We start from the raw sequence: 144,179 nt of genomic DNA on the forward strand, positions 1-144,179 counted from the left end.
AAAACACAAAACAAACCGACATCGCTTAAAGGTCAAAAGTACGCAATATTTAATAGTCAAACGTTACGAAAAAGACGTCATATGAAAAGAAAAAACATTTCAGTGCGCACGAATGGACACAATAACTACTAAAGGACGTTGACATTAAATAACGCCAGATGGCGCTGCAAATACGTCATTCCTCGTGCACCCACTGTCTGTTTTGTATTTTTACCTTTTTTAGTTACTGTAACATTTAATACTTTATTCGTAACATTTGATTATTATTGCGTACTTTTGTCCTTAATTCAACTTTGTATTTTTGACCGAATGGCCGCCCATATACATGTGTGTCATATCAGAATATGTGTTCCATATCGGTGTACATTATGAGTGTATATGTAGAGTGTTGCAATAAGGTTAGTTCTTGTCCCTTCTCGCTTATCTTTATCCTACAAAGAAACAGATTGCGATACATAATAAGTTCATCAGTGATACATAAAATTGGATTTCACACCAACTGTCGAAAAATTACCTACTGCATCATACTGGATGAACGTTGAAACCTAAATCCATTGGATGGTGATTAAACGTGTTGTGATATCGGACCTGTCGGATATCGGATAACTACAGCCTGTAGATAATTAAGTTTGGACCAGGCAATACAGTGACTGATATTGCGAACAATGTTACATGCCATCGGAATACGACGTAACGCTTTCAACCAAGTCTGACCACCTGTTCAATAATAGTATGTACCAATTGACAAATGCCAATTTTTACTTAGTAATTCTGGCCTCATGGTCCATGTACCAGGCCTGACTTACGAAATAAACGTGATTGATTGACAGTGAAGCAACATCACTTGAAGAATATAACATTTTAAATACATTTCGGGCCCTTCGATGCATGTACCATTTTGCGAAGATAATAATTGATATTTATCCCTGGTCAGATTGACATAATAGTGTGTTTTGATAAACTGTTTGCGGGCAACAGCAAACATGAAGGAAGTGATAATCATCTTCCATGTGCTGCAAATTTCAGCTGCAAATGAGTGCATCAATATCCACAGAGGAGCTAGAGCAACATTGCTGAATTTTCCGTTTGAGTGACTAGCAACGAAATTTCAATATCATACGGACAAAACAATTCTGTCTGTAAGATGTAATACATATTTTTCAGGTTCAAGAATTGTTTTATAACAAGAGTAAGTATTTAAATACGTAGAGTGGAGAGTGTGTTGGGTTTAATGCCTCTTTTCACAGTATTCCAGTTATATCAAGGCATGCCAGCGTAACGTACGAGGATCCCCTGAAGTGATACATGTCACAGATGTTTACCACCTTTATGAAACTCACGAACACGGGTATGGTGCTAACAAACCAATAAACATAATCGGAGATATCATAGGACTCTGGCGAACCCAGGAGACGCAACTCTGAAATAGAGCTAGTAACTTTATTTTGCTAAGTCTGGAACTGTATATAATAACAACATTATACAAATTGGTGAATAAAACCTTCTAATCCAAGCATATGAACCCAATATTCTACTTTTGGAAACCACTTTCATCAAATACTTTAAGCATTTCATAACAAGCACGCGGATATCGCGTACGGTCCATAGATAGCATTCTACACCAATACTTGATACAATGTGTGAACTATTTAAAACACAAATATTGCCTTCCAAACTCTCCAAGCACAGTCGTAATTGAAACCGTTAAACATATAAACTTCCCTATGCTCGAACCCAAACATTTCGCCGCCATACAATGTAAATGGGAGCTGTCTTAGTTTCAGATTGTTACAACAGTGTTGAATGGTTATGAATGATACCTTCTATGTGGAGAATACACAGGAAAAGCTGCCTTCTTGCTTGTAGAGATAATGCCTCGCACGTATTCGACCTAATTAATCGAGAAAAAGCCAATTCATCAATATTATAAAATGTTACAGTTTGCATTTGCAAACATGTATTATACCACTTCCCCTTTCTTAACACAATAGATAGACATTTTATTGGGTATTTAAGGCCAGAGAATAAATGTTTCAACAATATGGCTTGTTCTTATGAATATTGTTTAACTCCGGAATATACTTTTCTCTAATATATTATACTTATCTCATACCAATAAAACACGAAATTCATCCTTCAAATTGTGTACTGACACTCTGAATTTACATAAAGCCCTAACAAGCGATTCATCATCTAACATATTTGTATACTTCTCTGGTTCTATAGCGGATTGATATCATAATGGCTGAGGAAACGTGAAGAAGATACACTATCATGCCAGTCCTGTAACCTTTGTTTAAAAGAGCATAAGGACACATTTGTATCCCCTGCATCTTGGTAAATCCACACGAAGGAATAACAAATGAAATTAATAAATATCTGACATTTGACACCCAATTCGTTTTGCTATTGTCACCAACAGCTTTCAGAAATTTATAACGTTGGTAAGAATATCGTTGCGATCCCATCCTCAGTAATTTTAACCAATATTTTTTTTAATTCGAAGTTGACTTAATATATGAATGTGATGGCGTCTGGTTTCACCAGACATAGCTTCATTGGAAGCATATTTTCCAACCATTAAGAAGCGTTTAAGATAGGAAGAATTACTGTTTCAATAGCGTCATAAAACTTTGCGCCCTATATTTCTGCTCCGTATAAACAAGAGTGGCACAATTTTGCCGTCAAATATAACACATGCTGTGGAAAAGGATGCATGCATATTTTGCTTGAAAAAGTTATAGATAGATATGATTGCTTTTGATGCTTGCGATGCTAATTGTTTGTACACAACTGACCATGATAGTTCAGATGATAGCATCAAGCCTAAATATTTATAATATAAGTACCACATTTTAAGGTGATGTTACTATATATCCACTTTTCATTTTTGGCAATGATACTTCCATTCCTAAAAACAAGTACACTTGTTTTTGACAAAATTAACTTCCAATCCCCATCTGTTGCAAACAGAATGACTGTAATACATTCAGTTGTTTCTGTAGGCCATAAAAACGGGATGAAAATTTTATAACAGCATCAATAAATAGAAATAACATTAAATCTCTAATATTTAGTGTGACAAACACACCATGATGACATTCACTAATATTTCTGTGACGAGCTCGTTAATGAAACAAAAAAACAACAACTGGACTTAATATACATCCTTGGAGTACACCATTAGATGATAAGAAGCACTGACAAGCCTTCACCGACGAAGATATATTTTCCAGAACTAGAAACAATTTCCCGTGACATCCTTTGGTAAGAAATAAATATGACATTTTTTCTCTAACTACATAATCGAAAACGTCTTTGAGAGCAATTTAGAAGTTGGAGTAATAAGTAAGAATAAGCTATATCGATGAACAACTTCTTAATTACTTCAAAAATATTATTAAACAAAACTTCTAAATACGGTACTATGCACAAAGCATTTTTGTTTTAATTCAGACTCATCAACACCTGGCCATTTGTAATGATCAATTACGTCTATGCCAATTTCAGCAGATTTATCATACAAAGGGAATTTCTCCATAAATAAACAGAAGTGAACACCAATGGCACATGTATTTAAAACCAGTACTGTTTCGTTAAACACTACAACATACAAAATTATGAAGTAAGTGCGTGTGAGTAAGGAGGTATAAGGAGATGCCATAGTATGGGGTAGCATCGCGCATCATGTTGACCAGCGACGCATTCCATTTAGGAATTCCTCTCAATATCTATCACAACATTTCTGGAATTACTTTTCAGGCATTTAAATATGACACCTTGATTGAAAAGCTTAGTTGTCATCAAACTGTGTCTGTCAATGAACTATGAATAAAATGTCCATACTCTAAAGTACCAAATCAATTACGTGTAGATGCCATAAGCTGGAACTGATGGTATAAATGAAATGAAAGGTGGAATTCACGATTGGAATATCGAACTCATTCCTCTTGTCATTCAACTTGGTACAGAGGTTGCCATTGTTTTAAATTTCTATCCACAGATGCAGATAGCACGCTGGATATGGTTTCTCATTTCAGTTTCTGCTCAGGCCCGTATGGCATGGTATCCAAATTGCGTACATCAATGCTTACGATGTCGACAACGGGATTGTCTGGTCCAGGCTCGATTATTTACAGACCGCTGTCAAATAGCTGAACAATTGCTGAGTGCGGCGTTAAACAACAACCAAACACACATACCCCGCAGTCTGCCAGTAACGCTATGAGTAATGCTGAAATAGCACATAACTGACGTTAAGATGACCCTGTTTCCAGTAAAATACTTTTCCAGCAACCTCTTCAATTGTAAGGTGCCATCTTAATGACGTTTTAATGAACAAAGTACCCTTGAACAAATGACGAAAAGCACTGTTTGAAATTGTACCCTGACGATATGGTTGATTTATGAAGAACGTGAGGTTTCACTTAAGCATGCTTTAGTTAATAATACGCTGCATATACAGAGTATCTACTTCCTCAAATGTATGTAAGTCAATTTCAGCTGAAATCATATGGCACATACAATAAATATCAGTATATGAAAAAGCAGCAATGGCCCTTATTCATTTGTGAATATAATCATTATTCCGTGTTTGAAATACTTGTATGAAACAATATCATGATCAACTCGGTAAAACCAATTATCATAAAACATGCACAGTAATCAAACCCAGTCGCTGTGTGATAAATAATCAGAATATTGTTTGGGAAACATGGGCCCGTTTTTTAATTGCGGTAACGGAAGAGCTTACTCGGGATACCGGAGACAAGCTCGTCCTGGCCTCCCCTGTGCAATAAGCAAGCAATGCCCATCACCAGCTTGTGAGTGATTTAGCTGACAAGCAGACAGCTAGCTACCTATCCCCTTGATGTGAGTGTGCGAGGGCCATCATCATCGATACCCCTTACCACCCCGGGCCAAGCCCAAAAAAACAACCGGTGTCCGGCGAGGGACTTACATCGACAGGTTACTGCTTGTACACCCACCTCAGTGATATTGAACTCCAATAAGTCAAATAGAACTGCAGGGGAATCATATCAGCAAGTCACTGCTTGTACACCCACCTCAGCGATATTGAACTCCAATAAGTCAAACAGAACTGTGAGGGAATTACTGCGACAGGTCACTCCTTGTTCACCCACCTCAGAGATATTGAACTCAAATAAGTCAAATAGAACTGCAGGGGAATCATATCAGCAAGTCACTGCTTGTACACCCACCTCAGCGATATTGAACTCCAATAAGTCAAACAGAACTGTGAGGGAATCACATCGACAGGTCACTGCTTGTACACCCACCTCAGTGATATTGAACTCCAATAAGACAAATAGAACTGTGAGGGAATTACTGCGACAGGTCACTCCTTGTTCACCCACCTCAGAGATATTGAACTCCAATAAGTCAAATAGAACTGCAGGGGAATAATATCAGCAAGTCACTGCTTGTACACCCACCTCAGCGATATTGATCTCCAATAAGTCAAACAGAACTGTGAGGGAATCACATCGACAGGTCACTGCTTGTACACCAACTGCGCGGGAATCACAGTGACACGTTCCCACTGAATGTTACCTGCCAACCACGCAATTGCCCCGAAGATAGCGCTGCATGCTTTATCACTCGAGTATCAATTACATTGAATGAAATTTCGAAACACAATACTTAACAGTTGTTAAAGGCAAGAAGACACCAGTAATAGTTGACATATTTAGTAAGGGAGTGGGAGTGGGATATATGTAGCTGCCGAAACAATGCAGAGACTGATGCCTGCTGATGGTCACGTAACCCTAAAATCAGACATACCAGATTAGCTTCCCTTTGACCAAGATGAGATATCTTATTGTATTTGTTATTGCGCTAACTTTCAATATTTTTACATTCGTGAATTTATGGTTGAATTAGGTTAATTCCATATTTTACCTTGTGTCAGACGAACAACTTTTGAATGGCTGTGCACAGTTGCGACCCTTGGGCAAGTCAGGAACCAATGGTCGTTGGTTCAAATCCCTGCTCGCCCTTATTATGTTTCTAGGTTTGTCAGCACCAGACCCGTGCTCGTGGGTTTCACCAAAGACCTGCATAAATTCGGGCTTTCCTCCCACACCGTGATATAACTTGAATACTGTTCAAAGCGGCGTCGAGCCAAACTCACTCATTCACAATGTAGCTGAAGGCCGCTATTTAGGGCTATAAAGTGATATTGGATTATCCTGTTTGACATACATGAACCGAATTTCGTCATGGCCTAACCTCACGTAGCAGTCAGACATATATATGTCTGGCCTTGTTAAATAGCTTCCAGTTTCGGAAAACACATGCTTATTTTTTAGATGTTAAAACAAAAAGGTCTAACGGTTCAAGTTGCCTATGTTGAGAAAGTTATTATTATTACCCATTTGGATCATGTGCCTACAGGTTTCAGAAAACACATTCTTACTGCATTAGAATTTGAAACCAGAGGGTCCCATGATCCTAGCCCTAAAGTTATAAATACTTTTGGTTTGTATCATGTCACTTCCCAAGGTTGTTGCTCTTTTTGTAACAAAGGTATAAGTATATCCGGTTGTAGTATTTCTGGGTTAAGAAAACGCAATATTTCTGTATTAAACAGTTACTGAAGTTCCCGTTCCCGGAGAAATAAGCGAAGCTTTCAGACAAGCATATCTGATTTTGTATCTGAAAAGCGTAAATAATCATATGATGTCCTAAGAACTACGGTTTCAAAGATTCCGTCTCGCCTGCTGCACTCTCTGAATAGTCGTGTCAGAGATTTTGCACTCGTCAAGCGTTTGTTGCAGTCTGCGCCTGGCATTAACAGTAACTGTTTACTTCACGTGAACACATGAAAATAGGTATCGCAACACCCATATAGTTTTACCCTCATTTGCACTTTAATATTGAAACATTTATGATCTCTGTTTGAAAGATAATTTTGAGCTTTTACTAGCTTTTACTAGCAAGAACAAAATGATGCAGACGCTGTAGCAGCTGAATGATCGGACCATAAGAAAATGTCAACGGGACCTGAACAACATCTGTTACGATGACGTCAGAAGATCAAAATGGAGTAGGGGGTCAAACAACAAAGTCACAAAGTCAATAACGGGTATGACCACCCTGTGCGTGAATCACAGCAGTGCATCGGCGACGCACGGAGTCCACCAAATGGGCATGGAAGGCCTGGGGAATGGCCTGCCATATCCTCCTCAAAACCTGTGCCAAGTCACGGACGTTATCTGGAGGATGTGGAAGACGACGCAGACGGCGCTCCATTTCATTCCACACATGCTCTATTGGGGAGAGATCTGGAGAATTTGCAGACCATGGCAGTAACATGACATTATTATGGTGAAGGAAATCCATTGCGACCCTAGCCGTGTGAGGACGAGCGTTATCCTGTTGAAATATCAATCCCGGGCCATGACGTTGCAGGAAAGGAATGACCACAGGCCTCAGAATCTGATCTCTGTAGCCAACACCGGTGAGATTGCCCTGAACAACCACCAAAGGCGTTCGGTGCCGTGCTGTTATCCCACCCCAAATCATCACAGAGCCACCTCAAAAAACAATTCCTCTCTACAATACAGTTGCGTGCATAACGTTCTCCCAAACGCCGGTAGACACGTTGGCGCCCGTCACTGTGGGAAATGTTGAACCTCGATTCATGTTTAAAGACAACATTTCTCCACCATATTCGAGGTTGGCGAACATGATTTCGACACCATCTTAGACGGTTGACGCGATGACGGTGTGTCAGGATGGGACGTATGGCAGGGCGTCGTGGTCGAATCCCGTACTGACGTAAACAATTCCTGACAGTGTTGGGATGGATACGGCGCAGTCCAGGAATTGTCTGGGACGTCGTTACTGCCGTTTGGAACCTGTGTCGGAGATGTGTAAGTCGAATCCATCTGTCCTGTCTTGGCGTCATTACTCGGGGACGTCCTGAACGTGGGTGGTCGGCAACGTCATTTGTGTTCTGATAACGCCTTACCAATACCGATATCGTGTTACGATGGCACCTGTTGTTGCCTCATTCCCGCTCGGATCATTCCAATGGCTTCATGACGCTGTACAGCTGTCAATCTTGGCATGATTTGCTTGTTATATGCTTGTGTCTGCGCCTGAGAAGTTTTGAATTTTTGAATGACCACAGATCATGCTTTCCAAAGTCACAGCGAATTTTGAGTTGCACATGCTGTGTACAGCTGCACAGGATGCACGTGCAGTAACACATTGCACGTCCATAGACCCCCATCAGTGACGTCATATCGCATCGCACGTGCATGAGCGTTTGAATGTCAATAATTGCTGTGTTCAAACCTATATTTCATATATGGACGATGTGCCCTTATATCTATATTTTCTCCGTGCACAGTTTCTTTATGTGGCTAGTATATTATGCTCAGGCCTACACGTGCGAGGATTATAGGGCTGCAACATGTGGAATACGTGTTTCCCTCATGTAGTAAAAATCAAGTTTGAAAATACCATCATTACAGTTGACAAACTAAAAAAGCAATTTATTACTGTGATGATAATTTACGATTGGGACTCCTCAACTGACACTTGTTGAAAGATGGCAAATTGTTGGAATGTGGAATGCAGGTATGTCTCTGCAAGCAATTAGAAGAGATGTCGATCAGCATCCTCCACCATAAGCGGATTGGTCAGGAAGCACCAACAAACGAATGGCGTCAACGACCGTCAGCGTTCAGGGTCACAGGGGAAGATGCACCTCTTCTGAGGCTAACCCAACTTCATCTGGTCAAGCGACGGGTTAGAGCGACGGTGGTTACCGATTCTTAACAGTGGCAAATGTAGGAGCATGGCATCATGTCCGCTTGGATGGCTGTTGAAGCCCTATCACTTAAATAATATTTGATGTCAGTGGGAAAGCATCATTGTGTCTATTTTCATCAACAGCGAAATTCTGGTCACTTCAATGCCTGCAGAAACATGCTGCCCGGCTTTGTATTTGGTTCAAATGCATCCCATAAGCATGGGCATTATTGTACTTATTATGTGCACACTGGTGAGAATAAACCATACATCCTTCACAGTTAGGGTCATCACTATTCAGCGACACCTCCTAACTTCTTCAGTTTGTCATTTCCATTTCATTAAGAGTCCTTTCTCTTTAATATTGTGCCGTCACGTTGAGTTATTGGACATAACTTGTTTCTTGTGGTCTAATCTAAACTCTTATTTGTACCCGGACTTCAACAGCCGGAGTGCAAGCAAATAAAATAAACACGTCGACAGCAGTGATAAGCATATGACATCCACAGCATACATGGAGTTGCTTGTAAAAACATATACAATGTATATAAATTATAACATACAGTTACCCTTCATGCCACACATACATTACCAACACTATACGGAGGTACAAGACTAATGAGCAGTAATGGGTTGGCTGGGTTAAACAGTAAAACCAACGACCTGTTCTGACAATTACAACAGTTCATATAAGGCATGACCTGGTGAGAAATCTTGACTTCTTCTGCAGAAATCCACATCCAGTGATATCTGAGATAAATAGGATAAGGTATGGTACAAACAAGTCCTCCTTCCAGATTTTCTAGCAGACTTGTCAGAGCTGAAAGGGCTTAAGTAAGAACTGAGTTAATTTATGGAAATACAAATATTGATAATCTTGTTGCGGGAGGAACAGATGGGACTACATTAAAACCAGATCTTAGTTCTCGCTACCGCTAAACAATGATCTGAGGACAGCCTGAACAACCTCTCATCGGACCAATCAGAGCGTCGCTTCCCAGATCAGGAACGTGACAATCGGAAACACAAGAAAGCTACTTTCTGATTTGCTAATGTCGACTTCTTCTTAATCATTTCATTGGTCGGTCAAAGGTCGTTCTGACGGGACCCGTAATGGGATGTCCTCAGATCTCGTTGTTTAGCGGAAGCGAGCACTAAGATCTGATTTTAATGAGATTGGGGAATGCTGAATCCGACATTTTGAAATATGTATACTTTGTTTGTCAGATTCCCAGGCCTTAGGTTGGAAACTACGGAGAAAACGTGAAAAGTTTCTATTGGTTTGGGAGATAGGTGTTGGCTGTTCACAGACAGCAGGTTACTTGACCTAGAAGTATTTAAATCTGAAGTTCTTGGCACTTGACCACAAGATAGACCAATCGCCACAAGATAGCTTAAGTTGCCCACCACACAATTAACAGTGTGTGTGTGTGTGTGTTTGTGTGTTTGTGTTTGTGTGTGTGTGTGTGTGTGTGTGTGTGTGTGTGTGTGTGTGTGTGTGTGTGTGTGTGTGTGTGTGTGTGTGTGTGTGTGTGTGCTTATGTTAGTCAGGACTAATGCCGATTTTATAGTGCTAGCCGACTGAGATACCTTGACGCAGTTTATCATGAATACCCTACACAGTATACGACCTTGTTTTAGCCCCTTAAAGCGAGCAACAGGCAGGGTGACATCAAATACCATGTTTTAACATCTTTTGGTGTGACGCGGCCGAAGATCGAACCCCCGTCCTTCCGCTCTCCGGGCAGACGAGATACCACTAGACCACGGAAGCGGTCCTGAAAAATGACTTTCTCGTTGACAGTTGTAGACTGTGTTGTAAAATGAAAACGAAAAGCACATTTATGAACACGTACAAACCAAATGCTGACGGATACAAAAGTCATCATATAAGGGTGCACAGTTCACTGGACAGATGTACATGAAGTTGGTGAGTAGGGTTTTAACAGAAGCAATATCACGGAAGGGACACTATGATGACTCCAATCATGAACCCATGGGGTATCAAATCCATAGCCTGGGCATGAACCACAATTTTAAATCTGTGGTACGCCATACCAGTGACGATGTTTAGGGTACGTTGTGTGGGTAGGGTATGGCCTTTTAACGAATTAATCCAAATAATTTAATGTGAGAAAACTCCAAAACAAATTATGCGCATAAAGGCAAACAATCGGGAGCTGATGACTTGGTAAACGCGTATTAATTATTTCTGATAGCGCCCGTGGTCCCGTGGTCAGTTGTTGGCTCATTAGAGTCCTTGATTTAACATACAGACAAATATTATCATCACCTATATGAGAAAATACAAACGTTTTGGCTCGTCTGGAATTGTGCCGTCATTGTATAGATCACAGAGCTGAGGATTTTCATTGAATCTTTCATTAGTACAAATATTTGACTTTCGATACTTCACCACAGAACTGCACTGCCTCTAGCTTTCAGAGGGCATTGTATCTTTCTCAAGAAGCAAAAACAATCACAATGATGCGGGTTGACCAAAAAGCTACGAGGAATGAATCTGTCATGCCCGTATGACTGCGCATCTGCCATAGTACATCTAGCATTATGGAAAGTTTATTTGTGTTTAACCTTCAAATCTCATTTCATCCTTGTGCAGGGCTTTCCGATCCCATGTAGCTTGAAGCGAAGCAGACAGATGGTATTCATGTCCTGGTATACTATATGCTGAAAGGGATCTCTCCGAGTTATAAATGGTCTGAAAAGCTTGTCGTTACATGCGGAATCGGGTGGTCTGGACCACTCCCATGTTTTTACAAACTGCCGTCATAACGTCATGAAGTGTGGTGTGTAACAAATAAACAAACAAAATGAAAAGGATCTTCTTCGAAATACCCTGTATAGTTGTATTGTAGCGCGGTCAGCTGAAACTGGTGTCATACTAGATATAATATAGGTATGCGTTTCACATTGAGGTATGTATATGCACAGTAGAAACTGCAGCAGATCGCTTAACATATATCGCCACTATTGAGCCACTTGCCCTGTAACCAGGAGAAAGTTAAGTTTGCTCAGAGAGTCTGTTGCAAAGTTATCTTTACCTGGTATATATCTGGCTGATCGTTTTAAGTTAAAAAGACAGCAGAAAACCAGCACTCATCTGATGGTTATTCGGTCACAACTAGGGCTAGAATATGCTGTAACACCCTCAATACATGCATCCATTGAGAATTTTGCTGTACGCACAGTTTCATTTTCAATAAAGTTTACAGTACTGATGAAACATTCACAAGGCTCATGCCACCACTTGATATCAGCTTAACAGCTTCGTGCATCTATTAAGCCTGGTATGATGATTCGGTTTTCCGAGGCTATTCGTCAAGTCAAACATTCACAAACGTGCGGTTTCCGAGAACTACCCATGCGCCAATGTAATGTTCCTACAATTTCCTGAAGTTTGCCCTGTTTTGCTTTCTTCTCCATCACTCACTTCAGATTGCAGGAAGTACTTCTATATCAGCTTCTGAGTAGGTTCAACAGTCTTGCTATAATTTATAGTGAAACCACGGTTTGTTTCTCATTGTCTCTGATTTTGTCTTTGTGTTGCACAGAAAACCATCAAGGCATTCAACTAAAACAAATCCTCTACACTTAAATATTCAGCAGATAGATGACAGCAAACACTGGAAGATCTCGGGACTCGTAGATGCTCCAAAAGGATCTCAAGTATCATATAGACTGGGAGTGTTGAGTGTTTGAACGGACACAGCAGCCAGTATCTTCATTGTTGTCGGTGTGTAATGCTACTACATAATAGTCATGTTTGATATCAAACTTAATCATGCATTCCCGTTCCTGGTAATGTTTAACTGGCTTGTGGATTCTCTGATATTTAAAAAACGTTTGTAGGTGGGGTACATGTCTGCAGTACCTGTGCCGACTCCAATCGCGTTACTACACTACTGCATGAGGTCGAACTGACCCGGCTTTTCACTTTCCTTACTATAATATTACCGACTTTCTTGAATTGGCAAAATCATTAAGTAAAAGAAAACAATGAAATCTTTCTGAACGCCTGCAGGTCGGAATTTCATGTTTGGTCTCTATGGCATATAAAAAACGAAAATGTGATTTTTGAAAATCTGAAACGACTTCGATCAGATTGAAAAAGAATATTTATTACAAATCGAGTCCGTTTGTTTTGACAACAGCGTGAATGCTCATAGGTTGTGATATTAGAATAACGTTTGCGTGATATCCTTTCAAAGTCAAAGACCTGCGTCACTTCGGAATCTCCTCTTACATCAAGCTGACACGGTGTGATATAACTGAAATACCCTAATAGCTGCGTGGGAACTATTAAAAATGCCGATGTGACGTGTATGCATGACAAAACCAAAGAACTGACGCGAGCCTGCAGTTCGATTGTTCGCGCCTCTGACGACTGCGCCACCCTTATACACCGATTCTTTCATTAACATGTTTCCATATGCCCACAACACCGTGACATTCCGGGGTAGAATAGGTGTTCAGCAACCCATGCTTGCCGTAAAAGGCGACTATGCTTGTCGTAGGAGGCGACTAACGGGATCGGGTGGTAAGGCTCGTTGACTTGGTTCATGTATGTCATCGTATCCCAATTGCGTGGATCGATGCTCATGATGTCAATAACTTGATTGTCTGGTCCAAACTCGATTATCTACAGATCGGCGTCATATAGCTGTAATATTGCTGAGTGCGGCGTTAAACGAAAAACAAACAAACAAACAAAAAACAGCACCGTGTTGATCTTACAAGATGATTTATATAAACTTATACAGTATCTCATGGTCATATTTCGTTTCTTATTACGAGTGATGAGAAGTTTAGTCATTCGAATAACTCTTACAATGGTTCATGACGAGGATTACGAAATTAGTGTGACATAAGGGAGAGTATGACAGTTGTGATAACAATTGTATTTGTTAACAAACAGCATATTATTTGGCTTCGCGAACAGTACCGTTTATTTCAGCGGAACAATCAACAAGTATTACATCAACACGTCATTATGGCACGGAACACGTGGGTTGATTCATGTGAGTATCCTACAGATTATCATGATTGGAACAACAGCATACAAGCTGCATAATTTGTCAAAATCGGAACCAAAGATGCACATTTAGGCATATCACAGGATTTGTATGACCCTATATTGTTCGTCAGTGGTAACATGAATTATGTGTAGCCCACATCATACATAGCAGTCAAACAAATATTTCTTTTTTGGTCAGAAATCCTCAAGACATCTCCATTCTGATACTCAAATCAGTCACTTCGATTTTCTTTGACAACTGAACATATTTAGAAAGCACGTCATTATAAAGATGATAGAAAATGGAAAACACACTATCACTAACAGCAATTTAGAACAAACAGGAGTTTCAAAGAGCCATCACAGATGGCCGCCACAGGAACATGTTTACAAGAACTGAGACGACCAATGACGTTATCGATCGCAAAGGTCACGTGATCCGCGGCACCTGTAGAGATGAAAATGAATGGGCCATGTCTTAAATGTAACACGGGATACAGTGCAGGTAACAGCCCATGCCAAGCAATATCATATGGAAATGATTAACGAGGACTCGGGTAGAAATTGACCGTGAGGCTATAATCTATATAGAGTGATCAGGTCATTAAGTGTCATATTTCGACAAAACTAACATTAGTGATGTTGGTGGATTAACTCATGAAATACCCTGTGGCTGAACACTGATATAACTCCGGTATAATGTTCGGTTTCAATGGTGATGCACACATTCCCTGGAAATGCATGGGACGTGGAACAGCAATACTTACACGTGGCTAACTTGGTGTTCGTGTCAGTCAGAAGGGTTGCTTGAGTGCCAGTGATACATCCGGGATCTGTTGTAGTGGTGATGGCTGAAAGGCAGGTCTTCAGAGCAATCAGTAAACTGTAAGAAAAGAAAACACGAAAACGACCATTCTTCTTCCCTCATGGCAGAAACGCTTCAAACATAAAAGTATGTAAATGTGAGAGCGAGTGAGTTAGACGGCATTAGCAATATCCAAGCATTATGGTGACGAAAACAAGATACACATCAACAAACATGTTCAGTAAAATAGCAACAGGCCACAGTCCTTGACATGTTAACGGAATAGGTACATCTACTCGATATTTTATAGAGTGCCCATTTCGTAAAATCAGATTTTTACTTTTCTACTTTAATGTATAGAATGAGGTTAAAAATTTAAGCAGTTTTCAAATGTTCTTCATTACATTTGATAATCATGACGCTGAACTACGTGTGAAGTTTCTGTAGCGATTGCAATGATGATCTTTATGGAATTTACGCCTCAGCATGCAGAAACGTATGTAGAAACGTTGACTTTTATATCCTCGAGAGTAAACACACTGACAAACATTTAATTCTAAGATGTTTTAGATGAACAGCTGATGTCTTTCTGCATCAAGGGTGTATTAGTAGCCTGTTTACTAAACCTGTCGATCCATGTGTCTCAACCCTATTTATATAATCTATACAAAAAAGTTAGTAGTTGTAAGTACGATCTGTATTTTCATCACAAATTATGCATTATATGAGAGTCAACCTGCATCCTGAAGCGAAAACATCGAACTTTCAGACATCAGTTGGTATTCCGAACATCTACTCTACACCAATCAATAAGTAAATTTTACAAAAATGCAACTCATGCAAAATGTTCTTTGCGATGTACAATGTTTTGTTGATTTCAAATAGTCCTCGGTTTTTCTCTATGGTTGTGTGTATTCGTGACGTGGTATCCAAGGTTAACATGCCAAATTAATGTTGTAGCCATTATATGTGCATATGTGTCCCAGATAACATAATGACACAGGCTAGGGTGTGAGGTCTGATTATTTATTCTGTCGTGATAAACCGACACCCTGGAACAATGAATACAATAATAAACATACGATTATATCTAGTACATCAAAACCCAAGCAGATTAATTAATAATCTACTACACTTATAAGCTATACATGATATATCATTTATAACATTTCACAATTATAAGCTTAGATATGTAAGTTAAATGGATTTACACATTTAATATAAATATGGTACAATAAATATAATATTATGTTACAATGCAAGCAATATATAAGTATATATATATATACCCGGTGAATCCCACTGGGGTGTATTTGGGAGGTCACAATCCCTTGTAAATATATCAAATCCCTCGTGAAAACCTGTTCATGATATAAAATACATCATGAAGGTATTTTTATCTACACACATGAACATTACATGTAAACTATTATCAAATTATTAATACACAATACAAGTTACTAAATACACAAATGTCCTAGATTAACACAGACACACATATAGTAAAATGAAATATATCTAGTATACATACACTCACCATGCACACACTAATACTAGTAAATGTGACATGTTTAAATATAATTAAGGATCTATATAGACATTTATTAAACTTAAGTGATTTGCATAATTATACTGGCATAAAATACAATTATAACTTTTAACTACTAACCTTTATATAAGTATATCCTTTCTTCCAGTCCAGTGAACAGTGAAGTAGAAATGCCAAGTGCAGGGTGAAAACAAAGGGGTTTGAAAGTGGGACACAGAGATTTAAAACTAGCCAATCCAGAGGACGCCTGGGCTTACACTCTGATTGACCACCAAGCAGTTGACTGACCCACTAAGTAAAACATGACATTGGAATAGGGCTTTAATGATAATACTTGACTAACAACTACTTAAGTATGCAGCCTGAAATGAGAAATACAATAAATAATTCTTGATTACTGCAATATCTGAAATATACAAAATACCATTATTGACAACATACATAGTTAATTAAAAGCTAATTAATAAAACATGATTGATATATACAGAACTACTATCTACCACATTAACATTTCGTTAATGATAATCACAACATCAGAACTGATTGATGCCATGTTCTGTCAGATATCTCCCTGTTGTCATTACACTCCAGACATAAAACAAAGGGCAAAAGAAGTATTCAATTTGGTATTCTGAAGAACCAGGTAGAACTCACTACACGTTTCACCTTACTTTAAATGGCATAAAGTAACTTCTAAAAAAACAGGTGCGTAGGTTGACACATATAGTGTCTAAAATGACATCCATGCACATAGGAATTGTAAACACTGCCGCAAAACAGGATTGATTTGTTTTGACAATGACTCAAGTTTAGCTTAACTTACGTGCACTTCTTTGTATCAGTGGAAATGTCTGATTCAGCATTATGAATCTCACACTGGCAGGTGGTGGTGACAGCTGAAATAGATATCAAGATGGTATTGAACATGTTAATAACCTGTCATCAAGTGGAACCATCACAGGCCTTGTTTGTCTTCCCCTTCAAGCACGCAATGTAAGCCGTGTTGGCGCTATGGATACAATGTCAACATGACAACCACTGTTCTTGGTGGAAAAAATACTGTTATGTTACCTCTTTTACTACTAGATATATCTTATCAAGGGTATTTAATTATATAAGTTACGAGAAATACCTTTTAACAAGCATCTTACATCACAGCTATGTGTATGCAGAACTTTCCGTTTGGTTTGTTTGACATATCAGTGTGTATGTATTACCCGCAAACAGTTGCACCATCGCTTTTTTGGTCGGTCTTCCAGAAGTCTTTCTGATATATGCAGGTATCCCTAAATGCTGCCTCTATAAAACACACACCAAAAAAACACTCAGACTACATAAACTCTTCAAAAGAGAAACGCACAAATAGTATTTAGTTCATTGAACCTGACTACACAAAAAATCCGGTATATAAATTGGATACATGTTATTTGAAAATGTTGGTGGCCTGATATTCGACAAACGCTGCGTCAAAACGCAGCCATTGTCGATTTGCAATGTCTTAAACGGCATTGTTTTCACACTTGTTAAAAAATGTCATGGAGGATAACAGTAAAACAGAATGCACGTGTAAGTTATGGTATTCGTAACTCGTGGTAGTAGCTATAAAAAGGCAAGCATAAGCCAATACTTTAATGGACCCGTGTACGAAATACGCTGCAGTCGGAAAGCGCACGTAAAATCTCCAACATAAGTAAGTAAGTAAGCAATACCCTATCATTCAATTTCAACAGTTTTTAAGTTCGAAAATACCGAGACTCAGCGCTGCCCATCGGAACATCGCCATAGGACGTATCCAAAGAGGGGAATCGCAGTCTTCTGTTGCACGCCACTTCAACGCCACTTCCCTGTTTTGCAACAGATCCATCGACAGCCTTGGAATTTGAGAAACTGGAGACGAGTGTGGTTTAGAGATGAATCACGATTTCTTCTTCACCTGCAAGATGGAAGACAACGTGTTTATCGTCGTCGAAATGAGCGTTTTGCCCCACATTGTGTACGTGAATTCGACAATTTCGGTGGCGGTAGTGCCATGGTGTGGGGGGTCATATCCTACACCAGGAGATCTGACTTGGTTGTGGTTCAGGAAAATTTGACAGCAAATCGCTACATGAATCAAATTCTTCAACCTCACCTTCTTCCAATCAATGACCGCAAGAGGGAGCTGTTTCAACAAGACAAGGCTCCACCGCACACAGCTCGTTTCACGGTAGACTACCTACATGTTGCCAACATCAACGACTTGCCCTGGACGTCGAGATCTCCAGATCCCAACCAAGTCGAACACCTCTGGGATGAACTCGATGTGCGTCAACGTCAGAACACGCTGCAGACACTCTCAAGCAGAATGGAGCAGAATTCCGCAGGACCGAATTCGTACACTTATCAAGTCATTGCCAAGGAGATGCTGATCCGTGATTGCTGCCCGGGGCAGTCACGCGAGATACTGAGTTCAGAGCACAACATGTGACTATTGAAATCCAAAATTTCTTATTTGTATCTATGATATTAAATTAAATATATCGCCTTTATTAGGTACAATTAATTGAATAAAACTCTACCTGTGCGTTTCTGTTTTTGAAGAGTGTAGCTAATCATTATCTGGCACCTTCAACTCCGAACCACATCCTCCCTTCTTCGTCCACAGCTCATGATTATATTGAATGTGTATACTATACATATCATGTCAACACATGTAGGTAATAAAACCAAATATTTAGGTTTATCATTTTTGTGCATTTTCACAAGTCGCATCAGCAGTTGCCAGCGGACACCCGGCGTCATTCTTCTCAGACCCCTCCAGACAGGTCAAATATTTCGCGAGTGCACTGTGAGAGAAATATTATATTGACATTTGAACACAAAATCATTCCAACGAAGCTTTTTAAATTATTCTTTTTACTTGACATAATTTTTTTTCATTCTTCATATACGTCAGCATCATTTTGGAACTCTCCAAATTGTTTTAAATGTAAAAATGTGATAAGTTACAAGCTATTTTACTGTACTTCTTTGACAGCCTTTTAATCTATGGAACAATAAGACGTACTTTTCACAATTTGGTTGAAATAATGTCTGCACAGCTATACTACAATATCACAGCAGGATAACATGACAAGACAATACCCGGATACAAGGCAATACAATACGATATTGTGATATCACACGACTATCGGGATCGGGTGGTCAGGCTCGCTGACTTGGTTGATGCATTTCATCGTATCCCAATTACGTGGATAGATGCACATGATGTCAATCACTAGATTGTCTGGTCCAGACTCGATTATTTACAGACCGCCGTCATATAGCTGAAAAATTGCTGAGTGCGGCGTTAAACAACTAACAAACAAACAAAACTTTGAGGAATTCACAACAATCACTATGACGAGGTATGCATATCTTGCAATCAACCTGAATCCAGTTACTGGAATGTCAAACCCGGGCTTGGTTAATTGCAGTTAGATCCGCTATATGTTGTAGATCTCCTGTAGTCAAGAGATGCAATAGCGAGGCAGAACTATGTCAATTTATGAGGGACAGACAACTACTCGAACACATATAAACAGAGTAGCCAAAGATAAAAATGAAATCATATCATGTACGAAAACAGAAATAATATCAACACAAAAAGAGAAAGTGTATGTGTACTAAAACTTGCAATAGATATGTGTACCCTACGCACACACATGAGTCCCATTCGACAGTCAACAACACACGAATAAGTGTAAAAACAAGTTTGGGTACCCCTTGTGTTCAGGCAAGTTATTTAGTTCAATAATTTTTAATTAAAATCCTTTTCGATTTGCTTTCACCATTTTCCCTATTCCATGCATGTTTATGTTGCTACATCTTATTGCTCATGTTCCCAAGTATTATAAAACACTTTAATGTTTCTCCTTCTTAATCTAACGTTATAACATTTCAGGTCATTACCATCATCTAATACACAAGAGATGATACCAAGACATATTGTATTCGGTTTTATGGTCTATGCGGTCTTACACTTGATTTTTTTTAGTCTTTTAATCTTATGTCTAGTACATATTTTCACAAACATGGCTGTTAGCTGATATAAGGAATGTAACATCCAGTTGAGGGCTGAATACGACGTACGTTAGTCTCTTAACGACGTTTCTACTATAAATATTTTGAATAAGCCGTTAATACGCCAGTTGTGACAGGGATGATGGTATGGTAGCTGTAGCAGACAGATTGACTAGGTTATTAGGTTATTCACTAGGTTATCAGTAAGGCATTGGCCTTGTTGATTGTTACTATACTTTGAGGATTGCTGTGGCCAGTGGCGGACGTAATTCAAACTCCTTCCTCAATGACATCGCATCAAATATATTTGGTGGGGTGGGGTGGTAGTTCACGCGAAACGGACGACACTGTGTAAATCTGGCCGCTCCTTCGATATCGCCTCACAACATACTTTTATTGAATGACCTATTAAACGATGATACACATCAGGATCGCGGAGAAAGTACAAGATTCGTTGAATATACAAAGGCACCAATACATTTTTCATCAACTGCCTGTGTCTTGGTGCTTAATATATCCACATGTCAACGAAAATATGTAATACATGTAATCACAAATAATATACATATACAGGCTAGGTATTTGCCCACAGCAACACCTGCATAACTGTTTATTCACGCGTGGTGTGGCAGATTGTAACTGAACGAGAGAATGTATTGTAGAATCACCTGTTAATAAGCCCGACCATGTAATTAGATACAACGTACTAATGAGAATATGAGAATTATCATAGGAAGGCTGTTGCGTTTTTCTTAACTGTTACCATTTTCATACCAAAAGTGACAATGCATTTAAAAGTTGCTTTAGTGTCACAATAATCACTCAAGTTTTCCTCAATCGCATTGAAACATAATTCCCACTGGTCAGTTCGACACCGCATGTAATTAAATTAATATTTCGAGATTTCGTTAGAATGTGAGATATTCAGCCAGACGTTATGCAATGAAAGACGAATAGTTTTTTTCCATTAAAATACGCGCACGCGTTCCTGTATATTGCATACTTAGTGTCACGTAATTGCCCAGTGTGATGTATCAACGAGACATAAAATGGGAAATGAAAAAGAAACTAACTAAACTTTAATGTTGTGGAGAATAACTCCAATGAATTGGAGTACACGCGCATGAATTCGTATGATAAACTGTCAAAACGTTTTGAGAGGTAAGGCCGGGTTCATTAAAGATCGTTGCAATATGTAAAACAGGTGAAATTTGTAAAACTTCTATAAAGGAAACATCCAACCAAAGGCCTTTTTAAATAGTAATGTAATGATAGTATATAAAGTATATTTCACATGATACAATATACTTTGCATACAGTTAGTTGATGCTTTAAAGGGAATGACAAAAACATGGGCGAAATATATTAATAACGCCGTAAAATATTTGAATTAAGATAAAATGAGTTGAATCATGTGTCATGCTTATAGACACACCTTTATGTATTTGCGAAACTAAAACTGTTGAGCAAAGGGAAATATTCTCGCCCATGGGCCAAACCTTTTTCTCGCCCATGGGTGAAATATTTCAATATCACTATAAAATAGTTGAATTAATTAAAATTGAGTTTCATTATGTGCCATGAAAATTGTAACAACACCTGCGTGTATTTGTGAAACAAAAACATGAGTTTTGAGCAAATGAAAATATTCTCGCCCATGGGCAAAACCTTTTTCTCGCCCATGGGCGAAATATTTCAATGACGCTAAAATCGTTGAATTAAGTTAAAATGAGTTAAATTTTGTGTCATGATAATTGAAAGAAATACATTTATGTATTTGCGAAACAAAAACATGAGTTTTGAGCAAAGGAAAATATTCTTGCCCATGGGCGAAATATTTCAACAACGCTATAAAATCGTTGAATTAAGTTAACATGAGTTACATTTTGTGTCATGATACTTGACATGAGTTTTAAGTAAAGGAACATATTCTCGCCCATGGGGCCTGCCCATGGGCGATATAGTATTAATATTGAGTTTTTGAACATTTTTTTTTTCATTTTTTCTTCCCTTTGGGTTTCCAGAATTAATATGGGACGTGTTATTTAATTCTTGTTCAACATGGCTCGGGGCGAAAAGTGTCACAGAAATAGACAAGACTGCCCTACAAAGTTGTTGGTCGTTAGGTTACCGAAATTCAGATATAAGCTGCGAAAATCGTGATCTACTCTGCTTTGTCAGGCGACAACCCTTAGACACCAGCACCTTTCGGAAGGAGAACTGGATGACCCACTGAACAATTGTGATCACAGATCTTAACCCGCTGGACCACGACTGGTACATCCTTGACAACACGATACGTAAGTGGGACACATGCAGGAGTTGCACCGACCATGCAACAACAGTTTAAAAAACGTGCCTTACGCCGCACTTACCCACAATCAAGTCTGGACCAAACAAACAAGTGATTGATAATATACACAATGATCCAGATTGTTGGGATTTAACGCCACTTAATCAACCAAAGTCACCGAGATTGACCATGTGGTTCTTTAAAGTAACTTCCAGTATGTAAGATGTGAAAACGCCATGTAAGTTCATAGTACAGAATAGCTTCGCGTGACAAGCAACGTGCTATATTTTGAAGATTGCTGCCTCTGAATGTCTGCCAAAAAATATCTGGAAAGACTTAACCAGTACTTTGATGGTGGCATCTTGAAATCTTGAATAGCTTGGTTGTGAGCAAAATATCTTCCCATGAAATTTGAACGCAATTTGCATGCTCTAAAGAATCTAGTAAGGAACTAGAAGATTGCTCGACACGAAGGGTGAACTTCACGATTGTAAAATCGAAATCACCCCCCTTGATATGGAGCTTGGCGCCTGGGTTGGAATCTCGAATTCACCCTGGTGGCCCAGTCGTCTAAGGCGCCGAAATTGGCCGTGCAAAGTTGCGTCCCTTGGACACGCCAGAAACCTATGATTGTGGGTTCGAATCTAGGTTTGCCAGCACCATAACCGTGCTCGTGGGTTTCACCGAAGTGGTAAACGTCTAAGACCTGCATCACTTCGGGCTTTCCTCACACATTAAGCTGATATGCCGTGATATAACTAGAATAGTGTTAAAAGCGGCGTTATACCCAACTCACTCACTAACAAAAATGGTAAACGTCTGGGTCCTGCATTCGGGCTTCCGTTCATGTGAAACTGACACGGCATCTAGTAACTGAAAAACTTAGTGAAACCCAAGAGTTTAAGCGAGCCTACACGTTGAATGTTGGCGTTTCGGAGACCCACTAAGGCTATATTCAACTTAGCAAAACGTGTATACTTTGTACTTCTACCGGAATGCTGATTACAATATCTATTCTTTCAGAACCACATAAGACCCGTGAACATCCTAAGTAGAATAGGTCTTCAGCAACCCAGGCTTGCCGTAGGAGGCGACTATGCTTGTCGTAAGAGACGGCTAAAGGGATCGGGTGGTTAGGCCATATAACCATATAAAATCGTATCACTTTGAATTCTTGAATAAGGAAATGTGACTTCAATGACAAGAAACAGGAACATTGTATGTAGACATTATTACCCGATGCTATTTCTGACAACGTGTTGATCTCACAAGATAATATATTTAACCTTTTAATCCTTACACTGGCTGATCACATGATCATATTTCGCTTCAACTCATCATACTTCGTTCCCCGTCATGGTCGATGTGAAGTTTTGTCATTATTTAAAGAAAAAGCGACGAAGATTACGAAATAAATATGGCGTAAAGGAAAGTATGGCATTGTGATAACAATTGTAGGTCTTGAAAAACAAAGATACAAGTAGATTTCGTGAACAGTACCGTTTATTTCAGCAGAACAATCAACAATGATTAACTCAACACGTCATAAGGGTGCGGGACACGTGGGTTGAGTCATGTGAGTATCCAACATAATTTTACGATCGGAACAGCAGCAGAGCTGTAGACTTTATCAAAGCCGGAACCAAAGATGCCCTTTCAGATATAAAACAGGATTAGTATGACCACATATTGTTCTTCAGTGGTTACATGAATTATGTATGGCCTACGTCATACATTGCGGTCATACAAGAATTTCTTATTTTTTTCGGAAAGCCTCATTGAAAATAGCTTCATGTTGATAATCAAATAAGTCAACCCGTTTTCATTGACAATTTAACCTGAATATAGGAAAACTAATGTTGGTAATAAAAATCAAAAGTCGGTGACGACAAATAAAAAATTCAAATAAGACACTCATTGCCGTCATTCCACAAAATGTCACATCTACATGTAGAAGAACTCAGAATAAACAGGAGTTTCAAAGTGCCAGCATTGCGGGCGGTTACAGGAACATGTTTACAAGAACTGAAACGATCAGTGACGTCGTCGCAAAGGTCGCGTGATCAGCAACAGCCCCACCTGCAACGAAAAATACCAAAACGTCATTTCTTGAAAACAAAACATATGCTGAGTGTCAATAATGAAGTATGTAACGAGTACTGTGTACGTTATATGCTTATAGGGGCGGTCGGGTAGCCTAGTGGTTAAAGCGTTCGCTCGTCACGCCGAAGACCCGGGTTCGATTCCCGACATGGGTACAATGTGTGAAGCCCATTTCTGGTTTCCCCCGCCGTGATATTGCTGGAATATTGCTAAAAGCGGCGTAAAACCATACTCACTCACTCACTCACTATATGCTTATAAACTAACTCAAAGGATATAATCTTAAATAGTTTCATATTAAAACAAAAGTGATACTTGTGATTTTGGTATGTATCACAGGAAATATCGCTCGAGCAAGATGGCTGAACCAGGACATAATTCGGGTCTAGTGTAGGGTTACAGAATGTACACATTCCTAGAAATGCAGGGATTTAGGAACAACACTTACACGTGGCGGCGGTTATCTTGGTGTTGGTGTCAGTCAGAATACCTGCCTGGGTTGTGGCAGTACACCCTTCCTCGGTAGTAGTGGTGATAGCAGAGAGGCAGGTTTTCAGTGTAGTCAGGACACTTTAAGACATAAGTGTTGGAAACAATATTATTTCCCTCCATTAAAATAATAACCACTTCAGTCTTTTAGGTATAGAAATGTCAGAGTGAACGAGGAAAACGGAAACGTCGACAGAGTCGTATGGCGGTGGAGAGCGCGTTCAGCAAAGCAGTAAAATGACAATCACGTGCAGGTTGACAGGAATAGGTATATCTTTTCCATATTTACTAAAGAGATCTTTTTGTAAGGTCGCACTCCTTGACAACGATAAGGGATAAATTCCAAAATTAATGCAGTATCACTTGTTCATTGATATGCTATGAGATAACGTTATGTAATTGATGATGATTCACTCACGTGCAATATGTGGCGCTAGTGGCAGCGGCTCCCTTTGCAGCGTTGACCTCACACTGGCACGTGGAAGATAGGGCTGAAAATATATCAACAGTATGTAGATGGTTTATTTACCATTCCAGGTAGTTACTTTGGTGCATATAAACAGGGAAACGAGCTACATATATTATGATTTAGACGGAACAGATACCTTGGTGCATATAAACAGGGAAACGAGCTATATAATATTATGATTTAGACGGAACAGATACCTTGGTGCATATAAACAGAGAAATGAGCTATATATATTATGATGAAGATGACAGATGTTTGCGTTGTCAAATTTTGTTATTAGGATCAACTGTGTTATTTCTTTCGGTTCCTTGGGGTATTCGTACAGTTTGCACATCAGTTTTTTTCGGTTCACACCTAAATGAACCGAAAACAATACACAGCCAAACCTTAAATATTACTATCTTCAGAACAACATGGTTATAACGAACTCCAAGAGACTTTACTTCATCAATACAAAGCAACTACCTGGACAATCGCCTGCTGGCAGTGCTGCTCTTGCTGCTTCAGAAGCCGTTGCAATGGCGCTTTTGGTCCTAGTGCCGTCACAGGCGGTTGATTGGGCAGTTCTCAGGCAGCTCAACTCAGCTTTATAAGCGCTATAATAAGTACGTAGAAAAGATCAGATGAATATCATCCCGGGCCAGTACACAGATATGCATTTAATTGTAGGATTTTCAGACAAAGGACGAGGTGTTCCTTCATCAAGGACAGTAGTAGTATAGATAATGGGGGTTCTGCCGCAACCCCATTGGAGTCAGATTTATATACCTATACCACTACTACAGAGGGAATTGTTTTTGTTGCAAAAACGATGATGCACACAAAAAATCATCATGAGACTAAGCTAAATTGTAATGAAAAGGGCTCTAGCTCACCACTACCGTAACCATTTTCGAATCTTATCAATGCTTTTATGTTATAAATATGATTGTCATGAGTCATATTAAAAGAATCATCAATATTAATTAATAATGAATAAAATTTACTATAGCCCAGGAGGATATTGGAAAGGTATAGGAGCAATACAAAAATTATCCACTGAGGCTAAGGTATCTAAAGATGTGGCAAATATACTTATCAGCACCGCGTTATATCCCGAGGAAGAAGTTTGATATTTTTACAACAAATGAAGTCCATCAAGCTGACCTCTTGTTTCTTCCCCTTGATAAGGTAAGACGCAAAACATATAGATATGCTTTAACCGTAGTGGACATGGCTAGTCGCTACAAGGAGGTTGCACCATCAACCTCAAAAGATTCAACAGAAGTAGCTAATGCACCGAGCCGCATATATAAACGCGGACCACTAAAATGGCCTAAGTTATTTTAAGTAGATCCTGTGATCAGAAACTAAACTGTTAACAAATCTCGATGTTGCAATCAGGCGTGGTGAAAAAGAGGCCCACCGTAGTCAAGCTAACGTTGAAAGATTTAACCGGACAATAGCGGAACGTTTGTTTGGCTATCTGTAATGGATTGAAATGAAATCGGAATGATTAAGATCAACTGAATGGGTGACACGATTATCAGCTGTTGTATGAGCGCTGAATAATGAAGTAACGAGATTAATCGGGAAGAAACCAACTGATGCGATTAAAATGAAATCTGTTACTTCCGAATCTTCAGCACCGAGAAGAGGCAAGGAACAAAAACTTTCGGATAGAGTAAGTGTAAGATATTTATACCAGCCCGGTGAACTCGAAGGAGGCCAACGTCGCACAACCGATCCGATTTGGTCCCTTAAGATACATAACATTAGTCAATTGAGTACGAAAGAAGGAGAGCCTATTCTTTATTATCTTAAAGGTAGACCGGGCAGGGGATTTGTACGAGAAGAGTTGCCCATAGTTCCCAACGATACAGTATTACCACCATAACCATAAGCGTAGGTAGTTACACCATCATTATCAATCCATCTCTTTGTATCTAAGGGGGATAATGATGTCTTGTTCATTCTTAATCCATATATCCTATGATTGACACTTCTTATAGTGTTCGCCTCGTGTTTGAATGTTTTACCATTGAATAATGATTCTTTATACTGTTCTTGTTAAATATGCTTTTTTACTACATACTTCTTAACACCCTTAGCTTTTCTTATCTCCCCATTATCGGACTTCTTTATAGAATACATCTTAGGTCTTAATCCGACATACTCCGCTATAGTGGTCCCAGCACATTCATCCTTCATCTTACCTTTTTATTTACTATGCTGTGCAGTTTATTATCTTTTGGATAATCGCTCGTGTTGTACATATCTATTTTTTCTGACCTATCTTTATACACATCCTCAGTTTGTATTTCCATCAACAAAGAATCTGTGTCAGTATATAACACCTCGCATCTATCGCCGTATTGCTTCTTAAGTTCGTTGTAATAAAAGTCATACCTAAAATGTTTTGACAAGTCAAAAATACTGTATCCTTTATTCGCATTGACCTCATGAATATCATTCACATCAATATCATTCACATTGACCCACTCAAAACCACCCGTGGGTAAAGGTTGACTCATAGCCCATCTGTACAAATTGTTGGCGTCGAGATATAATATATGCATGTTGGGTTTACCATGCCGGATCCATTGGAATAGTACCATGCCGGATCCAAGCCGTATTGAATTAAACATGTCTTTCTAAATATCTCAAATATATCGGGAGTAACAGTACATCGTTTTTTAAGCACAGATCGAGATAATCGCCTAAATTCTCACAATCTAGTTTATCCCACACAGTCAGAGCATGTTCATAATCGGCATCGGTTATTTTAGATTCTGTTAAGTTACTCCAGAATGATTCAAGGGGTGGTAATTTAGTTTCGTCGAATCTAGACCAATCATCCATATACTCATAAGTATATACACCTTTTCTCAGCAACAAATGCCGTTCTGATGATGTGTAATATTGATTTGTTATTGTAAAGTCAACAGGATTGTTCGCATTAGCTAAATTGTCCAGGGAAGATAAGAGAAACTGTACGGAGTCTATGAATCTAAGCCCATTACTTTGCTTTATTCTAGCTTTCCCATCCTTGTCTGTATAATGTATAATTTTAGTCAACGAGAATGATATGTATTTTTCCATATTATTAGGAATGCACGTTAAGCCGCCATCGGCCTTTGAGATAGCTTGCATAATGAGATGAGAATCATATCCCCTAAGGTTATGAAACACAACGGGGAATGTTATTGTTTGAGAATTCAATTTTTGTTTCAGTTGAAATCGTTATGCGCCACTCCCCGATAATTACCCGTGACGTGGCAATGATCTCTTACGGAATCCCCATTCAGGTGTTTATTACAAACATGACAACTCGTTGACTTCTTATAGGCCCTCCAATCATCTCTCGTCATACACATGAGTTTCTTACGCGATAAATTTTCCCTAATTATTCTCTCTTCATTTTGTAGATATTCTAGGAACTTTTCCGCTGCACAAGGACCTCTTTCAATCATGGGCAGGTTTGTGTTCCCATCATATCTTACAACTATATATCCAAACCCACAAGGAATATGTTCTTGAGTTTTGTATGTAAAACTATCTTGATTGCTTCGGTCGGTATTTTCTATAGGTTTGATAAGCGCTTCGAAGTCAGCGTAAATTATGTACGGTACTGGCATTTGATTACAATAATGTTCAAATTTTAGCATATTTTTTCCCTCTTTAGGCATATCAATCCTGATAGTAGTCTGTCCAACACCTCTGCGGTCTTCTTTATGTGCTTCTAATAGATCTTGTCAGCTGTACGCATGCAGGCATCTTTTGCAGAAATATTTCTTTCCCTTATGTTTTGTTTGGTCGTATAATAGTCTACTTAAACTCATTATCTGTGTATAATGATATTTACCATCTTTTTCGATCAGAAATGAATTGATTCTGGGAATATGTTCTGGGGCGGAGCTTATCCTTTGTACAACAAGTCCTTCAGGAGAATGTCCGAAAACATTGATAGCTAAATTATTTTGCTTTTCCACCTTATCAATTTGTGAAATTGGTGTAGGTTCGTCTATTCCATACCAGTTAAGTCCATGGTTTTGGGGCTAACTTGAAGTTCTATTTGCAATTTTAGAATCTACAGGGAACAATGCAGATAATATCACATATATTAAACAGTCATCGCCTTCATTTTTTATATTAAGTATAGCTTTTTTCTTTTATAAATACGGGAGTAAATCTATATAAAATCCACCTTTGAAAGGCATATAATTTTCTATATCTAAATATAAACTATCGATTTTATCCACACCCCAACCCGAACCTCTATTAGTCCAAAGTTCTAAAGTTTCGTGTATCCTCTGAATTGATGTATCTAATGATGCATTTATAGTATCGGATTCGGTTATAACTTCTTGTTTGCTCCGGAAATAAGTTTCAGTATATTCAGTGCTATCGTCTGCGTTACTTTTACTCAATGACATTTTAACTGCTTGCTGATATTTATACTTTTTAAATCAGCTAACTCCTTATTAAATTTGCTCGATATGATGGACTTAACATCAGTAACATCCATGTTGGAATTAATATCCATCTTCCAACCTCTTAGATACTTAAGAATGCCAGCTGTGGGTACAAATTTCAACTCAACTGATTGATTATTTTTATCATTTGGTTGATTTTTATCAACATTCAGTGAAGCTATCAATTCAGCTTTTCTCATTCGAGAATAACCTCTCAGCTCACTTTTTTTTGCTTGAGCTTTGAGTTCTCTAACAGTCTGGGGTTTGTTGTATTCCAAACTGAATAAATCAATCAATTCAGCTTTTCTCATTCGAGAATATCCATGTAGACCACGTTGTTTTGCAAAAGCCTTCAACTCTCTGACAAAAACCATTATGATTTAATGGTATATGCAAAATGAGTCAAATCTCTAAATGGTTGTTTTTCATATATCTAAACACGTATTCTCCCCAACCTATTCCTCTCGTTGATGTAATATCTCTTCCTAGTGTAAATAATTTTGTTCCTGACCCTATCAGCGCTGTGTTTCTTACATAAACGATAACGACCTTTGACCCCTATCCCACATACAGAACAAATGTAGTTTATATTTCCTTGTCTGTTGTAATAAAAATGGACTCCGCAGTATATACCAACACAACATCGGCTGCATTGAATTAGCTTCCCCATGAGCTATCATATCATTTGCCTAGATGCAAATCACATCTCCACGGGTGAGTCATAGCTGTCATCGCTATTTATTGCTGAACAGTCAGGGTTATTAATAGCTGAGTAGTCAGGGTTAATAATAGCTGATAAGACTCAGGCCGACATAGTGTGTTGAAATGCAATAGGTCATGACTTATGCATAATAACATCCCAACATTATAAATACTATCTCTTGGTCTTTCTGAGCCTCTGACGTTGTATGAAACTCACTCATTGTTGGTCTCGGTATTGAGTCAAGTTTCTTTCCATAAACAAGGAAGTATTCATGCATAGCAGATTCAACATCCTTAAACATTTGAATTGAATGCTCCTCTTTACGCAGTTCATTATTAATAAAATGTAATCTGAACATCCTATTTCTGGCCCATTGTGACTGGCCTGTTTCAATGTTCTAATGCTTCATTATGTCGTTTACGCTCCTCTTCAACTTCTTTAGCGTTTGATAATCTCAGAGTAGAAAATAAAAAAATACTCCCTGAAAAAGCTAAAGCATTAACAATAGCTCCACAATTCATCATCGCAGTTGATGCCATATTCAAATGTTCAATAATATAAAATACTCAAATGTTTAATTACTTCATTATGTCTTCTGGGATAAGCCCTTGTTTGATGAGCATATCTTTTGTTGCCATTGCCAATGCTATATCAACCATTAAAATCTACCTTGGGTGGTGTCGCTTTAGTAATCATTTTAGCTATACGGGCATAGCCAATGGCCAAGACACTGACCACCGCTGAATGATACATTTTACTGTCTGTAACTGGAGTAGTCATGCTTTTATAACATTACATGAGGGCTGAACTCTAACTGAACTTGTGATGCAATCGCTTGTTGTGATTGTGCAATCGCTGATGACGTTTTTTCTTCTCCGGTCTTATAAAACAACCATACCAGCGCTATAGCAACAACCCCAAGTGTATAGAGAGCCCAAGTTTTAATCAAGCTATGTTCAATATTTGAATTGTTTATTAGTTTTGCCTTCCTTGCTAGCGCACCCTTCCAACCAGCTGTGACTTTTTGAGGATTCTTAGTCACTCTGGCTTGTTGTGATTGTGCAATCGTTTGTGTTTCCTCGTTCACTTGTGGTGTTTCCACAATCTCCTGTGATGCAATCGGAGTTTCCACAATCGCTTGTGGTGTCACTTGAGTCTCCATTATTAGTAAGTGGGCACTTATGTTTAAATTGACAATACCTAGCCATTTTTAACACAGTGGTCACCGGCGCTAAGAACATTCTGTATATATGATAAAAATCACAGCTTACTGCACTTTTAGCGTGTTCAATGAAAGGGTCTTTCTCGAGAGATTCGCATAAATACATGCGATGTTCTGCCGTGATAGGAAGAAATGTACTAGCTACAACTGTGTATAGTTGAAACATAGTTGAACCTATTGTTTTAGACATGGTAGCTCCCAGTCTGGACTCGTAACGCGCGTACAGTTTGTTAATTTCTTCGTCGGTCATGTTAGCAATTTTTACATTAGTATAATTTCCCCAAAATGTTTGGAACATTTTCCACCGGCTACCAAAGCCATGAGTCTTTCTCTATGTTTATCTAAAGATTTATCTGTAACTACCTCTGCATGTTGATCAAGTTCTTTTAGCATTTGTTCGATAAGTTCGTCGCATTCCATAATGTAATACCTTAGGAGATATTTATGTCTAACGTAATGGAATATGGCATATCCAATACAGCCTGAAATAATAAACTGTTGCAAAAGAATGATTTCAAACTACATTATTACATAATAACCGCTAAAGTTCAATGTATCATATTTTTGCTAAATTTTTGCCATATTTGCTATTTTTGCTATATTTTTGCTATGTTTTTGCTATATTTTTTGCTATTTTTGCTATATTTTTGCTCAGCAGTTGCTATAAGTTTGCTATATTTTTGCTAAGCAATTGTATAAGCAGCTGGTTGATTGGTTTTTAATACGAGTTTACATTGCTTCGTTTCTGCTAACAGTTTTCTGACTTTATCTCGCTCGAGCTTGGTATAAATAATATCATTTTCACGTAGACATTCCTCAAATGAATCTCAGTCTTTGCAATGAAACAGGGCTACCCATTTGGTCTGCTCTCTGAGATCTTTCAGGACAGAGTTGTGTTTTTAAGTTAGTACCCAAACGCTATGCTGAGTATGCCGACTGGAGAATGTTAAATATGAAAGCATATCTTTCTTTTTGGTAAGCTCTTTACTCGCACTGCAGTCGTCTATTATGAAAAGTGTTGATTCTCCTTTGAATTTTTCGGGACATACTTGTAAACACTCTTGTAAACGATCGCCTGGATCAACTTTGTACACCTCCGGATCATTCATTACCCAATCTCTCGATAGGTATGATACGTGTATAGTCGGGCACAGAATAATAATATGGTCGAAAACGTCCCTATATTGACTGGATAATATCTGGAATAAAAGCTGTTTTCCGCAACCCGTTTGCCCACAGATGATAGTGCAGTGCGGTTCTTTAGGTGGAAGATTATTAATAGATTGCTTGCATGAATATTCCATTCTGTATATTAAGTTGTGCATCCATAATCACATACAATTATAAGTTTAATTTACCAGCCGCTTCGTTATCTGTATAGTAATACCCTCACTAGCATTTTCTATTCTCCGCCCACTCACATGTCGAGCCATAGCAGATACTTCGTGGTAAGGAATTCAGCCATTGACACATCCCCGAGAGACAGTTAACTTCTGGGCTTTGTTTTATAGAAGGGAGTTTTTAATCTCATCCTACTGTTGATATGCTCGCATTCCTTGACTATATAGTTGATTAGGCACACCCTCGATAGTCAATTCTACTTTTGTAATCTTGGGGTTGTAGAACTTTTCGGTATCTCTTGCAAATGCTTCAGAAGGGTCCTCGAACAACATTAAAATACCCTTCACCGATCTCGCTGGGACGTTTAGATTGATATTCCACATTGTATCTCTTTTGTTCTTTGTGATCTTTCGGTGTCGAAGCAAGCGATCGTACAAAATGGCTAAACTTCCGTTATACTGGTTACGAATTTGTCTGGCTTATTCAGGATCTGTTATCACATCATACTCCAGTGAGATATTGTCAATAGAATAGCTAGTAGGATCTTCAGTGGCTTTGATTACTCTGCTGTAGTCATTAAAAGTGAGTTATTATATTTATGCCGTATAATATACATTTAATAAGGCTGATGTATACTCTCAAAACATTGAAGCAAGACCAATTTAAGGCTTTTATATGATATACTAATATACATTATGGGTTTATATCCGGCGCTCGATGAAGCATCTGAAAAGTTGATACTGTTGATGGATTTCGATTGTATCAAATAAGTGCAATAAAACATCAAATAGAGAAGGAGAGGGAGTTGAGACTTGGATTGTATAAAAAGTATCGCAGAGGCGTGAATGCTCTCGACGGAGCTGACACCGTGCTTGTAACAGCTGGCATGGGACTCGGTGTAGCCAGTCTTGGTTTACTATCAACTATAATCGCCACGCCTATCGTACTTGGCATGGAAGTAGCCGCCGGAGTCTCAGGACTGGCAGGAATAGCGATAAAATTTATTTCTGGTAAGTTGCAAAAGAAAACATTAAAACATACTCGCCAAAGCAAAGTATCGCAGAGGCGTGAATGCTCTCGACGGAGTTGACACCGTGCTTGTAACAGCTGGCATGGGACTCGGTGTAGCCAGTCTTGGTTTACTATCAACTATAATCGCCACGCCTATCGTACTTGGCATGGAAGTAGCCGCCGGAGTCTCAGGACTGGCAGGAATAGCGATAAAATTTATTTCTGGTAAGTTGCAAAAGAAAACATTAAAACATACTCGCCAAAGCAAAGCATTGAGGATCATATTTCAACAGCACTGGCTGATTGTAAGATATCTGAGGAGGAATTTCGTTTAGTGTTGTCAGAACTAACCAAATACAATGCAATGAAGCAGGAGATTCGATAAAATTCTCGTAAGACCAGTGGTATTAGCAAAGACGAGAAAAAAAAGTTCATAGAACAGGGGGAGACAACAAGCGCGTCAATTATTCCGTGCAAAAACCAAAGTACTGGATGGAGATTAAAAATAGATTCTTTGCTATCGTTGGATCACACCATATAGAAATTAATATAACAGAAGCATTGATAGGGTTCGAAAATGGTTCAGGTGGTGGTGAGCTAGAGCCCTTTTCATTACAATTTAGCTTAATCTCATGACAATTATTTGTGCGCATCATCGTTTTTGCATAAAAATTTCCCTCTGTAGTAGTGGTATAGGTATATAAATCTGACTCCAATGGGGTTGCGGCAGAACCCCCATTATCTATACTACAAGGATGTATTGGATGCGTGTATTACTAAAACTGTTTCAACCCGATTTCGTGAACAATACATGAGTTGTTTTGTGTATTAGTTTGATTGGTATATTCATCATACAGGGACATATATGCGGTGAGAGTTATTTCAATGTTTTAGTTTTTTTATTTGGTTGTTTAACTCCAGAGTCAGCGGCCATTAAATACACGGGCCAAAATAAAACCAGTGGTTGACACTGGGAGGAATGTTCCATAGCGTCTAATAACGTGGTAAACAATTATGGTGAAACACTATACTTGCTGTGCTTTAAATTTGTTTGTGTGTAATAGACGATGTGGCCCCCATGACAGGAATGGGGATTTCCAATCTATTAGCCACAGTTAATCCAGTGCAATTGGCGCAATGTAATCTCCTCTCCGGACTTGTGTTTATTGTGTACAAGGTTCGACATTGTATCTTGGCCAGAACGTATGTAATTGTCCACGCCTGAAGATCCGACTTAGAATTGAACCAACCCATAAGTGTTGTAAGAGGCGACTAACGGGATCTCGTGGTCAGGCTCGCTGACGTGGTTAATGCCTGTCATCGTATTCGAATAGCGTAGACCGATGTCAAACACTCGATTATTTACAGACCGCCGTCGTGTAGCTGGACTATTGTCTGGTGCGGCGTTAAAAACAAACATACAAACAAAACTGGATCATTCATGTGACAACAAACAAAACATACTGTGTCTGAAATTACACTGATGTACCTCGAAGTAAACACTGCTGCAAGAAACGATTGATTTAATAACCTCGTGTTTTGACAATGAAAAAAGTGTAGCCTAGCTCACGTGCACATCGTGGCATCAGAGGAGATGTCTGCTTTAGCGGCGTCAATTTCACACTGGCAGGCGCTGGTGACAGCTGACAATATATAACAAGATGATATTGAAACTATTATTGATGAGTAATCATGAAACACTGTTGTGTGATTCCAATGATGTAACTGTTCGTGGCTATTACTCCGGTAGGCATTCATGTATGTTCACTTTTAATGCCGTTCTATTGGTGTAGTAGGTGATTACATGACTAATGAATCAAACGTGTGGTGAAAGAGTAACATACCACAGGAGCTGCCCAGATTTGTTATCCTGGTCTCTGCGCCAGTAGCCAGAGTTACTACAGTGGTGGAACCATCACAGGCCGCAGCTGTCTTCCCCTTCAAGCACGCTATGTAAGCCGTGATGGCGCTGTGGATATATCAATGTCAACTTGACAACCACTGGAGTTGGCGGGAAAATGGACGTTACAAAAGATAAAGGTGAACTCACTCATTTATGTTACCTCCTTTACCACATATATCTTATCACGGATATTTAAGTATGAAAAGTGACTTTCAACAAGTATCGCTGTATAAGGAGAATGATCCAACAACATGTATAAATTACCTGCAAACAGCTGGAGCACCATAAGTTTCTACGTCGGTCGCCCAGAAGTTTTTTTGACATACGCAGGTATCAGTAAATGCTGCAAATATAGAACACACACTCCTCATGAACAATTCATGATCTGGCACTCTCAAACACTCAATCATCAACCATCTCTTCCCTTCTTCACCCTACTCTGATGGTACCATTTGAAACTTGTACATCACATGTCTGCGTGATGTACGCTGTTTTTAACATATATTATTTTGGTATATTTTCACATATATATCTACTTACTCCCATTACAAGTTGCTGCGGCGTAATCAGCCTCTATGGCATCGGAATCAGCTTTTGGTAGAGGACAACCGGCTTCACCTTTCCAAGACCCCTCCAGACAGTGCAAATATTTCCCTATCTCTCTGTGTAAGACACAGAATATTGACATTTGAACAATCTATTTATTCCAATGAAACAGTATAAACAGAGATGTATTTTTAAATCTAAACATGCAATTGGTGTTTCATTCCTTCATATATGTCGTCTTCTTATAAATGACTTTTAGTTACACGTCAAATACTTAAATGTAAATATGAGATATCGGCTATGGTACTGTCCTTTTTAATAAGAAAAAAGAAAACATATCACATATCCTATTCACAATGTGGTTGAAATATTGCAGATGTGGTGACAGTCCGATTCTGAGCATAATACTATCATATCAAACAGAACACCAAGGCGACACAAAACCGAACACACGACAATACCTTATTATGACATCACTACATCGCGATGAATCACTTGCGTCACATAATGATGGAAACCAGCGAAGATACGAATAATAATTGCCCGCTAGGGAAATACGGCCACACAATCTACATCCCTTCGACATCTTGATATCATCTCGGCAGTGGAGCCAGACACTACGATGAAAAGCCATCTCAATAAAATGAACCGTGCCAGCACCACATCACTACATCACAACACTATTAGGACCACACCAATACATCACAACACTATTTTGACTACACTAATACGTCTTCAGCAACCCATTCTTGCCATAAAAGGCGACTATGCTTGTCGTAATATGCGACTGACGTGATCAGGTTGTCAGGCTCGCTGACGTGGTTGATGCATCATGTCATCGCATCTAAATTACGTGGATCGATGCTCATGATATCAATCACTGGATTGTCTAGTCCAGACTCGATTATTTACAGACCGACGTCATATAGCTGGAATATTGCTGAGTGCGGCGTTAAACAACAAACAAACATCACAACAATATTTGGACCACATCAATACATCACAACAATATTTGGACCACACCAATACATCCCAACAGTATTCGATCTCTCTCTTATTGTAGTGCCAATGATCAGATATCGATACTTAGACAAAAACAGATGTCACTAAGAAGTTAATATGCATTTTGTTGAAGGGGCTACTTTTTTGGTAAATATGATATCTGATATAACTTTGACAGTGACCGTGACAATAGTAAATGAAAACGGAAAATGTATATCGACAGTATATACTATTCTTTATATATGATTTCATTGTTGTACACTGAATTATTTTTTGGTATTATGATGTTGTTTAACCTTGGATGACTTAACATTATAACCCTGATCTCCTCCGAAATAAAACCATTGCAAAACGAAATATTTTAACGTACTTATCGGTTGATGACCTAACTGACGAATACAACTGATCATCTTGTTCTTCTGTGAAATGATTCTCTAAAATATGAGTGCCTCCTATATCACTTATATGACCCCTGTCCCAACAATATGCTGCTTCAATACCACGACTCTACCATCACACTTTACGATCCTACATTCTGATTCGTCCACAAGTGGTATCGAAGTTACATCAGACCATGATCACTCCGCCACAGTGATGTATTGCAGAGATAATAATGGAAAGCGAACGTACAAGAAATAATCGGCAGTGATCACTGAATTCGAAAATTCAACCTCTATTGCAAATACTTGACTCACACGATGCGAAAGAAGTCGCGTTTTTCTCTCACTTTCTCGAGGTAAAATGGAAAGAGATCTACGTTCGAAATCTCACGATGAAAATGTAGCAGATTCATCGCCATAATAAACCAGACGTGATATATGAACATGCAATTTTATGCAGTGGCGCCAGTAACTTAAAGAAGACTTACACGCATTCAACTGTCTTGTCTGAGGCAGCATCAGTCTTGGCTCTACCGTACGCAGTTTTACAAGCGGCACATGTGTCCGCCACAGCTTCGGGGAGGCAAACTGAAAACACCAAAATGCAGTTGAATGCATTTAAGTCATGCCAATGTTATGGTGTGTTTGGTGACATCAATACAAATCCCAGAAGGTTTATATGCTACCACTTATGTATAAGTGTATATTGAAGGATATCTTTATGGACTATGGTTTGTTACGATGAACATTTGTTAATGTTATTCATGCTATTCAATAAGCACTTCTAATTCGATGTATTGATTAAAACACATATTTTTTTAAGCGATCGCATCTATCTGTTAATAAGCATTTATCTAGCAGAAAACAAAAATCTGGGGGATATACAGTGCAGTCATGTAAGGACACTAAACAACAATGTACTAGATAATAGAATGTAATCACTATGTTAAATCTTGGGAACGTATAACGTTGCATTTTGTATGCTTTCAAACTTATTTCGTTATCATAAACAATAAATGTAAACGTGTAAAATCATGTACAAGCATGATCACGGTGAATCACCAGCGAATGTGAATACAAAACTTACTCAGACCTAGACTTATCACAATTAAATGGTAAATAGAGACTATTATCCGAGCATATATCTGCATCGTAATATCATACATTGGGTAAAAAGAATGGTCCCTGCGAGTCTTTGTCTCTTTCCTTTGATAGATTTAGGACTATGTAGATATCTCCTGTATGAATCCTGATAGAAGTGGGTTGATCGTAAAAGGGTTACGGTTCGAACACTTACTTTAAGATCACTATATAATAAATGGCACATTTAACGACGGTGGTCGAGTACACTGTTTATCTCATCTCTTGACGTGAGGGGATTTACGTCGCTCACTGCCAGTGGTATAATAAAATCTGATCCTGTCATAAGAGCTGAAGCAGGGCCTTATTTATAGGCTTGTCCTGTTCTGATAAGCTGCAGGCTTGATGTTCACTTCACACAAGACGTGTGCATATATTCGTTTAATGGTGACATGCAAATACATATGCTACTTTAATAGCTTAGTAATTGAAATAACCAACCTCAGATAAAAGTTTTCACTAATTTTGTAGATGCTAAATTGTTATAATATTTCCATATCTTGAAATCTAGCAAGAGTATAAAGACAGCCAGTGAGTGAGTGAGTTGGGTTTAACGCCGCTTTTAACAGTATTCCAGTTATATCTCGGCGTGTCAGCTTAATGTGGGAGGAAAGCTCGAAGTGATGCAGGTCTAAGACGTTTACCACTTAGGTGAAACCCACGAGCACGGGTATTGTGCTGACAAACCAAGGAACATAATCAGGGTAAACCGGGATTCGAACCCACAATCATAGGTTTCTGGCAAGCCCAAGGGACCAACTCTGCACAGCGAATCGCGGCGCCTTAGACGACTGGGACACCCGTGCCTCCAAAGACAGTTAGAGTCAAATAATATGGTAATGTGGCAGTAAGGGATAAGTTGATGACCAGCTTCAATGACTTCACAGCGAATTGTTTAAAGTTTGTTTGTTTGCTGTTTAACACCGCACTCAGCAATATTCCAGCTATATGACGTCGGTCTGTAAATAATCGAGTCTGGACCAGACAATCCAGTGACTGACATCGTGAGCATCCAACTACGCAATTGGGATCGATGGCATGCATCAACCAAGTCAGCGAGCCTGACCACCCGATCCCGTTATTCGCCTTTAACGACAAGCAATGTCGCCTTTTACGGCAAGCATGGGTTGCTGAAGACCTATTCTACCCCGGAATCTTCACGGGTCACACCTTGGACCTGCTGGTGATAGCTTCTAATAAAAATATAACTGATAACATCTTTTTCATAATGATAAGAGTCTAGTGTGAAATAATAAAGCAACATAACCTGAATTTATGCTGTTGATTTGTTAAGTATAATATCATTGTACAAGGGAACAACATAAGACTGAATCCTGCATGGGAACCGGGCAGATAGCAGAAGTCCCCACGGTCCCCTGTATGGTATCCTTACTGTTGTTGCTGGCAATCTATAGCCCGTTTTTATATTGTGTTGCTGGCTCACTCACTTATCGGACTGAAATACACAAAAACTCTTTGTTATTTTGTCTATATACTCAAATACAGTCGGGTAACCTTTTCCGGTGTGTGTCTGCATCTGCCTTGTGGGTACAGATCGATAACCCACTCAAAACACTGGACTCCACCCATGCCGCTTCACTCAGTTCACCGCGCAAAATTTAACATTTGAAACCTCACGCTGCGCGTTCGGTTTCAAGTGTTAATTTAAGTGCGGTTAAATCTACAGGTAACCTAGCTCTACATATGTTTATCTCCTAAATATACTGAGTGAAGCGGCATGGGTTGAGTCCAGTGTTTTGAGTGGGTTATCGATCTGAATTACGGAATCACCGAACAAAATATGGCGCTGTATATACTCAAGTAGTTTGTTTACACCGTAATACTTCACTCGAACATATGACAGGCATTGAAAGCATATAAATATGCACCACAACTTAGTAAGTTAACATGAGGTGGGCATCCCTAAAGAAAACAAAGCACGCTTTGCAAGGCTTTCGCTCTACATCGCGCGTCACCATTATGACGTCACATCGCTCCTTGTGACGCAAAACAGCTCTCTGTTGTCTCCAAACCGTAAATACATTCCCTTTGTAGATTTATATCGTGTTGTTTTCTGCATGAAATGTATTGCCACACATCGTTTGAATATTGTAGTAACCGCAACTGTGCATTTTGTAACCTGTAATTGTAGATATAATTGTTTAAATATGCCTACCGACAATGACTGAAAATAGTACTATTATATGAATATTAGCTTCCGCGCTGAGGCGGCCGTCAAACCAGCTGTTTCAATCAGAGAGGGTTTATTGTGATTCATGGTAGAAATAATGTTCATCTCTATTTTGCCTTTTACGCCCAGTGGGATGAGTGAGTTAAAATATAATGTTGGATGGGCATTATTTCAGCCACATGGTGAAGAGACCAAGTTGGTATTTTCACAAGTGAGTCATCAGTGGAAAGTTTTATTTAAAAACAATTTCATCAAACGCATTTGGGCACAACAATATCTTTTATACAGTTTTTAAACACGGGCTACGGCCACTAGTAACCAGAGCAGGGCCATCTCGCTGGGAACCATGCATATGGGTACTTACGGTGCCTCTGCTTCCTGCACGATACCCCAGCAGGATTTACGTCATAACTTTGTGGTGCAGGGTCCTGTTCTATAAAGCGATCGACGTGTAACATCAGTCGTAAGTCTATGTTTAATTATGTTAAATATGTTTAAGATACCACAGATACCATAACCTTTCACTCGTTTCAAAACATAGTATTACTCGTTTAGTGTCCTATATAAATTAAACGATAACGTCATTGCATTCTTGCGTGAAACGGTTTCAATGTATGACGTCACGAATTCAATGTCGCTGCACGTTAGCACCTGAAACCACAGGAAGTTATATACACTATATGGATGGGTGGGTAAGCTAGTGAACAAAGCGTTGATTCGTCATGCTGAAGTGATTTGTTATATGAAGCCAGGTTATCACTATTCGAAGCATATCATGCACCCCAAGTAAGTAGCCTATATTTTACATATCATATGCTATATGTAACTTTAGTTGTATTTATCATAATCGGAGTAGATAGGGGACAGTTGGCTCAATGTTTATCTCATCTCGTGACATGACAACACGACTATTTCCAACAGTAGTGTAGGTATTTGACAAGAAAAGACAAATGTTCTATGTATTATAATAATAATGTCTGGAACTTATAGTGCGCTAGCCCCCATACACTCGCTGAATGCTAAAAGCGATAGCATTATTAGCCCTGTCATTGGATAAGTGTACACTCGATTTTCATTTCCATCTCCCTGGGGAATATACAACCCAAGATGCCTTGGTAGGTGCTAGAAGGTTAACATTCACATTTTCATCTTATCCTAGACGGGTATCCATTTTTACTGCTAGGTGACTTGGTCATTTGCCAAAGGAGACACAACATGGGCTACATGTGCTTCTCTGCAGGGCAGGACCGAAACCCAAGAAACTCTCAGAAGTCAGCTGACGAATTCGAAGGCGGTCAGCCATCCAAGGACTCTCCTCGACCGACATGTTTTAACGGTGTCGTGTCGGGTTAGCGAAAATCCAATTTTCTCTAGTATCAGTAAAGCGAAAACACAAGTTGGCGTATTTGTCCTACGAAGGCGAAAATGAGTAATTGCTATAAAAACACCGGATTACCGTAGTTTAGATTAGCGCCCGTGCTGTTACAAACAGGTGAGAGGAGAGGAGAGGAGATTTAATACAGAGTCGTTTTGTAAAAAAAATAATACAGTTGGATGTTTAAACACAGGAGAAGAGATGATCAGTTTCTTAGTTGAACAAACAATTAGTTTCTTAGTTGATATGGGTTATGATACCGATGGGTTTAGAGGAGAGTCGTTTCTTAAGAATATGTTACAGTGCATATATTTCAAAACACTTTTTATATTTTTAACAATTTAAACTTAAACTAGGAAATTCTAAAATTCGAAAGTCGCAAGACCAGTATTTCTCGTTTTTATCGCCACTGGTCGACCATGACGGCTGCTCCTTGGCAAGCTCATTCACGCGAACAGTAAATTACGTAATCATAAATAAAGTCGGCGCGTACGTCCGACCCGGCCCTTGTTCTCTTGATAAATATTTTCTTACCAGCTGGCGCAGGTTTTGACCATCATCTTAAACTGTAATTAAAATAAACTCTTCTTAGGCAACACTGATACCATTCTATTACCACCTGCTTTTGTGTTGTCAACTTTGACAGCCCAGGGCAGATAACAGAGACCGAAATTACAATTTCAAAGTAATTGTTAATGTGATAAGAGTAGAGCTGTGGGGTTATATAACTCCTTGGGTGTTAGTCCTCAGCACACTTGCTTGAATAAACCCTAAGGACCTCACAGCTCTCTTCCCTCTTGTTTCAAGGTAAGAAACATTTAAATATTCCTATTTTATGACTAAACTTCTTATTTCATTGTTATTATTGTCTAGAAAATATTATAGTTAAGTTGAATCAGTACTGCCATATTGTAACTCTCAACCTACTGTGTACAAGTTCTAAATGGCTGTTCATTATATATTATTTACCGTTTAATACTCAGGCACTTTCCAGTGTTGTTTGAAGTGTAATGCGTCGTGGGCTCCTCCAGTTTATGTGTCATTAATATGCGGCACCAATAGTTCTCTCCTATATTTCGACATCCATGATTATTTTCCCCTTCTATGTCTAACATCATCTGTTCAAAAAGCCAGATGCATATACAGTTTGTATTTCCGTGCAGTAGCGTAGCGTACATGTAGCTTAGTCACAAAACGGTTCCTAGAGTTGACACAACTGTTTCAAGCAAGATTTATTCTATACGTAGGTCGGTTATTCCATATTTTCCGACAGTCCACCGATCAAAGGTTATATGTGCAGCTTTACTTTCCATGTGCGCTTACAGAATATGCTATAACAACGCATCCATATTTCTTAGGTTTTATCTTCATCAAGTAAGTATTTGAATATATTGTAAAGAGTCCCGTCCCTCATATAGTTGCATACGCTGCAACACAGCCTTTACCACAATTTCGTTACCGTAGTCATTTAAATACTGTTAAAGTCATCTTTTATACTTCATAATAACGTACATTCAAACACGCACCGTTCAAGTATACAATTACCGTATTCACTCCATCAGCTGTTATCGTCTAGCTCCGTATATATTTAGGAAATGCGTGTAGTCAATAGCAACACAGCCGCCGTGATTCATTACCGTAGTCACCAAAGTAATCACTACTTAAACTAATAATTACTCCTACTAAAACCGAGCTGTATCCTCTACCGCGTACATTCGTATCTTTATTTGGATAGAGTATTTACTTTCCGTATTTGCCGAAATTATTATGTTGTGATAGTTATTACTGAAACTACACATATTAATGTTAACCGTCTTTTCATAAGTAAATGTCATGTTCCGCATCTAAGCAGTTGGCGTAGTCTACCGTACATGCTCTATTAAAATGTTACGACTACTCAATTTAGCTGTTAAGAAATGTTATTTGTCATTACCGTTATCATTCTAGTAAATACTGCATCTGTTGTATAATGTTACCGTACAAACTCCAATATTAAATACTTTGCCTTTATTATTATGCCTTTATTAGATGGACACTGTGTTAGTATATTATTATCATTATTATCATTGTACGTCACTATAATATATTAATTGATGTAACTTGAATGATATGACACACTTGCTTGAATAAACCCTAAGGACCTCACAGCTATCTTCTCTCTTGTTTCAAGGCTAGCTCCCAATAGCTAATTCCCCAAACCGAGGCCTGACAGTTATTGGGATCACCCAACAAGGCTGTCTTAATTGGTGGAGACGTTCGATCCTCGGTGCCTGGAGCTAGCCTTGTGAACTACAAGTAGAGACTGTGACGTTACCAGTACCTGACTCCACGGCTTGACACCACACTATGCCTGCTGACACCATCGTCCCCTACAAAAGCAACAACACATTTAGTCTCATCTTACCTAGAAACAACCCCCAGTAATGGCACAGATACATCTCCCTAAATACACAGGTCAGCAGGATGCTGAAAGTTGGTGGGCAGATTTCTACAATTTCAACTTCCTCCATGGTCACACAGACACCCAATCCTATAGAATTCTGCCCTTCTACCTGGACGGAGCTGCTAAAGTATGGTTCAGGGACCTGCCTGCGCACACACAGCTGGACATCCACTTGCTGAAAGCGGCCTTTCAGCAACGATTTCGAAGTTCATCAGCCTTCAATTTGAGTCTTCTTGATATGACACAGAAAGAGCAGGAGGACGTTGAAGATTTCATCACCAGGGTCCAAGTATCCGCGTTACACTCCTGCTTACCACAATCTGTGATAGTAGCCATTGCAATCAATGGGCTACTCCCACAGATAAAGCAGTGGGTGTATATGAAGGAGCCATTGACCCTGGATGAGGTTCGTCACCATGCCCAACTTGCTGTACAATCGCAGGCCCCAAGTAAGGAAGAGGTCAGCTTGGTCCAACAAGTTGAGCAATTAACGAACTTGGTGACCATGCTGATCACTACAAACAAGGTCTTTGCTGTACAATCAGCAACTCCCTCATCCCAACATCAGCACAACGAGCCCCAGGTCCAGCAACAGCCACCCTCCCCATCACCAAGACACCACCAGCAACCACAACAGGATCTATACCAGTCACCACAGCAGGATCCACACCAGTCACCACAGGAACAATACCAACCACCACAGGAACCATACCAGTCACCACAGGAACCATACCAACCACCACCACTGCAGTACCAACCAGTACAACATCAATACCAGATACTGCAGGAACAACATCAACCACCACAGGAACAATACCAACCATCACCACAGCACTATCAGCCACCACAGAAGGAGTATCCAGTCCCACCACCTCAGCCCCACCACACAGCACAGCAACAACAACAGACGCCATCCTTCTACCCATACAGCTCCAGCAACAGTCAACGTCTGCCAATTCCACAGCACCTTCGAGGCAGATGTCGCGGATGTGGTGAGTTTTTTCGGTTCCCTCATAATTGCCCTCATAGAAATACAGTCTGTAATTATTGCTCACGCATAGGTCACCATGCAAAGGTATGCATGCGTGCAAACTATGCACAATATCGACACCCACAGGGACTCATACCTGATACTCAGCGTTCTGGGGTCAGGCAAGAATCAGCCTTTGTATCACTTGTGGCTCCCTTGACAAAGAACATTGTTCATGTCAAGGTGAAACAAGTGAGAACTACAGCTCTTGTTGACACAGGTGCATCAGTTAGCTGTGTCAGCATGGGCTACTTAAATAAAGTTGGCATCAAACCCTCTCATTTACGCCCATCTCACTTAACTAAAATCATAGGTGTAGGTGGTGAAAAACATTCTGTGCTAGGTTCTGTCTCTCTTGACATTAACATAGGGCATATCTACCTCCCCCAATTCTTTCATGTCTTTCACAACTTACTCACTTTCTCATCTTATGCATTGACTTCCTTGAATTAAACAAAGTCACAATAGACCTGCCCTCAAAATGCCTTCACATACACGAAGGTCTTGTTTCAGTCTCTCTGGCATCAATCAATGGAGGCTACGCAAGACCATGCAAGTCTGTAATTATTCCTCAACACTCTCAAGCTGACATTCCCATTGTCAACAAGGTCAAGTTTTTCTCCTTGAACCAGTTCCGGCATTAAATGACATGCAGCTCCAAGGTGCTAAGTGCCTTATAACCAACAATACAAAATCAGCTTGCATGAGATTGCTTAATGCTAGTGACAGCCATGTCACTTTATATTCAAAAGCAGTGGTTGCTGTAGCCTCATAGATTGACCCCACATCTGTCCTTGACCTTCCTGACACTTCTGGTTCTGATCCTCCTACTTCTACAAGTGCTAACACAACACATTCACAGGACATTGACTTTGATCTTAGTGATGCTGACCTCACACATGAACAACAAACACATTTAAGTGCATTTCTCCAATCACAAAGGTCAGTTTTTGCCTCAGATTGGTCAGAATTAGGACACACCCACTTACATCAACACAGAATAGAAACAGGTGATGCCAGACCGATTAGACTCCCTTTTTACAGGCAAAACGCAGACATAAGAAAAGAATGTTCAAGACAGGTGAAAGAAATGTTAGATGCCAATATCATTCAACCTAGTTCTTCTGAGTGGCACTCACCTGTTGTCATGGTTAAGAAACGTGACAGCTCTTACCGCTTTGCCGTAGATTATAGACGCCTCAATGCAGTTACTAAGCCTATATTTTTTCCTCTGCCACGTTTTGAAGATGTCGTTGATGCTGTAGGTGACAGCCATGCCAAAATCTTTAGTGTCCTTGATTGTGCTAGTGGCTTTTGGCAAATACCACTCCACCCAGATACAAAACACAAGTCCGCCTTCATTACGCATGATGGTGTTTTTGAATGGAATCGCCTTCCTTTTGGCCTCAAAAATGCTCCTATGGCATTTCGGCAAACCACTTCAGAGGCACTAAAAGAGATGAATTGGCGTTACATATTGATATATGTCAATGACATAATAATATTTTCTAAAACCTTTTCTGAACATCTGAATCACCTTAAGGCAGTATTCCAAAAGATCAGAGAAGCAGGCCTCACTCTAAAACCCAGCAAATGTAAATTCGTGACAAAACAAGTTACCTACTTAGGGCATATCTTCAGCCAAGATGGCATCCATGTTTATCCTTCCAAAATAGATTCAGTCACACAGATTCCGCCTCCTAAAAATGTCCATGACGTGCGTCATTTCCTAGGTTTGGCATCATATTATCGGAAATTTGTAGCAAACTTTTCTGGCATTGCCTCCCCTCTTTATAATCTTCTGAAAAAAGATGCATCTTTCGAATGGTCATACAATTGTCAACAGGCATTTGAACAGCTAAAACATGCCCTTACATCTGCTCCTATCCTCGCATACCCTGACCAAAACCAACCCTTCATCCTCACAACTGATGCATCTCAAACTGCAATAGGGTACATCTTAGGCCAACTTGATTCTCAAGGTAGAGAACATGTAATATGTTATGGTGGTCGCTCTCTCCATACTGCTGAAAAGAAATGGGGTATCACACATCTAGAATGCCTGGCCGTCCTAGAAGGTATTAAAAACTTCAGGGTGTACCTTGCAAATGGATCATTTTCTGTTTACACAGACCACAAAGCTCTGACTTGGCTTAAGAAAACCAAACATGACTCTGGTCGCCTTAGTAGATGGTCCCTAATGCTGCAAGAGTATGATTTTGAGATCATACACAGGCTGGGCAAAGCCAACACAAATGCAGAAGCCTTATCTCGCATTCCTCATGCAGAGCAAGTACATCAACCTAACACTGATGATATACCCTCTTCACCCATTTCAACAGAACCCATCTCATCAACCCGTACATATGCACAAGTAGCTGCCACTGCTTCATCTCCACTCTTACCCACTCCAACTTCACATTCGATGTCACCATCAAGCAGCCCCAAAGTGTCATTCCCTCATCACCAAGGCAACATGAGGCCTACTCCCTCGACTGCCACTTCTCACCATTATGCAAATCCCTATACAGGCAACATGAGGTCTACACCCTCGACTGCCACTTCTCGCCATTATGCAAATCCCAATGCAGGCAACATGAGGTCTACACCCTCGACTGCCACTTCTCCCCATTATGCCAATTCCAATACAGGCAACAAGAGGTCTACACCCTCAACTGCTCATTCTTGCCATTACGCCAATCCCAATGCAGGCAACATGAGGCTTACACCCTCGACTGTCCCTTCTCTCCAACATGCTAATTCTCGATCAGCCGACAAGAGGTCTACACCTTCGTCTTCCTCCACTCGCCAATATGCTTATTCAAAAGCAGGCAATATTAGGTCTACACCCTCAACAGCCTTATCTCACAAACCAGCCAGCCGTGCTCATCCAAGTCCCATGCCATCTACTGACAAGAAGACAAATAAGTCGGTCACCACTGCTACAAAATCCTCCAACAACAGTGTCCACACCAAACTACCATTCATGTCTCGTCCCTCCAGCCAACTGAGGTCTTCTTCCTCTTCAACCAAATCATGCTCATCTCCACAAAACAACTTTCCAAATCATATAAACATTGACAATGACACTCTTGACTCACACAGTGTCTCATCAGAAGATATCGGTAGAGATGACATAACATCCTCTATATCTGTAGACTTTGTCTACAAGTCGGGTCCTCCCGATCCTCCTTCAGGCCCTATGGTCTTTGCTATAGGAACTGATCTTGATGATCAAGACTTGGCAGAAAAGCAACGTAAATCCCCTGACCTTCGTCCAGTCATGGACTACATTGAAAAAGGTGAAATTCCTTCCACCTATACAGATGTTCAGGTCAAGGGCCTAACTGGCCTTGCTCAAGAGTATGACATACGTGATGGTATTCTGTACCACTTCTATCATGCAAAGCATCGAGGTCAGAAAAACAATCGCCCTCCTATGGTAACACAGCTAGCTGTCCCTGTCTGCTATCGCAAAGAGCTTCTTTTTGCTTATCATGATTCCAAAGCTGGTGGTTGCCACTTAGGACGAGATGCCACTCGTCAGAAAATACTCACAAAGTATTACTGGCCAGGCTTATACCAGGATATTGAGAATTATGTCAAGTCCTGCCAACGCTCCAAAAAAAGGACAAATGCCAAGCCAGCACCAATGGTGCCCATGCCTATTGAGGAAACATTCTCTCGTCTCCATGTTGATATCCTCGGGCCATTGCCTGAGACTAAGGAAGTTTGTTCTCCTTGCTGTTGATTCCTTCTCACGCTGGACAGAAGGTTTCCCTATGCGCACTCAAGAAGCCTCTGAGGTTGCATCAATCCTTTTCACTGAGGTCTTCTCACGGTTTGGTGCTCCCCGTACACTTCTTACTGATAGAGGTAGGCAGTTCACTTCCAAGCTAGTAAATGCTCTCTGTGAACTCCTCGATATCAAGCACTACTACACTTCGTCCTACCACCCCCAGACTAATGGGATATGTGAAAGGAGGAACAGTGTCATAGAGCAGGCTCTCCGAACATATGCTGACCCTGATCAGACCAATTGGGCCAAACTCATTCCATGTGTTATGATCGCCATGTGCAATGTACCTTGTCAATCTACAGGGTATTCACCACACTACCTTCTGTTTGGAAAGGAAATGAATCTTCCTTTTGACACAACCTTGCTGCCTAAATCTACCCTCGGCAAAGATGCACAGGGTCTTCTTCAAGATCTCTTGAAAAATCTGAATGTTGCAAAATCCCTTGGAAAGGACAACATGTCTGCTGCTCAGGATAAAAGCAAGAATCTTCAGGATATCAGAGCCAAAGAACCTTCATTTGCAGTTGGTGATCAGGTTTTCATGACTGATCCAACTGTCAAAACTGGCCTTTGCCCCAAACTGTCAAAGAAATGGATAGGACCTTACAGAATCATTTGCATCGGTCTAAACCATACATTCAAACTACTGAACACTAACACAAACAAAGAACATAAATCCTTCATTCATGCAGACAGACTTAAAACTTATACACCTCCAACTCCTCGAAGACAACCTGCACAACCAGCTCAGCATCTAGCAACACCCACTCAGTCGACGGCCTCCCAGCCCGACAATCCTCGTAGAGAAGCCTTACAAGCAGCACAGCATCAATCAACTCCAACATCCTCCCTTCCTGACAATCCTACCACAAAACAGCACGTGTCCGCTGAGCATCCCATTATGCTACCTCACTCATCTGATAACTGACAATATTCCACAGAGTCCCACATCATCTGCCCAACCAGATGATCAACTTTATGCTGTAAAACGCATACACAAAGCTAAAAAGAAGTCAGGAGTAACTCATTACCTAATTGAATGGGAAGGTTACCCCCAACGCACCTGGGAACCTGCCTCCAACCTTAGTGTGGAAATGATAAGTGATTACCATACATTTAGATCAGGATCTGGTCACAGACGGAAACGGAAACACAGATATTTTGCAAAATCATAGGTTGTGACCTTCGATGCTATTCCTCATGGCAACAAGTCATCATTTGTCAAGGTAGATGAGCTCTGACCACCCCCTACAGGTAATCAAATTGCCTCGTGTTTTATAAGTGCTACGCAGTGAAATGTTGTGGTCACAACTTTCCTGCAACAATGGTCATCCCGTCTGACTTGTACTTTGGTTTCTTTTTGTCTTTGGTCCATCTTGGGGAGACACTATCCTTGAATTCGGCTGATATTTGTGCCTCCTGTCCTGAGTGAACTTGTTTTGCCTTCAATCCCTAAATATGATACTTACACGTCAACTACCGTTAATCTCTCGATCATCACCACTTTAACGGACTACAATGTCTCCATTCTGTTAGGAATCTTGACTGTTCCTTGGGCAGCATTTCTCATCCTTGTCTCAAAATCTCAACTGTCTTCTCCAAGACTTGAGTGTGCCACAATTCCAATTCTTCCACTCACTCTGTGTCCTTCCTATTGGCATATCCAACTGCCTTCTGGTGCCTCACTTCCCGCACATTCACAAACTCTTTAAGCACCCCTTTGCCACCTATATCCTAATATTTCACCATGGATACTTTTAAATCATAGACCTAGCATGATGTGAAATGTTTAACAGTGTAAGGGCAAATTGTTGGGGAACGCTAAAAACTCCCTCATCACACAACCTTTCCTCCATCCATATTATGTATGTTCATGTTAACCGGGTTCCACTTCACAGAAATGCTTGCCATTTTTCTTGTAGTTTAATATGTAGGTATGTTTCAGAATCTTTGTAATGGAAATCGTGTGCCTTTTTTCAACTTATCCAACTATCTTCATGCACACATTTGTTCATGTCCAACATAATCTATTGTATCATCGTATTCTGATTATCTATGTATATTCGCTTCATTTTAATCCCTTTTTTTGGCTTTTGAGGACAAAAGCTCCACGACGCACAGGGGTATTGTTACAGTGCATATATTTCAATACACTTTTTATATTTTTAACAAATTAAACTTAAACTAGGAAATTCTAAAATTCGAAAGTCGCTAGACCAGTATTTCCCGTTTTTTATCGCCACTGGTCGACCATGACGGCTACTCCTTGGCAAGCTCATTCACGCGAACAGTAAATTACGTAATCATAGATAAAGTTGGCGCGTACGTCCGCCCCGGCCCTTGTTCTCTTGATAAATGTTCTGTTATCAGCTGGCGCAGGTTTTGACCATCATCTCAAACTGTAATTAAAATAAACTCTTCTTAGGCAACACTGATACCATTCTATTACCACCTGCTTTTGTGTCATCTTTGACAGCCCAGGGCAGATAACAGAGACCGAAATTACAACTTCAAAGTAATTGTTAATGTGATAAGAGTAGAGCTGTGGGGGTATATAACTCCTCTTCTACCGCGTACATTCGTATCTTTATTTGGATAAAGTATTTACTTTTCCGTATTTGCCGAAATTATTATGTTGTGATAGTTATTACTGAAACTACACATATTAATGTTTACCGTATTTTCATAAGTAAATGTCATGTTCCTCATCTAAGCAGTTGGCGTAGTCTACCGTACATGCTCCATTACAATGTTACGACTACTCAATTTAGCTGTTAAGAAATGTTATTTGTCATTACCGTTATCATTCTAGTAAATACTGCATCTGTTGTATGTTACCGTACAAACTCCAATATTAAATACTTTGCCTTTATTATTATGCCTTTATTAGATGGACACTGTGTTAGTATATTATTATCATTATTATCATTGTACGTCACTATAATATATTAATTGATGTAACTTGAATGATATGACACACTTGCTTGAATAAACCCTAAGGACCTCACAGCTATCTTCTCTCTTGTTTCAAGGCTAGCTCCCAATAGCTAATTCCCCAAACCGAGGCCTGACAGTTCTTGGGATCACCCAACAAGGCTGTCTTAATTACATACAGTATGTATTTGATGGTATATATAAAGATTGCAACTTATTTATCTATGTCCAAAATGGCTAATGCACAAGTTCGAGTGACCATGGTTGATACCGTGCGAGGTGGTCAGCACTTGTTTTATGAGGGATTCAAGTTTCGTTGTAAGAAAACGGTCCGTGAGAAGACGTATTGGAACTGCGTTGTTGCTGCCTGCAGAGCGTCGGTGATCACTGAAAACGATATTCTTCAAGCGGCTTTGCAGGTAAGAAAATAATGCACATGATAATGATGATAATAATCTTAAAGACATAGACTCAAAAGACTTTGCTTATCAAACTATTCAGTTATTTATTTTACTTATTATTATTACTTATTTTTAGATACCACAGGTATTTGTCACATGTATGTATTTGTTTATAGTTAATATTAGTTAAAATGCAATTATTTAATTGCAGGTGAACCATACCCACCAACCTATCCCATATGAGATGGAAGTGGCATCTTTCAAGTCCAAGCTCATCCACCGTGCTAAGACGGAAACAACACCGATTCCAACCATATACGGAGATGAGAGATACGGACTACAAGAACGATGATGAAGTGCGACGACTGGTGAGAAGAGCTAAGATATAAGTTATTGTTGTTTTTGTAGAAATTCTAATGTACATCTATGAAATATTAAAGTATTAGAGTTATAAAATTTGTTTAATGTGAAGTACTTTTGTGCAACTATACTATACTTAAGCATCATATAAATTACTACTGTAATTACGGTATGCGCATTTCTGTATTTTCTTGTAATTTGAGAGTCCCAGTATAGCAATTTCCCGTGTTTACTGTAGCGTGACCAGTCTTACTGTAGCTTCACGAAAGCGAAGAGATTTTAGAGTTGATTATGGCTAGGTTCGCTCTTCCGGCCCATAACCGTCTTAACTTCACCTGATTTGTGACCTTTGCGCTGTGCACATGACCACGTTCCACCACCGTCATGAATTGATTTTCCTTTCAGTGAGAACTTTTCAGATAGATATAGTACTTCATTACTAAATACGTTAGCGTCTACTAAGCACACATAGTATACCCTCTTCAACTCAAAAGAATACTTCATTAATCACCTATTAAGCAGAACATATATGGAATGTCAAAACAGACATAATACAATGTAGATATGACGAAAACCATTGAGATTTTAGAATGGTTGAAGGTCTGGTTATTATTTCAGTCAATCCGAATAGAGTGAGATCAAATATCATGCTTTAGATAAGTCAATGTCCGTCCGTGCATATACTTCAAAGCCGCGGGTGATTAAATAATACAATACTGTCAATTGTTCACAAATATGTAATATTCAAATTACGAAAATCGGAAAAATCGATTAATATGCCTCTGCCATTGCTAGTAAAGCTTGAATTAGTCCGAATATTGTAATTCATGTTATTCTTAAATCAAAACATTAATTTCAACTGTCTAAAGTAAATGTAATCAATTTAAGCAAATGAAAAACCTACCTAGAAAAAGAACTATCACGCCAAATTTCAACATGACTGAGGATGTTTGCGTGAGCACTGTTTCTGCGTCTGGATGGAGAGACACTGCGACAGAGATTAGCGCGTCCTTCTTATATAACGCCCGTCTTCCACAGCACCGTTATGTTGTGTCACATGACCTCAACACAAAAGTAACATGGGATGGGATTTGACATTACTATATTTATTTATTCCAAAACGAACTGATTGATCATGACGAATGCACCCATCGATCAGATGACGACATATCATATACAACATGGCCAACTAACACTGCAAGCACGAAAACGTCGTTTCTTTCCGTATATGGACATTGGATAGAAATAAAACTCCTCCCTTTTCATGATTAACATTATCAATCGAGCAATAGCATCTGCCGGTATTTCTGTTTCTCAGCTGTCATTGGTCAGGACTCGTGTGTTAGTTTACAGGCCCGAGTTTGACGCGATGGCCAGTGCTCGTTGCTCCTTGAGGAAGTACTGTATTCTATCGTTCTACGCATGCGAATTGTGTAATGCCTTGATCAAATTTGCCTTTCTGTGCATGCCCCATTACGCGGATTGTTTACAGCAGGTACTTGATCTAAACTGGAAACTGTCACACTCATTTCTCATTTAATAACGTAATGGTAACATGTGAATTCTTGTCAAAATCATTCGTAAAGAGCAAGGCCTAGGACTACAGATACATTTTAGTGAATTTCTTTATTTAAGTTACATCATGGCTGTAGGTCAATAGTGGTGGACTAAGCATACAGATGACGGAAGCAACTGTCCACGCCATCAGGGCATGGTGACGCAATCAGAACGTCACTATTCAATCCAGTTTATAAGCTCGGCATTTAGGCCAGTGCACAACAGTCTGCCATTATGTAACAATCCATCCGTTTATAATTACTTGTTTCAAGTTGTTTAATTAAATATGATAAACAGTTATAGAGTTTATGCTTTTATAGATGTAGAGGGTTCGCAAACGACTGATATCGCGAGTAGCGATTCATAAACATATGTTATGATATAGTCGGAATGGCACAATGGACGCCCAGGATGTGTGCGCCTGTCACCTTTGTGGGACTTACAACACTACAACTACCAACACACCTACACTGTGCGGGTGAACATCGACTATGTCGACTACGAAGATATTGTATCTAATAAACATGACCTCTGGCAGCCAGGTATTAAAGCGAGAGACTATAATTCCCAAGAACCGGGTGGGTTCTCATGACGTCGACTCTCATGCTCCCGGGTAATAAGACATTCATGTGATTTATCAAGTTTAGTTGAGACATTATGGGCCAGGTGTGTGCTCGGCTAAAGACGGTATCCTTAAAACCTTTGAATTCTCCACGGTACGAACTACGTTTTTTTTCAGAAATTATCTGAGTCTGTTGATGTAGGGGCTCTAACGGAGCAATGGCTACCGGCAAATACTATATATAACTTAAACACGTTTCGTGACTTGCACTTGGTAACGTATAATGAGGTTTCACCTGAAACATGTTGTTTTCGAGAATCTGATGGATTAGCAATCTTAGTCAATAACAACAGTGAGTGGAAAGCTCACTCTGTCACTGAAAGCATAGTGAGTGAGTGAGTGAGTGAGTGAGTGAGTGAGTATGGTTTTACGCCGCTTTTAGCAATATTCCAGCAATATCACGGCGGGAGACACCAGAAATGGGCTTCACACATTGTACCCATGTCGGGAATCGAACCCGGGTCTTCGGCGTGACGAGCAAACGTTTTAACCACTACGCTACCCGACCGCCCCCTGAAAGCATAGACCATGCAATAGCTGTTAAAACATTACAACATTGGTTTGACCATAGAATTGAAGGACAACCATTTGGAATGCATTCCGACTATTCGTCATCGTTGTCTCTTTGATATCCTCTTCCGTGGCATGTTCACAGGGAATGGTTACACATTTATGAACAACAATCAGTGAAATAATGGTGTCCAAATTTGATACCTGAACATATTGCAGTTTGGAAAATGAGTATCATGCTGCACGTGCACGTGCATGCCTAGGTGAGTTCTGAGGTCACGGTCAAACATGGATGGTCACATCCTTCTTGTCATGATCGTCATTGTTAATACAGTTGAAGTTAATGGTGACATCTCATAATTCATTATCTCAGTAGGCACTAAACACTTTTCCAGTTGTGTAGTATATTCTACTCATAAATGAGAATAAATAGATTGTAAATTAGTGGCTAATCAAGCAATTTTGCGTTTTTATTTACATAAACCAAACAAATAGATCACGCCCAATCACGGCCTATTATTGTTCCATTAAATGTTGATAATAGAATGGACAGGGCTTGTGTTGCATTATTGTGCTGAACGATGTCGCTGCTTTCGTATTGTTGCCACCAGATTTGTGTGTGTTGATGTTGAATTAGCAATCTGTGAAGCATATATCATTGTAGTATTTATTTATAAGAATTCACTATTGTGAAAGAATATGTGTTTTGCGTGTATGGAGTATGAACGTAAACATCAGTGTGCAGACATTACGTACATCTGCAGGAAAAAGTAACTGTGCTTCATAGAAAGTGGTGTAAATGTTATGTTATTGAAATTAACAACTTACATAATATTTAGGCATTCGTCTGATCAATACTTTGTCATAACAAATTCACTGACAAAAGCCATACCTGGTACAGAAGATAGAGTGACACTGCCTAAAAGAGGGATGTGTAACAAGTCAGTTAACACCGTCAATATCGGATGTGCCCACCATTTGCGTTGATGTGATGCTGCCTCAGCGTATCGCTGAACGTCGGGGCCGGATGTTGTGGTCTTCAACCGGTTGCGTACGGTTCTGCCACTTAATGTTCTCAATCCAGGAACTGTCCGAGCTGTTAATGTTCCAGTTTGGATTCCGTACATGAACCAACCGACTATGGTTGCTTTGTTGACGTGACCTCACACGTGGATGTCCGGTCCGTGGCAAGGAAGAGTGTTGACCTGCTGTTGATAACGTATCCAAAGAGACGATATGGTGCTTCAGTGAACATTTAAATGTCTGGCAACTTCGTTTTGCGCGATTCCTGGTTGCCGCAGAACCATGGCACGAAGACTTTGATTTACAGTGAACCGTGACATTGCGTCAACGTTATTTACGGTTAAACAAAAGTGCTTTGTTAAGCACCTGATATCTAAACAATCAGTCTGTCCTGTTCGCCATATTCAACAACAACGTGTGTGAGTATCAAGCTCACAACAAACACGCAAACATTCAAACTGTGCGTTGTGCATGAATAAGCACGTGCAGATTGTGAACCACGACCTTAAAGTCCAGGAGATGTCTTCAAAAATACATGTACATGTATAGACATTTTAATAACAAAAAAATAATAATAACAACAACACAGTGAACTTACATAAACATACTACAACTAACATACATATGTATATTGATATCCTGAGTTCCAACAGATCCGGGAATAGTGAAACCTGCAAAATAATAAATAGAGGATTAACCACTGTGTTCGGTTGTTACCGAAAAATCTACACACGAGTGATTAATCTGTCACGATTAGAACGAGGCTTTGCTTTAATCCTTTTTCTCCCATAACAATATGCCATAAAAAGTCGAGCTCGTAGTTGAAGATTTCCCGTGTTTAGTAACCACTCGGGATTCCCCCCAGCCTCGTTTCCGAATATGCTCAGTAAGACAACTGTAACATAAACAGGTAAAAAGGTTCTAGCGAAGACAACTCACACGAAGTTTCCGTGACGGGCAAGCCACTTGTTAGCATTCGTGTTATGTTTTTTGTTAACTATTAAAAGCTGATGGGGTAACGTTTTGAGAATTAGTAATGTGATTTGATATTTGTTAATGGTTTTGGATTTCTCGGCCCATAACTTCATTTGCATTCGTCTCGCTGTGACTATCATTTTCAATGCGCAACACTAAATAGGCCCACCTTTTTAGTGTATGTAAATACGTTATTCGTTTATTTGTTCGCTAGAAACAAATGTTATAAACCCAATTAAGAGGAAATTAAATATTGTCTTATATATTGTGAACTATTGTTAACGAAAAGTGCCCAAAGGAACTGTCAGAAGGATTGATCAGGCAAGATTTTATAATATTACCAACTCAGGCAACTGATCAGCTGATTACATCTTCTCAAATCCTTCAATGGATTGTAAATTTTTTGGACGAATTTACCTCTTTAAAACTAGTTTTACAGTGAATAATTTAATGTGTAAAATGATGAATATTTCATGTCATCTTTTTTACAATTTTTTTTGTTCCTGAACATTGTGAGCCCATGTGTTTTTATGATATAAAAAAGCCCTTTTCAGTTGACAGTTTTTCTTTTGAACATAATATTTAACATCATGACACCAAATGTTACTAAATGAGTCATCTAATTTCCCCATATTTGTGAATGACAAGAAACAATGTGAATTTGACAAGCACAATAATATTTTGTGTGTGAAACATAAATACATAGGATAGTATGTAAACAATAAATTATCATTTCAGTAGTTCTACAAATATTTGCATTTTAATACCCTTGTAATTTTACATTGTAATTTTACTGCAACAGTTACCTCCAAACTTTATTCTTTTGTTATTTTATCAGATTAGAATTAAGACTTACTGAGAAGGTAGTTTAAAATTAACATGTTCTTAAACATTCTTTTTATCTTCATGAAAACAAGACATAATAATAAATATGTATTTGAGTGACCTGTTCATATGTCATTTTTTTTGGCAAAAAGTATTTAAATTAAAATTAGACATTCCTAATGCATTTCTAAAGAAGTGGGTTTTTTCAGTAATCATGGTAAATAATAAATCTTTGGTTTAAAGAATATACTCTGTATTGTCTGTAAATTCTGAAAATAATTGACTGTGATATTGAGTTTCTACCTAAAACTTATAATAAGAAATTAATTTTGAGATTATTTCATCCTATCTAAAATACACAATATATTTTAAGATGCATAAATGTACATCATTGTTGAAAAAAAAAGAATATTGCTTTTGAAAAAAATACCTAAAAAAGGTTGATTGGTGCCCACCATCTTTATCTTCACCATTTTGTCTGCTCCCTATAATAAATCAAAATAGTTAAGACAAAATATAAATACATATATTACTTTCTGGAGTTTATTTAGATTTAGGTATGACTTAATATATTCAAGTTTTAACGGGGTAATGTTGTTTTTTCATAATGAGTTTCTTAATTGTCCTGAGATAGTATGTTTAAATAATTGTCTTAAAAGTCTTAATGTATAAAAAATACCAAATAATTATAGGCCAAAATACATTAATTATATTGATCTTGGTAAACTCCACCTGTTGAAAGGGGAAACAACTGCTGTGGTTGCAAAACATCTTGGTCGTGAGATGTACGGTCCGTCCAGCAAAGATTGATCGTTTCCTGCATTAAAATTGAGTATTGCTCTAGATCCAAATTATCTGAGTGTTTATTTTCTTAAAATATGAAATTTAAGTCTCGATTAATTTAATAGATCTATGAAATATGTTTTTGATCGATCGGCTCTAGATCAAAACTTTGTTGGAACGTGACATTTCTTATGTGGCTGACAGTTGTTGTTTTTTAAAAATACCAAACAATATGGTTTGTTTCACTATTTCATCGGTATTTTAACATGGATTAATTAACTGTTTCATGAGCTTTGTTATTAGCCTTGAAAACGCCTGGTCCCGTAATATCGATGCGGTATCTCGCTTCGGTTACCGTCTTCTCATTCTGCAACTGAATCTGGTACATTGGGAAGCCGAAATTCTCAGATATATCTCCATATATCATACCCCTTCTTCCCCCACAAACTTTCCTTCGGTCATCAACTTTCGGCAATGGAAACATTGTCACTACGGTAATGTTTTGCCTGCTGGGGATTTCCTGTACTAGACGACCTCGGGCATCCCCGATCCGAAAATAGTGCCGTCAATTATTTTTAGCCAGCCAATCAAAACACGATGACACAACTCTCCACTCTCAGGCAGCCTATCAGATTAGGTGAAAAAAATAAACCACTGCGAATAAACCACTGCTGGCGATTGAAGATCAAGCCCTGTTATGGGAGAATAATAATTATTAATCTCTAGCTCGAAAATTATATTTGTTTTTTACAAATTACTTGATCGTGTCAGGTTTTCAAGGGAATTGTTTACCTTAAAGTAATACGGTAATGACTATATACAAACTTTTGTTATTTCATCCTAAATATTGCATTTTGTGTTTTTGTGTGAGGGACCTCATGCCATTATTTATCACTATTCCAGTAATATCATGTCCTGGTGACATCGAACATAGACATCACACTGTAACCAATAATTGTAATAATAGAACTCAGGCCTTCGACGCGACGAGTCGGTGCTTTACCAAATGGGCTACCCGACCCTACCCATTGTCTTTATAACTGTGCATGTGGTCGTATGTTCATTTCGACGTGCAGGTAAATTGAACTGTTTGTTATGAAATACTACGCAGTGTGTCGTGAATGTAAATCCTGTATTGAGTTGTTTATATGCATATATATTCACACTTGTGTGTCAGCTTTTCCGCCACAAAATGTGTTGAAGAAAAAAATATGTCTCTCTAGATTAGAATTAAATCTGATTTTTAGGCTAGGTATCCCGATAAGAATAGATATAACGGTCAGTAAGCTCTTTGGGTATAGTTTAACGGGTACATACCCACAATTCATATATGTGAAAATACCAGTACAACTGTATAGCCGTGTTAATTGAATTATTGCTAACCAAACTCATCATGTTCCTTAATATTTGTGTAGATTTTGCATGTTTTATCGTTCCTTCATTTTATATGACCCATTAATTAACTTTAAAACGTTATTAATGCACTATCGTGTCACTGGATTTTCTGTTCCATAGATCAGTTGATTGTCTGGTTTGTTTACAGACCGCCGCCCTTGGAAGGAGTACTCCTGTGCTGCGTCAGGCAATAACTACTTACTGTTTATGCACATTGTGTTAGTGGCGGGTGCTGCCGGTAGAGCAGGCCATGCTTACCCTTTTCGCGAACTCCCGATGTCACCACTGCTTTTCAGTGGTCTATTCAACTGTTTCACAGCTTTTTTGCCCATTACGCTAAATGGAATCTGTTCCGGTGGTTATTCTAGACTGGTTTTTCTCCTGCATTGACAATTTATATTCCTAATGGTATAAGTACGCGTATGTCTTCATCAAGAAATATCTAAATGTGTTCTTTTCCATATCGGTACACACGTTTGCATGTATATTTTGGGTGTTTGAATCTGGATGGTTCTGACCACTTCTCACACTTACTTAACCTACGTTATTGCTAATAATAAGTGGACCTCCATCACTTCGTATATATCCTCGTCTTATGGGTTTTCGGAAGCTTAAGAAACATTCGTAGTATTCTCACTGATCATGTGAATAACTAAAAATCTCACTCACTTTTGAAAGACAACTTTTTCTTCAGAACAAGCCATCATCCGAGTATGTGTGACGTCACACACTCTATAATAGGCACGAGTGGCCCAGTCGTCCAAGGCGCCGCGATTCGCTGTGCAGAGTTGCGTACCCTTGGGCATGCCAGAAACCTATAATTTTGGGTTCGAATCCCGGTTCGGCCCGATTATGTTCCTTGGTTTGTCAGCACCATACCCGTGCTCGTGGGTTTCACCGAGGTAGTAAACGTCTGAGACCTGCATCACTTCGGGCCTTCCTCCCACATTAAGCAGACACGCCGCAATATAAAGGTAATACGGTTAAAATCGGCGTTAAACCCAACTCACTCACTCACTCACTGTTAGAGCGACATTAATCGCGATAAACATGGCCGACCTGAACCTATGATGACCTAAAACATAAAATCCGACAATACGTTTTCAAAATAGTCATTTGCCATCTTCTTGCCGAGTACTTTACATTCATGTATGAATAAGACAATCGTGTTACATGGACATCTCGCGATCGACTCTTATACTCGGAAGAAGGAACAGTTCATGATACACATTTGAACGTTGTTCCCATGATGGAATGGACAGTATGGGCAATTATTTCACCTGAGAGGAATAAAATAAGTTTGAGTTCGAAAGACAATTGTTTCATAGAGATGTATGTGGTGAAGGTGTTAATTGAAGAAAACACCTATTAATAAATACAGATCATAAGCATATTTGACACCCTATTGTTAAAGTACCTGATGCAATTCTTTCTTATGACATATATTTGAAATCTGGGGTCGAAACCTTCAAAGAATCGGTCTCTCTATTGCTTCAAATTCTGCACTAATTTCTTTTAATCTGCTGTCTACTGCACCACTTTCTTTGATCTTCAGTATACAATGTAAAATTGTAACTTGACATTCGTCGAATGAAAAATGCACGCATATTGCATAATCTCATTAAACAAGATAACTCGTGAAACGACCATATTAATTATACCCCCTATGCGAGTTGGGGTAAGTTCCTGAAAGTCTGTGCTTTGCGTATTCACCATCTCCCTACACATGCGTACACACACACGATACGAAACATAAATATTGTACACTATGTTGACTGCAGTACTCAGAGATAATTGTTTCTAAATACTAGTACATTAAAACCGCTGTGTTAAATAAACAACCGGGCAAAAGAAACTTATCACCTTGTTCAGTAGCTCCATGAAAAGAAACAAAGACAGCTGTTTACTATATGATGATTATTTTAGTGCAAGGAATAATATTTCGAGGTCCATACAAAATTGCAAAGACATATCAATAGTGCACTGTAGAGGCCGTGACATGGGGTCAAAATAAAAAATAACTCAAAATAACTCAAAAGGTGCTCATAAAGTCACATCATAGGACACGACATGTCCTAAGTAGCGTGTGTGACCACCCCCTGCATCAATGCACGCCAAGATACGTCTCCTCATGGATGTCGTCAGTCGCCAGATAAGGTCAGCAGGAATTCTGCGTCACTCCAATTAAACCTGTACAAGCTGCTGGGGAAGGTACGCGTTGTCTCAGCTGTCGATCAAGATGATCCCAGAGATGCTCTATGGGATTCATGTCTAGAGAACATGCTGGCCAAGGCAATGCGTTGACGTTAACGTTGAACATGTCTGACAGTACGAGGTCGTGCATTATCCTAGTGCTAAAGGGTACCCCTTGGCTGTCTACGTAGGAATGGCATTACACAAGCCATCTCTGTGTCTTTGGCAAGTCAGATTCCCACGGATGATGACAAGCCTTGTTGTCCACCGACCGCAAATACCGCCAAATAGTATGACGCCGCCTCCACCATTACGGTGCACATCTTGGGTGCAGTTAGGTCGCTCTCCCCTACGTCGATAAACACGACCATCATTTCGGAACAAGTTAAAGCGACTTTCATCTGTGAAAAGCACCCTTTCCAAAATCACACCGCTGCGACCGACGTACAGTTCTTGTCCATTGTAATCTGCGTTGACGGTGTAGAGGGGTCAAGGCCATTCCACGGAAGGGGCGGTAAGCTCTGAAACCAGCAATGCGGAGTCGTCGTAAGACTGCTCGTCTGCTGATGGGGTGTCCTAATACCGTCACCGCCAATGACGTCACCGTCACGTATCGGATCCGAAGGCGGATTGTCCGGATGTAGCGGTCAACACATGGCGTTGTGACCCTTGATCTTCCCGATATTGGACAGCCTTGTGCCTGGTCTGCTTGCTGATAACGGCTCAACAAGTTGCTGATACTGGTTCTGCAATGTGCCGTTGAGAGGCCCCCGTATCGGCTATACCAATAGCTCTGTCGCGTTTCTATTGTATGAGTCTCGGCATTTCTCTGCATCCTTGCTCTGCCCTACGCCGGTATTTATGCAACACTTATGCACGAACATTTTATCAGTTCCCAAAAATCCTGTTTTCCCCATTTTTCATGACTGCACGAAATTCACTGAATCTTTTCATGTGTGAACAGGGTGTGTTTTGGTGAATGTTTTCCGATAACATTCCAACTAAACACCGGCTTTAATTCAGATAATTTTAATTTACAAGTGATAAGTTTCTTTTGCCCGGTAATTTATGTATTTACAAAATTGTTACAGATTTAATTGGTATGTTAATTAATGACATAAATCATTGTCTTCGATGAAGTAAATGTAGTTATATTGTTCGTATTTGTAAAACTGATAGAACCAATTCACAGCGAGAAGATATATCTGGTAGCACGATTAAGTACACAACCTAATATTTACCCTGCAATACAGTAATCCTTTGAACATAAAACATGACATTCATTAATACACTCTAATAATAAGGAACTGATTATTCATTGACTCGGGGAGCAAGGGGGTTGATTTTTGTAGATTTTTGTCTCAGGAGGAGCAGTACAATTTAATGTTTGTACAGTACATTTTTGTCAGACATGCATAGCAAACAATCTTTACATTTTTAAACCTAAGGCAAAACATTGTTTTCCAGTATTTTATGGTTCAAACTATGTGTTTCAAAGAATATCTCAGCCCCCAATCCATTCGCCCAAACCCCGAGAATATCACATGGTAATTTACAAGCCGTCAAGTACAAACATGTATACAGTCATGTACGTGAATCATAATACAGTATATTCAAATACTTCAAATAGAAATAGACCGCCTCCGTGGTCTGGTGGTAGAGCGGATGGTTCGGGATTCGATCTAAAAGACGTTGTAAGGTGGTACTCTTTGTTACCCTGCCTGGCACTCGGCATTTAGGGGCGAAAAAAGGACTGGTCGACTCGGAGTCAGTATACTTTCTTTGAGTGGGGTATTCATGTTAAACTGCTACATGGTATCTCAGTGGGCTAGCACTATAAAATCGGCATTAGCCCGGATTAGTACAAGCAAGCACACACACGTCGCAGTATTAATGCAAAATCCTTGGACGCGAAGTTAAACCCCATTAAACCTCACCTCACCTTCATATAGAAATACAAAACATAAACAACATGCATTCCCGTCTCAAACGTTAAAGGGAACAACAAACGTATGCCCGTACATGCTTATGCATCGTTCATCATAAGGGTGATACAACCAATACACACTACAGGAACAGATCAATATATTTAGGAAGACGTTACATGATGAGGCATTTCTTATGACCGACCACATTACCACATTTCAGAAAATGACGAAACGATTTCAAATTGGTTATAATTGATACCACGCCATACTACTTTCGACAGGCATGAATATTTTTAAAATGCTACAGTAGCGACGTGTGCTTCGATAAATATTCAATATGTTTATAAAGTGGCGACTTGATTGTCTTTCCCAAACTCCATTATCAATGGAATATTGCCGCAATCGGCGGTTTACGACAAACATACATATTAACAAAATGCGACAAATGATAGTTTATCAGTGATACAAATATTGGATTTCACACCAACAAGGAAAAATGTACCTACCGTATCATACTGAATTGGCAGTGATATTCATCTTCCATGAGCTGCAAATTAAAAAAAGGGTGCATCAACATCCACAGAGGGGCGATAGCAACATTGCTGAATTTTCAGTTTGTGGGACAAACGTCGAAATTGAAATGTAAAGTTATACAAGTGTAGATGACATAACCTAGAACTGATGATCTGAAATGAAAGGAGAAATTCACGTTAGGAATATCGAAATAATCTCACGTGTCGCACAGATGGCACTGAGGTTGCCATTATTTGGAATGTCTAAACACAGTGAAGATAGGACATTGACTTTGGTTTCTCATTTAACTTGTTGCAGGTGGATAGATGAGGTAAAGGTACTCATTCATCTTGATATTGTTGAAATGAGGTCATCTATATATCTGTAACTGAGGTTGGCCTATTTGCAGCGTGTCCTTTCTACAATTTAACTAAAACAATACAAATTAAAAACTAAGAAAGTTGATTTCTTTGTATCAATATAACTTCTTCTTTTTTTGTCAATATTCGCATCAAGAAAGGAAGTGGACATCCATGCTTCGCTGTCTCTTATTTACCTCACGGGATCGGGTGGCCAGGCTTGCTTGGTGGATGCGTGTCATCGTAACCCAATTGCGTAGATTCATGCTTATGATTGATGCTGGATTGTCGGGACCAAGTTCGAATACTTACAGACCGCCGTCACATAGCTGAAACATTGCTGATAGCGGCAATAAACATCAAACAAGTTTATCCTGCATCTGCCAATAACGCTATGAGTAATGCTGAAAAAGCCCATAACTGACTTAAGAAAACCCTGTTCCCAATGCAACACTGCTCCGGCGTTCTCTTCAATTGTAAGGTGACATCGTCATGCCATTTTAAAGAACAAACTACCCTTGGACAAATAATGAAAAACGCTGTTTGAAATCTCATGTACCCTGACAGAAACGATAAGGTTGACACTAATGAAGAGCGTCACCTATGAATGCATTACCAATTTAGACACTGAATATACGGAGAATAATTTTACACAATTAATGGAAGTCAATTTTCGCCGAAATCCTATTGCATATGAAATAAATATCAGTATGTGAAATAATACCAGTGGTATATTTATTTTGTTATGAATATACCATTGTTCCTAATTTCATTGTTTATTTGAAATACTTGTGTGAAACGATATCATGATCAACTTGGTAAAATCATTTATAATTATACATGTTCAGTAATTAAACCCTAATATTAAGTACTTGTGTGGCCTGGCCTATCCAGTAAACAAACAATGTCCCTCGCCAGCTTGTGAGTGAGTTAGCTGACAAGCAGACCTAGGACCTTGACATGACTGTGCGAGGGCCATCAAAATCGACACCCCTAACCCTCCCGGGCCAAGCCCCAACAACGAGAGAATTACATCGACAAGTCGCTGCTTGTACACCCACCTCAGCGATATTGAACTCCAATAAGTCAGATAGAACTGCGAGGGAATCATATCGACAGGTCACTGCTTGTTCATCCATTCCCGCGAAAACTCCAAAAATCCAAATAGAACACAGAATCACAGTGACATGTTCCCACTGAATGTTACCTACCAACCACGCAATTGCCCCGAAGATACCGGTGCATGCACTTAGCAGCAGCGTGAACATAAATAATCCCACTTAGGCTCTTTCAAAGCCCACTTTGTTTTACCACCTGAGTACCTCCACTTAATGTGCAGTCAAAGTGTCAATCAACAAACAGGTGCACTTATTGCAGTCCACCTCTGTGTCCTCGTTCAATCCTGTGGTAATCAAGAAAAGCACAATTGTTACATTGACGGTGATCGCCAAATTACCATTGCCCTAAAATCAGAAAAGCACAGCAAACATGATCTCGAATAAGATGGCTTTACCTCCTGATTTGTTGTTGTAATTTACATTGAATGGAATTTCGAAAATACTGAACAGTTATTAAAGGGACACCAGGTATAAATGAAATATTAAATAAGTTAGTGGGATAGCTGTCCGGTTCACTATGTAGCTGCCGGAACAATGCAGACTACTATGTGATGGTGGTCACGTAAACTAAAAACGTCAGGCATACCAGGTAAGCTTCCCTTTGACCACAATCACATAAATTATTTTTTTTAAATTCAACATTCGTGAATTTATCAATGAAATTAGGTTTAATTCAGAACGTGGAAATTTCGCCTTGTGTCTTACGAAAAACTTTTCAATGATAATTTCACAATTTCTTTGGTGATTATAACCGTTCAGTGCACAAGTAAGTACGCAGGCAAGGTCGCACACAATTGAACAATTCCTGTTACTTAACTGAGTCGGAATCTTTAATTTGTTTTAAACCTGCGTAAGCGTGAATGTTCATTGATATTATGCATGTCTGACAAGCAGGACCGTTTGTATTCGTAACAGTACTGATTACATTCAAAAAATATTTTAGAATAATTTTTCATATCTATTTCATCGAATAAATATTTACTATTACTTTTATTTGTCGTCGGTTTTTGCTCGTCGAAAATTCATTTCCTTTGATTGCTATCATTCTGTCAAAAATGCACCTGAAAGCAGGTAAAAAGGGAACCAAGTGGTATTTCTAGGCATTGGATCATCCACAGATGGAGGTCCAGTTAGATGGTCTATCATTTGGCCATACAGAAAACAAAGGTACGAACCTAATTTCTTCATGGGCTCAACTCACTGAGCAATCACACATTTATACGTCTGGTTTTATTAAACAACTTCCGGTTTCGGAAAACACAATTACTAATTAGCTACAAAACCAGAAAATCTAACGGTTGAATGTACTTTGTTAAGAAAGTTCTGAATGCTTGGATCCTGTAACTACAGGTTTCTTATAGCATTCAAATTTTAAACAAAAGAGACGCATGGTTCTAGCTCGACTTTTTAGTTGTACCTACCAATTTGCACTTCCCATGGTCTAGCTTTTTTTGTAACAAAGTTATTAGTATATCCAGTTTGGTGCACTTAACTTCTGGTTTCAGAAAACAACAATATTTTTGTTTCATAGGCATTACCTGAAAGTTGACGGATGACATAGTAGAGATTATGTATGGATAACAACTTCTTTATTTACTGTAAAAGGCGACGTTTCGGTACAGATCCTTATGTCGTTGTCAAGCAATATGACGAGTCTTGGCAGCCACAAGAAGTGCAATTTTTAATGACTTACCAAGTCCACGTTCTAAATCATGTTCCTGTAATTGAACAACCTGGACGAAAATTGGTATTCGGATAGGAAAATGAAATTGTTGGCGGTTCCTGAAATTTGAAATATTGTGAGACAGTTACGAACTGTAATGAAAATTCTATGAGAAAAATATGGCTAATATGGTTAGATGTAATGATGAAAATAATTCTTAGAAATTTGGAAGCAAAAAGTCAGTTATTCTTTGGGATTCATGTATATTATCTTGAAGCATACGTTTTATTCTATTCGCCAGAGCTTTTGCAAATATCCTATAAAGAAAGTGGACTTCAGATGACATAAAGATGTTGATGTGTGTAGATTTGTGTTTGAATGTTGATCTTACCTAAAGTGACAGGTGCCACATTGAATGCCACTCATTGCAAATTGGGTTAACTGCGCTAGCGTTACCATCTGGTTCTGATACTGTCTCAGGCGTCGATCATACCTAAAGTCACAACTCATTGCAAATGTATCCAAATACATTTTGGGTGAGATTAAAGCCTACACGATTAAAGGTTATCAGTAAAATGTATCGTCGAACACAAGCAATGATGAGTTCATGTTTATGACTTCATATAATGATAATGGAGGCACATATCCGAGCTTGCTGTTATCATGAATTTTATTTTATATTTTATATGTTATATGCATTGTAAATACATAATGTCGTCAAATAAACTAAAACCTCTCTAGTGTGTCTGGATTAATAACGGTGCATTAATTGTGTAATGATATAAGGCCCATGATATGACAGACATAAAACTACTTATTAACAGGTCGACGCCTATAGTTTCACATTGACAGAAAACATATGATATCAACAGTTTCACGTGGCCTTTTGTATGCCTGTCTGAATGTCCAGATAAAACCCGTATGCATCCATCGTCTGCAATCCGACTTCCCAATGTTTGGAGACTGGATCTGGAAAAGCCGTTTATATACATGTACAAGGTAAGTTTCTCTCTCAAAACGAATTGCATGTTACCTTTGACCTTGATATTTTTCTAATGAACTATTGTGGTCATTCCAATTCATGAGTGTGCAAGGTGGCTGAAACGTTCTGAGCCTAACTATGATGGATTGCGTTGAGGAAGTTGGTTGCTGATAGGTTTTCAGCATAATTCCGACTGAGGTCTACACACGTCTGATACGATGTTGGAGTTCCTGGATCCCACTGGGCGTAGAAGGCTTTCTCCTATTTTCTTAAAAAGTCTTTCAGAGCAGAAATTACCCCATCATTATTTTTTTATAATGCTTGCCATGTAGTTCTTTCCTAGTGTTTAGGAACAGGTGTAAATCTGATGGTGCTAAATCTGTCGAATACGGCGGATGTTCAATGAGTTAAAAGCCAGAGTCATGCATTGCAGCCTTGATATTCTCACGCAGAATAATATTGGCCATTAACGGTCTGATCTTTTGGAAAGTAGTCCACAAGTTGGATTCCATTTAAATCCCAGAAAACCGATGAAATCATCTTGCCAGTTGATTGAACAGAAATATAGGAATTAATTAATACTGAAATATCCCCATTCGCAACTGCTTATTTCGTGATGAATACGTCAAGAAGGGTGTTCCGTTGAAATGTTAGAAAAGTACAACAAAAGCAACTGTGACGTCACATCGCACCACGACATGCACGTGCAGCATGTCATCCATGCATTTCTCAAAATGCAGTATATCTGTACCCTGCAATTTTGGGTATTCAACTGTTTTGCATGGTTGAAACATTACCTGTGATTATGGCACAAAGAGGGTTATTAGAGAAGCAAAGATGGCGTATTGTTGGTATGCACTCCACAGGCCTCACCTACAAATGCATAGGTACCTTTATACCATAATCAGCAGACTGGTACGAAACACAGTCAAACCAATAGACCTCGTATGACATCAATGCCCTTTTTCGGCTTGTACATCATCAACCATTGGCAACAAACCCTGTTCTGAAGCGCCAATGTCACCCGAAACAGTGAAGAATCGGCGGGGATGAAGTCCAGATGGGTAATCAAGCGTCCCTTCTTTGTCTATCATCATCGGGGAATTCGTTTAGCATCGTGTTTGGCCCGGAGCGCTTGGAATACAAAGACTTGGCGAAGAGTCCATTGGTCTCCATGTCACGGATGGCCGATTGATGTTTTGGAGGCATACACATATGGCCTATACACCCAGGAACATATGACCTACGACCCCGTGTGGTGGAGGTTCGGTAATGGTTTGGAGTGACCTGTCACACGATTGTAAACTGGATTTTGTCTCCATCCAAGGCAACCTCATTGGTGATCGTACATTCGTAACGTCCTGCATCCAGGTGTTGCGCCGCATTTCGACAAGAACTCACTCGCCGCCCGACCTGTGTGTATGGATGACAATGCTAGGTCACATCGTTCCCAAGTAGTAACCGCATTTCTCCTGAATGACTTTGTGGCGTATATTTGGGACATATTTGGGCGTGGAGCACAGGCAATGAACCCATTGGTACAGAATCTGGCCCAACTGGAGGCAGCTCTTTATCGAGTATGGCTGCAGTTGCCCTTTCAGCAGATCAGACGATTTACATGTACTGGAGGGGTGAGACGAAGGCTTGAATCTGTCATCCTAGCACGTGGCGGATGCCGTGGATGATGTTCCTACTCTACATTTCCAAACGTTTTGTGGCCGCTGGTTTATGCAAAATACAGTACCTCTGAGTTTTTGTTAGAATCATGACTAAAATCTCAAAACAGGACAAACTTTTTATTATGTTTTCTAAATGTCAGAGGTGTCTTTTTGCAAACCACTTTCGTTTTTCCGAGTTTATGTCATCAGGGATTCAATGACAACGTTCATACGACAGGAAGTTAAGGCAATGATAGGAGAAAGTCATCTTCCCGAGACAAGGGAGTTAACTGACTGTAAAAGTCCAGTTTCCACACTTGCCGAACTAGGCTGGGATGTTGGAGTTATATTTTGGCTGGACTAACGAGTCTATGCATAGCCCAATCAAAATCACGTTACAAAATCGACATCCGGTTCGCAAACAACATGGATTTCAAGGTGCAGATTTCGGTCGACTGGAGGATTTGCAAAGGATATGTACCGTTACTGGGCATCGACAGATATTTTACAAATCTTTTCATGTGTTTAACAAGGTGCTCACGTAATTTGATGTACTTCGCGAGGTAAATGCTGTTTTATTACAAGAATGATCTTGATCATTGATCAGGAGTGGCATAGCAGGGACTTAACTCGTAATTGCCACTGGTGGCGCTACGATCCTGCCAAGAAATTCCAGCCTTGTTCGGCAAGGGTGAAAACTGGACTTTCATAGTCAGATAACACCTTTGCCTCGCCAAGATGGGATAGAGTAGGATGAGGTATGGTTAAAACAACTGCTCCTTTCAGACTTCCACTTAGCATACTAGCAGTCTTGTTAAACCTGGAACACAAGTGATGTCTCAGGACAGTAGGAAAAGGCATGGATGAAAATGACTGGATGTCATGAAAGGAGGATTAAAGTGTTAAGGGCTTAAGTAAGTATTGTCTGACATGGAAATTGATGATCTTGTTTCAGTAGGAACGCATAGGAATGCAATATCAATGAAATGACAATACATTGTTTGTCAGGTTTCAGACTGCCCTAGGTCTGTAACATGAACATGAATGAGTGAGTGAGTTGGGTTAAACATGAACATATCATGGTGACAAGACACCAGGTTACGGCCCATGAAGTGGAAATATCAAACAATAGTTATCATTGTGAATAATTCTAAGAATACCACCTCTATCACATCAGTGCCATAAATTCCTGTTTATGCTGAGAACCACACTATAAATTTTTATAAATTTTCAAAAGACGTCCACTACACTGCCAACATATCCATAGTTGTGAGGGAAACCCTATCCCTTGCCAGAGGCGCCACTGCGCATGCGCAAGGCGGGAATCTAGTCACTTCTTTCAACCCATACTCTCATCAACTAGATGCAGATATTTGGGGAGGTGGGAGGGATTAATTCCTGATGTGATAGAGGTGGTATTCTTAGAATTATTCACAATGATAACTATTGTTTGATAATTCTTGTGAATACCTCACCTCTACCACATCAGTGCCAGTATACACCATAGGGACCGGCGGGTTCTGGTATCTAGCATCCCATAGATATTTGGCTAGTGAAGTGGTAAAACCAAGGATTATATGCCAAAAGGGGTCTTAAACGGATGTGTCTAATAGTCTACTTACAAGACTTAGACGTATAGAATTTTCAAGGCGTCATGTGAAGGGTATATGTATATTCCCTTGTGATACTTAGACATTTTAGTGACGTCACTTCCGGTGATGATCTGTGACGTCACTTCCGGTGTCACTACTCTCCCGTATCACTTATGACGTGGTTTACCGTTATACCCTTTTGGATAGTGATATTTAACGTATCTTAACGTTTCTCTGGTGTGATGACTCCTATGACGTCACCTACGGTGGTAGTACATTGACGTTCCTATCATGTAGATTACAGTATATCACTTAATCCTTCGATCTCTGATTTCAGTGTTGACATTTGCCCTGTTTTACTAACTCAATAGCGCAGTCCAGTAACAAAGTACAACTTACCCTGAGTTCATGAGGTACTTTTGAAATCTTCACACACACACACACACACACACACACACACACACACACCACACACACACCCCACTCATGGGTTCATACGGTGCTTTCATCAATGCTGACAATACTATAGATAGATCCCATTTAGGAAAAGTACGTGGTACTTTTATATCTTCCAGGGCAAAAGACTTCATAAGTCGATTCGGTACTGGATGGGTACCTATAGATAGGTCACCGTGTTGTAATACTGATGACAGGGCTGATTTATATCATTCGATAGTGCCGTGTCGTAATTTCTTGTCATTTCTGAGATGGAGCAAGAAATCGGCTACTATGGGTATCGTTATAGCTAGCCACTCTTCGTGCAGCTGATTTAGAGTAACCGGCTGCTTGCATTTTATGCGAGATAACTTCCAAGCGTGAAGATGGAGGTTGTCGAGGCGGCCGTAAAATATGTCCGTCTTTGGTTGTCTCAATAGGTCGTGACGTACTGGGAGTTTCTGAGGTACTTCTATCAGGAGTTGTAGAAGTCTGGGAAACCAAGCCCTTTTTGGCCAAGTCGGGGCTATGAGGATTATGACACAGTCCGTTTCCTCTATTTTCCTCAGTACTCTGTCTAGGAGCGCCCATGGGGGAAATGCGTAAGCAAACATTCCCTTCCATTCCATGGAGATCGCATCGACTTGGAGTGCTAGTGGGTCTGGTACCGGGCTGACATAGACTGGTAGCTTGTTGTTGAGACATGTGGCGAATAGATCTATGTTTGGAGTATCCCATATCTGGGTTATCCACTTGGAACACCTCGGGATGTAGTGACCATTCTGTGGGTACTATCTTGTTCTTCCGGGATAGGTAATCTGCTAGTATATTTAGCTTGCCCGGAATGTGCCTTACTTCGATCTTGCAACTCACTGAGTCTACCAAGGCATATAAACGTGTAACCTCCTTCAGTAAACGCTGAGATCTTGTGCCTCCTTGGTGCTGTATGTAAGCGACCACGGTAGAGTTGTCTGTAGCGATCTTCACTGACGAGTGGTGTAGACGATCTAGCCAAGCTGTTAATGCTAGATAAATCGCTCTCATTAGGCTGTAGTGAGAACGGATCATCATGTGTTTTGTAAGCAGATTTAATAAATATAGGCCTCAGTTAAGCACTAGGTCCCGCTGAACAATTCAATTGCTTTCAGTTCTCTTGATGACGTCATCCAAATATGACGGAGGAGGAAGCATATGGTATGGTTTGGTCCCCTTAACGGGTCCCTCATAACCTGCACGTTCAATCAAGGGTTTAACGGGTGTACTGTCCTGATCTGGTTTTAAGGTGGGCATTAGTTCATAAAGTTCTGCTATGATGTCTCTAAGGGAGTAATTGTTGATCTATAATCCTCCTCTATAGCAGTGTCCCCATAGCCTGAATACTCCGGTGTAGAACGGCACCCCCTACTCTGGCTGTGCTGGGAGTGGGTCGTATGGCTGAGGGTATCGTAATCCCGGTCGTCTGATTTACGACAAGCTGTGCGGGAATCACGTGATCTATAACTGCATGGTGATGTCATATTTCCCTCGCTTTCTTCGCCCGTATAACAGGACTGTGTGGCAGTATGGGAGGGTGCACGCTTAGGATTACTATCCTGATATGCACGAGCTTTGTCAGTGCGTCTATCATAGTGGCTTGACGGTGACTGGTGCGTATTTCTATGCATACTTCGGTGTGAAGACCGTGATTCACGATGAGCCCTATGGTATGCGTGGTAGGGAGAAGATCTATGAGATTCTCGGTTTCTTAGTATAATTCTCCTACTGTCCTCATAGTCTGATTCAGCATAACCTTGTACATGTCTGCTGTATGAGGGTGTACTGCCATATTCAGCCTTAGATCTCTGTTTACTCTCGTGATCAATCCCTGATTGGCCAAGCCGGTTTTGATTAACTGATTCTTTTAGATCTGAGATTTCTCGAGACATAGATTGCATGCGTGTGTCAATCAAAACAGACATAGAATTTGTTATTCTTTCCGTGAACTCATTTACGTTAAAGGGGGAACGCGGCAGAGGGTGAAAGTCGTTAGTTTCTGGCCAAACTCGACGATCGACCGTACCAGACGTTGCCGGATGCAAGTCAGAGGTACTTTCTGATTGACCGGTAAAATGCATCTGCTCCTCAACATTATAGGGAGAGTGGGATGAGCGACGTGGTCTCTTCTCTCATAAGGTGAGATGGCGCCCTCGCGCGACACTCGCTTGTCACCCACGTGATTAATTTTTGCCGCCTCGGGCTTAATCACTTGTTTTCTTGATGTAGATGCTCTAGTGACCTTTTTATAATCGGGATTTTTTATCCATGCCTTGGGGAGCTCGTCAATTTTTTTTTCAATTATTACAACATTGAGTTGGTTAATTTCTCCGAATCCCTTTAGTTACAACCTGTGAGATACATCTGCTCTTCAACTTTATTGGGAGATCCTTAGGTCTCTTGAATCTCGTGATCGCCCACTGTTGGCCAAGCCTGGGTTTTGCAACAGATTCTTTTAGATATGAGATTTCCTGAGACATTGATTGCATGCGCTTTTATCAATCTGATCGACCCATGAATGGCCAAGCTGGGTTATGGCCAAGCCGGGGTTGTGCGTCTCGAGACATAGATTGCAAATCAAAACAGACATTGAATTTGTTATTTTTAAGTTAAAGTGGGGACGTAGCAGAGGGTGAAAATCGTTAGTTTCTGTCCAAACTCGATGATCGACCGTACCAGACGTTGCCGGATGTAAGTTAGAGGCACTTTCTTTTTGACCGGTAAAATACATCTGCTCCTCAACTTTATTGAGAGAGCGGGATGAGCGACGGGGTCTCTTCTCCTCATAAGGTGAGACGGCGCCCCCGCGCAACACTCGCGCTTTTACGCTTTATACATCATTACAGACATTGAATTCCGAACTCAATTAAGTTAAAAGGGGGAACGCGGCAGAGGGTGAAGATCGTTAGTTTCTGGCCAAACTCGATGATCGACCGTACCAGACGTTGCCGGATGCAAGTCAGAGGTACTTTCTGATTGACCGGTAAAATGCATCTGCTTCTCAACTTTATTGGGAGAGAGGGATGAGCGACGGGTCTCTTCTCATAAGGTGAGACGGCGCCCTCGCGCGACACTCGCTTGTAACCCACGTGATTAATATGGCCACCAAGGGCTGAATCACTTGTTTTTACTTGATGCTCTAGTAATCTTTGTAATCAGGATTGTTTATACGTGCCTTGTAGAGCTTGTCAATTTTCTCCTTTGACAGGAGCTCGCAATAGCTGCACCTTGACCTTTATGTGCAGTTGCTTGCATGACAGACATCTAGGGTGAGGGTCACCAGGTATCTGGTATTGCCCACAGCCTGAACAGACGGGTGCCTGTCCTTGAGATGGAGATCTCATCCCACAAAACGTTTCTAACTAATTACTTACTAGAACTTCCGATCTTCTTATACCCCCGTTCTCTGCTTGTAGAACTGCTCACTGCTAGTAGAAGATCTAATGTGCTTTGTAAGTGTGGAACTCAATCACGTGTACGGATGTGCAACAAAATATTTTCCTTGTTGTCATCTGGACACACAGGAAAGAAGTGACTAGATTCCCGCCTTGCGCATGCGCAGTGGCGCCTCTGGCAAGGGATAGGGTTTCCCTCACAACTATGGATATGTTGGCAGTGTAGTGGACGTCTGTTGAAAATTCATAAAAATTTATAGTGTGGTTCTCAGCATAAACAGGAATTTATGGCACTGATGTGATAGAGGTGAGGTATTCACAAGAATTCTTGGGCACTTGACCACTTAGACTCACATAGCACAGCATCTTCAACCGTGCCAGAATCAAGCACAAAAATATAAACATGACAAAATATAAACAAAAGATTCCCCAAAATTCAACAGTCATCTCTTTAATCGCCATAAGATAGCTTAAGTAGCCCACCAAACAATTCACAGATGAACCAACGGTAATTTGACTTTATCCCATTGTTGTGATGAAAGATAATAACAAAGACAAAAATGACAAAGTCAAACTGTAGTAGACCAATGTTTATTGAAATGAAAACGTATAGCAAATTTATCAACAGGTACAAATCAAATGCTGTTGTATATCAAAATCAACATATGAAGGTACCTTGACTGGATAGATGTACATGAAGTTGGTGAGTAGGATTTTCACAGAAGCAATATCCTGGAGGGGAAACCAAGGCTTCAATCATGTACCAATGGGGTATAAAATCCATACAATACCATACCAATACTTAGCATACTGGACAGTGGCTCTTATCAAAGTCATTGGTTTAACATGACCTTCTACAGACAGATATCACCAACCATCTGAGAACATACAAATGTATCTGTCCCTAGTCAAAACAAACATTTACCAAACTTGTCTGGAACTGTCATGTCAATGCTTAGATAACACAGCTGTCACTATGCTGAGGATTTTTACTGACATTTTCACTAATATTTAACCAGCAGTAATGGTGCAATGTGCAGCATTGCATTTTATAGTTGTAACATGTACCCTCATTCTGGAAACTATGACTTTGCCATGTTGATATCTCATGACAATTGCAAAGAACTTCCACACTTAAGCATTTTGTTGACATTATATCACTGCATCCTGTAAATAACCAACAAAACCAGTGGTTGATAGAAAGGGCAAGCTTACAATCCATCAGGATAAGATCACACACAATGAACCAGGTCAGTCACTGTGACAACCTGATTTAACAGACTCTTACAGCAAGAGAGTTACTGGGGACTATTTTCTGCCCCAGAATGCACATGTGTAGACAAGCATGGAGTACTTGACACCTATTGTGCAACCTGCATGGCACCGTTTATCTAACCAGTTGACATCCTTATTAACATAAGAAAAATATCTTGAACATACCCAATATTTTTTTTAACTATTTACATAATGAAAAGAGATGATGTTGATATTATATGCATCTTATCATTGCTATTATACATTAAAAATAATAAGCAAAATGGATTTATTTTTGTCAGCGCATAGAGAATAAAAATGTTTACTTTCATCAATTCCCCATCTTTACTGACCATGCTGACCATGACATAAAAATAATTTCATTATCATTTCCACATTTCACATAAATTTATAAGGAAATAAACAGTCAGCATGTGATATTTATTGAAAATGTGCATCAAACCGTCATAGCAGTTATATGTGAAGTATATTTTGTTTTAAGTTTATATTTTCACTGATGACCAATATAATCAAAACAGAGAAGCAAACAGAAAATGTATTGAAATGTCCAGTACAAATTGTCTTGTACCTCTGTACAATGTGATTTGTGGTGGAACAAACTGTTTTCCTTCTCAGTTGCTCTCATTGCCACTGCCAGACTTGTTCCCTCGGGACTCATTCCCAGATCCTCCCCCAGACTTGACACTCCCTTCATCACCGCTCCCTCTTCTTGAACCCTTCTCTGATCCTGAGCCAGACCTTGAGCCAGACCTTGACCTTGATCTCGAATGTGACCTTGAGCCTGATCTGGATCTGGATCCAGATCTTGACCTAGATCCTGATTTTGATCGTGAACGTGACCTTGAACCAGATCTTGATCTAGATCTTGACCCAGATCTCGATCTAGATCTCGACCCAGATCGTGACCTAGACCCTGACCTTGACCTAGATCGTGATCTGGATCCAGACCGTGATCTTGACCCAGACCTAGAGCGAGAACGTGACCTTGATCGTGAACCAGAGCCTGACCTGGAACCCGAACGTGACCGTGATCGTGACCTTGATCCAGAACCTGACCTTGACCGAGAGCCAGATCTTGATCTTGACCTGGACCTATCAGATCCAGATCCTGACTTGCGTCCTCCACCACTATCACTGTCAGAAAGAATGCGTCTTCTCTTTCCACCACCACCACCACTGCCACTGCCACTGTCAAAGGGAAAAGAAAATTATCCCAAGATGTTGCAGACAAATTTCATATTTCTCTTACAGAATAGTACACATCATGATGTTTTTTCTTCTTCACAACGACACAATGCAAACATTATCATTCTAGAGGTACAGGTATTTATCTTGCTTGAGTAGATGATTCAGTTGTATGCCCCTTTCAACAGTTTTTCAGTTCTACATTTTTGTGTGAGCTTACTGTATGATGTAGGTCATAAATGTTTATAATGGTTACATGGTCTAGATATTGGTTAGTCTTCACGCTGGTAAAGATGTACATTTTGGTTTATCATATGAAGTCTTATTGTCAGTCAACTCATCAAAAAGTGAGCTTTAGTTTTCAACTGATCTATCAAACTTAGAATATATTCACTCACTATTACACTCAAATTGTGTATTATGACACAACTCATATCTAAACATATATCGCATAGTGACGTTGAAGCATCGTTTCAGCCCTAATATCAAGACAACTAACCTGTCATCAATCTGGAGTTTCTTGCCCCCATCAGAATCAGAGCCTTCACTTGAGGAGATTATGGCCTTTGAGACAATCTTCTTCCTCTGTTTTGCTGTCAACCCATCTTCATCTTCATCCACCCTCTTCTTCTTGTCCTTCCTCTTGGACTCCTTGGGCTCTCTTTGCTTCCTCTTCCTTGGCTTGCGTTCCTTCTTGCCTCCCTCATCACCAGAATCATCAGTGTCTCTGTTGTGTTTGGATCTGAAATTAATGGCATGTTGACATTTAAGATGGCTTTTACGACATGTATCAGCTATACCACTGATCTGGCTCTTACAACAGCAATATCAGTTATGAGATGTCAGCTATAACCATGTGTCTCTTGCAACAAGCATGATGTATAAGATATACCACTATGTCTGGCTCTTACAACAAACATGAGGTATCAGCCATCCCACTTTGTCTGGCTCTTACAACAAGCATGAGATATCAACTGAACTCATGTGGCTCTTGCAACAAGCATGAAGTATTAGATATACCACTATGTCTGGCTCTTACAACATACATGAGGTATCAGCCATACTACTATGTCTGGCTCTTACAACAAGCATGAGATATCAGCTGAAGTCATGTGGCTCTTGCAACAAGCATGATGTATTAGATATACCACTATGTCTGGCTCTTACAACATACATGAGGTATCAGCCATACTACTATGTCTGGCTCTTACAACAAGCATGAGATATCAGCTGAACTCATGTGGCTCTTGCAACAAGCATGATGTATTAGATACCGTATATCGCTGTGTATAAGGCGAGTTTTTCGTACCTAAAATGGGGGGGGCTAAGAAGGGGGGTCGTCTTATACACGGAATCGAAGATCTCACATTTTTTTCCACTGGCGATGTCAACCGGCGTCCGATAGCCAGCCCAGCATTTGACAATAAAACTTCGCATTTCGTCCTAAATAACTGTTCCAATAACTATTTCCATACATAAACATGATTTGTATCTCTTTCCTTGAATAAAGTTTAATAATTTCTGCAAATAAAGTTGAAATGACCCTCTCCTCGATGCAGATTGTCAAGCCAGCTGACACGGTAAAACAATCAACATCCGTAATTCGAGAGCCGGAAGTATCGGTAAGCATTTGCATATTGCACATGTGACCTAACATGTGATAACCGGTGAAGCTGAAATCAATTCCCGCTGTTTTTACAGTTGTATTGACAAGTGTAGGAGACGGTGTGTACAAGTGATTGTGGAATAAACACGCTGAATGTGAAGCAAACATAAGCCTAGTTAGTTACAACATAGTTAATTGGCGATTAAATTACTCACCATTGTCTCTTATATGTTATTACTTCATAAATGAATTTTATTTTACGGGCACCAATTTGGTGTCGTACCGTGTAAACACAAAATGGCAACGTGTGCTGGAGTTACACACGCGACGTATCATTGTAGAAAAAAAACAACGCAAGATAAACATATTTTTATTGCATATATAAGGTTTGTGTGCGCACTTGTGATGTGTGCGAAATACGCACCAGTCGGAAAGCGCACGTTACATCTCCAAAGTAACTAACTAACTTGTGATGTCCGTGTGCGAAATACGCTACAGTCGGCAAGCGCATGTTAAATCTTCTACCGGTATATCAGTCAGACTTGTGACGTGTTTCATTCCAGGTCGCATTATACACGGAGTATAGGATTTTGGGTTGATTTTTAAGGCGTGTACAGGGGGGTCGTCTTATACGTGGGGTCGCCTTATACACAGCGATATACAGTATACCTCTGTGTCTGGCTCTTACAACAAACATGAGGTATCAGCCATACCACTATGTCTGGCTCTTACAACAAGCATGAGATATCAGCTGAAGTCATGTGGCTCTTGCAACAAGCATGAAGTATTAGATATACCTCTGTGTCTGGCTCTTACAACAAACATGAGGTATCAGCCATACCACTATGTCTGGCTCTTACAACAAGCATGAGATATCAGCTGAAGTCATGTGGCTCTTGCAACAAGCATGAAGTAATAGATATATCTCTGTGGCTCACTCTTGCAACAATCATGGGGTGTCAGCTGTACCTCTTTGTTTGGCTCTTACAACAAGCATGAGGTACCAGCTGTGTTGGGCTTTCACCAGAGTAATCCAACTTGGGACGGACTAAGCTGTGTTTAAAATATCAGCATCAATTAATGTCAGTGACATTTGGTGCATTGCCATGCATAATAATAGATTGTATATTTGTTTGTTTGTTGTTTCACGTCGCACTCAGCAGTATTACAGCTATATGATGGCAGTCTGTAAATAATAGAGTCTCAACCAGACAATCCTGTGATTGATGTAATTGGGATACGATGACATGCATGAGCGAGCTAGACCACACGATCTCATTAGTCGCCTCTTACGGCAAGCATGGGTTCATGAAGACCTATTCCACCTCGGATCTTCAAAAGTAGAGCCAATTAAATCACCATTCAAATACCATCCTAAACATGCTGAACATATTGATCCCATTTTGTCCTTTTTCAGCCTAGCACAGGACAGTGATCTGGACAATGAACAAAACGTCTTCCTCACCGTCTCTTGTTCTTCTTCTTCCTCCTATTCTCCTGGTCCTCTTCTCCCTCCGAGCCACTGCTAGCATGTCGCTTCTTCTTCTTCTTTCGGGGCATTTCATCCTCACTTCCATCCGAGATGATGTCTCCATCATAATTCCTCTTTGATTTCTACAGAGCATAGATGAGATTTTATAGCTTGAAAAATTTGAACATTAGCTGGGGATGAGAAAATATGATACAGTTGTAAGACCAATCCTAACGGCTCACCTATCCCCCTATCATAATGACCAGTCCCTAACAAAGACTTAATTAAAGCACTTAGTTACAGCCTGGTAGTATCAATTAAACCTGTCAGGAAGGATTTATCAGGTTTAACATACAGTTTTAGAAATAAAAGCAATTCCTGAGGTCCTTGAGGATTATTGCCATAATACTTAAATTTAGGTACACATTATTTTTTTTATTTTTAACAACAAATGTTAAACAAGATCCTTTGATTGTCATAATTAATTTCGACAACTACTACAACTAATAAGTTATTTACCTCCATACTCTAGCTACCATACTGTATCATGGACGTGGTGAAGACATCAAGAGTTACCTACCCTGCCTCCGCTTTTCTTTGGTTTTTCTTCCATCTCTGGTTCTTTAGCAATCTTCTTTGCCTTCTCCACAAACACAGCTCTCTGTTCAAACAGGCGACGCTCCACCTCCTCACGCATCCGCTGCTTCTCATCCTGGAAACATACCACAAGGCAGTTAAGTCACCATGTAACATTATTAGAGATCTACCAATCAGAAACAATTATCCTAAATTATTTTCTCGAAATATAGTAACAAACTATGTAATGTATATGATGTAGTTTATCTGATTCGTTTCATGTTTTTCGCATTTACAAATTCAGAATACAGAAAACCTTGTTACTCTGGACAACCCCCAGTGAACATATCCAGGTTCACAAACTTCTGGATTAAAAAATTAGGGTACTGAGTAATATGCTCATATTTCTATATCAGTGTTCTTAACTACATCAACAGGGATGGTTCCTCTTATGATGTCTTTCCTAACAGGGTAACATAGTCCCAAAAAGAAGCATAATAATATCTGCATGCTTCATAACCCTACCACAGTGTGGCTGGCCTGAAAGCAGTTGTTGACATACCTCCTCCTGCCTCTGTCGGAGTCTAAGGGCCTCTCGGTCTTCCTCCTGCTTTTTCCTCAAGTCTCTCTCTTCCTCATCAATCTTCCTCGCCCGGGCCACATGGTACTGAGCCTGACTCAGCAGATCAGAGCATTGTCTGGAAGTATCACACACAAACTTTAACCTTTGCAGGATTTTTGATGCCTCCAACTTAATACATTAAGATTGACTGGGGTTCTACTGCAAAGCCACTATTGCCAGTTCTATCTCAGCAATCTGCTAAGAATGAACGAGTTCTTTTTAGCCAGAGTAAACATTATTCCAGCCTAAAAATAAGGCAACCTAAAAATATTTGAATCTAGGACAGGCAAATCATTGGTAGATAGCATGAGCAACAATGTATGTCTTTAGGGTACGATGACACACATCACACATTGTGAACACCAGATTCCCATTTAACGTGGGATGCTTCGGATGTAGTCTGACCTTTATTCCTCTATGGGTCAAATGTTATCAACACATCAGCAGGGTTCATGACACATCTTCCAAAAGATGGTCTTAATGAGCCGGCAATTAGACACAAACATTTCTCTCTTCTTTTTCATCTCAATAGCCTTATCCATCAGCATGTCCATTCATTGCCCAGACTCACCATAATCTAAGAATGTTTCTTTCAGGTAGGGTTGATAAATCTAACAACCAGTTACCTGTCTGACATATATACTGCTCAGGAAAAAGGTATTATCAATGAAAATATTTCTGTCCTGACAAGTAATAAACAGTATGTCTTGCAGAACAACCCCAAAAATTTGAATTGAATGTTAAAGCAGCCATTTTGGCATGTTTGTATTATATTGTTTAAAGCCAAACTCCAATATTCCAGTGATATGACAGCATATTATGTGGACATTTAAACCAGTGATTGATATTAGGAGCAACAATCAACACCGTCAGGGTACGATGACAAAAAAAATCAACCCAGTCAAAGAGCCTTACAACCCATTCCATACTATTCAGGAATACCCATGGGGTCCTTTTAGGCCTGATCACACGTTCTGTCTCAGGTAAACGTGGGTTGCTAGTTCACCAGGGATGTAAGACCCATGTAACCATCTTAACTCACCTGGCCTCAGCAGCAGCCTGGTTCAAATCGAACTTCATCCTGTCTCCGAACTGACCAAGGTAGCTGAAATATCTGCAAGCAAAAGCATTTCATGTGTAAGAGATTGAGTCACTTTGATGTTAAGTACAAAGACACGGCATCAACCAAGTCACCAAGCCTTCCCACCTGTTCTACCCAGTTACCACTGAAAACAAGTACCGTATTCGACATAATAAGTGCCCCGATCTAATAAGCGGCCACAGCGATATTTGCTAATATATTGGCCAGTGAACAATCCCAATTAGCACCCCTTCCGATTAATAATGTACACAAGACTTATTTATTCACGTGTAATACGCACTCGTGCGTTATATACACCCTTAATTATGGCCAATTAAATTCTGGAAAATATATCTGTCGTACATAAACATTAAAGGCTGATAGCATAAACCACGAAATTTATCTTTCAACTCACCTTTTTTTCACCAAAATAATATTCTAATTTTGAGAGCGCCCTGGGCGCTTATTACATCGAATACAGTATACGTTATCAGAAAAAAGGTCCAAATAAAGGTGAATGAGAATTTGTGATACCAATCTATAGCAAGTGGATCCTGGCATAGATAAAGGAGACAACTCCTTATAAAAAATATTGCTGCTAATTTAGTCTGAATCACAACAATTTCTGTATAGAACCAAGGATTTGTTTTTGTTTGGCGGTTGTTAAACACAACGATCAGCAATATTCCAGCTGTATGACCTGGTCAATATTAAGCCAGAAAATAATTTATTCTGGACCAGACAAACCAGTGACTGATGTCAGGAGCAACGTCCCCACATAGTAGGATAACATGCAATCAACCAAGTCTCCTGAGTTTGACCAACTAATCCATTTATACCATAAGTTTGTTTGCTGGGGACCAGGTTCGGAGTCCTACCTGTGAGCCAGCTCCAGGTCACGGACAGCACTAAGTACAGTCTTGAGGTTGCTCTTCTCATCCTTGAGGATCTGTGTTGCTAGCCTCTGTTGCACCAGGGAGATGTTGAACAGTAAGACTGTGTCGTGGGGAGCCACATGGCGAGCCTGAACAAACAAACACAAGGTAGTGTTAATTGCTGTTTAGCAGTGTAACTACAAATAAACATCTAATGCTCAATGTGAAACAAGACATGACATGACCATGGTCCATTATTTCTTCTTCTGCTTTAAAGATCTGAAGATGTGAAGGCAGATACTATGACAAGGCGGTCTCTGTTACAACATCTTACCTTCAAGAGCACCTGTTTACATTCTGCCAGTTTCCCACACTTGAAGTAGGCTCGGGCAAGGTACACCATCACTTCTACATTGTGGTGTTTGAAGAACTTTTTCAGTGCATTCTCGTACTGAAAGAAACAGTTGCACTTCAACACACAAGTATATAACAAGTATTTCATCAGGGATTCATCTTTATCCATTATTTTGAAACATTTGGGATAAACCAAATTATTTCCACTTAATACAAGTTATGGTAAAACTATATGAGCTGAAGCTAACAATGAGGTATGTGGAAGTGAACCAGCCTATCTTTTTAACCATCCATAAATATCATTCAAATTGTGTCCCTTAGTATAGAGAGAGTTCGCATCATCCCTGTAGCCTCCGTCTCACTAGTCCCCTGTTGTTACAAGACATAACTGAGTACCAGTATCCCCCTGTCAGGCTGTGCTGTTCCATAGGATCACCCCCTCTGCTTGTCTGACCCCATCTGTTCTTAATGAACTCTGTGGGATGGAGTTAACAGGGGTGAAGTCACAGTTTGTTTGTTTCTTTCTTTCTTTCTTGCTTAACGCAGCACTTGGGATATGCTGACATATAGAGACACTTGCATCTTTATGCAATTTCATGCTTTATACAATTTCATGCTTTACAGTTTAGTCTGTCCTCACCATCTGCACTGCCGCCACATACTGCTTCTGCTCCACATAGATGTGAGCGATGTTCAGCCACACGTCACAGAAGTCAGCCGTGGCCTCGCGGACCTGAGCGAACACATCCCGAGACTCGTTGATACAGCCCTTGTGTGCCAGCACACAGCCTGAAACACAAACAATATCATAAGCACAATCAAGTTAATTAAAAAAAATGAGTGAATATGGTTTTACGTTGTGCTCAGAAATATTCCAGCCTTGTCATGGGAACCTGTAAACAATCAATCCAGGCCAGTGGTTGGTATTATAATCAATGTGCCTTGCTGTTGGGTTGGTTGGTTTGTTGCCATACACAGCAATATTCCAGCTATATGACGGTGGTCTGTAATTAATCGAGTCTGGACCAGACAATCCAGTGAATAATATCATGATTATCGATCCACGCAATTGGGATTGATGACTTGTAGAAAACAAGTCAGCGAGCCTGACCACCCGATCCTGTTAGTCGCCTTTTACGACAAGCATAGTCGCCTTTAACGGCCAGCATGGGTTGCTGAACCTTGCTGTTGGGATACGATGACACACAATCTAACAGGTCACTGAGACTGACCATTTAGTTGCCTCTGACATGCAAGAGCATGCTGGGGACCTGCTCAAATCTGCCAACAAGACATAAAGATATGGTGTAATGTCCCTGTTCATGAGGCAATCTTATTATTACCAGTCAAGTAAAGCAAAGCTTGATTCATCAAAATCATCAGTTTAATCGACTTGTAGTTGGCTGATTTCTGAGATGTCTAAAATAGCTGATTTGGGGGGATTTCTAAAGATCAAACTTATTTTAATAACACACAATGTAGAGCTCTTCATATAGCCTTGCAAATTTAGTCATTAGGCCGAAGATCAAATCAAGTTAACTTTCCTTTGATCTAGGAAGCCGAGTAAAAGGAGCCAATATGTATGAAGTGTATGTAATGAAAATAATGACAAAACACAAATTGGGACAAGTAGACAAAAACAAAGTAGACTGCACGGTGTACACATAATCATGGAAATATGGTGAAGGTTCTGTAACTGGTTAGGATTTTTTATACTCTCATTCTTGAAGACAAAAATTATTTTTTAATTGATCATCAGCTATTTGCCTCTGAGTACTGATCAATCATGATCAATGTTAATGATTCCCAACACAACTGATTCTTGTCAAAAGAGCATTCAAATATGGTTGGTTTGTTGCTTTACGCCGCACTACGCAATATTCCAGCTATATGACGGCGGTCTGTAAATAATTGAGTCTGGACCAGACAATCAAGTGATTGATATCATGAGCATCGATCTACGCAATTGGGATCAATGCTTCAACCAAGTCAGCAGGCTGACCACCTGATCCCGTTAGTCACCTTTTACAACATGGCTTCCTGGACACACCAAATGTACTATTAACAATGATTTGCCAAGAACTCAGTACTACTCAGCAATTGTAACCAATTGTGGTTCACCCTCTTTGTGTAAAATATCAACTGTGAAAATAAACTTTTTTATTTTATACATCATTTATGTATTATTTGGTAAATAACTTTTAATGTTTAGCCTTAAAACAATAATTTGACTAAAAGCAAAATACTTTCTTCTTATCCCAAATAATACAAGTCAACAGTCATCTTATTTCACAGATACATTTCAATGAACCAATTGCCACAAATCTTAAACAAACTATCCTTGATTAAATTATTCACTCTATCCCTATACACTTAATCCTTTAAACCAACATCTTTCCTGAGAGCCTGATTGTGCAGAAGCCATTCTGACCAGTGTTTTCACAGAGCCCTCTCAATCATCACCAACCTCAGAGCCAAATGATTAATCCTTTACAACAACATCATCTGCACAAGTCAAACAGTACTGGCTTCTGTGGTCATCAGAATAACAATTAACATCAAGCTAATCAAAGAAGGATTAACATTTTCAATGAACACATCACTTATAAGATCAAAGAGTATATATAGAGTAAAGAAAAAACAACAAATCCTGGTAATGGGTATAAAAACCAGCACAAACCAATGTCTCATCAGTTCTTGCAACTACAAGCTCAAGTCAGTTCTCAAGTGTTTCAGTAGTAGCATATTCAGTCAATACAAGATGGCCTTTGTACCAAGTGATGCTGCCCTCTCTGTGTACGATCTCCTGGAGCTTCCCACATTTTCAGAAGGTGAGTCTCAGTCAATGTGTCAGTTAACAGCTAAATGAAGCAACTCAGTCCATTCTCCAACCAGTCCAACCACTTAATTTCAACCAGCTTCATATATAGACATACACCAGTCTTTGAAATTAACGGGCGTCTTTGAGAATTCCAAGCAACTTACAGTTTTAATGGAAAGACCAGTTGATGTCCATGCTCTCTTGAACACTTTACATAAACCAACATACATAGAAAAAACAATAAATAAATGATTCATCATGTTCATCATATATGTTTTTTGTATTGTAGTTCCTATCTTCGGACAGCAATCTCCGCTACCAACCTACCCCAGTCAGGAACTGATGACAGACAACAGAACCAACCAGTCCCTGCTGTTCCTGAATGATCTGGTCTCACCACCTTACCAGCAGCATTACATCCCTGCTGCCCAGATCACTCCGCCATCAGTCACCTCCCCACCTAGTCCAGACCTTCAGGTCCCACCCTGCTTTGCCCAGATGCCCCATCAACCCTTCTTCTCGGACCTCCGTCGGATGATAGCTTCTGAATGCAGTTCTACATCCCTCATCCCCAGCAGCCTCTTCCAGACCATGATACCGAGTTGGCAACAAGATGTGTCATCACGAGAAATGGCCATTCTTGCAAGGTATGTTACATCATTGGCTATTTTTGTAGTGTTCTATTGTCTTCAGTTCTATTTTAGTCAGCTCATTGGATGCTGCCCAAGAAACACCACTGATGTGAATAACCCTTGAATATTCTTGAAAATATGTATCTCACAGTTTCATTATTTGCAGGTTTCGCCGTCTGGAATCAAGTGCTGAACATCAGGTCAAGGAGTTATCCAGTCTGTTCCGTCATCACTCTGCAAGCATCGAGATAGAGCGAGTCCAGATGCTGTCTTCAGGTGCTACTCAAGATTACAGGGACTGGCTCAACAACCAGTTTGACCAACAAAGACACCAGGTATGAAGATTATAAAAAGATATTCCATCCTCTTCCAGCATAGTGAAGCCTATTCCATTCTCTGTACTAAGTCCTAAAATAATTTAGATGACACAAGTGATGCATTTCTAACCTATTCTTCATAATTTGCTTCCAGGTCATGGACAGAGTAGAGAAGAGCCTGCGGCTTCTTGAGGACAAGACTCAGCTGGAGAAGAGAGACCAAGATTTCACATCAGGTGTTCGCCGACGCGCTCCCCTCTCCCGGCGTGCCATCAAACTGATGGAGGCGTGGTACCAATCCCATCAAGATCATCCTTACCCATCTGCAACAGTCACTGAGGCCCTGGCCCGTTCTGGAGATGTCACCACTGAGCAAGTCAGGAAGTGGTTTGCCAACAAGCGTATCCGCAATTGCAACACTCGATCCCTCACTGAGATTGCCAAGAGGAAGCACCAGGCCAAGTTCTCAATCAAGTCCTCAAGTATAGCTTGTTCTCTACAGTATGGACAACTATACAATACATCTGAGACTGCTGAAATCTGATACAAGTGCTATTTAGATGACCACACCAACAGTGCTAAAAGTTGTGAGAACCCACTGACCTTGATGACACTTACTTCTTTCATGACATGTGAGATTGCCCATGGCTGTATTCAACTGTGATACATTTGCAAGTGCTATACAAATAGATTCACCACAGGTGCTATTGGTCGTGAGAATCAACTGGTCATGCTGACAGTTGTATGACATTGATGTATGCTATTGTCAACCTGCAACTGTGTTAAATCAAGTGCTATGTTAAACACACTTTGTGAATGGGATATTTGCTTTGGCCAATCTGTACATGAACCACCATGTTAATGCTGATACAGTTGGCAAAGAAGGACATGAACATTGACACACTTCTTACACAATTAGTGCTATTGTTGAGATGTATGACTCATATGTTATGTTGGCTGAAAATAAACCATTGAACCTTCCAAAATATCTTCTTATCTCTGAGACACACAGCTGTTTCACAACACTGCACTGATGAATTCCAAGCATACATTGCGCCACATCAATTTTGTTGCTAACTTGTCAAAAAAGGTAATAGAAAGAAAAGGTTAATAGTTTTTCCTGAAACATGATAAGATGAGTTAAGCCATGCTCTGAAAATCAAATACCATCGACAATTACTACTTCATGAATAGCCACATTTTTACTGCACATGTGCCAGTGGGTGTAAAGAAGAGACAACAGTATCATTGCTTCTTGTAGCACAATATATGTTATGTTTCAACAAATTCTGTTTGACTTCTTTCTTTCTTACTGTTACATTACTTCTTTCTAACTTATACGATATATGGATCTCCCCCCCCCCCACCCGACATACAAGAGGACTTTCACATGGCTGAAACCTCCATTCATAGGCGTATGACCAACACGTATTGCCATTCATGTGTTTTTCACAAGTCTATACTCCAGAAATGATGGAACATTGACTACATTCCATGGAAACCGCTGGGAATTCCTATTATACAAAACTGTTGTTTGTGATCATAAAGACACATTAATCTTGTTATTTTGGTTAATGCATACCCATTTTATCCTCACTACAACCATTCAACCACATCCAGGTCACAAAATGTGTCTTCTCTTTTCAAAATTAAACATGCAGATTAACTAGCTTTTAGCACCAATATATTGCTGTCTACAAGTGCTTCAAGTAATACAGGAATAATTTATCCTCCAGTCTCACTAAAATCAGATATTTCATTCCATTACATTATCTATCTGCACGAAGATCTGGGGACAACCCCATCAAAGATCAGTCAGATGAACCCTCTAAAAAGTCAATCAGTATCAGCGCTTTTAATTTCTGTTATCCTGTTGGCAAATATTCAATAACGGCCTATCCTGTTTATGAAAATATTTTCAAAGAATGGCCGATCCCGTTTATGAAAGTATACTCAATATATGGCCTATCATGTTTAAGAGCAAATATTTAATAAATGGCTTATCCTGTTTGTGAGCTTATATTCAAAAGAATGTCCTATCATGTTTATGAAAATAAATGACCTATATGAGCAAATATTCAATAAGCGGTCAATCACGTTTATAAGGACATCATCATGAAAATCATAGTTTGATGTACAACTTAATACCTGACATATGAACTCATATTTTGCACAATGTGAAGCAATTAGGAATATCTCAGGCTACTTGGTGTCTAAAATAAGTACAATACAAAAATAGCAATCAGCATTTGCATCATTCACTGTATTCTTTAGTCAAAAATATATAAACCTTCACTTTGCATCAACTGAACTTCAAATCTGTAAACCTGACTATATCCAACTATGTGAAAATGCCTGTGATCATGGTGATGGTTTACTCACACCATGCAGTACATAGGAAAAAATCACTTTGATTAAAGTATGATGCATCTGACAGTTACGCCAACAACTATTCAAAATAAAATACTTCACTTCATCATACTAGCAGAATTTGGAGAAAACTAGAAAACTATTGTAGTGATTCCACCACCAACATCATCATGTTTGTCATCTCTGGGTTCATTAATTTGTCTCCACATCCTCATTATCAACAGACACAATATGCATGATATACCATGTGGTAATGATGGCAAGTCTGACACAAGTATATCCATTGTTCAGTCCATGCAACACAGCATCAATGAACCAAGCTGATTTCAGTATTAATTTGCTCATCTGGACAAAGTCTGACTGTCCAACATTACTTTCCAGGAATGTACTTCATTAATGTGTCACAGAGCAACCACAAAGATGTTTAGGGTGACCTTTAAGTGCAATTGTATCAAATACGAGAATGAGTAAAGCAATTTTGTTATTGGAACATTTGTCATTTTTTTCTTGCAATCAATATGGCTTCAACAATTTTTTTTCAAAATGAAAAATGACAATGAGTTGGTAAACATAAACATGATAAACATGGTAAAAAAACTTATTTCGATACCTCTTCCTTACAAAATTAATTAAACATTGGCATGACAAGCGACCACTTTAACCACAAGGCTACCCCACCACCCACCCATTTAACTATCAAGTAAAGTTGGGTGTAACACTGTGTTCACGATTATTTCACTCAAATATTGACATGCATTCATGTGGCTGTTTGTGGCTGCTTGTACTAAAGTACTCACGGAAATGAAAAAAAACTGTTGTTTCGATCTCAGATTTTAAATAAATGCAGTTAATATACAAAATATATAAATATTCAAACAACTCAATTAGTGCTAATTGGGCCTTGGCACAAATACACGTAAAAGTGTGTAAAAATATAATCAAAACAGACTATTGTGAAACTGAGCATAACCAGGTGTTAGTAGATCAACCTTGACGACAGGTGAAAACAGGTGCTTGAAACCCACGTGCATGAGATTTGTCAGTGGTTAGTGATTTGTGAGTGGCATTGTGGGATAGTGAATCGTCGTCAAAATATCAGAACGTAAAAGTAACATATTCCCTTCTCGAACAACAACTTACATGTCATTATTATTATGTACATAAAGATAGATGTTATTTTTACTGTTGTTTTGATAACTTTTTTCCAGGCTAATTTGCATAATGCCTATAGCCTGTGTCTGCCATGTCAATTTGGACTTAGTTTTATTTTTGAATGTTGAAAGTGCCTACAAATTACCTCCTGTAAAGTACATTTTGTATTAAGCACTGAGATAAAACTAGCAAATCCAGACTAGTACATTTTTCCAGTTGTTTTGCTATTTTGTATTTACATCTACGTAATGCTTTGTGTCGATTATTAAATCCAGCAAAACAGTGTTTTTTTCATTTCCATGAGTACTTTAGTCCAGACTTATGCAGGGTTAATAGTGCTTGTCCAATGAGATACCATGCCACAGTTTAAAATGGATACCCACTGGGACACAGTATATGACTCCAGCCCAAAGAATCCTCGTTTTATGCCCTTCATACATAGGACCAGACAGGGTAACAAAAAGTAACTTTTTTTAGCATCATGATGATTTTAAACATATTTTGTGCTCTATCATACCTTCCTTTTTCTTCTGCATATATAACGCTAGGTACACACTGTTATGATATACTTACTGCCAAAAGAAACATGAATACCCTACATGTTGGATAAGATATGAAGACTTACTCAAGAGATATTAGATTGGTTCGATAAACAAATGACCATACTGGTACGTTGTGTGAACTATGCACATGATGCACCACATGCAATGTCAAAGATCCATGACTCAAGATGCACCATTTGTCTCATGCAGGATGAGCATGTAAAGTTTGGAAAGAATGTGCAGTTTATTGTGATAAGAATAAAGATACTCTGTGGTAACACTTGACTGATTGTTAGTTTTGTCATTAGGTGGTACACATTGTAAACATCTCTTCTTAACGTAGATACTGCTCTATATGTTTCTATGGTTTGCGTTTCGTTTGGCGTAGAGTATATAACTTCATTCTGAAGAGGCATATACAATGGCCAGGGCTGGCTAATCTACTTCCACATAGTGTTAATTTCACGTACCATTACTATTAGTATAACTATGATTACATAATGTCTTGTTTGTTTGTTGTTTAGCGCCGCACTCAGCAACATTCCAGCGGTCTGTAAATAATCGGTCTTGACCAGACAATCCAGTGATTGACATCATAAGCATCATTCCACGCAATTGCGATATGATGACATGCATCAACCCAGTCAGCGAGCCTGACCACCCGATCCCATTAGTCACCTCTTACAACAAGCATGGGTTGCTGAAGACCAGTTTTAACCAAGATCTTCACGGGTGATTTCATCATTTACATCATGTATGTGCTTCATAAATGGTATTGTAAAATAGATCTTAATGAAGCCAAAGGACTACCCCCTGCTTCATATATACATTTTATTTATTAATTTCATTCCACAGTTTAACATAACCGTCCAGTAAATGTGTTAATTTACATAACACATAGAATTATGTAAAAATATGTAATTTCATAAAATGTAATGGCAGCCTGTGCAAATACTTTGAGTCTTCAAACACAAACTTGTCTCTTGGCAAACATGCTGTATATTCATCAGAATAACGTAGTCTGTGTCCCAAAAAAATGAGGTAAGGCTAAAAAAGATAACAGTCTTGGTTCTCAGGCACCGCCCACATCATCATAAAGTTCACAGCACATTTCATTTGATTGTACACAATTGTTTATTTGGTTACACAACTGTTTGTTCGATTACATACTAGTTTCCAACAACCAAAATAAAAAAAAGACACTACCGCATTATATTTTCATAAACCATAACCTGAGAACCAATTCTTTTATTTTCTTTAAGCCTTACTTGCCCAAATTTGGCCCTTACCAATATTGTCACTTGATTTTAGTGTTATTATCATGATTAGATGGACTAATATTTCAGCACTCAAGAGACAAAACTGAATTTGACAAGACTCTCTTTCAGAATAGAGGCTAAAGTCGCATACTGTAAAAGTGTTAATATATATGGACTGTCTCAAGGACAGTTAGCTATCCAAGTGAAACAGTTATTTTATTAGAGGCTGAAGGCTGAATTTCTGCAAGATGGCAAAAGCTTTTCTAATTCTTACTTTAATGTAAACCAATATAGTTCAAAAGCACAAACCCATCTACGCTAATTTCTGATTAATTACACCTGCATTAATCCCTTTGATACTATGTCTCTGTGATTGGTTCTTTTGTTTTTGGTTTAAACACAATCAAGTCACCCATCAGCTTTAACAACATTGTTGAGTATCAACTGAAACAACAGCTGAGTATGTTCTCTAAACAGTTAAGCCTGACAAACAGCCAATCAGGGAATCACTGATTGAGTTTATACAATACTATCAATACACTGCTGGTAATAACACAGATCAAAGCATGGTCACAGCTTATCAAATGGGAAGTTTCAATAGAAGCCATGGATCAAAGAGTCCTGACAGCCAATGAGGTTGGAGGTGATGAAGAAGCCAGAGAGGTGAGTAGAGTATATAAAACTCCACAGATGGAAGGTGAGCACATCTCACTTGTTGAGTCTGTTGAGACACAGCCACCTCAGAACCTTTAACAAGTGAACTGTTCTCAAATCCAAGATGGCTGATTTCAAAATTACTGCTGATGAAGCCTGTCTGATCACTTCTGGTATTGGTAAGTCCTTCCTGAAATTGTATGTTAAAATATCACATCCCCTTCACAACACTTTGAACCCACTATTGTTGGTAGTTATATCCTTGAGATGTTTTCCATTGAAATCTTCTATTCAAAGTGCCTTTGGATAATGTCCATGCCACATCACTGCTCAACCCAAATATGCAATACCACATTTTCAAGTCCCTTTATCACATCCAATTCCAAGAATACTGAACCTAGTCCTAATCTATAGCTGGTTGTATAAGCAGTTTAACCACCATGATGCCTCAAGATTCATTTTTTGATGTTCATTTCATATCCACATCATTGCTCACAATATTTTCTTTATTACAGGAGCACCTCTGCATACATCAACTCCTCTACCCAAGAGACGTGGTGTGTCATCCCTCACACTGCCAGTTGCTGATACCCACCACCATGTGCCAACTCTCTCCAGCCTCCACCCGATGTCATCTCCCACATACCTCCAGGCAACCTGCTTCTCCAGCCCCTACAGTTTCTTCCCTCCATGCTCCAACAGGTACTACACTCCCAGCTTCAGACCAGGCTCCTACATGGCTTCAAGCTACACCCTACCACCAAGTCCATCCTTCCCACCAGCAAGTCCATGTTTCCTGCCACCAAGTCCGCCCTTTGTACCCTCAACTCATCCTGTTGGGGTTTCCAATGTACCAGCCTTTCTTCCTCCAATCCAACCAAGGACAAGTGCCAGTTTAGTTCCCATCCAGCAAGTACCAGCTCCTACCATTCAGACTCTGACAGCTCAAGTACCAGTAGTTCCACCTCCCCACCAACTTTCCACATCTGCGGACACCAGTCCAGTCACAGAAACTCGGCCACTCGACTTTGAACTGCCATCTTGCCCCAGATTAGACATTGGTAAAGCTGTTGATGACATCATATTAAAGACCCTTGGAACAGATTCAGCGCCAAAGACTACCAACAGCCTTTTCGCTGACCGTCAATCAGCTCTTGAAAACAGACTTCGGTCACTCCAGTCAAGGTTCCCAGCAGAGGTTAAAGAACTATCCAGCTTCCTTGCCTTCCATTCGTCATCTATTCAGAAGGAACATCAGCAGTGTCTACAAGATGGTTTCTTCCCCACAGACTACCACAACTGGCTGACCAACAGATATACTGACCAGCTCCACCTGGTCCTCACCAACATCGAGAGAAGTCTGAACACCCTAGAGAACCAAGACAAGAGGTCCCGTCCTGCCAGCAGAAACCTCAATCCTGAATCCATCATCTTGATGGAAACGTGGTACCACGAGAATCTCAACAACCCCTACCCAACTCATACAGAAGCTGAGGACATGGCCAACAAGGGAGGCATCACACTTTCTCAGCTCCGAAAGTGGTTCTCCAACAAGAGACACAGAACCAGGAGACCCCGATCTGCCAAATCTGTAGCTGCTGCCAAGCATTGTGAGGAGTTCCTGTCTGGCATATTCCAGTTGTGAAATATGGACAATCATATCACCTGAAAGGTGTAAGGATTTGTGAACCTGACAATGATATTACATATGAAGTCTGTATAATGTCCAAGATCCCGGCAGTGCTACTGGAAACCTTTCTGTGTTCAAAAGGACATCCACATGTATGACATCATCCCCATTTCATATGCATAGTGCTATATTTATGTTACAACCAGTGTTATCAATTGTTTTGTGCATGTCAATGTTGTTTTGATGACAAATTCAGCATGTTATCAATAAACATCTTGTACTTTATAATCGCCTTCATTTGTTAATCATCTTCATTAGATCTGAAGATTAATTAGTTAATATGATCACACCATCATACTTTTCTTGTACCCAGCTTCTATCCTTTGATGGGGGCACGGGTGGCCCAGTCGTCTAAGGCGCCGCGATTCGCTGTGCAGAGTAATGTCCCTTAGGCACACCAGAAACCAGTGGGTTCGAATCCTGGTTCACCCCGATTATGTTTCTAGGTTTGTCAGCATCATACCCATGCTCGTGGGTTTCCTGAAGTGGTAAACGTCTGAGACATGCATCACTTTGGGCTTTCCTCACACATTAAGCTGACACGCCATGATATGACTGGAGTGCTGTCAAAAGCGGCGTTAAACCCAACTCACTCTGATTGTGATGATACTTTATGTCAGCTCTTATGACTAGCATTAAGAGCTGGGGACTCCTGCTGTAATCCCCATGGATTTTTTCAAGGACTGAGTTGTCATATTCAGAAATAGAAGACACGAGATACATTTCAAAGAACAATGAAGAAAGAAGCATGGTATGAGTAGGTTTCATGATAAAACATTGTTCTTACATGATGTCATTTCTGGAGATTCGAATATCCGCTCACAACTTGATGACATCATATATTGGACAATGTTATTTTTGAGGGGGGGGTGTCTAGAAAGTTATTCCTCATAGATGTAGCTGGGCTAAGCAGTGGCCAAACGTTCACATCCAAAATGAGACAGATATGACAATCGGTATTGGGAGAAAATGTACAGAAAATCAAATATGAGGGAAACACCTGATTTAATGTAAATTGGCTTGTCCGACATTTCCAAGGTCGGATTCTATTCAGGGAGTCAACATTATTAATATTTGGGTAAATATTATTATAGCTTGTACATCCTTAGATGCTGTACATAATGTTGATATCTCATATATAAAATAAACGACACATGGTTCGTTTATCGTACAATAAACACACACTGCATGGTTTAATCTCCTGGCAGTGTTTTATTCTATGATAAACAACTTCTGCTCATCATTTATTTCTTAAATAGGGTGAAACATACAGAGCTACTCACCAATGCCATTAGCAGCCCAGATGTTGCGAGCATCATTCCTCATGACCTGCTTGTACATGGCGAGGGCTCGGTCCTGGTGACGCTTTTCCTGGAGTCAACAGAGATTTCATGTCTCTCAGTTCCGTAGTGACAGGATCATGTACATAGCATGTCTTGTACAAGGGAACAGGTAAATACTGAATAAAAGTTCACAGAGAGTGTGTTTCGGTCATCCTAGATCACCAGGCTGCATCATGTACATCACGAAGATGAAGCCCACAAATCGGTCCAGCAAAAACACGGCAATATTTCATAATGATTGAGTTCCTTTGTCAACAGGGCACAGCCTTCGTACTATGTTCACACCCGACATGGTTATTTTTGGCCAATTTGGTCATCTATCTCCTTAAAGTTGACAATTCATTTATGCTATCTCTCTTTGAATTCTCATTTTGAAAACTGGAACTATAAACAGTTGATAACAGAAACAGACTGACCTCCAGTCCAACATCACATAGATTTGTTTCAATCAAGATCACTTCAATTAACTAACAATTAAATACAAATGAATGATGTATAATGCTACACTGCTATCAGCACTGTGGCTTGTAAATAGGACCAGGAAGAAAGATGTGCAATCAACAGCATCAACGTCAAAATGGCCCAGGTCACACATCCTCTTTGGTTAATGCCGCACTCAGCATTGTCTGTACATAATTTAGTCTGGACCGGACAATCAAGTAACTGACATCATGTGCTTCGATTCACATAATTGAGGTATGATGAAATGCAGTCAACCAAGTCACCAAACCTGACCACCTGATACATTAAGATGCCCCCTACAACCATCATAGGTTGCTAGGGACCTATATTCTTACCAGCTAAACACACCTGAACCACACAAGTCAGCTCTTGTGACAAGCAAGGGTTACTGGGGAGCTATTCGCCCCAAAACCACAACACAGGGTCAATGTGGGTCCTACCTTGTCCTTATCTCTCATTGGTTGATGAAGAGTCTGCAGCCACACGTTGCCGAGGGCAATCAGGGAGTAGGCATCATCCTTCGTACCAGGCCGTTGCAGGATACGCTCAAACTTCTTCTGTCCAGGCCCCCACTCTTGTTTAGCCAAATGGAGGTTGCCGATTAGCGACCACGCATCAGGATGATCCTGAATAAAGATGATCAGTTCTACATTTGTTTTGTTTGTTGTTTAACACCGCACTCACCAAGATTCCAAGTATATATAGTACTCCATATCAGGGAATATTCTGAGTGCAGGACTTGTGTGTGATTGGCTGCTTGGAAATGGCGTCATACAAATCGGATCCAATAATTCCATGCAACAGGAGCATATTCAACTTCATTAAAGTTACATACCTGTCCTCTAGTTAAATAATAGTATGAAATAGTCCAGTATCCCTTTCAAATGTTGAGTATATAAAGGTGAGGTGAAATGGGGTTTAACATCGCGTCCAAGATTATTGCACTTATATAGCGACGTGCATGTACATGTGTGTGTGGCTGCTTGTACTAGTTCGGACTGATGCCGATTTATAGTGCTAGCTCACTGAGATACCATGCCGCAGTTTAACATGAATACCCCACTCAGACACAGGAGGACCATGGAGGCGGTCTGAGTATATAAAGGACAGATGTCTAGGGATTACTGCTATGAACAACACCATCATGGAATTAACCAGGACATCAACCATTCCACATAGACACCTCTTTTGGTGAGGTGACGTGAGGTGGGGTGAGGTGAGGTGAAATGGGGTTTAACGCTGCAAACCTGCTGGGACTGATAAAATGAAGATCAAAATCAATGTGAATTTTTGCAATTCATTGTCACCTGATTAATCTGTAAAGCTTCCTTGAACCAATCTGATGCCTCGTAGATCTGACCTCTGTCTCGAGCCATACAGCCCAGTCGCAGATAACCTGTCAACACAAACACACAACACAGTGACAAAATATTCAAGTATGTTGAAATGAGTTTTCTACATGTTCAGACATTTGGTGAGTCAATCGTGGTAACATGCTTTCAACAGTATCGAACACATGCTGAGTCCTCAACCCTCCAGCAATATCACAGCAGTCTCTAAATAATCTAGCCTGGACCAGAGAAATCAGAAGGCAATATGAGATCATCCCATGCTGTTGGGATACAATGGCATGCAGTCACCAACCAATCCACTTAGCCACCATTTGCAAGAAGCAATAATGAGTGAGTGAGTTGGGTTCAACACCGCTTTTAACAGTATTACAGTTATATCGCGGCGAGTCAGCCTAATGTGGGAGGAAAGCCCGAAGTGATGCAGGTCTCAGATGTTTACCACTTCATTGAAATCCATGAGCACAGGTCTGGTGCTGACAAACCTAGAAACATTACTGGGGCCAACCGGGATTCGAACCCGGGATTCAAACCCACAATCATAGGTTTCTGGTGTGCCCAAGGGACGCGACTCTGCACAGCGAATCTTCTACACCTTCTATTGTTATTGACTGTACGGGTTATGTAGATCCGCAGATTCAGTATATGCCAAAAACATTTGAGTCTACTAGCCCAAACTTGGCTCTTATCATCATGTTCAGTACACTTTAGAGTTATCATATGGACTATTACCAGTTGAGATGAGAACAAACCGAATTTTACCAGACTTGGGCTTAGGCTAGTGGCGAAAGTCTCAAACTAAAGACTCAAGTGTCAGGTCATGTTTCTGGAGTTAGTTGAGCAGTAGTGCAATCATTCCATCCACTTACAGTCTACATAGTTAGGATGCTCCCTGAGGATGTTCCTGTAGAGTTTGTCCGCTTTATCATACTCATTCAGCGCCTCGTACAGTCGTGCCAGGTTGTATGTGGTTGTCACGGAGATGGCGCTGTAGTAGGTTTCATCATGTTGAGCCTCGTTCCGAGATCTCTCTAATGATGCTTCATAATACTTCTGTAGGAAATAGAAGTAGATATGTGTATATGGGCATTAATGACACAAATGATATACACAATAACAGTGGGAAAAGAAGGTGTTTTATTAATATGAAGGCAGAAAGAAATGACACATAATTTCATGCTCATGTTACATCATCATGATCATGATCATAGACTAAACAGATTTTACAAGATGGGGTAGTATTCCGCTAACCTACTTCACACTTGATTTAATCTCAAATATTATTTAACTTTCATAACCATTCAATTGTTTTTTCATGATCCTGTAAATTTAATTTTCAATTTAAACCACTGACCTACATTTTTATAACCATACAAGTGTCAATATCCTTTTGCGTATTTTTCAACCATTTTCTTCTGAAACAAAATAACTTGAGATGATATATTAACAAAATAGTGAGTGAGTGAGTTGGGTTTAAAGCTGCTTTTAACAATATTCCAGTTATATCACGGCGTGTCAGCTGAAAGTGGGAGGAAAGCCTGAAGTGATGCAGGTCTCACTTCGGTGAAACCCATGAGCACGGGTATTGTGCTGACAAACCTAGAAACATAATCATGGGCGAACCGGGATTCAAACCCACAATCATAGGTTTCTGGCATTCCCAAGGGACGCAACTCTGCACAGCGAATCACAGCACCTTAGACGACTGGGCCACCCGTGCCCCCTTAACAAGACAGACCAAAAGACGTTTCACATCAGTTTCCATGGTTACCTTGGCCTCCTGGTAGTTGCCGAGCCTGAAGTGGAGGGCAGCAACATTGTTGAGGATCTCAGGAGGTACATCGGCCTGAACTTTCTCCTTCAGGATACGTGTTGCTGTTCCATATGCTGACAATGCACCCTAGAAGGCAGAGGTCATACTGAATGACTTTTATGATCAGTTAGAAGTGTCTGATCTTCAGCAAAGCAGTTTCAAACAATAATCTGATATCAAGCCTGCTTTCTCAGTTACACAAACATATTTTCTGTAAGTAAACAATGTTTCCAACTATGGCTGGTCAAAATATACTACCCAAGTAACCATGCACACTATTACCCAAGTTTTGTGGTAGTGCATGTGAAGTTTTCCTAAAATATGTAAAATGAAAATGTGTCTTAAGGAATGACTCCATTAATGAAGTTCTTAAATTGATTGGGAGGTGTTGCAGTGAAATGGGTTAATATAGAGATTAGCATGGACATGTGTGTCTGGCTAAATGCACTAGTCCAAACGTATGCCGGACCCAACCAGTCCCTATATAATCCTTTAAATGCCGAGAGCCAGGCAGGGAAACAACAAGTAAAATCTTTTAACATATTAAGGTATGTCGTGGCCAGGGAATATCAAACCACTGACCTTCCACACTCTGGGCAGTCACTAGACCACTAGACCACAGAGGCAGGCCAGGAATGATTGGGAGGAGGATTTCAACTGACCTGTACGTCGGACTGTTCCAGAATCTGTGCCAGCTCAATCCAGGCCTCGACATCATCCGGGAACTGTTCAGTCACCTTCTTCAAGTGTTGCTGAGAAGAAGAGTGTTTTACATTACTACTACGGAAACCAGAATCAAATATTTGCACACAGATGTAAGTTAACATGATTAAGACTCGAGTTGATTTATATTGTTGATGGTATCTATTCATATGCAAACAACATTATTTGCTAAATCAGTAAGAGTTAGGTAGCAGTATTAAAGGCTTGTTGTACATCTAATCAATGATAAACAGTCAGGGTAACCTCTTGAAAATGTGGATTTTCAATTCCAACTGCAAACCCAACCTTTAACGTACTTGGGTAAGTCACTGAAGCACACATAAAATGACATTGACTACCCTATGTAATGGTACTTGGACAAAGTCACTGAAGCAAACATAAAATAACATTGACTACCCTATGTAATGGTACTTGGACAAAGTCACTGAAGCAAACATAAAATGACACTGACTACCCTATGTGATGGTGCCACCTACTGACGGCCTTCACTACCTCAAGCAGACTTGTTAGGCAGCCAGTCAGTTTATCAACAGTGAGTGGATACATGAGGAGAGGAAAACTTGTGATAAAGGATCATTCTTACGACATTGAGTATAGTACTGATACAAAGTTTTCAAACTAGAATTTAATCAAACATATTTTCCTAAACACGCCACTTCTAACATCAATGTGATTTGTAACTCACTTTTGCTGTGTCTCTGCGTTCAGACTCTGGAGAGTTGGCATACAAGGAACCAAGGATCTTCATCGTCTCATAGTTGCCGGGCTGAGCCTTCAGCACCTTCTCAAAACACTGGGAGGCCTGGTAAACATATCTAGGTCTTTAAACCTTCTCTCCCTCTTTGCAAAATCCCTCCATGATATCAAAACATCAGAGCATTTAGGAATACTTAAAGTCTTAATGCTTATACTTATAATTTCAACCAGTCCTTAGATGTACAACTGAAGTGGTATTACTTGGTCCTGTCCTTAGCATACAGGTCACAGATGAGTGAAGTAAAGCAATGATTGCTGTTCAAAGGAGTTGGATGGGTGACTGTGCTCTGCAAGCTCAAATATGGATAGATTCTAGGGTATTGGTCCTGCTTGCTCTAAAAGTGTGTTAATTAACACATGGGTGCCTCCATGTGTTCAAACTGTGCCTCTATTCAACCATCAGCAAATGGGTTCCCTCTTGGGTGAAATTGTGGAGTGAATGCAAAACCTTCTAGTGCAGCTTGGGTAGTATACTCCCCAGGGAGATGATAATGAAATTAGGAATGCACACTGATCTCTTCACCAGGGTAATGTCATGTGCTATGAGCATACGTAGAGTGCAGTCTTAAGCTATATACAGGGCCTATCATTATTATCTTTACTTACATAAGACATCATTATCAAAATAATCATAATTGTAATGATAATCATGAGAAGAACTTAACTCATTCGTATACTATATGCTAAAATACAAACAGTAAACTATGGTCATAACAAACTCAAAGGGACCAATAATTTTAGTTTGTTATATCCGTCATTTGTTACACGCATTATGACCGTCAGACATCTTTTATCAAGTCAATTGACATCATGTTACTCGATAAATAACAAAAGTGTGCACTGTATATCCACTTCAATCACTGTGTTACTATTGTTAATTGAGGGTGTAATTTGAGGACAGTGACAGGGTGTCAGTGCTTCAGAGTAAATCAATTGCCTTCAGTTGTTTATTGACGCCTTGAACAACCGCCCTTGGCCGCGGATGTTTTGATAGGCAAATTGGTGACATTGTGGGCAGCTCAGCTCCGGGATTAACAGTTCGTCATACACTTAAACATTAGCGTTGACAGAGTACACATGGGACCACAAGGTGAGTTTGCTATATCCGTTATTTCGTTATGAGCGTGTTTGTTATATATCCATCTACTTAATAATCTCATTCATCCAACCTTTCATCCAACCAATCAGAGCGTCGCTTACCAGATCATGAAAGTGACTGTCGGAATGTGTTTTCTAATCATGCAACCAAAAAATATTTACCACGGGGTATTCCGAACGACACTTACGGGTTTTATGATTATATCCATACAATCTAGGCCATCTTTAAGCCATTCCAGAGTGTTCTTCTTATCAGTTTTAATTTTTTTAATCGAGAATACGTCAAAATATGTTTTGAAGCGTAGTCGCCAGTTTGAAACTAGTGTCGTGAAAGCTCGAGAAAGCTGCCTGCTGATTGGCCAATATCGATTTCTTGTCAGTCATTTCATTGATCAGTCAAAGTTCGCGAAAGGTCGTTCGGACGTGACCCGTGATGGAATGTCCTCAGATCTTTGTTTAGCGGTAGCGAAATCCTAGATATTTTTTTATATTTGTATACTTATCCTGCATTGCTCCTTGATGCATATTACTGTTTGTTTTTGACATAGAAAAGAGCTGTGTGAAGGTCTTTGCTTGAAGTTGTTCCAACTAGCTGAGGGGCCAACCCTATCACGCATCTCCCATGTGACCAAAGGAACAAGCAGTAATATGCATTAAGGAGTAATGCAGGATAAGTAAAAAACCTGCTGCTGCAAGACAAGTTCTGAAATACATAAAAATTATCAGTGCAGATGTCATTACAACAAATATCAAAAGATATGAACAAGAACCATGGACAGACGCAAAACTTACATTGTCATTATCTCCTCTGTAGATGTACATCTGACCAAGTCCAAAGAAGGGAAGCACAAAGTTGCCGGGTGAGAACTGTGTAGACTGGTAATAGTACTGGAAGGCCTGGTCATAGTCGCCCTGAAACATCCAACAGACACATCTCAAACACCTGTCACTCACAGTCAAGAAAACATGTCTATAGTTTTAATCATAAGGCTACAACCAGCCCCATTATTTGAAGGGTAAAAGACACAGCTTAAACCATTAGGTTACCCCTATCCTTTACACAAGGAGGTTGATTTAAGAGTCAATTACAAATCTGACCCATATAGATCTCAGACAAGCAGTATCATGATTACAAGCCGATTTCTTCAGACTCATAACTTTCTAACAAATAATATGGTAGGATCTGCCTCACGTCACATATGTATAGCTCATAGTGTGAAACAGTAAACTCAAGGTCTATAACCATTATATCATAAAGAAATAAAGTTTGCTCTATCCCCAACGCTTAGTGTACCGTATTCGATGTAATAAGCGCCCAGGGCGCTCTCAAAATTAGAAATAGGGGGCTCTTATTAGAATATAATTTTAGTGAGAAAAAAAAACAGTGTTGAAAGATCATAAATTTCATAGTTTAGGATACAAATGATACAAAAGAAGAATCTTTTATACACGATAGATATATTTTCCAGAACTAAATTGCCCATAATTAAGGGTGCATATAACACATGAGTGCGTATTATACACGAATATAAGTCTTGTGTACATTGATCAATTGGAAAGGCTGCTAATTGGGATTCTTCATTAGCCAATATATATTAGCAAATATCGCCGTGGGTGCTTATTAGAGCGGGGTGCTTATTACGTCGAATACGGTATGTTTTTCCCTGAAATATTATAGCACAAGGACGCTTGCATGATTAAAAACAACGTAACAGAGTTGTCCCACTAGAATCTTTGCTAGCAACATGGTCCTTATGGACAGAAGTATGGCAGGAATCACAGTGTGTCTGACCTGTACATGGAAGGCTCTGGCCAGCTGGTAACAACTCTCAGCTCTCATGGCCTCATTCTCTGTGTTGTGGAAGGCATGCAGGGCCAGGTGCTGAACCTTCTGGTAATCCTATCAGAGACAAACAACAAGCAATATGATTACTCGTTACATTGTCTAGCTGGCGTGTCACGGTCTTGTTATGTCTCATGTGATGTCACTTGCTTGTCATTTCACAACTGACCCTGTTTGCACTGTAAGTTACCATACTAAGAGTCGGACAGCAGTCACTAAAGACGGACCACACACAAATACTTCCCTAAAAGTAACTTACTATGAACCACAATGATAAATGTTGAGATCACAATACTCAATTATATGAATATGATACAGAGTAGCCAACTCGAAATAAAAGCTTCTGTCTCTCATCAAAGGTTTCAGCTTACATCATTCCTTCCCTTGGGACTGATAATCCTTTAGCTTGTTGGTGATTCTCTGATACCGTATTTCCTTTTTAGCAATATTGGAGTCTACAGAAAGAGTAAATTCACTTGTGAGTGAGCTGGAGTAAACATCCCCGTTTACAGTATTTCAGTCATATTGCAGCATGTCTGCTTTATACAGGAGAAAAGCCCAAAGCAATGCAAGTCTTAGACACATCATGTAAAATAAGAGCACAGCATCTTGAAAACCTGAACATCATAATCAGGGACATTGTTGGGTTTGATCCCTCAGTCACTGGATCCTTGATCAAATAAGGGACATAAGCCTGCAAAACAAATTGTGCTTTAAACTACTAGGCCACTCATGCCCTAAGTGTATCAAGATGTCTTTAACTGTAATTGTTATGACTTCTGTACCTTCTTGTAGAAGAAATGGTTAGCAAGATGGTTGAGGACCATGGGGTTAGTGGAATCAATGGTGTAGGCCTTTGAGAGCAGCTGTACACCATTCTTGATTGAATCCTGGGTTTTGGCATTCAGTTCCAGGATAGCCAGGCCAACCAACGCACCCACACAGTTGGCGTCAAGCATCAAGGCCCGTTCAAAAGCCATCCTACAACAGAGAGACAAAAACATATCAAAATACAACTTCGGATTTGTAATGAGGTGAGGCAAAATGGGGTTTAACATAGCGTTCAAGATTAATGCACTTATATAGCAACATGCATTCACGTGTGTGTGTGTGTGTTGCTGCTTGAACTAATCCAGACTAATGCCGATTTTAGAGTGCCAGCCCACTGAGATACCAAGCCGCAGTTTATACCCCACTTAGACACAGTATACCGACTCCCGAGCTGACCAGTCCTTGTTTTAACCCCTTAATGCCAAGCGCAAAGCAGGGTAACAACAAATACCATCATCTTTTGGTATGACGCGGCCGGGGATTGAACGCCCAACCTTCCGCTCTCCTGGCGGATGCTCTACCACTAGCCCACGGAGGCAGTTAGGATTTGAAATGAAACACATGAATATAATTAATGGCAATAATCATGATAATAGGCTCTAAAAATAACTGTGGTCAGTGAGGGTTGTTAACTCAGCAACATCATGAATATTCCAGCTGTATCGGGTAAATTATTGAGTAAATAACAGACAAACTGCAGAGCATGATAACATGTAATGAGTCAAATCATAGAGCCTGACCATCAAATGCTTTTAGTCAGTCAGCTCTGACAACAAGTATGGCAAACACACAAAGCCAAGAAGTATTTTTATGCACATAAATCAGTATCATACATAAACCAAAAATCAATTTGTCAGTTTGTAAATAAACATAATAAGATTTCAGATCTGATTGGTGCTATTGAGTATTGAATGCCAAGGAATTTCATTTGGAACCGACAGTATTAGCCAGGGGTTTCAAATTAGAAAATGTTCCTGAGATCATAATATGAGTGACATCATTAACAACGCTGACCACACTAATCTCCTACACAATACTAAATACAAACCTTGCTTTTTCCAGCCTGGTAAGTTTGACGAAGCAGTGCCCCATGCCTAGTCTGACTGAGGCAGGGCAGTTGGGGTTTGTTCTCAGGGCTTTCTTGTAATATGCCAGGGAACCTCGATAGTCTTTCTTGTTGAAGGCAATGCAGGCTTTGCCCAGCAGTGAGGGGATATTGTTACTTGACTGAAAATTAGATACAACTCAGAAAATAGTTCAATAATAAACCAATCTCATTAAATCAGATCTTAGTGCTCGCTACCACTAAATCAGATCTTAGTGCTCGCTACCACCAAACAAAGATCTGAGGACGACCTTTCATCCCACCAATCAGAGGGTCGCTTACCAGATCGGAAAAGTGACAGCTGAAAATGTGTCTTTTAATCAACGCGAAAAGGTGAACATGGGGTACTCATAACGACAGTTACAGGCTGTACGACTGTACTGCCAAAATCATTGTCTACAACAATTTGAATAAACATTTCAAATGAAAGAGACTTTCCATAGCCCATAGGGAGAAATGCCATACAAAATCAGCAATCTGTTGGACATTTAAGAATTTTCTTTTGTTCACTTTTCAAATTTTGAATCCAGAACTTTGTCAAAAATATTTTTCAGTGAGTAGTCTCGAATGGAAGTCGCCAGTTTGGAATTAGTGCCTTAAAACTTGAGAAAGTTGTCTTCTGGTTGCTTAAGGTCAACTTCTTAGTCATCTCATTGGTCAGTCAAACTTTGCAAAAGGTTTTTCTGGCATGACCTGTTATGGGATGTCCTCTGATCTTTGTGTAGCTGTAGCGAGCACTAAGATCTGTTTTCAACAAGATTGTTCAATAATCCCATATTTCATCTCGTCAAACTTTCAGTGCAGGGGTGTGTGTGTGTGTGGTTTTAAGCTGCTTTAAGCAATATTCCAGCAATATCACGGCAAGGGAAACCAGAAATGGGCTTCACACATTATACCCATGTCGGGAATCGAACCCAGGTCTTCGTCGTGATGAGCGAAGGCGTTAAACCACTAGGCTACCCGACCATCCCTTACCACATGCAGAGCAGACATGTATTCAAAGGTGATGGAGGAACATAGTGATTGAGGTAGACTATCTGCATGCTGTGCACATACGCTACTGTGATCTATTTTCATACCTATCCTATTGTCATTATTTATGCCTCAGTCAGCAACATTCCAGCTGCAGCTATAGGTTATCACAGTGTGGAAACCATCTGGGCATGATTACACAAAACAACCAGGTAACTCATTGTAACGTTCCAGTGTCACTGTAGTCAGGGGACCTGTTCTGCCCTTTATCAATGAGTTACCATTGGTTACTGGTATCAAAATATTTCTAACCTCTTTATTCTGGAATCTGTTGACTTTGTTTTGACATACAGACTTCTATTGGAAATACCCCTGAAGGACTATCATAGCATATCATTGCAGAAGTGCTTGCTTAAGATGTGTACCTGGTTCAGCACAAAGTTGAACTGTGCATCAGCCTGGTCCATCTTGTCCCCCTCCAACAGACAGAAGTAGGCTCGGCCCAGCAAGTGGTTCTAGAAGAAAAAATCAAATTGCATGACAAAGGTACCATTAAATCTCAGATTATTTTTTCGTTGTTAACACCACTATAGTGCACCATATTCAGGCACTATGATGGCGGCCTGTAAATAGTCAAGTTTGGACAGACAATCCAGTGACTGAAAAAACGAGCACAAACCATGCCAGAATACAATGACAAGCCATTAACCAAGTCACCAACTCTGAAATCTGTTCCATCAAGTCACTTCTTACAACCAGCAAAGGTTACTAAGGATCAAATTTCCCCCCAGACTCCGATCAAGAATATGTGACAAAAAATAAATATAAAGATATTTAAAGTACATGACTTCTTCCATTCAAAAGGCTAAGAATTATCAAAAATGCATCAACTGGCTTAAATAATAACTCTAAATTCAGATACATTGATAGAACTTTCAGAAGACTTTGTACTTAATGCCCTTCCTCTATTATAATTATTATAGTATTTAAAAAAATATAAACATGTTAATAAAAACCAGATAACATGATGACATCAACAAAACATGACTGTCCTTGGAATGAATCAACATACCTGGTCGTACATAATGATTTTATCAGCTGTTGTGTACAGCAGAGTGGCTTTGGTGAACAATTCTCTCTTGTCATCTTTGTTTTTCTCTTTATGAGCCATTTGTACATAATATGCAGCAAGGGTGTCGAGTGCTCGCATCTGATCACGCTCAAAGTTCTGATAGTCCAGGCTAGCATCAGTACGTGAAGCCTCCAAAATCTTGACAAAATCCTCAACATATGTCTGTTTGTAGTATTCAAGCTGAAAAAGAATGCTTCCTGTTTGAACATAGTAAAAAGAAATGATCATACACCCATTAGGATGTTTTTGTTTGTTTGTTGTCTAACGCTGCACTCAGCAAGATTCCAGCTATATGACAGCGGTCTGTAAATAATCGAGTCTCGAACAGACAATGAGGCAGTGATTGATATCATGAGCATCAATTCATGCAATTAATTAAATTACGCATTTATATAGCGCTACTTATCCAGACATACTGCCTGTTCAAGAGCGCTCAGTCGTATGCTCTTTTGAAGAGGATGGTCTTGACTCTTGAGTTTTGATCTAAAGGTGTTGACATCTTCAGATCCCCTGACATCAATGGGCAGTGCATTCCATAGAGTTGCACCTGCTTTTCGGAAGGTTCTGTCGCCATATGTTGTTCTGCTGGTTGGTGGAACAGCAAGCTGTAGTTTGTTTGCAGATCTCAGTGTTCGGCCAGGTTGGTAAAGGGCAGTGAGTTCCTGGAGGTATACTGGGGATAGCCTATGGATCGATTTGTAGACAAACATGATCAGCTTGAACACGATCCTGAGTCTCACAGGTAGCCAGTGCAGCTCTTACAGGACGGGTGTAATGTGTTCACACATTGACTTCTGTGTGATGAGTCTGGCAGCAGTGTTTTGCACACGCTGTAGTCTATCCAGATGCTGCTGCTGGATACCATACAGAAGACTATTACAATAGTCAAGTCTTGATGTTACAAATGCATGGACTAGGCACTTGACTGATGCTGTGTCTACGTATCTTGCTATCTGTCTGATGTTCCTGATGTGAAAGTAAGCTGTCTTGCAAATACTGCTTACATGGTTATCCAGACTGTGTGTTGAGTCAATGATCACGCCTAGATTTCGGGCACAAGAGTTTTGCTCAACCGTACAGTCCCCAATTTTCAAACCAGGAAATCGTACTTGGGACTGCATCTGTTTAGAGCTGATGATCAAGAGCTCAGTTTTGTCATCATTAATTTGAGAAAGTTGCTTCTCATCCAGCATCTGATGTCATCTATGCAGCTTGAGATTGCTTTAAAGGTAGTGCTTATTGATGATGTAGTCCACGGTCTGAATCCCAGATACAATTGTGTATCATCAGCAAACAGATGGAAGTTTAGATTGTGAGATCTTGCTATATCTCCTACTGGTAGGGTGTAGATGGTGAAAAGTATTGGGCCAAGGACAGAGCCTTGAGGCACTCCAAACTTTAGTTCATACTTCTTTGATCTTACTCCATTAATGATAACTGATTGATAGCGTCCTGAGAGATATGAAGCAATCCAAGATAAGGCATTTCCAGTAATGCCAACTCGTGATTCAAGTGTTGTCAGTAGAATGGAATGATCAATGGTGTCGAAAGCCGCTGATTGGTCCAGAAGCACAAGAACTGCAGCTCCCTGAGAATCGACAGCATGAAGAAGGTCATTCTGCACACGCAACAAGGCTGTTTCCGTGCTGTGACCAGTCTTGTAGGCTGACTGCATAATTTCACCTAGGTTATTTGCATGCATATGGTCATGAACACGTGATGCTACCGCACGTTCGATCACCTTTGAAATAAATGGCAGGTTTGAAACTGGGCGATAGTTTTTTAGAACATCTTGATCTAAAGTTTTCTTCTTGAGGAGTGGAGTTATCAATGCTTCCTTTAGAGAAGAGGGAACCTCACACTGAGACAGTGATTGGTTTATGATAGCCGTGATGATTGGTATGAGGAGGCTTTGGCAGTTCTTAAGTAAAAATGTTGGACATGGGTCGAGAGAACAGGTGATCGATTGTGATCGATGATACGTATCAACAACGTCAGAGAGCCTGCATTGTTAGGATGTAAATACAGGATACTGTATCTATTACTATGATTAGTTATATTAACAGAACAGACCTATGTTCTAGATTGCTAAAAGTCTCATAACTCATATGACTATGATGACCAAAATATGTGTATATACTTTCTTTCAAAAAGCCATTTACAATTTATCATTTAATATTTCTCACAAAATTATGTTGACTTGTTGCCTGGCAAATAACCATCTGCAAATATGAAAAAGTCAAATTACCATGATTACAATGAGCCAAATCATGCTAGTAAGCATCTGTCTATGATCATGATGATTTCGTCATGGTGTGGACGCCGTGATATTCACCTTATTCCAAAGAAATGATTCTGTCAGTCCTGAATGAAACTGATTTACTTACAGCCAATGTAACCCAGAGATGAAGTGGCGCCATTTCCTGGCGGAGAATACTGAGAACCTCATCTCCTTCTGGTAGTTGATCCAAGTCCAACTCGATCACCTGAAATAATGGAAACATTATCATAATTAGAAAAATGGGTGAAACGATACATCCAAACAATATGTGGCCTTCGATAGAGATACATGATATTTAAGGACATGTAGATTGCTATACACATGATACACGGTCATGGTACCAAAAGCATATATTTTCCTTTCTACATGTTCTAAAGGAAAAAATAACCCTACCTAAATTGGGACAAAATTAAGCAGAAAAGCCACCAGCATTCAAATAATCAGCTAATTGGGATCATTAGGGCTTCCCTGTTACATACTGTGATGGACACAGAACAGTAATAACAAGGAAGAAACAGTCTGTCAACACTTTTTCACTCATCTGAAAAACGAGTGTAATTAACTTCATGGCCTTTGTGTAATTACTGTGATATATTGAGCATGTTGAGCTTCAAATCATACCATGATTATAAGAATAAAACTGGATGTGACCATGTTGGCAGACATTTGAAACTGCATGCCAAACGAGTTGCACCAAACAGGTACACAGGTGCAATGAAAAAGCTAATATTTCATCTGATCAAACATTTGGTATCAAGACAATATGTTTCTATCATTCAAATTATGCAAACAACACAGGCCATAGAACATATAGAAAACAAGTATCAAACAGAAATCTAATTTTACACCTCTTAAATCCCAGATAAAGTATCTGGTTGATGAGATGTATGTAGGGAGCTGGCAGGGTGCATTACAAACCGGGAACCAATGTTTACAATATGGACGAAACAGACACAAAGTCAGTCGCAATTTCACATTTTGCAACAACTATTATACTAGGTTTCATGAAAGGAACGCTCTAGACAATGACGGTCATGTAACATCAACTTTAAAAAACATTTCAAAACAAAAACAAATAGCCTCATACTGCCAACGCTGCACATGTTGACTAACGAAATTTCACGCACATGCTAACATGCATGTGACCCCAAAAGATCAGTTATCTGGGGTTTCTTCTCAGAAAATCAAGAATATGAATTATCAAGAACTCATGAAGTTACTAGTTAACTTATATGTACGAAATTAACGATGGTAACGTTACACTAACCTCATCCGTATCCCGCAAGGGGATCTCGATCGACCCGGACGCCATCTTCCTTTTGGTGACCAGTTGGTTAACTAAACAATCAACAAAAGTTTAACACTTTCATTTCAAAGTATATGTATCACAATATCAATTTTACATCGCCAATAACGTAAACTATAATTAAAAAACAGCACTAGGGTGACTAGTGTATCCCCAAAGAACATAATGTTGATAACAGTAAAATATAATAATGAGACCTCCCTAAAATCGCGAGAGGTTAAAGGGAGACAATGGGAATACAGTAGAAATGTAGACTAATGTCCCTTAGCATGAACAATTCGCTTCCGACAGTGGAATTGAATTAAGCAGTGGCAACAAACATAATGTCACGATAAGAATTGCCAAAATAGTGGAAGCATTTACGAACAATTAAGGGCGTTCATATGAGAGAGACACTCGAGTTTTCTTTCTGTTGAATACAATATACGACTTTCTGTATTAAAACAAACCTGATATTCATTGTTATATGACAATCATTCGTGGTGTAAATTAGGCCATGCAACTTGTTTGTAAGCTTGCCAAAGGCGTTTTATCAAGTTACATAAACATAAACACTATAAATGAAATTAGTAGGTATTTGTTACCTAAAACCAACGTCTGTAAAACCGTTGTTGCTGGTCAACTTCAAAGAGGGAGCAAAGTTGAAAATGTTGCAGGTCACATACGTTTGATGAATCACTCAAGTATAGTCCTGACAGATCAAGGAGAAAATACATGACCAGAGGATCCTGTACAGGTAATTTTAGGGGAAAAAATTGCACTGCGAGTTATGCTTGGCGTCTTAGACCGCTTGGACAACCGTCCCTATAATCTGCCAAACGTGAAACGTGTGTATGAATATAACTCCATGTTTAACTGGACCTATTTTGCAATGCGATCTTAGCTCTTGAACTATTGTTGTGAGCGAGTGCTTTTAACGCGTGTCATCTTTATATGGGAGGAAAGCCCCCAGGTTATGTTTGTTTGTTGTTTAAACAGCAATATTCCAGCTATATGACGCGGTCTGTAAATAATCGAGTCTGAACCAGACAATCCCCCAATCTATGCAGCTATTAAATTTTAACCACTTCGGTGAAACCCACGAACACGAATATGGCGCTGGCGACCCCGAAACATCGCCAGTAACGAACTGGGACTCAAACCCACGATAATTATGCCCGTGTTATGGGTTTTCGGAAGCTCAAAACATATTAGTAGTTTTCTCTCTAATCCCATGAACAACTGAAAAACATATCCTTCACTTTTAAAAGACATCTTTCTCTTAAAAACAAGCATACAATGTCTGTGTGATGCTACAATACTCTGTGCTGAGACCGCTTTGTTCAAATGGGTCCTGAATTTCTGACCAGAGTGAAATGCGTGCTGTATCAACCCTAAGGCAATAATATACGCGTACTAATATAGATTCAGGTCAATACTAATTCATCTATGAAGCATCATGTCATGAAGCTCTGAACACCGTGTTGTTTCAGCCGTTTCGCCAATTAGTAATTTGCTGTTTGGAAACGAAGTCGTTACAATGTGGACTATATTTCCTACACAAGGACCCCGGCGTGTAATATTTTCGGACATGATCATAACCTGGTGCCACTTGCACAAGCATTCGTCATCACTCGCCCCTTTCTGTAACCTGCAATTCGGCTTGTCCCGGAATAACACGAGTAGGTCACGAATGTTGCACAAGGCGACCTTATATTTAGCGCTGAGACCATCGTTACCGTCATATTTTTGCAAAGACTAACAATAGTCTCAGCGCTGTGAGACCCCAGGGCCTCGTTTCACAGAGCAATCATACAGGGACCACGAATGTCGACCTGTATACGCCTTCGACCGTCGTAGATTGAGGTCGACTTATGAAACTGGCGTCACCCACTACCCATCACACTATGTCAAAAGGAAAGAGTGCAATTTGATAAACTCCACAGTCAGCTGTATCAAGACGGCTTTGGCCACGTAATCGATCTAACGATTGAATTCATTCTACCGGACGCTCCCGGACATTTCGGACCATCGCAATCTAAAGAGCATCAATTCACGCACACGCCATGGTACCCGATTGCAGGCAAATTGTCAAGTCACTTAGCCTGATCACCCAATCCCTACTCTGGTGGGCTCTTACGCTACGAATGAGGTACCTAGGATCTAAAGTGACCTGGAATCCCCGCCACCAAAAGAAATATTTTGACAATTATAAAATCCGTCTATCGCGTAAACCGTCCACATTTGTTTGTCTCAGCATCTCAGCTAAGAGTTGCACCCCTTAGTAGCCTTAGCCCTCGAGCCATGGGTTTGGATCCTACACTCAGTTTGAGTATTTTCCAAGGTATTCGTCACCATAACTGTACACGTGTTTTTCACGACCACTTATTGGTATATTCAAATCCAACATTCGCACATATTATTATCCTTGATTTAGTAGCGCCAGGACGTCGACCGTCTGGAAATACACACAATCATATAGTGTGGACATAACCTACACCCTGAAATACTGTGCCATTAATGGCGGTGGCCTTTTACCCAAACTGAATTACCCAGAATTTGTATCAATGATCAATAGTTACCATATTTATTGGTGTTTGAGAAACAAAACTTGACAGTGTCGACTTGGTAGAAGTACTGGATATAGTATGTATCATAATAATAGGAAACAGTCTACAAAAGCTAAATCTGGTGGACTTGCGTTTATTACTAGTGATAGAGTTAAAAACAAACACATAAATGCATTAGGACGTCCTTACTTATAGTTTTACTTATAGTCATCTCAAACCGCCTGCAAATTCCCCTCCCGCCGAAAGAATATTATCTTTGTAAATCCTGAATTATACCACGGTCGTATACATATGTATATATGACAGTATGCATTCTTAAAGTGCTCAAAAATGACGGGGAGCTGTGTTGATGTTTGAGAAAGTTCATGGCATGAAAACCTGCGCAATTGCAATGAAACAGACGGGCCTGTGGCGTAAAGTAGACGTAAGTTTCTACCACTTTTGAAACCCCCCTGACTTCTATGTTCGGTAATTCTCTCAACGTCAAGACAGTTAAAGTGACTTTGTGCCACTAACAGCATGACTCCAACCAACACGGCCTGTTCAGGATTCCCTTCATCAACCTAAACGCCTGGTTCACTAACAGTGAGCAGATTTGGTAACATGTACAGTGATTCTATCTATTCGTTCGTATATTTTGTCATTTAATACTTCACATAAATATATACGAGTGAGTGAGTGAGGTTTTACGCCGCTTTTAGCAATATTCCAGCAATATCACGATGGGGGACACCAGAAATGGGCTTCACACATTGTACCCATGTCGGGAATCGAACCCGGGTCTTCGGCGTGACGAGCTAACGCTTTAACCACTAGGCTACCCGACCGCCCTAAATAAATATATACGAGACCGAGAGGGTAGCCAAAACATACCTTGCAGATACCAATATTGAAAATAAACAGCAGTGCGTGGTTCGTTCAAATGGCTTATTTCAAGAATATTCAAGATATTTTGATTCATATTTTGCTTTCAGAAACCTCATTATTAAAATAAATTGTGACGTCAAAGTTCGGATCTTATAGGTTCATGCCAAAATGCTTTGGGGTAAATCGTTAACCATATGATATTCACTGTGCCAGAATATGATATTCTGAAAGATTGATCATATTTGAAAGAAGGCATCAGACGCTTAGGAAATTACCGGTAGGTCTGTTTGTGTGACATATAATGTCGTCGGTGATCCCAAGAGACGTACATAAGTAAGGAACGATGAACCAAGATAGAAATAAACATGAGACGTTTACAAAAACGTTGTTGAAAGAAACCCGCCAGCGTGGTGTGTTGTGTAGGCGGCAATTTTTAGCCGTACCGCGCGATCATTGCAGTGAATGGTCTAAGGGAGATAATCGTGTCATGACATGCCAATAGTAAATAAGAGTAAGGTCCCTTGTATGAGCAAGCTCCTTCCCAGCGCGTGACACCTTCGTTACACTCTCGGATAGTATAGAGAGCTCCGGGAACGTACTATCGCTGTGAGGAGCTTGAGCTCCATACAGTGTGTAAACTCCCCACATCGTGTGGACTATTCCGAATTCTATAGAGAAATTCAAGCTCCTCACAGCGATAGCACGTTCACGCACTGAGAACGAGCTTAGAAATTACTGGTTATCTCCCTTACTACAAGGACACGGATACCAGTCAAGGATTACTTTCTTAACATGGTTACTTCCCTTTTATAAAGTACGACCCATTGTCTGAAGTTTGCATGTAGACCCCCGAAGGTAGCTTGTAAAAGGGCGTAAACTCCGTTTTAAATTACCAAGTAAACTGGTTCCACTTTTTGTAAGCGACGCAAATTTAGCGCCTTCAGCTGGACAGTGGTACGGTACCAACCCGAATTACTTCCCTTTGACCATAAACTTTACCCTATGGAATAAAATCGATTGAATTGTCTCCCTTTGACCATAACAAAAAAAAATTTTAATGTCTCCTATTGTAGACCTAGATCAGGTTTATCTGTCATTCAACAACTTCTTTATTAACTGTAAAGGCGATGTTTCGGTATAGATCCTAATACCGTTGTCAAGCAAGGCTGAATAATGTACTGTACTGTATTTTGGAGTTTTACGACCGCTTCAGCCTCTGGCTATGTCGCAGTCGGGGCCAGCGGGTTTTATATAATAATAAATAGTAGGAATAATGAAAAACGTCTGGCCCAAAAAACTATAAAAGAAAGGGGAAAAGTTAAGAAATAAGAACGAGATGGTGTCAACAGAGAGATGGTAAAAGTCCTATTCTAACATAATAATGCTGAATAATGAACATGGTACAGAATATGTATACTCACTCACTCACTCCACATGTTTTAACGTAGCCGTCACTGAGGATATGCCTGGTCGGAAGCCTAGTAAAGGTGAGTGAATATGGATTTACGCCGCTGTTAGCAATATTCCAGCAATATCACGGCGGGGGACACCAGAAATGGGCATCACACATTGTACCCATGTCGGGAATCGAACCTGGGTCTTCAGCGTGACGAGCAAACGCTTTGACCACTAGGCTACCCGACCGACCCAGGTCTAATAAAAGAAAACGGAACACCGAGAAGAAATTAGATTTATAAATAATATTGATGTGACTCAAGTGAGCACTATTTTCGATGAACTGAACCATAGGTGTGATTATGATACAACATTTAAAAATAATATTGTGATAAGATCATGAGAGGTGTTCCGTTCACCATCGTTACAAATAACACATAATGTTAACAGACCTTGTAATAATAGACCTAAAACTGGAGATAAACCATGGTTTGGAAGAAATTGTAAAACGGCTAGAAAGAACAATCATTTGGCAAGAAGAATGTATGATAAATGCTCACCGAAGAAAAATAGAAAGTTATAAAAACGGTATTGTTGCAATATGCAGAAAACCCTAAAAGATGTGCCTATGACTGAAGTCCCCTAAGACTGTTGTGAATAAGTTTCACAAAAAAAAAACACGAAACCAGAACAAGTTGATATTTACGCATTCTGTATTTTGTTCAAAAATATTAAAACGTTCCCTGTAATATATAATTGCAAATTGACGAAAACGATGACCATATCCTTAACCAGCAGATAACGACTGCAGAAAAAGCGTGTGTGAATGAGTGTGTTGGGTTTTAGCGCCGCTTTTAACAGTATTCCAGTTATATCGCGGCGTGACAGCTTAACGTGAAGGGAAAGCCCGAAGTGATGCAGGTCTCAGACGTTTACCACTTCGGTGAAACCCACGAGCACGAGTATGGTGCTGACGAACCTGGAAACGTAATCGGGGCGAACCGGGATTCGAACCCACATGCATAGGTTTTTGGCGTGCCCAAGGGACGCAACTCTGAACAGCGAATCGCGGAACCTTAGACGACTGGGCCACCCGTAGCCGCAAGAAATAAGGAAGGCTGTTTTGAAGACAAGCAATATAAGTCGCCGGGAATAGATGTTTTTTTATGAATATTTGAAATATACTATTGATCTATTTATCTCTTTATCCTAGTGTATCATAAGTGTTTGAATATTATATTTGATACGAGTATGTTACCAAAAGTATGGCTCCTCGGACTGATCAAACCTATTTACATAAAAGGTGACCGTCAAGACCCGAACGCTAACCAACCCATGACTCTTTTTAGCTGCTTTGGTAAATTGTTTACTTCTATTTTAAGCGAAAGAATGACAAATTATTTATAAAATAACAATTTGTTATCGAAATCACAAAGAGGATTTCGACAGATACTCTGCTGTACATAACACGTTCGTATTGCACTCGCTCATTGAAAACATGATCAGAGCACACAAAAAGGAAATATTGTACATTTATAGATTTTTCTGAGGACTTCGATAACGTTTAGTGCTGTGGGCGCTGGCAAAACATATTAAAAACAAATATACATTCAGATTATATGATTATATTTTCCGGAACGGGGGCTTATTTGAATGCCTCTCAGGATAACAGTGTTAGCTTGCTTCATGCCATAGAGTCAAGGAACTTTACTGTATCAGCCTCTGTCTACTTCTGCTACGTCTGACCGTGCCTTCTCCTTTTGCAGTCCACAGTTATGGAACGCTTTGCCTTTGAATCTGAGAAACTCTGCTTCTAAGGAAACATTTAAGTCTCTCCTCAAAAACCACTTCTTCACCTCACCTTTTCGATAGATCTCCTTATTGTTGGCATATGTACATAGATATTACTTTTTAACCTTGTCACAGCGCCAGCGAGCAACTGTCGATGGATATTAGGCGCTTTACAAATCAATTATTATTATTATTCTATAGTCTGTGTGCTGGAAAGAAATAGTAAGAAATCAAATTATGGTAGTTTAAATGTGTCTGCAAACAAGATATAATTATGCACAGATTGAAGAATTTTTGTGTCAGTTTCTTTAGATTTATGTGGGCTGCTATACAAAACCGAGTTAAGATTATATTAATTCAGATAATGATACATGTTTTGTCTGATATTGTCATATAAAGGACAAACAAAAAGTAGTGGACAGGATCTTCACACTGATGGCCACAGAGACAGTTAGAGTGAGGCAATAGATGTCGAGTGAACTTGTTCCAATTTAAGCTGCTACACCCGAGGCGACCATGTATGATCATGACTTGACAAAAACGTGTTCCATAATTATTATTCCATAAAAATTTTGAATTAGTAGTTTCTTGAAGCCTGAAAGCGTTGATCAATTCTAGTTTCATTCGGTAAAAAGTTATCAGAAAGAAAGGTCTTAGCATAACATGTCTACTTGCAGTTGATAAGTTACCTCGATTATAGGAAGATGCTTCTGAAACGGCTTCAGGAATAAGTTCTCTTCAGTAATTTGGTGTCAAGTTATGCATAATTTTATAACACATTGTTAATTTAGAAACCTTTCTTCTCTCATACAGTGATTTAAATTCGGTTCCATTATATAGTGAGTGAATATGGTTTTACGCCGCTTTTAGCAATATTCCAGCAATATCACGGCGGGGGACACCATAAATGGGCTTTACACATTGTACCCATGTCGGGAATCGAACCCGTGTCTTCGGCGTGACGAGCGAACGCTTTAACCACTAGGCTACCCGACCGCCCCGGTTCCATTATATAACTTATCATGATTTGTATCCCGGACTGCTCCACAGACAGGTCCTTAATGCGTCCAGGTGCAATTTCTCAAGCATTTCACTTGCTCAATAGTGCAATTATCCCAAATATGAGCACAATATTCAAAGTTTGGAGGAATATATTATTTGTAAATTAACTCGAGAGTTTATTATCGAATCTATGTGAGTGTGTCATGATACATCTTCTTGTGAAGTCAAGCCTAAATGTTTGGGAAGAGTATTCAGATATAGTAGCGCCTTTTAGTCTCAAAAAAGGTTCTGGACTAGGAGTGGATTTACGTGAAAACAGAATCGGCCCAATTAGAAATTCCTTTTAAATCAGCGCTTCTTTTTTATTATCTACTGTTACACAAAATGAAGTCTCGTCTGCAAACAGACGGATTTTACTTTTGGTGCCTTCAACAATGTCGTTCATATATCCAATGAACAATGGCGGCCACGTGACAGACCCCTGAGGCCCACGGGTTTAAACTGCTTAGTATCAACTAAGACAAAATTGTTATGGATGAGCAACTTCTTTATTACAATTGGGCGACGTTTCGGTGTAGATTCTAACACCGTGGTGATCATTTGCTTGACAACGGTGTTAGATTCTACACCGAAACGTCGCCCAATTGCAATAAAGAAGTCATCCATAACAATTTTGTCTTAGTTACCATTCCAACTTCTAAATGCCACTCAAAGAAGTTGCTTAGTATCAGATTTGGAAACCTGTACAACAACATGTTGTATTCTATTTAAAAGATATGAGTTTAACCATTTGAGACTGTTAACTGTTAATTCCATTTATCGTCCAAAACTGGCTCACACAGGAGATATCGCTTGGATGAGATCAAGCGATATCTACACTGTAGATATCGCTGCAATGAAATTACATCACAATGCTTTGCATACCATTGTGACGTCACTGGTTACCATGACGTCACAATCAAATGACATCACTAATGGCTCTGCTACTGAAGCTGTTAGCAGTACTTTTTACACTGAAGACACTGCTAATTACTGTCTACAAATTGAAAAAGTTGAAAGAATGATGTTGGATGATAAATAAAATCTCACCCTCGTGTCTTTTGATAACAAATATATCAACACTCGTTGATAAAAGTGGCAAAAATCCTCGGCAAGCCTCGGAATTTTCCCACTTTTATCAACTCGTGTTGATATATTTGATATCAAAAGACACTCGGGTGAGATTCTCTATATGTTTTGTAGTTTAATAACAGAACCTGCCAAACTTTATCAACAGCTTTACTAATGTCACAGAATACGGCCCAAAGATCCTTGTCCTTATCTAAAGCGTTAGCGATAGTATTATATATAAGTAAGTTGACTGATTTGCGGTAGTCACCAGGCATAAATCCCGAGTGTAAGTTAGTGAGAACATCGTTATATATGGACCCAACAATGTCCCAAATGTAGATGCATTAACACCTGTTATTAAACATCGTATCTTTGACCAGATTAGCCATGCATGGACAATGGACAGCTCCCCTAAGACAGTGTTCTACCGATTATTTTTACATAACATACAGCTTGGAAGGTAGCTGCTATCACTAACCTTCAGGCTTAGTATCCCTATTATCAAAATAAGATCCACTAATCAAAGATTACCAATAGAAAAGGGTCGATGGGAAAATATACCACGGGAAGACAGAGTTTGTTGTCACTGTATACCCGCATAATAAAATTGTAAACAATTATGTTCTTTGAGTACATGGCTGTTGCAAATATGCCCACCGACTGCCTGTAATGTACAATATCAACCCCCATCGTCGAAGTTCATTTCAAGCCAAGTATTATATACTGACAGACAATCGATGGTTGGAAGTGAAAGTGTGAAGACGTCTTCAAAAATACATTTGGAAATAACAGTGATGATATACAAGGTAATATTTGCACAGCAGGGACAGTAAAACACAAGGATTTGCTGGGGAAAATGTAAGTGATAAATATTGGTAAGTTGAACAGTAAGAAGAAACGATAAAAACAAGGTCACCATAGTTTTATATGTGAGTAAGTTGACTGATTTGCTCTAGAGTCACCAGGCATAAATCCCGACTGCAAGTTAGTTAGAGCATCGTTATCTCTGATGTATTTAAAATATATTTGAATACTCATTTTTCTAAGAGCTCGGACTAGCAACTTAAACCATAGCTAGCTCGAAATGTTCAAGCTTATTGGAATTATCAGTCTAAAGTTATACATGGTCCCAGCAATGTACCAAATATAGATGTATTAAAACGTGATATTAAGAAACGTATCTTTGACCAGTTTTATCATGCATGGAAAGGTTTAATGGACAACTCTCCTAAGACAGTGTTCTACCGATTATTTTTACATAACATACAGCTTGGAAGGTAGCTTCTATCACTAACCTTCAGGCTTAGTATTCCTATTATCAAAATAAGATCCACTAATCATAGATTACCATGGGGGGTGGGAAAATATACCACGGGGAGACAGAGTTTGTTGTCACTGTAATGACCTTGCTGACGATAACCACTATCTATTTAAAATGTCCTTTTGTTCATAACTTTCGTAAGTTATATATTCACTAGACGTATTCTGCAAGACCTTGTGTTATACTAAAAGGAATGTTATTACCTAGAGCTAATTAGAACAAAGAAATCCTTAAAACATTGAATTAAATGTATGAGTATGTTGCAGCGAAGCTTATACTTGACGCAGGTCTGTCTCGTGCCTCGTGTCACATCATATATTTTTGGTCTACCTTCAATACGTCATAGCTTGAAGGGAAATAAACGTGTGTTTTTGTTGTTGTTGAAACATTTTTTGTAAGCAACAGTCGATAACACCCGAGCTTACTTGGCCTGGCTCTCCTTATTACGCGAGAGAAGTTTCTGCTCCAGTGACCACACCGATGGAAGAGGCTCATTAGCATGGCAGGAAGTGCTTCTGTCCGGGGAATAGCCCTTCCTTGCCGCTCCATTGTTCATGGCTTCATACGACCGAGGCATTTATATCGTAATCTTGGCTTTGATAAACACTGGCTTCTAATCCAATCAAGGTGGAAAATTGGTAACTCGTTCGTAAGAAAAACACACTTTTCTCTTCAAATTGCCTATAATTACAAGATGGCCGAAGCCAGTTATGCTTGGGTTGTCGGTTTCACTGTGTGGAGCTCTATTGTTTCAGTGTGAGAACTGAATCGTGCGTTGAACTAAAGGTGTGACGTCACACTTACATAAAACCACACAGAACCATCGACGTCCTGGCACCGTGTGTGGGTTCCATCAAAGGGCTTATGATCATCATCATCATTTATTCACGAAAAGTTGGCCATCGGCCAATACCACGTTGCAACATAGCTGCAGCCAGTTTTTAATTTCTTTTTCTCATATTATTAACATAGAAAAAAAAAACATTCCTAGATTTTATATAGTGTTGGGGTTGTTCACAGACATTAACATGTTAAGTTCATGTAAACTAGGAAGTATATAATACTTTTGGGGAGCATACGCTTGCCGTAGGTGTTCATATGCACTACATTTTGATATAAAATGGTAATGACCTTCAACATATGCGTAGGAACACATTTCACATATTCTTTAGTTTCTGGGCACAAACACGTTTCTATTTTTAGACTATGTGAGCCACATCTTAACCTTGCCAAAGCCACACAAAACTTATTTATAGTGATACGCCCAAAATAGGTTTAAATACTTGAATAGGGTACGAAAACAAGCCTCGAGATAGGGAGGCATGCTACAGTTCATACAAATATTGTGATCTAGCCATAACCTCAAAGACAAAAGACAACCTTCAAAGTTCACCACGGATAATGTGGTTGAGTGTGGAAAGTTTTACACCAAAACAATATTAAGCGGCTGGCATATGTCGGAGAGGTTTCAACTTTGAAAGCGATTTTAAGATACCAAGCAAAATTTGGATCATTGTAGAACTGTCAAAGCGCTTGTACCAGGATAATTTACGTGAAAATATTATTCCTAGGTATTTATACAAAGGTCATTTGGTTACCCTGAAAATATCATTTTGTGCTTAGAATCCGTGCATCCCTGTTTAAAGACAACTGCTTTAGATGTATCCAAATTTACTACTAAATACATTACCTACAATACTCATCTAACACGGTAATTCGTTTTTGCAGACCGGAAACAGTGTCCGGCAAATGGATCACATCATCCGCAAACAACAGTACCTGGGTATCATCTTACTAGACTTACTACAATGAGCCGTGATATTGTTGGAATATTGCTAAAAGCGACGTAAAATACAATTCACTCACACTCACAATAAGTTAGTACATATATCATATATGATATAACTGATATAACTGAAGTATTATTCCAAGCTTCACTGCAAACTGGAAACTGTAAGATAGTTATCAGGATATGGCATTAACAGATCTAGGCGTCTATTCCTAAGAAATAGTAGACCTTGGTCTATGTTAGTAGTATCATACTCCGTAATTCGTAAGTTAATGTTTAAAAATGTGATGGAATAGTCTAGTAGATAAAGAGTTTGATCGCTACGCCGACAGCCCGGGGTCTATTCATGCGTGGGGACTTAGTGTTGAGCCCAATTTTGATTATGGGATTTGGCTGAAAAATTGCTTGAAACGGCTTAAATTATATCCCCCCCCCCCTTCCTTCCTAACATAGTAAATGCAAACACAGGCATAAAATGTTTATGTTAAACCTGCCTCTCCCCCCCCCCCCCCCCTCCCTTCATACTATCACGCAACTGCATTACCGAAACACATGGCGTACTTGACAACGCACTCAATCAGGCTTACTGCTTGTCATAGGTGAGCTTCAAACACTGGGCCGAGATGTATGATAATCGTGATAGTCACGTGCTGGGGCGAGTTCCAGCAGGGCTGATGATGTCTACATGATTAAACAGGGATACACAGACGTCAATGACCTCTCCCTGATCTCTGTACATCCTGATAACACTACGACACATGATACATGCATCTGCGCAACATGGCGAGATGACTTAAATTATCATATTCACCTCAACTAAAATATGTACCTATTTTAATGCTGAAATTATTATCAACAAAAATCGTAAACTCTTGACTTCTCCTAAAACATGAAACTATTTGATTGATATCATTTTATTGATATAAGACTTGTACCTAAGTGGATAATGACATACTTTCGTAATTAATCCACACTACGAGTACAATGCTGTATATATTTTTACAATGTTGTTACGTGACTGTACACAGGTGCTTCTTGTTCTTCTTTGTCACGGTGATTCATCATAGAAATTACAGCCTTTGTTTAACATGGCATACTGGGTTGTGGTTAAACATTTGGTTGATACATTTGTTAAATACATTTATCATCCATCACTGGCCTCTAACGTTGATATTGCTCCGATGAAATTGTATCACAATGCTTTGTAAACCTTTGTGACGTCATTGGTAACCATCAATAACCTCTGCTATTAAAGCTGGTTAATAGTATTTTTTACACTGAACACACTACTTGTAACTGGCAAGCTCTTCTTAAGGTTTTATTGCTACTTGCAGATACAGCTGATATAAAACGTGGTGCGATTATGTATATAACTAGCTCCTTTGGTGACAAACCTAGAAACATAATAACCAGGGTCAAATGGTGGATTCGAACCCACGACGACAGGTTACTGGCACGCCCAGCGGACGCGACTGTCTTAAAGGGACAACTAGGCTACACCTGAATGAATGATAGTTGTGTTGAATGTAAAATACATAATGTTCAATGTAATAAGGTAATGTAAATTGTGTGATAAAATGTTGAATGTATGATATATATATATATTCAGCTTGCGCATCAATTCCTGTGCACAGACAATTCTGAAATGATATACTTTAGGAAACAATACACATTCACCAATGATGCGACACATTTTATTTGTCATCAAAACAATAATAACAATTTCAACACTCACATCCACAAAACGATTGATATCACAGGTTATTAAATAACATAGCACTATGTTTAAGGCATGGGGATGATGTTATGCTGGTTAAAATTAGAAGTGGGATTTCGATTAGCCCTACCAGACTCGCAATCATTATCACACAAACTTCACGTGTCCCTACATTGTTTGTCCATATTTCACAACAGGAATATGCCAGACAGGAACTCCTCACAATGCTTGGAAGCAACTCTGGCTTTGACAGATCGGGGTCTCCTGGTCCTGTGTCTCTTGTTGGAGAACCACTTTCGGAGCTGAGAAAGTGTGATGCCTCCTTTGATGGCCATGTCCTCAGCTTCTGTATGAGTTGGGTAGGGGTTGTTGAGATGCTCATGGTACCACGTCTCCATCAAGATGATAGATTCAGGATTGAGGTTTCTGCTGGCAGGACGGGACCTCTTGTCTTGGTTCTCTAGGGTGTTTAGACTTCTCTCGATGTTGGTGAGGACCAGGTGGAGCTGATCATTGTATCTGTTTGTCAGCCAGGTGTGGTAGTCTGTGGGGAAGAAATCATCATGTAGACACTGCTGATGTTCCTTCTGAATAGATGACGAATGGAAGGCAAGGAAGCTGGATAGTTCTTTAACCTCTGCTGGGAACCTTGACTGGAGTGACTGAAGTCTATTCTCAAGAGCTAATTGGCGGTCGGAGATGCTGTCGGTAGTCGTCGTTGCTGGATCTTTTCCAAGGGTCTTGGAGATGATATCATCAACAGCTTTACCTATGTTTGGTCTCCTGCAAGGCGGCGTCTGAAAGTCAAATGGCCGAGTCTCCGTGACTGGACTAGCGTCTACGGATTTGAAAAGATGGCACGGAGGTGTGACTGGTGCTTTACTAGGTGTTGACACGACAGGGTGGCTAGGATCCGATACTTTCTGAATGGACAAAGTTGAACTGGAAAATGTCCTTGTTTGGGTGGAAGGTAGAAAGCAAGGACTCAGTGGTACACTAGAAAACTCCAACGACTGTGTCGGGGGAAAGGTTGGGCTAAACATGCTTGGTGGCAGAAATGGTGGACTCAATGGCAGGAATGGTGAGCTGGAAGCCATGTAGGAGCCTGGTCTGAAGCTGGGAGTGTAGTACCTGGTGGAGCAGGGAGGGAAGAAACTGTAGGGGCTGGAGAAGCAGGTTGCTTGGAGGTAGGTGGGAGATGCCATCGGGTTGAGGCTGGAGAGAGTTGGCACATGGTGGTAGGTGTCAGCAACTGGCAGTGTGAGGGATTGCACACCACGTCTTTTGGGCAGAGGAGTTGATGTGTGCCGAGGTGCTCCTGCAATGAAGAAAAGATTGTATTATATACTCAGGATAAACAATAATATGGATATGACATTGAACAAAGAAGGATTTCAATGGAGGGATCTCACTGAACTACCAACAATAGAATAGGGTACAGTGTTTTTGGCAGAGGATGTGATTATTTAACATAAGGCTCCAGGAAGGACTTCAACTTACCAATATCATAAGTTATGAGCACGGAATCATTATCATGAGGTTTCAAGTCAGACATCTTGAGAACAGTTCACTTGTTAATGGTTCTCAGGTAGAAGGAGACTCAACGAATGAGATGTGCTCACTTACTTACTTACTTACTTACTTTGGAGATTTAACGTGCGCTTTCCGACTGATGCGTATTTCGCACACGGGCCCGGCCAGGCCATTTAATGTGTTTCCGAAAGGGGCGAGGGTGGTCTGTGCAACCCAAGAGGGGGCTTTAGGGGTTGCTTATATAGAATTTGGGAATTTTGAGATTTGGAATAGATGCTGATGGGGTTGGGGAGGAGAACTAAGGGAGCTGGGTATGGTGGATGATTGTTTGTTTATGTGATTTTGATTTGGTAGGTTATTATGGTTTTAGATGCGTTTTATTAGTTCCGTTTTTATTAAGAATACGCCTAAGGCCTTGAAGTTTTCTAGTTTATTTTGTGGGTTTAGTATTGCTTCTAGAGTGAGAGCCTTGTTTAGATTGAGGGTGGTTTGTAATGCGGTTCGATGTGTTAGGTAGTGTGTGCAGTGGATGAGTGCGTGTTCTGGGGTTTCTGGTTGTTTGCAGTGTGGGCAGTTACCTGTAGTGTGTTTTTTAAATTTTTTTAGGTGGTTATTTAGGTTGGTGTGTCCTGTTTGGAGTTTAGTGATTACTCTGTCGATTTTTTTTGATGGATGGAGAATTTTTGGTTTGGTTAGTGGTTTGCTGAGCACTCTTTTGATTTTGCTATTTGAGTTTAGATATAGGTTATGCCATTTTTTTGTGATTTTTTGTTTGTTTACACTTTTAATTTCTGTTTTTGAGATGGGTAAGTTTAAGCTTATTTCTGGGATTTTAAGGGATAGTTTAGCTGCTTTATCGGCGTTTTCATTACCGTATATTCCTACGTGGGCGGGTATCCACAAGAAGGTTATTTGTTTGCCTGCTTTTGTTAGGTCGTTGGAGCTTTTAAGTATTTGATTTATTAATTTAGGTCGGTTTTTGGTATTTTTGTTTTGGAGGGCTTGTAGTCCACTTAGGGAGTCAGTAAGTATTAGGATTTTTTGGTTGTTTTTGGATTCTTGATTGTGGAGGGCTGAGGCCATGCCCATTAGTTCGGCCGTGAATATTGATTGGTTATTTGGGAGTCGGAAGGATTGTGTGGTTTTAGTTGGTTGTGTGGTATGGACTCCGAAACCCGTGTGTTTGGAGGTCGGATCTGAGGATCCGTCCGTGTAAATGTGACACCAATTTGGCCAATTTTTGTGTATGTATGCTAGTGTGGTAGTTTTAGCTATGTTTGGGTCGGTTTGTTTATTTATTTGGCTAGCTAGTGTTGTGTCTATTTTGGGTATTTTAAGTTTAGGGGTGAAGATATTTGATTGTTTGCAGTTTTGTTTAAGATTTTTAATTTGGTGTTCATTTAGGTAGTTTGTTATTCTTTGGGATATTGGGGTAAGTAAGGGGTGTTTACGAGCTAGAGCTTGGTTTTTAGGGCTGATGTTTTGGTTTATTAAGTTTTGGATGAGAGGGTTTGATTGGGACGCGGCCCAGAAATTTAAGCTTAGCTGTTCCCTGCGTAGACTTAGTGGCATTTCTCCTGTTAAGGCCTGAAGTGAGGTGTAGGAGGTGCCATGTTGGGTGCGTGTAATGAGTTTGAGAGCCTGATATTGTATTGAGTCAAGTTTTTTGGATAGAGAGTTGTTTAGGGTGTTGTATATGGCGCAGCCGTAGTCTAGTTTTGATCTAATTAGGGATATGTAGAGAGAGAGGAGAGTATCTTTGGAGGCTCCCCAGTTAGAGCCAGTTAGGCATCTTAGGGTGTTTAGGTCTTTACTGCATTTAGTTGTTAGGTTTTGGATGTGAGCATCCCAGGTGAGATGTTCATCGAAAATAAGTCCTAAGAATTTGGTTTGTTTTTGAAATTTGATTGTTTGGTTGTTTAGCTGGAGGATTGGGGAGGCGGGTTTCATGTTTTTATGTTTGAATACTATTCCTGTTGTTTTTTCTGAGTTAAGGGAGAAGCCCCATTTGTCAGCCCATTGTTGTATTTTATTAAGAGATTTTTGGAGTAGATTTGTGGCCATTTTCATGCTTTTAGTGCGGATCCAGATGGCTCCATCATCCGCGAATTTTGATGTGTTTACTTTAGGGGATAGACCCTCGAATAGATCGTTTATCATTATATTGAAGAGGGTGGGGCTGAGGATACTGCCCTGTGGAGTGCCATTTTCTAGGGGACATTGGTCCGATAGAGTTTGGTCTATACACACGGTTATTTTACGATTGTTTAGGAAGTCCTGGATGTAGTTTATTATCTGACCTTTGAGTCCTATTTTTTTAAGTTTTTGTATTAGCCCATCGTGCCATACCATGTCGAAAGCTTTAGAGAAGTCTAAGAAGATGCCTGTGGTATATTGTTTATTTAGTTGTCCTGTCTTAATATCTTGTTCTAGTCGGGCGAGGTTATCTAGGGTTGAGCGGCCAGGAGTGAAACCGCTTTGATCTGGGTTTATGGTGTTATTTTGGGTTAAGTAATGTTGTAATCTATTTTTAACCATTGATTCCATTACTTTACATAAGTTTGAAGTTAGGGATATTGGTCTATATGAGTTAGCTTGATTAGCTGGTTTATTAGGTTTAGGGATTGGTATGACTAGGGCCTGTTTCCAGGGTGTAGGAACCTGTCCGTTTAGGTAGATGAGATTGTATAGTTTGAGTAGTGCCTGGAGCAGTTTTAGGGGGAGTTTTTTAATTATTTGGTAAGAGGTTAGGTCTAATCCTGGGGCTGTGCCCTTTTTCCTGTTTTGGATTACGTAGAGGAGCTCCTCCATTGTGTAGGGTTGATTTATTTCTAGATTGTTATTGTTTGGTTCTTTTGTGGGTTTGTTTTCTGTTTTAAGTTTATCTTGGAATTTTTGGCTGAAGTTGCTGTTACTGCTAACGGCCGAAAAGTGGTTGGCGAGATTATTTGCTTTTTGGGCGGGGTTGGTTGAGTTGTTAATGTTAGGTTTTTTTTTATGTCGTTTTAAGCCTCTAATGGCGTGGATTTTGCGCCAGACCGTTCTGGCATCTGTACGGTTATTTATACCTTCGCAGAATTTTTTCCAGTCTCTACTTTTGGCTATTTGGACTAGTTTTTGAACCTGGTGGTTTAGTTCGTGGGCTATGTTTAAATATTTGTAGTCGCGTTTTGCTTTATTGAAGGCTGATTTACGTTTTCGTCTAGTCTGTTCTATTTCCTCATTCCACCATGGTACCGTCGGTTTGCCTGTCTTAGATACTTTGAAGGGGATGGAGGTTTTGGCTGCGTTTATTATATAGTCTGTTAGGTTTTTACAATAGGTTTCTGGATCATTATTTTCTATTTCGTTTAAGTTAGCTTCGTTGCAGATATCTTGGAATTGGTCCCAGTTAGCTTTGTTGTAATGGAATTTTGGTTCTTGGTTTTCTGTTTGGATTGGTACGTTTGTATTTCCTATGGTTATGTTTATGGGGAAGTGGTCGCTACCTAGCGGGACGTCGTGCACTTCCCATTGAGTGCTTTGGGCTAGATCTGCGGTGCATATGGTTAGGTCGATAGCCGACATTTTTTGGTTTATCTTATCGTACCTCGTGGGTTGGTTGCTATTAAGGAGTACTAGGTCGTTTGTTTCTATCCATTCGGAGATTAATTTGCCATGAGTATCTATTTTATCATCTATGCTCCATGTAGGATGGTGAGCGTTAAAGTCTCCTAGGAATATAGTAGATTTATCGCTTATTTTGAGTAGTTTGTTTAGATCCTCAGGTTGGACTTTTTGTTCCGCCCAGTGGTAAATATTTATGATGTTTATGTTTCGGTTATTTAATGTGATTTTAATGCCGTTGGCTTCTAGGTTTGGCGTGTCTATTTTTATTTCTTCGTAATTTATATCTTCCCTGATAAATATGATTAGTCCTCCTGCGGCTCTTCTTGTTTTCGGTTTAGCTCTGTCAGTTCTAACTGAGTTGTAGTTAGGTAGTGTGAATTTCGATTTTTTTGAGAATTTGGTTTCCTGTATACAAGCAATGTGAGGGCCATGTGCTCACTACCATCCGTAGAGTTTTATACCCTACCCACCACTATGGGTTCATCGCCTTCGATCTATTGGCTGGAAGTACTCTTTGATCCCTGGCTTCTATTAGATAGTTATTTATTCTTTGATCTATGGTTTCACAAGCCCGTGTTTTTATAGCATTGTATAAACAGTGCCAACTGACTAATCTCCTCTACACCATGAAGCCAATAAGCTGATTGGAATTAGGATTGGCCTCTAGATTGGTACTTGCTTTGATTACATTTAAGGATGATTGGGATGTTTGGACAGTCGAGTCCTCGAGTAACAGATGATAGTTGATTAATTGCATTGTTTTAATGAAGCGTAGGTAAAAGCGGATTATCTTCATATTAAACAATGTTGACTGAACTGAACTTTTCTTTACACTCAGGCCGCTATCAGCGGCATCAGAGGTACACAATTATTTCAACAACATAATACATATACATATAAATATAGAATAGATCAACAATATATTTGCCGAGCTTGCTTGCATATTTACACAGATTCATCAGAGTAACATTATATGAGCAATTCAATGAGGGGGAGATTTACTTGATAGGTTTGAACAATGACATCATGATTTTACAGAATTTGGACAATTTTCTCAATGTTCCTAAAGGAAATTCATTTATGCATATAGGGTTCGATGTAGTAGAATCTGTGTAAAAATGGTTTCCTTTCGTTTTCTAAAGATGGACAAATAAACAAATAATGGAATTCATCACCAATGTCAGAGAGTTTACAAAGTGGACTTTTTTTCGGTTAAAGCTATTTTTCTCCATCTCCCAGTTTCAATAAGTAGATTATGGTTACAAGTTCTAAACTTAAGTAAAATTTAGGCAATCATTTTGTATGATATTATTCATTGTGCCTTTTGAAAACTTATCTCTTGCACTTGTCCAACACTGCAGATGAATGTCATTTAATGTTTCATGGGCTAAATGTTTTAGATAAGTATGATTTTTAAAACTTTATGAAAATTAGATGTACCTAAGTCCAAGTTTGTCAAAGGTTCGTTAGATGTAGGTAATCTGTTTATGTCTACATTTTCCAAAAAGGTAACACCAAGGTAGTTAGAGGAATCAACATTTTCCAAAGCTTCATGACCAATTTTGAAATTATGTTTATAATATCTTTGTGATCCACTAAATATTAATATTTTAGTTTTTTGTTAGTATTAATCTTAAGCCTCCAATGTATACAATCGCTATAAAATGAGTCACAGACTTGTTATAAATATCTATAGAGACATCAATGGCAGTTGAAATATATTCATTAATTATATTATCAAGACCACAGTTTATGATTTCACCTCATGTTTTAGCCGCATAAAGTATTGTGCTTTCTTCAATGTTTACTTCACGCAGTTTTTCTATATCAAAGTTATCAACTGACGAAACTTCATTTAAAGATTTTAAAAAGCTGAATAGAGATTCACTATTTGGTAGATTTTCATCGCCAAACCGCCTTTCCTTCAGAAATTTCCAAAATGAACAAGGGTCATTTCTTTCACCATCATATAATTTGTTTTAATTTGTAATAAAATAAGTTTATTTAAATGCATAGTTGAAAATTTATTTATGCAGTTTTTATGTAACTTTTACATGCATTAACCAGTCGTTTTTTTTGTATGGAATGTTTGGTATTTTCCACGGGATATTTTTGTCACTCTGAATCTTTATGCATAGGTCTAAATTTGAAACAGATGTGTACTGTTTCACTGGTCTCTCCTATTTCTGGTTCAGGTGGGTAAATCAGTGGAAGGGAATTGGTTCTTTGACCGTTATTGAACGATATCAGATCATCGATATACCTGAAGCGTAAGTTACACTTCCTGGCCAGATTCCAATCCGAGCAGAAATTGCTATTCATATACACAGAGTAACAGGGAAGAGGAATTGGCGACCATGTGGATACCTATATTTGGCTAAATATCATATCTCCAAATTTCACATGGAGCATATCAATGAGGAAGTTCAGCATTTGACAAATTGTTATCTCAATAAACTTCATTATTGCCAAACCGTTCTGAACGTCTGAAGATAAAGATGCGACTATGATGCATGGCCACCATATTTAGTGACAAATGACCCATGGATCAAGGAATGAAGTTTTTCCTTAGTTTTCTTTCGTGTGAGATAGTTGTGTACAAAGTTGAAAATTCAAATGTTCAGAACTTGGTTCTTTTCTGAGACTGCAAAGATCGAGCAAAGCTTTTACGTTTTTGAAAATCCATATGATATAAATACTTTCTGTGAGTATATAGAACGTCCTTCATTGATTTTATTAAGGATTATGAATACTCTTTGAAACATGTAATTGAGTGGTAAATGTTCTTGAACCAGCAACATGTGTCTCTTTGTACGGATTTGTTATGGCGCTAGGGAATCCAGTTCAGAAGAGGAATGGTCATGTTTCAGGTTTCAGAGCCAAGCCTAATGTTGATGATGCTGATGCATGTTTTTGGCAGATTTCCTCCTGGGCTTATGTGGCTGGGGCTGCTGGGAGCCTTTACTGTGTATCAAAAACCAAAAAAGGTTGTTACTTTTCGTGTTGGTTTCGATAACGTGTGGGAAATGCAACGTGTAATTTATATCAAAGCTTTTTTAATCAGAATTTGTACTTAGACTAAAGTGTTCATATGAGCAAGACTGACATGCTACGTTGTTTAGCAAATCCAAAACAACGCACTATACCGATTTCAACATTTGCATGACACCAAACATACACAATTGATTTGCCCCAATAACGTGTCAAGGCCAGCTGTGGTATCAAATGTCATGAGCTACTAATTTATCAAAAAGTTCACTTCTCATGCCATGAAAAATCGCTTTCAATATTAGTCCAACCCATGTACAATTTGCAGGGGAAGAAATGAAAACCTCGTGACCATGATACCCTGTTAGAGATTACAGTCGAGTCTGTGAGTCCAATCCGCCCTACGCGAGTACATAGTGAAAGAGTTGAGGTGAGGTGAGGTGAAATGGGGTTTAACGTCGGGTCCAAGATTATTGCACATATATAGCGACGTGCATGCACGTGTATGTGTGTGTATGGCTGCTTGTACTAGACACAGTATACTGACTCTGAGCCGACCAGTCCTTGTTTTAGCCCCTTAATGCCGATCGTCAGACAGGGTAACAACAAGTACCATCTTTAAACGACTTTTGGTATGACGAGGCCGGGGATCGAACCCCGGACCATCCGTTCTCTGGGCGGATGCTCTACCACTAGATCACGGAGACGGGTTTCGCCTTATTGAAAATCTAGTAGACACATATCATCTTATTGAAACTCTCGTAGACCCATATCACCTTATTGAAACACTCGAGCATGGTTATGGTGCTAACAAACCAAGGGTCGTTATAGAGTAGAACCTTGGAATCGACCCCATGATCTTCGGATCTTGGCATGGCTAAGAAATACAACCGCCCGCAGTGTGAATTGCGACGCCTTACACCTATACATCGTGCCCCCTCCTTCGTTTTATTTGTATGTGATGCAAGCCGGACAAAGCAATTTGACAAGATTTGATCATTTTATTTTCATCGACACAAGAAAGACAAATGGTACGACTTTAAACATGTTAAACAAAAAAAATCATCAACGATAGCTCAATAAGGTCTATACAGGTAGGTGATAACACTGTTAAAAACTACAAAAAGCACACATATCGCTTTGGAGGAGACTTGACATATTATAGCTTGCGAGGAGATGAGGTAATGCATGAAGGCTGAACTAGTTTCGTGATGGGGCGGGGTTTGTTGGCTAGAGACTTCTTGGTATCTTTGCACCAATGTAGTCGAGGTTTGCAGGGGTATTACTGAAACAAGAAACGTGGATGTGACAGGACATTCAGAGCGTTGTATCATAATAGTTTGTGTTATGAAGATGGCCATGGTGCATACATATCTTTGATTGATGTGCGATGTATGATTCATATTTCCAGGGCCCACTTGCACAAAAAGATCTTAGGGGTAAGTTGATCATAACTCCTATACTTTAACATAGCCTTACGGTAATCGTAGAGCTAAGATCGCTTGGGACCCAGGACTATTGTTGATGACAGAATTTAGAATCATCACGACTTGTTTTACTGAATAAATTTACAAATGTATTTTCTTGCCAATCAACTTTCCTTAAGACTGAAGACTGTTCTTATATACAATCCATACACTCATATGGTCACTCAAACAGCCATGCAATCATACAGGAGGTCTATGTTAAAGTATGGGAGTTACAATACTCTGTGGTGAGACCGCTTTGTTCAAATGGGTCCTGGCAGCTGACCAGACTGAAATGCGTGCTGTTTCAACCCTAAGGCAATTATATACGCGTAATAATATAGATTCAGGTCAATACTAATTCATCTATGAAGCATCATGTCATGAAGCTCTGAACACCGTGTTGTTTCAACCGTTTCGCCAATTAGTAATTTTTTGTTTGGAAACGAAGTCGTTACAATGTGGACTATATTTTCTCCACAAGGATCATGACCTGGGTCCACGTGCAAAAAACGATCCTACATTTAACGCTAAGACCATCGTAACGACCATATTTTAGCAAAGACTTTACTGAGAAAAAGTCTTGCGAATTCTAACTAATTTGTCACAGCCGCCGGAAGGTTAGTAAACAACAACAAAAAAATAACTATCCTGGTTTGGATAGTCAAGTGGCAATATGTGCGCTTGTCAGGCTGACGCCTCGGGTTCTATTCCCCGCAGGGATACAATGTGTTGAACGGATTTCTGGCGTCCCAGCTGGGGTATTGCTGGAATATTGTTACAATCGGCTTGACTCCTTTTTCACTCACTCACTGATATTATGGTATGGTAGTTATGATCGTCTAAGCGTTTAACCAGTTTATGGAGGGGCACAGTTTGGCTTCCGTACTGGTACCAGTCCAAGGTATTCAAGTTCAATGAAATTCCCCTTCTTTCCTAACAGCAAAGGTGCAAGGGAAAGGCGGTCATTACACGTGTTTCGTTGAACCTGCCTACTCTCCCCTCCCTTCAAACTTTCACGAACCTGCATTCCCGGAACACAGGGCGTACTTGACAACGCAATATATATGTACAACGCAGTACTGCGAATGTCGTCGACATGAGCAGGGCTGATGGTGTCTACATGACTAAACAGGGATACACAGATGCCGATGACCTCTCCAGGATCTCAGTACACCCTGATAACACTACGACACATGATACATGCATCTGCGCAACATGTCGGGATAACTTCAATTATCTTCTTCACCTCAACTAAAATATGTACCTATTAAATTATTATCAATACAAATCTTAACTCTAAGACTTGCTACATATAAGTGCAATAACGAGTAAATAGTACCCAGCTACATGTCTGTATTGATTTAAAATTGTAACGTGACTGTGCACAGGTGCTCGTTATTTTTCTTTGCCACGGAGATTAATCATTGTGATAATATGTTGTGACTGCGAATTTACCGCCTTTGTTAAAATGTCACAGACATTGCATACCTGGTTAGGGTGAAACTTTGGCACACATACATTTGTGTAAATACATTTATCATCCAAAACTGGCCTCCACCGTAGATATTGCTTCACTGAAACTGAATCATGATGTTTTGTAGACCGCTGTGACGTCACTGGTTACCATAACTAATCTCTGCTATTGAACATGGCTAGCAGTGCTTTTTACACTTAAAACACTACTTGTTACTGGTTACAGAAAGCTGTTGGACGATAAAAAGAATATTATCCTCTTTTATTATCAAATATATCCACATTCCTTGAGAAAACTTTAAAACTCCTCAGCAAGCCTCGGAGCTTTAAGCTTTAGTCGACTCGTGGAGATATATAATGAGATCCTTTGGTGACATTTTTTCCAAACTATGTTTACAACTATAAAACAGACAAAGTGTAGTCACCTGACATGTGATATAAGTTAAGAATCGACACAACACATAAGGAAATCCACCGTGTCCAGCAAACGAATATTTCGTTTTCGCTCCAGTATTTTCTGTAAGATTTTATTTTCAATTCCAGAACCACACTTCCTCACTCTTGTAGAGAGCCCGATGCCTGATATTTACAGTGCTTCTTAATAATTTCATCATCACCTCTTCCTACCGGGTACCCAACTGCTGAAGGGAAGATGGCTCAACGTGTCTTACACTATGTCGATGTATGGGAAAGGACGGGCTGCTGATACGCGGCTGACACGTTAAATGAAATGATGACCAACCATCCCGATGTGTGCATTCCCGGTGTGCCCGGGAAGAACCCTTGTCCGTTTGACACTGTCCTGGAAACAGTCATCACATAGGAAAATGATCTGCAAAGTATTCGGTAGGAGTGAGTAAGTGTAACGACGCTTTGAACAGAAATTTAGGAGCAAAGTGATGCAGGTCGTTGACGTGTTTAATTTTTTTGTTAACCACGAGCATGGGTATCGTGCTCGAAAACCTAGAAACATAGCCAGGGTGAAAACTAAGATTCGAACCCACGATGATAGATTTTGACACGCCCAGGGGACCTATCAAGAGATACCTTAATGTGTAATAGTTGTGCATGTTTTATGTCGTGCATAATGGAGAATGTGTGACAAAATACGTTGAATGTATTATATGTACACCACTGTTGACATGATATACTCAAGGTAACAATTCATTTTGAAAGTATATTGATATATTCTACATAGTAAACAATATTTTAGTCAATGAGTAAAATAGGTAAACACAATTGCTACCCAATGCAATTCCCTATTTTCATTTTACCATAAATTCCCGTTTTCTTTTCACATGAACAATTGACTTGCCTTTTGTGTTTGTAACAGGTTAAACCAAACCACGCTTTTTGTAAAAGGGGAGTTGGTCAATTATTTTCAAGTGATCTGGCACAACCACGCATCAGATTCCATTGGGAGGGGGGGGTGGGGGGTGGGGGGGGACAAAGGAGCAGTGAAAAATATATGAATGGGGCGCTTCCTTACATGTAATAGTAATGTTGAATATCACGTTGGTGTTAAATAGGTGATGTGAATCATGAACGTATCATAGGATGTATGGTTTAAGCTGTATTTCAGTTGTATCGTTAGTTGTACTTTTATTTCAGCTGAAAGTTTGACTTGCCTTTGCCTGTGTTTTTGACAGGTGACACCGGTGGGGCAAGATAAGCAAACACCTTGTTTCGTCACTATTTGACACTGATTCATAAACGCACGCTTATGATATAGACGAAAAGATAATGGTTGATACAGTCTCCTTATTCAGTAACTCATGGGATTCAACAAAGTGGAAATGTCAAGGACCGATAAAAGTCTGTATCTGTACATTAATATGACACATTTTACTTCTCATCAAAACAATGATAACAACTTCAGCACTCACATCCACAAATATCACAGCAAAATCACAGGATATAGATAATATGGCACGGACAGGGGGATTGATGTTAAACATGTGACCGTGCCCCTTAACATAAATAGAGGAATTATGTCCAGTAGCACTACTAGGGATGTAGACATTATTATACAGACTTCATATGTAACAGTCACGTTCACTCTTTACACTATCACTTTTAAGTGATATTATCGTCCATATTTCACAACTGGAATATGCCAGACAGGAACTCCTCACAATGCTTGGAAGCAACTACGGCTTTGGCAGATCGGGGTCTCCTGGTCCTGTGTCTCTTATTTGCAAACCACTTTCGGAGCTGAGAAAGTGTGATGCCTCCCTTGTTGGCCATGTCCTCAGCTTCTGTATGAGTTGGGTAGGGGTTGTTGAGATGCTCATGGTACCACGATTCCATCAAGGTGATGGATTCAGGATTGAGGTTTCTGCTGGCAGGACGGGACAGCTTCTTGTTTTGATTTTCTAGATTGTTAAGACTTCTCTCGATGCTGGTGAAGACCAGGTGGAGCTGGTCAGTATATGTGTTGGTCAGCCAGTTGTGGTAGTCCGTGGGAAAGAAACCATCTTGAAGACACTGTTCATGCTCCTTCTGAATAGATGACGAATGGAAGGCAAGGAAGCTGGATAGTTCTTTAACCTCTGCTGGGAACCTTGACTGGAGTGACTGAAGTCTATTCTCAAGAGCTGACTGACGATCGGAGGAAAGGCAGTTGGTAGTCTTCATTGTTGAAACTCTATCAAGTGTTTTTGAGATGATGTCATCAACAGCTTTACCAATGTCCGGTCTGGGGGAAGACGGCAGCTTGAGGTCAAGTGGTCGCGTCTCTGTGACAGGGTTGATGTCCATACATTTTGAATGTGGGCGAGTGGCAACTGATATTTGCGTTGGTGTAGACAGGGCAGGGGTGTTTGGAATCGATACTGGATGGATGGGCGGAATTGTTGGACTAGAAATCGTCCCCGTTTTGCTGGAAGGTAATAAGGATGGACTCAATGGTGCACTGGAAAACCCCAACGACTGGGCTGGAAGAAAGCATGGACTTGGTGGCAGGAATGCTGGACTCGGTGGTAGGGTGTAGCTGGAAGGCATGTAGGAGCCTGGTCTGAAGCTGGAAGTGTAGTACCTGGTGGAGCAGGGAGGGAAGAAACTGTAGGGGCTGGAGAAGCAGGTTGCCTGGAGGTAGGTGGGAGATGCCATCGGGTGGAGGCTTGAGAGAGTTGGTACATGGTGGTGGGTGTCAGCAACTGGCAGTGTGAGGGATGGCACACAACGTCTCTTGGGCAGAGGAGTTGATGTGTGCTGAGGTGCCCCTGCAATAAAGGAAATATTGTATAACATACTCAGGGTAAGCAATGGCATGGATACGGCATAGACATTACCCAATGGCACTTTGAATAAGAAGGACTTGAACAATGAGGAGATCTCACTCATTTTATTCCATCTATAGATTAGAACTTGATACTAGAACACTATGTGGAAGGACTTACCAATACCAGAATTGACGTGAAAGGAATCATCAACAGGAGTTTTCAAGTCAGCCATCTTTGATTTTAGGAACGTTCACTTGTTCAAGGTTTTGAGGTAGCTGGGTATCAACAGACTCAACAAGTGAGATGTGCTCACCTTCCAACTGTGGAGTTTTATGCTCTACTCACCTCTCTGGCGTCATCATCTTCAACCCCATTGGCTGTAAGGACTCTTTGATCCATGGCTTCTTTTTGAACATTTAACTTTCTTTGATCTAGGGTTTCACTAACCAATTGCTTACTCTTTCTTTATAACACCAAGCCAATCAGCTAATTGGAATTAAGTTTGGCCTCTTGATTCGTCTTTGCCTTATCAACATTCAAGGATGACGAGATTATCGAGTTTTGATAGACGGTCCTTGAGTGTGTACATGACGGAAAGCGGTTGATGGGGGTTTCATTGGTTTCATTGATCTCTGGCTTCTTTAACGCTGTGTTCCCTTTATGTTTGATTGGCTCTGGTGTCTTTCGTGATACTGGTTAGTGTTTTGATAGCGTTAAACAAACATTTTCCTTTGGCGGGATTTCCTGATTGACGTATCTTTCTTTGATTTTCTCTGACACAAACCAATTAGTTTATTGGATTGATTGTTTCGACTACAAGTTGGGTTTTTCACATTAACGAATGATAATGATGTTTCGTACTACTATCTTAAGCAGCTGAACGCAACGTTAAATTACACCCAGACTACACTCTGCGGAGTTGTGGGTAGAATATTTGCATAGCAAGCATAGTACATTATAAACAATATTGTAGTCAATGCGTAGGGCCGCGTCCCAATCAAACCCTCTCATCCAAAACTTAATAAACCAAAATATCAGCCCCAAAAACCAAGCTCTAGCACGTAAACACCCCTTACTTACCCCAATATCCCAAAGAATAACAAACTACCTAAATGAACACCAAATTAAAAATCTTAAACAAAACTGCAAACAATCAAATATCTTCACCCCTAAACTTAAAATACCCAAAATAGACACAACACTAGCTAGCCAAATAAATAAACAAACCGACCCAAACATAGCTAAAACCACCACACTAGCATACATACACGAAAATTGGCCAAATTGGTGTCACATTTACACGGACGGATCTACAGATCCGACCTCCAAACACACAGGTTTCGGAGTCCATACCACACAACCAACTAAAACCACACAATCCTTCCGACTCCCAAACAACCAATCAATATTCACGGCAGAACTAATGGGCATGGCCTCAGCCCTCCATAATCAAGAATAAAAAAAACACCAAAAAAATCTTAATA

The 144,179-nt window shown here is 39.7% G+C and overlaps 4 protein-coding genes and 1 pseudogene across 4 annotated transcripts; all 5 read right to left on the reverse strand.

Moving 5' to 3' along the window:
• Window positions 1-14,168: 14,168 nt before the first annotated feature.
• On the reverse strand, window positions 14,169-20,507 carry LOC139461631 (uncharacterized; annotated as a pseudogene).
• Window positions 20,508-24,509: 4,002 nt separating this feature from the next.
• LOC139461632 (mucin-21-like) lies at window positions 24,510-38,749 on the reverse strand (the record flags this gene model as incomplete). Its single annotated transcript, XM_071243096.1, has 9 exons — window positions 24,510-24,586; window positions 25,059-25,180; window positions 25,518-25,590; window positions 26,034-26,164; window positions 35,870-35,942; window positions 36,144-36,268; window positions 36,467-36,551; window positions 36,743-36,864; window positions 38,619-38,749. Coding segments are annotated over 9 exons (939 nt in total), but the record flags the coding sequence as incomplete, so codon positions are not given.
• A 39,197-nt stretch (window positions 38,750-77,946) lies between these two features.
• Window positions 77,947-114,874, reverse strand: LOC139462496 (RNA polymerase-associated protein CTR9 homolog). The gene is made up of 24 exons (XM_071244253.1): window positions 114,820-114,874; window positions 113,659-113,757; window positions 111,212-111,451; window positions 110,565-110,654; window positions 109,111-109,289; window positions 108,017-108,212; window positions 107,181-107,288; window positions 106,181-106,300; window positions 104,220-104,336; window positions 103,474-103,563; window positions 102,770-102,898; window positions 101,868-102,051; window positions 100,957-101,045; window positions 100,090-100,275; window positions 99,128-99,215; window positions 87,048-87,196; window positions 86,388-86,504; window positions 86,057-86,202; window positions 85,140-85,211; window positions 84,038-84,173; window positions 83,480-83,611; window positions 82,894-83,042; window positions 80,322-80,564; window positions 77,947-79,825 (listed from the first exon to the last, which is right to left on the reverse strand). The coding sequence occupies exons 1-24, from the start codon at window positions 114,862-114,864 to the stop codon at window positions 79,249-79,251; spliced, it is 3,681 nt and encodes a 1,226-aa protein (XP_071100354.1). The 5' UTR covers window positions 114,865-114,874; the 3' UTR covers window positions 77,947-79,248.
• A 13,713-nt stretch (window positions 114,875-128,587) lies between these two features.
• LOC139461633 (uncharacterized) lies at window positions 128,588-129,954 on the reverse strand. Its single transcript, XM_071243098.1, has 2 exons — window positions 129,900-129,954; window positions 128,588-129,717 (listed from the first exon to the last, which is right to left on the reverse strand). Exons 1-2 carry the CDS (start codon window positions 129,952-129,954, stop codon window positions 128,588-128,590), a joined length of 1,185 nt encoding a protein of 394 aa, XP_071099199.1.
• An 11,617-nt stretch (window positions 129,955-141,571) lies between these two features.
• On the reverse strand, window positions 141,572-142,927 carry LOC139461634 (uncharacterized). The gene is made up of 2 exons (XM_071243099.1): window positions 142,873-142,927; window positions 141,572-142,695 (listed from the first exon to the last, which is right to left on the reverse strand). Exons 1-2 carry the CDS (start codon window positions 142,925-142,927, stop codon window positions 141,572-141,574), a joined length of 1,179 nt encoding a protein of 392 aa, XP_071099200.1.
• Between the last annotated feature and the right edge of the window lie 1,252 nt (window positions 142,928-144,179).

The sequence above is a fragment of the Haliotis cracherodii genome, unplaced genomic scaffold (genome assembly GCF_022045235.1).
Source record: "Haliotis cracherodii isolate W230 unplaced genomic scaffold, xgHalCrac1.p SCAF_15, whole genome shotgun sequence".
Classification (NCBI taxonomy): domain Eukaryota; kingdom Metazoa; phylum Mollusca; class Gastropoda; order Lepetellida; family Haliotidae; genus Haliotis; species Haliotis cracherodii.

Excerpts from the sequence above, each read along its gene's own strand:
- LOC139462496 (XM_071244253.1), bottom strand. The coding sequence starts at position 114,864 with ATGGCGTCCGGGTCGATCGAGATCCCCTTGCGGGATACGGATGAG. Across the intron at positions 107,289-108,016 it reads ACCATTTCTTCTACAAGAAG|GATTACCAGAAGGTTCAGCA; the intron begins GTACAGAAGTCA and ends TGTCTCTGATAG. Across the intron at positions 102,899-103,473 it reads TGGAACAGTCCGACGTACAG|GGTGCATTGTCAGCATATGG; the intron begins GTCAGTTGAAAT and ends TCTGCCTTCTAG.
- LOC139461633 (XM_071243098.1), bottom strand. The coding sequence starts at position 129,954 with ATGTCTGACTTGAAACCTCATGATAATGATTCCGTGCTCATAACTTAT. Across the intron at positions 129,718-129,899 it reads GCTCATAACTTATGATATTG|GAGCACCTCGGCACACATCA; the intron begins GTAAGTTGAAGT and ends TCTTCATTGCAG.
- LOC139461634 (XM_071243099.1), bottom strand. The coding sequence starts at position 142,927 with ATGGCTGACTTGAAAACTCCTGTTGATGATTCCTTTCACGTCAATTCT. Across the intron at positions 142,696-142,872 it reads TCACGTCAATTCTGGTATTG|GGGCACCTCAGCACACATCA; the intron begins GTAAGTCCTTCC and ends CCTTTATTGCAG.